This window comes from Trifolium pratense, linkage group LG2, assembly GCF_020283565.1.
Source record: "Trifolium pratense cultivar HEN17-A07 linkage group LG2, ARS_RC_1.1, whole genome shotgun sequence".
Classification (NCBI taxonomy): Eukaryota; Viridiplantae; Streptophyta; class Magnoliopsida; order Fabales; family Fabaceae; genus Trifolium; species Trifolium pratense.
The window spans coordinates 55262240-55406418 of NC_060060.1; the positions used below are offsets into that span (position 1 = coordinate 55262240).

Genomic DNA, 144179 nt, shown 5'->3' on the forward strand with positions numbered 1-144179 from the left:
ACTAGGCATGAAAAAAATGTTAAATTTATAAGAGAAGAAAGACCACTACGGTTATTATTTTATTTATATTTTTGTTTATAATTGAGTTGATGCTTGTCGATGACCTCTAACATACTACGTAAATGTTTTGTCACTAGATCAAACTTAGTAGTTAGACCACTACAATTATTCCGTATAAGAATTTAATAAAAGATCAATAATGATATTTTCTATTATAAAATATGGAGCATGATGAACCGCCAAATTCACATAAAATTAGCCTCTCGGAAACAACGAAAAACATAAGCATCCCAATCGGATGTGAATAAAAGATTAAGAGATGTGACTCATTAACCTAATGTCTTAAAGTTTTTGGTTAAGATGTCTCATATCTCTCTTATGGTTATGATACATTTGATCTGATGATGTTTCTTCTGAGTTTCTCCGAACTCCCAAACAAGGACCAACAAATGAAGTTAAATATTAACTTTTCATCAATTTTATTATTTTCTTATATATTAAGCAAGTGAATCATATTTGTGTTGATTATAGTTTTAGGGTAAGATAAATATGTTTATATTGAATATAATTTTGCACAAGACTGGCCTAAAGGCCAAGCAAGGGCTCATAATAAAACTTGTTTTAGACTTTTTTTTTTGTTTCATTACCAGTTTAATCTGGTTTGGGGATCAGTTCTGACATCAAGTTGTTTCAACCCCTTCCCGATTACAGTTGCGGGGGATCGAACCGTGATCCTCCCTACCAAGTTCAGCGCCGATCACCACAGAAACAACTAACGATTCGTAGACCTTTAATTATGTTGTGCCGGCCTAATTTTGCCCACACAAAATAAAATGATGTTTCAAGACATCACCTTTAATTATGTTGTACCGGCCTAATTTTGCCCACACAAAATAAAATGATGTTTCAAGACATTATTGAATACTTATGTAAAATATTTTTATATTCAAAATCTAATAAAAACATATTTAACCCAAATATTTATTTCATTAAAAAGAATTTAGTGCTGTTGGCTAGAGTGATGACCGATCAATGTGGACAAATTGGAGATCCCATCAAAATGACAATGATTAGGCAAATGGGCACAAAAGCACAATTGATACCCTATTATTATTATTACTCTTTGGCCTCTATATGCATCTTGTCCGTACTTTTTCTCCACATCTCGTGGGGTACTACAGTTCATATACTCAGTCACGATCCTATTTTTGTGGTAAGAAAAATATGCTGTGGTTTAACGTATTTTTGTTTTATTGCTGCAATATTTTATGTTACTTTGCAATAATCAATAATTCCTATTTTCATAACATTATAGGTTTCATATAATCTATTAAATACTTTATAGTTTTTTTAGCAGACTACTTAACATTGCAAAGTCTTCACACAAAGTTATTTAGCAAAGTTTGTACTCCCTCCGTTCCAAAATATATGCCGCTTTGACACTTTTACATATATTAAGAAAGATAATTAATGTTGTGTGGAAAATAGAGATTATGAGTTGATTTACAAAATTGTCCTTCATTTATGATATAGAAAAAATGTGAATTCTTCGGTACACATATTATGTGGACGTGTACCGATACACCGTTGACGTGGTTAACAAGTGGCAAGTATTTAATGCAGATTTTATTTCTTTATTAAAATTTCTATTTTAAACACTATTTTTTAATATTTACAAATGCATCCTTCACATAAATATAAACCACCAATCATATTTAATGCAGATTTTATTTCTTTATTAAATTTTCTACGTTTTTTTTACACTACTTTTTAATATTTGCAAATATATTTTTCACAATATTTTAAGAATAGAAAATAAGAATATATTATTAGTTTCTTCACAATATTTTAAGAATATATTCTTCACAATATTTTCTACGTTTTTTTTATAACATTTTAATATTATTAGTTTATAAAATTTAACATTTATTTACTGTTTAACCATTAATACATACGTGTATATCTTTTATTGTAATAATGTTAATTTTTTATTGATTCGTAATATTTTATAGGGTTAAATAAGTTTTTTGTCTCTGTAAAATTATTTAATTTAATTTTCTTCTTTATAAAAAAAATATCATGTTTTCATCCCTACTAAATTTTTATGCATGCAATATTAGTCATATGTTGTTAAGTTGATATGTATTTATGATTATTTTGTAAATATGTATAAAGCATTATAAAATGTTTGTCCAAAAATAAGGAGCTCAAAATTTGATTTTAGGTCAAAATATTCATTAGTTTTATCTTGATATTTTGATTTAGAAAATTCATATTTTATTCATCTCATTTTAAAAAAATACTGATGCTTTGTAAATGAACTTTTTATATTTTTCTATTCTAGACATGTTTGATTGTTGAAATATAAATTCATAAGTTACAGTTAGTCCAATTAGACGATATTGAACGAATTGTGAAAAATTGAATTTCTTAATACAAGTAACTATAATTAGCTAGGTTTACATATGAACGTATGTGTTTCAAGTTGAAGGAATTTGATGTATAAATTTTGATTTCGTTAGTCACGATCAACATTATTAGTTGAGACTTGATAGTCATTTCATATTAACTAGATTTCTGAAGTCATAATTAATCTAACTAGTTGAGGTTTAACTGTTTGACTGTCAAAATTTGAATTCTTAAATGTTTCTCATTCCAATTTGGTCAAGTTGAACAGTCAGAATGATAATATTTGATCTTCTTAGTCTCTTTCAATCTAGTTGGTTGTGACTTAACAATTATTTCATAATAACTAGGTTTCTTGAGCAATATTAGCCCAACAATATGAGGTTGAATAACCATTAGATTGTTGGAATTCAACTTCTTAAGTATTAATTATTCCACTTAGGTCAAGTTTTGAATAGATTAACTGAGATGAATTGATTCTCATAGTCACAATTGAGAAAATTAGTTGAGACTTAACACTCATTGAATTTGAACCAGGTTTCTTGAGTCATAATTAATCTAACTAGCGTCGACAATTAAATCTTAAGTGTTTCCATTTAATTTGGTCAATTTATTTCCTTGGTTCTTATCTATAGAAATGGTAGAGACTTAATAATCCCTTCCTGGTAACTAGGTTTTCTGAGTAACAATTAATCAAACTAGTTGATATCAAGCCGTTATATTGCCAAAAATTTGAATCCTATGTGTGTCATTCCAATTAGGTAGTATTGAATTGTTTGATAGAAAATTTGACTTCCGGTAGAATTTTTTTGTTGAGAAATCACGATCAGTAGAATTAGTTACGACTTAATAGTCCTTTCATAGGAACTAAGATTCTTAATTGACTGTTAGTTCGGTTACCATTAGAGTATCAAAAATAAGTTAATTGTTAGAGAGAAATATTTTTTATAAGCTAAAAAATAAAAGCTAAATAAAATTTGGTCCGTGAAGGATTATTCTTAAACAATCGTTAGATTGGTTAGTTAGGATTTAATCATTATTTATTTGTATAATTTTTTTAGGCTTAAATGCAGTTTTGCCCCCCTGTTTTGATTAATTCGGAATTTTACCCCCCCTGTTTTAAAACGCAGACTTTTACCCCCCCTGTTTTATAATTTGTTGGATTTTGCCCCCCCTAAAATTCTGCTTTCGAGTCACAAATTTAAAGCTTCGCACACAACTCAATTTTGATCAATAATTTACCAAAAGGATACCGAAATGACCGTAATCGAGTTATCTTTCCACATAATCAAACCCCACTGAATTTGGAGTTACAAAGAGAGATTAATTACCGTTTTAGTGAAGGTATGTCCCCTAAAATTCTGCAAAAAATTTGCTTTCGAGTCACAACTTCAAAGCTTCGCATACAACTCAATTTGGATCCATAATTCACCAAACGGCTACCGAAATGACCGTAATCGAGTTATCTTTCCACATAATCAAACCCCACTGAATTTGGAGTTACAAAGAGAGATTAATTACCGTTTTAGTGAAGGTATGTCCCCAAAATTCTGCAAAAAATCTGCTTTCGAGTCACAACTTCAAAGCTTCGCATACAACTCAATTTGGATCCATAATTCACCAAATGGCTACCGTAATGACCGTAATCGAGTTAGCTTTCCACAGAATCAAACCCCACTAAATTTGGAGTTACAGAGAGAGATTAATTACCGTTTTAGTGAAGGTCTGTCCAATTACTAATTCTGCAGAAATCTACTTGTGATCTTCAAATTCAACATCGTCTACCGAACACATCGTAACTCCAAATTCGACGAAATTGAAATGCCAACAAGGGTAATTTCATTAGATTTCCATACATGTAAATAGTATTAAAAAATGAGCTACAGGGTGAGAGGAATGACGAGAATACCAGTAGTAGTTTCATACGATAATTAATTTGAACAGGCCTTCACTAAAACAGTAATTAATCTCTCTCTGTAACTCCAAATTTAGTGGAGTTTGATTCTGTGGAAAACTAACTCGATTGCGGTCGTTTCGGTACCAGTTTGGTGAATTATTGATCCAAATTGAGTTCTGTGCGTAGCTTTTAACTTGAGGCTCAGAAGCAGATTTTGTGCAAAATTTTTGTGGGGGGCAAAATCCAACAAATTATAAAATAAGGGGGGTAAAATTCCGCATTTTAAAATAGGGGGGGTAAAATTCCGCATTTTTCAAAATAGGGGGGGTAAAACTGCATTTAAGCCTTTTTTTTATAAGTTCAAAAATAAGTTAATCCAAACATGCCAATAAAAGATTGTAATTTCGTAAAAAATTATTCAAAAAATAAAAAGTAAAATAAAAATTAACCCAAGAGAGATTTGAACCCATCACCATTGAATAATAAAGCATACAACGTACTGTATTACCAACAAGGCAAATGATCATTTTATTAAATAAGTTTGTTTGTTATTTTTTTTATATTAATCTTTTGTTTTATATTGTTAAAATAAAATAAAAAATAGAAATAGAAAGAGCGTGTAAACCTAAAGCAACATCCCTAACCCTGTTTGCCCGCCGCGCACGATGAACAAACAACAAGATCTTTTAATTTTGATTTTCTTTCAGAAATACTACTATTCTAATGCAAAATTAACAAATCTTTGAACCTCAATTTTCTTCAAAAATACTATTTTTCTAACAAAAATTAACAACATCTTTCAACTTTGATTTTCTTCAAATATAAACCTTCTAGTTCTATATATAATCATGGTATCACTCGTACGAATCTACACACAATGAGTCATCTTATTTTACTTTAATTAACTTTTTTAATCAAAACAACCGCATTAGGTTTTTTGTTTTGCCCCAACCCCCAACATTGTACTAGATTGTTTGTGGCTGCTGCCAAGCTTTGCAATGTTCACGACCGACAACTTCATAACAGAGTTATTGGTAACCATCACAGTTCTTATTGGCCTCCATACAAGAGCAGTATTCCATTTTATTTGAAACTAATTGAGTAATTTGTTAAAAATAGTACATTAATTGCTGGTACAATTACAAAGAAGGAGAATATTGTGATACTAAAACTAACCAGAGGTTGGGGCAAAGACAAGATCCATGATTGCTCCCTACTATTAAGCATTTTTCATGCTTTTATCAGTACAGAGACTACCTTTCATGCACAGTGTAAAATCCTTTAGTTAACTGAATAGCCAATTCTTTTCATCACAACACAAACAATAAACAGCAACATGAATAAAAGAGAAGACCAATTTCCCAACCTTTGAAAAAAACCTAAAAATAGAAGATTAAAACACAGAGAGACAAGAAAAACCCTAAAAAGTATTATTTCGGCGGTGGAAGAAGAACGATGCCGTGGAGAGAGGAAGGGGGGAATGAAGAACATACAGGGAAGAGAGGAAATGTTTCAAAATTACTTGAAACATGTTATAAGAGTTTTAAATTACAAAAATTCTTATGGTGTCATTTTGAAATTTCTGGAAATTAAAATTGTAATTTAGAAAACTCATATTTAAATAAGTCTTGAAATGATATGTTAAATTATCATTACGCGTGGACCAATTAAAATTATACATCTCAGCGGTGTACCGGTACATGTCCACATAATATGTGTACCGGAGTGTTCACCTAGAAAAAATAAATTGATGAATTGAAAGAAGAGAGAGTAATAAATAGTTAATGGTATAATAGAAAAAATAATATTAAATGTTTTATTGGTAATATAAAGCGAAATATATTATGGTACAAATTTTTTCCCCAAAGTGACATATATTGTGGTACGGAAGGAGTAGTTAAAATTGCAAGGAGTTATTAGTTAAGTGATGAATGGATTTTAATTTTCATGGTTCAAAAATCTTTTACTGTTAGGAAAATAAAGCACATATAGGGACCTGAATTTCCTACGGTTGAAAAACCACACAGTTTAACACTGTAATGAATCTTTACCACTGATTTTTTGATCAAACGGTTTTGATTAAATATACTCTAAAATAATCCTGACCATTCATTATGATCGGACGATTCACACCGTAACTGCGTCAATGCAGTTACAGCAGGAATCTTTTTCCCACATATAGATATAAAAAGGAAGAGACGCTTTTTTTTTTGGCATTAGTTCTTTGGTTCTTAGATGATGGGACCCGATAATGCAAAGTTCGACCGTGAAGTTAAAAAAGCTTGGTCAAAAAAATTTATGTTAAGAATTGAACTTGGGTTCTCTCGAACAATTAGTCCTATGAGGAGCTCATTAACCACTTGAATTCAATGTTTTGGTTAGGAAGAAATATTTTTGGTTCACTAAGTTAATCATAATTTTATATCATTAGTATTTATTATCTATATGGTTAAATATGATCAATTAAGATTTGTATAAAATTCTATTATATAATATTATTAGTGCAAACTAATCAAAACTAAAAAAACAATACCCTTATAAAAGCCTACTACTTCCTTTGTCTCATTATAATTAGGAGCTATGATTATCTCCAATTTTCAAAAGAAATGGAGAGCTCAATTTTAGAGAGATGATAGTGCAAACATAACTTAAAGGCTAATGGTACAAGACCCTTTACAAAAATATTGTTATTCATTCAATAGAAGAGCCTCTTCCATGTACCAAAAAAAAAAAAGAGCATCTTCCAAATCTCATTAATAATTTGCTTAAGAAAGTATTACTCATTTTATTTTCTAAAATAAGCTGTCACTTAGAAGAGTAGCATACAGTACTTTAATAATTTGGAATTAAAAACCATTTTTCACATTCGGCAAGAATCACTGGTCAACTAGTCTCAATTATTGGGTGCATTGCTTATTTTGTTAATTCTATGTTTAAATAATAGTCCGTAGTAAAGAAAACAGGAAGAGATGTTGAAAACTAACTAAATCTAAGTATAATAGTATATTTGGCACTTGATTTGGTAGGGAGGGTCACGGTTCGATCCCCGCAACTGCATTTGAGAGGAAATTGAAACCACTTGATGTCAAAACTCGCCCTGAACTCTGAACTACTAGGGTCCCTTTCCCCTAGGAACCAGAGGATAAAAAAAAACCTAAGTATAATAGTGTATGATTTTTAAAGTTGATTAGTTGAATATTGAATTATTATTATAAGAAAAAATTAATATAGAATTATTGTTAAGCCAAACAACCAAGATAGAATATGTGGTGTCGTCATGAGATTGAGCCATCAACATCATTCCACAATTATTGTACAGGTTTCCAAAAAAAATTATATTGTACAGGTGTTCTTATCTAATAGGCTGTTCGTCCCTATCACACAATTTTTATTCTTTAGTTTTTGAATTGTCAGACTAATATGTCTCGGTAACTCTGTTACTAATATATTAAAATCGATTCCCACCAAAATTACTAATTTATTCTTATCAGCTTTAACTATGTTGAAAGTTTTATATCATTTATTGTAATTTTACTAAAAAAATATATATAGAAAGAATATAAAATAAATACAAAAAAAATATGCTTAAAAATAGAAACAAAACATATTATAGATTGAAATAAAACAGAATATTCTATACTCATGAAAATAGCAACAAAACTCAATAATCTTTTTTTTTTGTTACAGCAAAACTCAATAATCTATTAAAAGAAAAAAGAGAATAAAATAGTCAATAAAAATTTAATTTATAGAAAAAATAAAATGAATATGCATAAAATTAGAAATATAGAAATAGAAACATAAACAATATTTTTCATAAAAAAAATAAAAAATATATACTATTAACTAATAATAATACAATAAAGTTAATTACTATCAAATTTACTAAATTATCTTAAATATTCTTAATAAAATTTCTAATTTTTTATTAAAAAATATACACGAGACTATTATTTGTGACATATACATAAAAAATTTGATAATTTATCATTGATAATTATAATCAAATTTATTCATGTAATATGTTTTACAAAAAAATAGCACAATAGTTCACTTATATTTTAACAATAATATATAATAAATTCTTAAATATTTTATTCTAAATAAATTTTCTACATAATATAATGACAAACTTAAATATCGAATAAAAATTAAACTAGTTTCTTTATATTTTTTTTTCTGCGAGAAGAATACCAGCAAGACAATTTAAAATTCCCGAATATGGGTTTTCCAAGTAAATTTTTTTTTAACAGCAACAAGAAAGTATATATATTGATAAAAGAAGTATCAAAATAAAGTACAAGCGGTACTTCACTCTTCGTAGTCGGACAAGTACAAATGGTACTCTACAAATCCTAAGTACAATTCAAAAACCTCTAAATGTTAGAGACAAAAGGCTCCTACAACCCCAAATGCTATATATTCATTGACTAGCTAAACAATAAAGAAGATTGACACACCATTCATAATACAAGCATAGAAAGCGAATTTTCTTCGCCAATAGCCATTGTAAAACAACTCGTTTAATCTTCTCAATCGCCGCCTCATATATGTCGTGGGATCTTAGAACAAAAATTGCATCATTTCTTATTTTCCAAATCACCCAACAACCACACGTTAGATCATCACAACCCCCTGGTGCACCTTCTTTAGCCCCCACATTATCTGGCAACACCTCCACATATATATATATATATATATTGCTCAAATATAAACATTTTTGTTATTAATATTTTGATGCATAAATATTTAATTATGAGTTTGACTGTATCAAATTTTTGACACTTTAATTTGCATGTATAAATTTTAGACACTTTAAAACCATAATACCATAATGTAAAATGATGACGACTTTTACCGAAAGTAATATAATAATAGAAATATAATGTGAAGGAATATAATGTAACGAAGAAATAAAATATCTCAAATCAGTGAAACTATCAAATTTAATTATTTTTGGTACAGCAATCTCTTTTTTGCACAGAATTAAGTTAACTTCTTTTATTATCAACCATGATTATCTATTGAAAACTAAAATTAAAAATTAAACTATCACTCTATACAGAGGTAATTTCTTTCACCTTATACAAATTACAATTTTTTAGTCTCACTAATCCATTCATCCTTTACACATGCGAGTTGTTAGACAGCAACAAAATCTCTTTCTGCACCAGTTCAAATATTTCCTCAAGTCGAATTTTAAACTTGGATGTTATGTTCCGATTGAGCCTTTGCTGAAACTTAGAGCTCCTAAGCCACATAATGCCAATGTATACATCACACATGCAAGCACATTCACTAAGAGCTGATTTCTCAATTTCGTACCTAAAATGAATCTGCAGGCAAATATAACATATTATGGAAAAACATGAACAAACTTTATTTATGAAAAATAAAATATAACACTGAGTTTAAAATTTAACATACACGGAAGTGATCGGAAAATGGGACACCATTAAGGACCATAACTTCATTCACAATCAAACCTCCTGTGATTGTATTTGGAAACTTTTGTTGTGTGCTTGTTACATCAAACACCGATGAATTTCGATTAAATTGGTAAGAAACACGCCTTTCGCGAACATCAGGTTTTACTGGTTCCCAAAGTGTAGTGTCATAGTTTATACAACCACTTCTCTTCATAATCTTATGCTCTAGGTTTCCTCCCTCAAAAATTTCCATCACTAATCCCATCTGTGCAAGAATAACAAAAGGTATTAAAGAAAGACTTAACAATAGTAATATGCACAAAATATTCCTCATTCTTATAGAAGGTAACTACATTATGTTGGTCTGAGCGGAGCTGGACTCAGATCTTTTAAACAAAGTCCTAGGTTCGAACCTTGTGGATGGAAAAAAAAATGCGGTTGGAAGGGGAGACTCCATGAAAGATGGTTAGTCAAGTTCCCAACAAAGATTAGTCAACGTTAATTCAGCTGAATACTTCACATCAATAACATGGTTAAAAAAGTACTAGTTATTTAGTAAATGATAACTTGTCAAATAAGGAACTTTCATTTGCCATGTCTCCTTTTGCTTTCCAATACCGATTTACCAAAATAACATGTGGACTTATTTAATTCAGGAGTTATCAAATTATGAATTTAATTTTGATGAAATTCAAATTTATACTTAAATAACATAATCCAATCATACATTACAACAGTCCCACTATTACAATAATGTGTTGTTATAAGTGTAAAAAAATTACTTTTCATTCATAGTGGATCAAACTTAAGTCATGACTCAATCCCTCAAGAGATTGAAAAGGGTTTTTGAATTGAAATTAGTTAAATAGAAACAAATGCTATAAGGCTGCAAAACTTATAAAAGGTGAGAGTGAATTTTATCTTCATGGTGATTGATTGGTTACCTTAATTGGCAATTCAGCAGAATAAATACTGGACATTTTTTCTTCATCCTCTAGGATAGATCCAGAGTCATCAGGCATTACCAAAACTTCTTGATCTTCATGCTCCTCCATAATATGTTCTTTCTGATAGGGGTTCAATATTCTTGTTCTCCACAAGGCCATTATTGTTCTTTTGTAGAAACAAAAATGTTGTCAGCTGAATGTGAGTATCTATACGATCCACTCGGTGAATAAGATTAGAAATATATGCATGCTGAGTAATAATACCTGGATGCAGAACCAAAAGAAACAAATGACTGAAAATGAAACCTAAGCCTTCCTTCTTCATCTTGTGACTTGGCACCATGCCTTGCATCGATACCTCTTCCTCTTCGAAGAATTATGACCAATGTAGGGCTTCCTAATGATGCTAATGATGGAGGAAGCACTTGAATGTTTTCAATATCTTCCCAAAGGAAGAAAAATTTGGTTTTATGTCCAAATAAATTTGAATAAAATCCTACAATCCTTGCCGAAAGAAATAGCCGGCCCTGCATCAGCATCAGTATCAGAAGGTATGTTCATTTAATTTGTGAAGTTCATATTATTTGTTAACATTCTAAAAATTATCCACTTTGAAGCTCTATGCAGTCTGAAAGTATTTATCAGATGTATGTGCTTAAAATTGGAACCACGTGTACTACCTGTAAATGCATTTTTCTCTTCAGGGAACATGTGAAATCATTGATTAGGAACTCTTCTGGAGGCAATCCAAACAGTTTCTGGAATGTAGAATTCCTTTGAGGTGATGGAAGATTCAACTGCAATCCAACCATCAGTAGTCATAAACAATAAGTAATTAACTTTTAAATGTTCTCGGAGTCTATCACATGTTCAAATATATGTATACATGTTATGAATAAATAAAAGTATATTTTACATGGGGTATGGGGAAGATTGTGCTTACCTTTTTGCCTACTTCCTTTTCCTTTTTCTCCAAGTAATCCTTGATAGTTTCAACTCCTTTATTATTGTCCAAGAAAATCCTCAAATGCAACTTCGATTGAGCAGATTGCGCTAGCTTACCTTCAAGCATGACCCACATGTCTGCCAATTCTGTTGATGTGTGTTTTAGGAAATTGATCTCAGCGTGTCCAAGTGAAACATCTTGGTCAAATGGACCATCAAAATCAAAAACTTCCACATGTAAAACTGATGGCGGTTCTTCCATAGCATCAAACTCTAATATCTCTACATATATTAGTATAAAAACCAATGCAAAATATAAGTAAAGAAACATTCACATCAAAACAATTCTTTCTTTCTTTCTTTCTTTTGTAATAAGTAGCAAGTAAGAAGGCAAACCATTCCATTGAGGATCTGATGTCTCAAGCTTGACAGAGCTTGACCTTGTTTGTCCATTACAGGTGAAAACTACATAGGGATCTGACAAGCCTGTTGACTCCAATGAGGCCAGCTCAACTCCCTCAATTAAAGCTATAGTAACAACCCATCCATCCCCATGTGCTTTCATGCCATGGTCAGTTCCTATTAGAAGAGAATGAAGTTAAAAAGCTTACATGAATTTACTTGAAATATATGAATTACTGACACATACGGACACCAAACATGTAGACACCGGTGATAATTTGTGAAAATAGAGGTGATCCAGTATAAACACTCGGTTCAAATAAAATAGGATGACAGTGATAACAAGTATAATAACACTAGGTTCAAATAACATGCTTACCCATTTGAAATCTAGCTTGCACAAAGTGAGATACCATATAATAAACACGTTTCAACTGGATAACTAAAATTCCACTTGTAACTAGCTCTCCTAAGCTATCTGGCAGTTCAATCCCTCTAAACTCCAAACCCTGAGGTTGACTAGGACCACACCTTAAAATATGCAGCAACAGATACAAAACCATAAAAAATGTTGAAACTACTGGGAAATTCCAGAAGTATGCAATAGCCTGCCACCAATTCCACTGGTTTTCAGTCTGCAAAGTTGCCAACAAGTGTTCTTTGTTTATCAAATCTTGCTTATCTAGTACCTTGAAACTTTGAGCAAGTAGGTTAGAAAACTGATCAAAACTCTCCTTCAAACCTTGTCTAGCTCCACTCTCTATCATACCTTTCATCATTGTACTTTGTAGGAAGACAATTCCCCATGATATCACAAGATGTGAGGATTCATCCCCAGAAGACACCTCTTCTCCAGGCATTATCTTGTAAAGCAATTCAACCCGAAATGTATTCCCATATGGAACATCAGGAGTGCATACACTAACAAGTACAACAAATTCATCTTTGGTCACTCTAATATAGGTTTGCTCCTCAGTGGCAATAACAGCCTTGACTAATTTTGAAGCAGCTTTTGTATAGGTAACAACTCGAGTCAAACAAGACATGTCTTCACCTTTCCAGGACCAAGCCCCTTCTTGCAAATTTGTTGTCCCTTGTAGTTCTGCCAAATCTTTCCTAAACTGAGAATTCGGTGCGAAAAGAACCACATTAAGATTGTATGGAGATACTGCATAAATTTTATCTATTAGAACACCACCCGGCAAATTTTCAGGACTTTCTGGTTGTCCATCTCTTGTTTCCATTACTGCAATGCCTTCTTCAAAGCTACATGGGGGTGAATTTTCTTCTACACTATCTTCATAATCAGATAATGAATTTGATGTTTCTGAACAATCCACCGATTTTGAGTTCCGTTCCTTTTTATTAAAAATCCTATCTATACGATTAGCAATAACCTTCAACAACTGTTTGCCTTCACCCATTTTACGAATTTTATGAAAAGATGGCTGCGATGAAGTGTGAAGATCATCCAAGTCTGCAATAGTTGAGTTTGGAGAATGCTTATGATTCATCGAAGAAGCACGACTTTTACAATGAAGAGAAATTGTAAGGAGAATCTTCCCTGATTATATACAGCACAAGCCATTGAGACAAAAAACAAATCAGTTTGGTATGTTGAACTGCAATTCAAGAAACACAAAAGAAATTAAAAACTATGGTTAAACCTTCACAAAACAGTGTATAAGGAAAAATAGAAATGCTAAGTAGGATTGGCAATAAATCGAAACAACTCAAAATTAGTTTTAAGTTCAATACTACAATTAATTTTTGAACTTGATTCATGAAGTTCAAGGTCGAGCTTTAGCTGAAAGTTGAACTCAACTGCTAAGGATGTTAAATGCAGCACCAACTCATGTATATTACCAGTTTTCCATCTGAGTTCCTTAGTAAAAATATTACAGTACTATGCAGGAATGTAGGAACTAGGAACCATGAATTTAAACGATGAAATAATGCTATCTAGTGAAGTTTCAGAAATGTTATGTAGTGAAGTTTCAGAATTCTGCAATTATAATAGAGAAAATAATTAAAAAATTTATGATATATCATATTAGAATTTGAGTTGGGGCTAAATCAACCCTACAAAACCGGCTTCTAAGGTGAGGACTATTCCACTTATAAAGTGAGGTTTTTTCTCATCCAACGCGATACTCTTTAGCACATTGAGCCTGACATAAGTAACCTAGTAGCAGATGGTCCAACGGATCTATACCATATTAAGTTTAACATTTCATTTCATTCCATTTATTTTATACAAAACTCATAAAAGTTAACTATAATAAGGTTAACAACTAACTATAACTTAACAATTCTTAGTGGCATATTCAAGACCCTGGTATCTTGGTTCAAACTTTTGAGTTCTTGGACTCCTTGGGCTAGTGGTAAAAAAAAAAAATCAAAATGCAACTCAATTCTTTAATTTGAGTGGTTCAATTGAACCCCTTATAAATGGGCTAGATACGCCCCTAGCAACTCTAACCTCTTTTTTTTTTTTTTTTTTTCACCACAGTATCCGGCCCACTGGACCGCCTAATCTGATTCGGGGTCAGTTCTGGTTTCAGCCCCTCCGATAGTCCGTTTTGTAACTAACTCTAACTAACTTCCTACATAAATACAGTTAGCTCTAATAGTCCACAATATTTGAAATTGATAAGCAGCATAATATCAAACACAACGTGATCACCCAATGAAGATAATTAAGTTCAGAAAACAAACCAGAAAATTTGTTGAAAAATCTGGCACCCTTGTTAGAACATTGAAGGGAGAACCACGTCGGTGGCAATATTTGCTTGTTATTAACCTGATCAAAACCAACCGGAATCCGCACTTCACCGACAAAATCCACTACATCACCATAACTGTGATCATTAACAACAGTGGCAACAAGCACTTCCTCTGCAATATCCTTCACCACCTTGAAAACAAATTCCTGGTTCCAAATGGGATTGAACGTGTTTCTGGATATCCTTGTCTTGTACTTGAGCTTTCCAAGTTGAAGCTTCACACGATAATTCTTTACGGGTAAGTCTTTGGCTTCCAATACACATACATATAACTTCTTCAACATAGCTTGTTATTATAAATATAATATAAAGCAAAAGCGGTGTAACATAACATGTTTCAGAAGAGAAGAGAAAACACTTTTATTAGTGTGGGAAGATGACGTGGAAGTTGAAGAAATGACACGTGGAATGGTGACAATGTGACAGAGTAAAACGTGGAGTTAACGGAATGAGAATTTGGAAAAGATTGGATTGAATTAGAAGTTAGCTTGAGATTTGGGTAAATGAAAGGTCTTTTGTCGTTAGTTATGAAAGGTGGTTTCTTGACTCGGATTATTTTATTTACGTTGTCAAATTTATGAGCTTTGGTCATTATGAGGCCAAACTTTTACTTTAAATTGTGTTTTGTTTTCGTCTGGTTTTGTGTGTTTCCTGCCAAAGGAAACTTCAAAGCAGAAATAGATAGCATGTATAGGATAAGTATTAAAGTAAAATAAGTTGGCGGTGGGTGGGGAGATATGTTTTGCAGGCGAAGAAGAATCAACAAACATTCTTCTATTCTATCTTGAATACAAGCCAATGAAAACTCTCAAAGAATAAAGAGCTGTGAATCACGAACACTCCTCGGATTAGGCGCGACACGACACTGCTTATAATTACATTGAATTGTGTCTGTGTTGTGTGTTGTGTCCGATATGTGTGTCGTGATTCATAGCTAAAGAGCACAGTTACTTATCTTACACAGGAATGCAGCTTTGTTCCATTTGTGTTTGCTCCCTTTACTCCTTTTCATTGATAAGTGGCAAAAGTAAATCTAAGGGCTCATATTAAAAAGTAACCACTTTGGAAAAAAAAGTAACTGTTGTGCACAAATAGTAACAGAAGGTAATAATAACGAAATTGCAAACAATAAGAACACAAGAAGTTTGATAACGGAGTTCCCCTTAGGTACGTCTCCGGCTGCAGAATTCGCTACAGCTCGTTTCTATTAGATGAAAGAATCAAATTAGGGTTTCAGTGTTACAAGCGGTATATATAATAATAGCAGAATGTCGTAAATACCCCTGCACCATACCGCGGGGGGCTATCGCCCCCCGCACCCCCCTAGCGCCCCCCAAAACATCTGGTCAAAGCCCATATGGGCAGGGGGCGGCCGGAGCTTCGCTTCGCTCCGCTAGCTCAGCTCCGGGCCGCCCCCAGCCTCTTCCTGATGCATATATGAACCATACTCAACAATCTCCACCTTGGTGAATATCAAACCCATATGAAGAACCTCTGTATGACATCCGCATCCTTAGCGCTAGGGGGGGTCGTTTCCTTCTTAACACTGAGAAACATGTAACAAGTCCAAGCAATGCTTGAACTTGTCACTGGTGACTGGCTTGGTCAACATGTCAGCTGCATTCTCTGAAGTATGAACCTTCTCAAGTAATATCTGTCCAGTTGTAAGTAGCTCTCTGATCTTGTGAAACCTCACATCAATATGCTTAGTTCTAGCATGATACACTTGATTCTTGGCCAAGTAAATGGCACTCTGACTATCACAATGCAGTTGAACTCCACCTTGCTCAACACCCAATTCCTTCACTAATCCTGTAAGCCATAAGGCCTCTTTGGCAGCTTCAGCTACTGCCATGTACTCTGCTTCAGTTGTTGACATAGCCACTATAGATTGAACTGACGATTTCCAACAAATAGGTCCTCCTGCAAGAGTAAACACATAACCTGTAGTAGACCTCCTGTCATCCATATCACCGGCGTAGTCTGAATCAACATATCCTACAACTGAAGGATTACCCTTTTCACTGCTAAACATGATACCATGACCTGTTGTACCTTTCAAGTACCTGAAAATCCATTTGACTGCTTCCCAATGATGCTTTCCTGGCTTAGACATAAACTTGCAAACTTGACTTACAGCTTGTGCCAAATCTGGCCTTGTACAGACCATAGCATACATTAAACAACCAACAGCACTGGCATAAGGAACCTTTGACATATACTCAATTTCTGAATCTGACTTCGGACACTGATCCAATGTAAGTTTAAAGTGATTCGCCAATGGAGTGCTCACAGCTTTCGAATTACTCATGTCAAACCTGTTTAGTACCTTTTCAACATAGCTTTTCTGAGAGAGCCACAATTTTCTAGCTCCCTTGTCCCTGTGAATTTCCATCCCAAGAATCCTCTTAGCAGCACCTAAGTCTTTCATGTCAAATTCTTTACCCAACAAAATTTTCAGTTCATTTACATCATGTAAATGGTTAGCAGCAATTAACATATCATCAACATAAAGTAACAGAAAAATAAAAGAGCCATCATCAAGGCTCCTGACATAGACACAACAGTCATACTCACACCGCTTGTAGCCAATCTGAAGCATGTAGGAATCAAACCGCTTGTACCACTGCCTGGGAGATTGCTTTAGACCATATAGAGACCTCTTCAATTTACAAACTAGTCGGCCTTTTCCAGTGTCACTGAAACCCTCTGGCTGCTCCATGTAAATTTGCTCATCTAGATTACCATGAAGGAATGCTGTCTTCACATCCATCTGTTCTAAATGCATGTCTCGGCTGGCTACCAAGGCTAACACTGCCCTGATAGAAGTATGTCTAACGACCGGAGAGAAAATCTCATCATAATCAATCCCTTTCTGCTGTGAGTACCCCTTTGCTACAAGACGAGCCTTGAACTTTTCCCCTTCTTTTTCTGTTACTGCTGGTTTTCTCTTGTACACCCACTTGCAACCGATAGCCCTCTTGCCCTTAGGAAGCTGAACAAGCTCCCATGTCTGATTTTTCTGTAACGACTCCATTTCTTCCATCATAGCACCCATCCACCTTTCTTTCTCCTGACTGGCCATAGCCTCTCGAAATGTGGAAGGATCTCCAGAACTAGTAAGAAGTGCATATGCTGCCAAGTCTTCGTACCCATATCTTTCTGGTGGCTTAACGGAGCGTCGTTCTCTATCACGGACAAGCTGATAATCATTTTCTCCAGCTAAATCTTCAGTTGCTCCACCTAAAACTTCAGTGTCATTATTAGTTGTTGTAGTTTCAGGTGGTTGTTGATGTACCTGTGATATGGTATTGGTTGGTGTCGGCTCAATTTCTACCTGAATGGCTTCTTTGTTAGGATTTCCTCCTGCTGATTCTGTCACTTCTGGTTGTTTCAACATAAATTGCTCATCAAAAACAACATCTCGACTCAGAACCATCTTCTTTGAAACCGGATCCCATAACTTAAACCCCTTCACCCCTTTAGAGTAACCGACGAAGACACATTTCTTCGACTTTACCTACAACAGTATGCCCCAACAGCTTGTAGATGTTACCTGCAGTCCTCTTTGCTCTCATCACTGTCAATGCACCCTTGCTAACCTTCAAGATATCCCTATCTCCATCAGACCTGTATGAGTAACCATGTGCCTGTAGAGTACCTAAGGAGATCAAGTTCTTTCTCAATTCTGGAATATATCGAACATCATTTAGTGTCCGCACACCACCATCATCCATAGCAATTTTAATCTGCCCTATTCCAGTGATAGCACAAGCTTTATCATCACCCAAATAAACAAAACCAAAACTGCCTGACCTGAATGTAGTGAACCACTCCCGATTCGGCGTCATATGATAGGAGCAACCAGAATCAAGAATCCACGCATCTGTGCACTTGCTAGATGAAACACAAAGTAAGTCTCCCTCACTGCCAGAGTCATCAGTTTGAACTATATTGGCTGAAGTTGATGCCCCTTGCTTTCTGTTTGGACAATCCCTCTTCCAATGGCCAATCTGTTTGCAACCGTAGCACTCTGCTGTTTTCCTGTTCTTAGATTTATTCCTCTTCTTTGCAGGACCTGTGTTACCCTTGTTCCGTCCACGATCTGAACCGCCCTTTACATACAAACCGTCGCCATGACTACCGCCCTCTGTGTTATGCCTCCTTTGATTATGAGACAACAGTGCAGAACTAATCGAAGCGAGAGTAATAGACTCTTTACCGTAAGTAAGGGTAGTCACCAAGTGGTCGTATGACTCTGGTAACGAGCACAACAATATGATTGCCTTGTCTTCATCGTCCATCTGAACCCCAAGCCTCGTCAGATCGGTGAGAATGTTTTGGAAGACGTTGACGTGTTGTTGCAAATTTGATCCTTCCTCCATCTTGAGACTGTACAACCGTTTTTTCGCGTACAACTTGTTCATAAGCGATTTCTCCATGTACTGACTCTCCAATTTATCCCAAACTTCCTTCGGAGTTGTTAGATCAAGGATATGATGCATGACCTCGTCTGAAACGCACAAGCGTATCAAACCCGCAGCCTTCTCCTTCATCTCTGTCCAGTCGGTGTCGTCCATGTCTGCCGGCTTCGTCTCGCGCAACGCCTTCTGTAGACTCTGTTGCGCCAACAGATCCTTAACCCTTCTCTGCCATAATCCGAAATTGCCCGTCCCGTCGAACCTTGCCACTTCGAATTTCGCAGGATTAAGCGTCATCACTGATACCAATTGTTGTGCACAAATAGTAACAGAAGGTAATAATAACGAAATTGCAAACAATAAGAACACAAGAAGTTTGATAACGGAGTTCCCCTTAGGTACGTCTCCGGCTGCAGAATTCGCTACAGCTCGTTTCTATTAGATGAAAGAATCAAATTAGGGTTTCAGTGTTACAAGCGGTATATATAATAATAGCAGAATGTCGTAAATACCCCTGCACCATACCGCGGGGGGCTATCGCCCCCCGCACCCCCCTAGCGCCCCCCAAAACATCTGGTCAAAGCCCATATGGGCAGGGGGCGGCCGGAGCTTCGCTTCGCTCCGCTAGCTCAGCTCCGGGCCGCCCCCAGCCTCTTCCTGATGCATATATGAACCATACTCAACAGTAACCATTTGTTAAACAGAAACAAAATGAAAAGCGTTCATCTTGCTTCCTTCTCTCTATACAGATCGCGCCTCCCTTTTCTCATCGCCGTCGCCCTCTCATCCATCCCATCGGCGGAGCTCTCCTTTGCCTCTCCGATTTGCTGTTGTTTTGGGGTTCGAAGGAAGTTCTGGTAGTGACGAGAGATACGACTGTTGATTCCATGTCAGTAGGACGGAGGCAGGAGATGGTAATGGCCGATTTGAAGAGCCACGACTGTTGATTCTATGTCGGCTGTGGCTGAGGCAGGGGTTCGTCGGTAGTGGATGCGGTTGACAATTTCAGAATTGATGAGAGAAGAAGGAACGGGTACAGCAAAGGTTTTAAATTGCGGTTGCAGGTGCGATTGCGGCTAATGCGGACACTGCGATGTAATTGCGACCGTTGCGGCATGAAATAATTTTTTATTTAAAAAAATACTGTAATTATTGTAATTCCTGGTATATCTTTTACTTATAATTCTATATCAATTTTAATTCATTTTTAAAACATTGTGTCTTATTTATGAATAATATAACCTTGACTCGAATGGAAGAAATATTAACATAAATAACATTCATAATTGTTTATGGAAATATTAATACAATTAATACATCACAAATAGATAAATGCACTAAGTTGCAATTTTGACTTTGAAAAGCAACATCATATTTGTCTCCATATAAATATATGGTCTTCGCTGCAAAAAAAAAAAAAAATTAATAATCAAATATTTTAATAACTCAAGAGTATTTAGATTTCCCATCACAAAAATTAACTGAATATAAATTTAAAATTTTTAAAATATAACTTACATGATATTTTTTACCACATGGTGGAATGACGTGGAGGAGCATTACTTGTACTTCCACTCTGACTATCATCTTGTGTAGCTCCTTGCCCAAAGACGTAACCAAAAAATCCACCACTTGATTGTTCATAATAAGGATCTTGGTAATTCATTGCTTGTTGGTAGTTGGAAGGAGCTTGATCACTTGTATATTGGTTATATGAGTTGAAACAAGGATATTGATAAATAGGCAGATAAGATTGTTGACTATTTTGAGAAGAATCACCAATCTCAAAGTCACTAAAACTTTGAGCAGTACTAGAAGAAGAAGAATTTTTAAGTGGAACATTTTATTTCCTTTTACCTCTTCTTGATCAAGAATGTGACACATCTCCTCCACTATTAAGTAGTGAACCATCAAAACGATCCATATCAGTCAAATTTCTATAACGCCTATAAATAGGTGGTGTTTCACCGTATGGGTCATGGTCTACTTGTGCATCTTCTTCATCATCACCACCACCACCTTCGCCAGCTTCTTCATTACCACCCATATTACCACTGTTACCGCTTGGTGGACTTAAACCACCACCATCACCATCATTTGATCCATTGTTATCATCATCAACTTTCACAATCTCATCATATGTATCTTCTATATGCAACCATTTTGCATTTTGAACTCCATCCAATAATGGATTTTCTCTCTCTTCTATCCATTCAGATAAAGGATCTTCTTGAAATATATAGTTAAGATTTATAGGATCAAAACTTGTTTCTATTTCTTCTTGACTTCTCCTCATTTCTTGTCTCATTTTCAGCTTCATGTTGTAATGTGTGAAGACAAGTTTATGTAACTTTCTATACTTCAATCTATTCCTCGTCTTTGTGTGAATGTAACTAAATGTACTCCAATTTCTCTCGCAATTTGTAGCAGAAGTTGTTTGACTAACAACTTTTATAGCTACAAGTTGAAGTTCAGGAGCACATGTACCGTAATACCCCCACCAAGAATCTATGTAAATAAACAATAAAAAAAAAGCAAATTATTGGTTATAATTATATATTAAAAAACAAAGTTAATTTTGCGAAACTTATAAAAAATGGATTAGTATTTTACCTGCCCTCATCTTTGACCAAGAATCTTGAGTCAGACTGTACCAAATGAATCACTCTTTTCTCTGTAAAGAGTCAACTAAATAACATAACAAAATACATTAATATGTAAACATATTTTTTATAACAAATAATTTATATTAAAATATTTCATTTATTACTAACCTGATTCAGAGCTTTGATTTGATCATCTATACCTCTTACTAATTTCGTTATCACTCTAGCCGTCCCTTCAAATGTTTCCTTATAGATATCATCTCCATGTTCAACTCCATATTGAAATTGTGGATTAAGAAAATAACCTAATTAAAAAAATATAATCACAATGCATGAAAAAATTACATGACATGAAGAAACATATTTTAAAATTATATGAAGAAATTAAAATTAAAATATAGACATACCAGCAGAATGAAGATCAGAATGCATGAATTTCCAACGCTTGTCAATTATATCATTATAGGTGAAATGATAACGAGAATTTTTTTCAATTGCCTGTTTTGCTCGATCAATGGCTTCATATAGGAAACCCATTGTTGGTTTCTCGTCACCATCAACTAGTCTCAAAACTTGAACAATAGGCTCGTACACCTTCAATATGTCTTTGGCTTTACTCCAAAACTCTTTGCTCAAAACAATTTTCCTTGCCTCATATCCTGGCCCATTCTTCTCTTTGCCATATTTTGTTTTTCTAAACTCTTCCGAATGAAACATGTTTTCCAGACCTTCCTTCTGATTCACAATTGATTGAAGTTGTAGAAATTGTGTTGCAAATCGGGTTACACCAGGACGAACAATCTATCTACCTCCATTATATTTTTTCATGAGACTCACAATATACGTATGGTTGTAGATGAATGTTGTCACCAACTTTGCTTAACTTAATAACTTTTGTATTTTTTTTTCTTCCCTATATCCTCTAAGCAAAGATCTAAACAATGAGCCGCACAAGAAGACCAATACAAATGTGGCCTCTTTTCCATTAGTTTATGACCGTCTGCTTTTAGTGCAACTTCATTGTCTATAACCACCTGAACAACACATTCTTCGCCAATTTCGTCCACAACTTTATCCAATAATTGAAAGTAGTACTCTGTGTTTCTACTATCAACATCGGAAGCATCAACTGATTTCCAAAACACTGTTCCTTTTCACAATACACTAAAAAATTCATAATATGAGAATGGTTGATACCGTCTGTCCAACCATCACACATTATTGTTGCCCCTTTTTGTTTCCAAGTTTTTTTCATACCAGTTATTCATTGCTTCATTTCTTCATATTCAGCCTCTAAATACACATTTGAGATTTCATAAGGAGTTGGAAATTTAGTTTTTCCCACCTCTGAGGCTATATAAATCAAATTATGCAACTAGGGAGAATTAGATAAATTCATAGGCAAACACTCATAAATTATAAATTTGCTTACGGCCGCTCCAAGCTTCTTCCTCCATGAGTTTAGCATGCCCTTATTTACTTTAGGTTGCTTCATGCTTTTGGTCCTCACAAGATCAACGTTGGTAGACCTCAAAGAAAAAGTTAGATCTTCTGGTCTTTCACCTCCGCTAACACTTGCACGAGAAATTCCACCTTGGTCATAAACATTTTTATATCCTCCTGTTTCATGTCTGAATTTTTGCCTATTTTCTCATTCATGATGTGATCTGAGACTCTCTTGTGTAGCAAACCTTAATTGATCATCACTAGAATGATCCACATTATCTACTTCAACAACATCCCCCCCTAAATGTTCTTCAAATTCTTCTTTCCTTCTTTTAGAATCGTTTCTCTCCGCTTTTGCATCAACTAGAAGTTTCATCATACTTTCCCTAACTATTCTGTTCACTCTAGAACAAGGTTTGACCTGTCCTAGCATGTGTGCTATATGTTGCTTCAATCTCGTAATGCCACCTCCTATTATTTCTCTACGAAGTTCACAACGAACATTGTTTCTATGTCCAGGTACCAGTGTTCCAAAGTGCCATCCAATATCATCACTTGGAGCACCCTCTAATCTTTTTGTAGGAAATGCTTCTCTTGGTGGCATTGTGTATATTTAATTGTACCTATTAAATTAAATATAATAATAAATAAATGTCAATCAATAACATAAACTAACTAATAATTATCTACGAATTAAAAATATAAACTAACACAATTTTTTTTTACAGCTAACACAATAATTTCTTTTACACCAACGATGTATCAAAATTAATTTCATTAATCTAAATAGTAAATAAAAAAAGTTAACATAAATATCACTTACTATATAAAAAATAAATTGCCTCAAAAAAAATATAAAATTAGAAAGAAATTAAAAAAAAATCAAATAAACAAGGATTGATCCAATGAAAATGTTGTTTAACCACGATCTAAAAACAAGGATCGTAGATACAAATAAAATTTTTTTGACAAAAAAAAAATCTATTATAAAATTACTAAAAAAAATAGCCCACTACCAATTTTTACTCCACTTCCATTCTTTCCCCCACTACATTTTTGTTTTCCCCCAATTTTTTGTTCACTTCCATTCTTCCCTCCACCCCACTAAAATAAAATAATTATAATTATAATTATAATAATAATAATAATTAAACACTACTATTTATTATTAAAAAAAAATAAACTCATTCTCTCTCTGTTCTTGAATTCTCAGATCTCCGTTCCTCACTCTTCCCTATCTCCCCGGTCTCCGATATTAAAAAAACTCCTCCCTATCTCCGTTCTTCACTCTCTCAGAACCACAAATCTCAGATTTTCTCTTCTCTATCTCGTTCCTCACTCTCTCAGAACCAACTCAAATATGCTATTTCTCTCTATAAAAATTATCTCATTCTCACTCACTCACACAAACACCCAAAGAAACACAAAACCTAGAATTATAAATCAAACTTCCAAATAAAACCCAAAAAGCCATAAAAGAGGAAAGAACAGAACTTGAATAAGTAGTTAACAATAACAATAACATACCTTGAGAGATATCACATAGCAGATCAGACCGATTGGAAAGAGGAAAGGAAGGATGGAGACATTGAATCAGAGGAAAAAATAAATTGAACTCACTCACTGCAAATGCAACTCTTCACAGAACCAACTCTATGATTTAGAGGAAAAAGAGATTCTAAAACGAAGTGAATGGACGTAAAGGAAAAAAAAGTAAGTTTATTTCAACTCTTCCTAAGATTCTGATTATCTGTGAAAAGTATTTGCTTTTTGTTTGTTTTTTTTTCTGTTTTCTAAAATTGATTCTTATATTCTCAGATTTTTGTTTTACCTTTTTTCCTTGATTTTGGGCATAAATGATTGTTGCGGTCAATGCGTTCAAAACGCCGTTGCGTTGCGGTTGCGTTGCAGCATCACGTGTGATTTGAGTTCACACCGCAATTGTGGTCCGATGTGATGCGGTCCGCAATTTAAAACCTTGGTTACAACCTTGAAGGAGGAGAAGTGAAGTTGTTTTTTTAGGCTAAATTGCACTTTTGGTCCCTAAGTTTCACAAACTTATAATTTTGACCTCATAATTTTTAAAATAGCACTTTTGACTCATGTGTTTACACCATTTTGCAAAATGTCAATTTTGACCGGATGTGACCGTCACTTAAATCATGTCAGCTTCTTTTGTTATCTAATAATTAAAAATTAAAAAAATAAAATAAAATAAAAAAGGAATTGAAGGAAAATAATAATAACTAGAGTTTGCCTTAAATCTCTTGAGTTAAAATTGTGGGTTGACAGTGTATCACAAACCTTATTTTTTCATCTGGCAGCTCTAGGTAGGAGATATGACACCCCATAACCCCCAACCCAAACTTCCTCTGTGGGCGTGACTCTCTTTGATTCAAGCTATTACGAGTCTCACTTTCAACAATTTGTTCTCTTCCTTTTAAATTCCAAAAACAACTATGTATCGACTTGCCTCTTACATTCTTACCCTCACTCGCCGACTGATGGATGATTGTAAGTCACTGATAGATGATTCCAAAAATAATACGAGACGAAATCAGCTGAGTTCTTTCAATGTAGTACTTGGTCTGTTGGTCGAATTGTCTAAGAGAACAAACTCCTTAATGAATTTGTTATTTTGTTAATTACTAGATGGCAAAAGAAGTTGACGTGACAGCTGACTCATTTAAGGGACATACCACATCGGCGTTAATTTTGTCAAAATCGACCTTTTGTAAAAAGGGATAAACATAGTGTGCCAAAAGTGCTATTTGAAAACTAGGGGGACAAAATTGCAAGTTTGTGAAACTTATCCATTGTTTGGAACAACTATTCTTTGTGGAAAGAAGGAAACACAGATTTCAAGAATCTTTCCACTGTTTGGTTGCCCAATAGGAAAGAAAGTACATTTTTTGCTAGGTCCCACACAAGATTCTATTCCCCCCATTTTAGGAAGAAAGTCACGAAAATGCAAAAGACACCAAGAAAAGACAAATAAAACCTTATACAAACATTTAAATTACGATTTTATAATATTTTTATATTAATTTGTTTTATTGATAAACATTTGGAATAATTTTTTGAAAATTATTTTGGGATTTACATATATTTATTCTATGTATATCTATATTATGTTAAAATTATTTTCATACTTATTCCTAAAAGTTTGTGTTCCTAAATGTAATTTATAATTTATAAATAGCGGTATTGATGTAATTTGATCAATATAACTCTTTCTTTCATCTTACTTTCCTCTCACTTTCCTCTTACTTTCACTTCTACCAAACAACTCCAAAATCATCTTACTTTCTACTTATTTTCTTCTCACTTTCTTTCCTTCAACAATCATTCATTTCACTTTCTTTCCTTTTAACTTTCCTTTCTCATCCAAACATATCATTAGGGGGCTAATTTAGCATTTTTTTTATTAAACAAATACTCCCTCCGTCTCAAAATAATTGTCACATTTTACAACTGCACATTTGCCGATGCACAATTTTGATCATTAATATTTTTAGTTGTGTATTCCTAAAAATTATGAAAAATTGATATTTTGACAGTATTCATCGAGACAAATCTAACAAGATCTCATACGCTACTATTTATCTTTATACATTAGTAAAAAAATATGGTCAAAGTATTTTGTATGAATAGTGCACGTAGTCAAATTGTGACAATTATTTTGAGACGGGGGAGTAATGGATTTGTTCAGCTTTAAATCTCAGCCCTTAGATCTAGTTTTGCCACTTGTCATATATCTAACACAAATTGAGCAAAATGATATTGATATCCAGTTTACGCATTAAACAGAACTATTTTGACTGAGACGAAGTAGATAGAACTCGCGAAACGAAAATGCTACAGTTTCCGGCGTTTATGACACAGTGCCAATTATCGACGAGGATAATTCCGACGTCGTTTTTGCTACCCTCTCAGTGGCCCCAGCCTCAAAACGAAGAACTCCTTCTCGCTATGGAGGAATCTGATTTTGAAGAAAAGGTACTCTCTTTCTCTCTACCTAGGTTTTATTCTTTCAAATTCAAAATCACGCCTTAATCAATAAACTGTTTGCTAATTTCAGATTAAGGTCAAATTAATCTGAAATTAAATCTCAAGTTATGAGAGAATTATCTTCTCTCTCTTTCTAGCACCATAGATTTATGCATGAATAATCGTAACTTATAAGCAAGGTAGTGAGTCCATATTTATTTATAATATATAGGCAGAGTTGTTAAACAGCGGCCATGGCAGAATGGTTTGACAGTTTTTTGACAACCACCATATAGTGGTGGTGATTGACACTGAAATTGGTAGGGAGGATCACGGTTCAATCCCCTGCAACTGCTACTGAGAGTGAGAGGGGGCTGGAACCACTTATGCACCCCATAAATAGATTAGGCGGTCCAATGAGCTGGATACTGATGGTGAAAACAAAAACAAAAAATTGTGGAATGCCCATCATAGCGGCGACATAAGCCACATTGACATGTTTATATGGCAAATTTTGGTGTTCCACTCAACAACATTGTATAGATGTAAGAGATGAAATGTTCAGATAAAAAAGGATTAAGGAAGCACGGTCTTTGAATGTCTTGTTTTTTATTTATTTATTTATTTATTATATAGACGCAGAATTGTTAAATGGCGGCCACGGCAGAATGGCGTGGTAGGTTGTTTTTTGACAACCGCCATAGCCAATTTGTGGAATGCCCATCATAGCGACGCCATAGGCCACAATGACATGTTTATATGGCAAATGTTGGCGTTCCACCATCGACAACATTGTATAGATGTAAGAGATGAAATGTTTTAGATCAGAAAGGATTAAGGGAGGGCGCTCTTTGAATGTCTTGTTTTTTCTACTTTGCCTCATTCAACTCTCTCAATTTTGGCTTGAACCCTTGCAGTGCAATGAAATCAGGAAGATGAACAGCAATGCAATCATGATAGGGAAAACCACTAACGAAAATGATAAGGAAGACTTTGACAACGAGGCTGATGATGATGATCCTGACAATGCAGAGGAATCTGAGGGCGAAGAATTTGAGCAAGAAACTGGTTGAAGAATCTGCATGTCAATGCTCACTTATATTTTGTTGGTATGTATTCCTGGATGGTTGGCTGGTTCATATCTTTTTATTGTGTTGTTGTTAGAGATGATCAAGGATGAATTATGTTTATTTCTCACCCTATTCTAAACTTTGAACCCAAAATCTACCTCTAGACTCGAGTCAGCTCGATGATGTACGAGTGTAATTAAGACCGAGTTTGAGTAGGATGTGATCAATTTGACTTGTAGTTCAAACAAAATAAAATAATCAAATTGTTATGTAATTGTTTCAAAAGAAAAAGTTCATTCAATTAGTGAATTTACCAACCATATATACTAATTTTTCTCTTGCTATTTGAGGTATTTTTTTTGTTCTAATTATTATTTTAGGACATTACTATAAGATAAAAAAAAAAAATACTGTCATGTTAGTTGTGTTTTCAAATAAATGAAATGTTGCAACAATCCAAAAATTAAAATGCATATTTGCAAAAAGGAGATGGAACTTTAAATAGTCTGTGAAGACTATTTGTTAGAGTAAAATAAACTTACATTAAGGTTATATCTATGCATATAAATGATTGAGTGGGTAACCCCAAGGCTATTTGAACTCTCTCTAACTCAATATTTGGTCACAAAACAGACACTAACTCGTCTCTATTCCATAGGATAACTGGGTTAAGTTGTATCTTGAACACCCCTTACTTGATCTTGTACTTGATCAAAGCAATAATTTACAATAATATAAGGAAAAAAGTGAAAGGAAAGTTAAATAGTTGAAAATTAGATATTTTTTGTTAGTTACTTGTGTTAGGAATACAAGTGGTGAGGTGATTATAAAAGAAAGGAGTCTCACATTAGCTAAGAAAGGGCTACATGAATGGAATATAAGAGACGAAGATTTGTATATACATTAACTTCAAGTTTTGAGCAATGATATAGACGTCTCTTTATAAGTTGTTTGGCCCTTGAAAGACTCCTTTGCATCTGTGCTCAGCTGGAACTATCCTATGAGTTGTATCAAAGTTGATTGTTCAGTAGCCGTGTATGTCGAAGACACATGTCTCCTAATAGGCACAGGCTTAAAGGGGTAGCTAATGTTCCAAGAATGACTCAATATTTTGTTGAAGAAGCTTGAGTATGTGTTAAACTTAAAAGGAGTCACACTAGCTAGTGGCAAGGAAAGATGATTTAATAATGTTCCAAGAATGACTCTTTAATTTGTTCTATTCTCAGTTCTCATATTTGAAAATGCTCTTTCCTTTGAGAACCAATAACTGTTTGCTGAAAGTTTTTTCCTTTTCAAAATGCCTAAAATATGGATCACATGTACTGAGATATTATTTAGTTGAAATTTTTTCTCTTCTCACCCCCTGTATTTCTTAGCCCTGAGATATTATTTAGCTCCCACTAAATTTTCTTATTCTCATGTGCATAAATAGAAGTGAGCAAACAAATCACACTCTAAAATAAGTTCAGCAGAAACCAATATGATATCATTATATCAAATTGGTAAAGATCCAAAGCAAAATTGCGAATCTGAAGAGCTTCATAATCCATTGGAAGCTTCTGCAACCAATCACAACTCCATCACAGTGTGAAGGTTTCTGTCGGTGGCCAAACTCGGAGATTCATGCTTTCCAACTCGACACAAACAAACATATCAGTGAAACCCTGTGCATTCCGGATCAAGGGTTTGGTGATGAAAAGTTTTGTTGGATTTGGGTCTTGTAATGTAACTACGGTTTTAGTAAGGGAACAATGAGGGAGAAGATGGATGGGAATATCATAGGACTGTGTTGGTCTTAGTCGTACCTTCCTGTTCCTTCTATATGAATGTTTTTCAATTTGGGAGAACTAAAAAAAGGAAAAGAGATCAAGCTAATCCATTTAATCCTGATTTTTATAAGTTGTCACATCATTCGTGAAACTGTCGTGAAAAATATAATCACTACATTAAGCATTTCCATGGTAAAATTATCTTAGAGGTTGCGTAGTTAAACTCTTAAAATGTAAAAAGTGTGTGTGTGTTTTTTTTTTACTTTTGCTTATAAATAAGGCTGGAGGAAGTACAATAGTTAGCATTTGTCCTTAATTAGCTAAGATGTGTTGTAGACGAGACGTCATGTAATCTTAGCATTAAATAATAAGTAGTGTTTTTTGAGATCTAAAGACGGGTTAAAATTTTGTGATTTTCAAATGTTTAATATGGTTATGGTTACAAAATAAGGTTGAAATTTAATTAATAAACATTCTTTGGTGGCTAGAATCTTGAAGGCCAGGTAAAAGATTAATACACCACTTTTTATGTCAAAATTTTTATATCTACTTACTTAACAAGTTTCCTAACAACATTCGTTGGCATTTGTATAAATATATGTCATCTGATTTAATGTTGATTGGCTAAATAAAATTTTCATGTTGAGTAAAGTTTTTTTTTTTTTTTTTTATTGATTAAGTATAATGAGAAAGAACATGCTAAAAGCCAATACCATTTACAAACATTTTTTTGTTTTTGTTTTCAAAAAACCAATATCCGGTCCATGGACCGCTTAATCTGGTTTGAGTGTTAGTTCTGGCATCAAGTGGTTTCAGCCATTTCTCGATCGTCGTTGTGAGAGATCGAACTGTGATCCTCCCTACCAAGTTCAACGTCAATTACAACTGAACTAACTAACGATCAGTGATACCATTCACAAACTTTGATATCATATATCCACTAAAAACGTTAAAACGTTGATCATATGAGTCATACCTCTTTTATCATTAGTTTAGTTCATTCCCAACCAATAACAAACACACTTGAATTCCTAAAATAACTTTTTAAAGAAGATGATTATAATGAAATTTTTATTTAGTTAGATTTATACATTAAACAACCAAAAGAGACGGTAACATATGATTTAAATTAGAAGAGTATATGACCTTAAGTGAAGAGTTTGAGTTCATATACTTCAATTTGTTGATTAATTAAACATAATTAAGATTTAAAACTGTTAAGCCTTACTTGTCCAAAGTTTTCAATGATCGGTTAAATCCTTGTATTATTTATATAAAGTATGATTATTATGTCCTAATTAAACAAGCATTGTGCAATGAATCAAACAACACCATCTCTTCCATCACTAGAAGTGTTAATGGACCTTGAGAATGAGAACAATGGTAGAGAAAATAGGACACTATGGGTGCTCAATCCTCCGGAGCCACCATGCATGCTGCGTCGTGTCGCGGAAAATATCAAGGACAACATCTTACATTATTCGATTCAAAATCGATTCTTTTCTCTCAAACATCAATCTTCTCCAAAATTAGTATTACCCTTGTTGTTTCCTATCCTTAATTCATTCAAAAACTACAATGTTCACAAGTTCAAGTGCGATGTCTTAGCCGGTCTTATCCTCGCAATCTTTGCTATTCCACAGGTTCATCTATAAATAAATTTATTTATTTAGCGTAATATTAACAATTACTGAGAATACTAATATCGACCGTTTAAAAATAAAAATATACCGACACTTTTGGCTTTGCAGGCTATGGGAAATGCAAGTTTGGCGAAGATGAGTCCAGAATATGGCCTATGTAAGTTTCATATTTATTATGAATGCTAAGCAAATTGATTCTGATTTTTAAAATTGTTCTCTTTCTTTAAGGTGAAAAATTAAGCATGATTTATTTATTTCTTCAGATACAAGTATTGTGCCACCTCTTATTTATGCTTTGATGGCAAGTTCAAGGGAGATAGTAATAGGACCTGTAACTGTGGATTCATTGCTACTTTCATCAATGATTCAAACATTGAAAGATCCTACAAATGATCCTATTGCTTATACTCAGCTTGTTTTGACTGCAACTTTTTTTACTGGTGTCTTCCAAGTTGCTTTTGGATTCCTTAGGTATGTGCTATCTTTTATTATCTTTGGATAAACAACTTAATTAAGCGTTTTTCATATAAATACTTATGTATAAGCTATTTCAGTAACCAAAGATAAAATAGAGTTAAACTGTTTTATAAGTCATCCTCGAGAACTTAAAAGAAATACGCAAAAATTAATTTGTGAAAATATCATAAATTGTTTTTGTAATTTCGACCAAACAAATTCATAAGTACTTATGTCAGCAGATAAATTCATAAACTAATCCAAATAGTCATGTGTTATATGTTAATGCTAATTACTCAATTCACATGATTCAAATAGTTTATCATTTTTTTCATTATAGGTTTGGGTTTCTGGTAGATTATCTTTCCCATGCCACAATGGTAGGGTTCTTGGCAGCAGTTGCCATAGGCATTGTACTACAACAATTCAAAGGATTATTTGGAATCACACACTATACCAACAAGACTGATTTAATTTCTGTCATTAAATCTCTTTGGACATCCTACAAAACCCAAGTAATTACTTTTTCAATTAATAAGGCGTCAATTTGATCTCTTAACTATCACTCTCTCCAGTTTGATCCCGGAAATGACAGTTTATTTAGGGACTACTTATTATATTTTCTATAGTTCAGGGACTAAATTAGTGAGAAAACAAATAGTTTAAGGACCAAATCAATCATTTAATTTATTTTTTTTCAATTTGTTTAATTATTGACATTGGTTTTGATTGAGCTTTTTCAGTCAGAGTGGCATCCTTACAATTTTATTATTGGATTCTCATTTTTGTCTTTCATCATACTTGCCAGATTCCTTGTAAGTAAAGTTTCAAGAAACTGAAAACTAACCAAATTGTTCATTTGAAGTTGATTTTTCTATCAGAATTATATGTACTAAATTTCAACTATTCTTGAATATATCTAATAGGGGAAAAAGAAAAAGAAATTATTGTGGCTGTCACACATGGCTCCTCTTGTTTCATTCATCATATCAACTGTTATTGCATATAAAGTAAATGTTCATCAAATTAAACTTGAGGACTATAAAATTGAAGTCTTAGGACCAATCAAAGGAGGTAGCTTAAATCCAAGTTCACTCAACCAATTACAACTTGACGGTAACGGTAAATATTTGGGTCCTTTAATCAAAATAGCGTTGACTGTTGCTATTATTTCAACCACGGTACGATACCCCTTATTTAAAATATTTATGTTAATTAATAATAATTTATCTTTAATGATAGTAATTAATTTTTCTAATTGTGATTGTTTTTTTTAGGAATCTGTAGCTGTTGGCAGAATATTTGCATCACTTAGAGGTTACAATATTGATCCAAACAGAGAAGTTTTATCCTTAGGCATAATGAACATTTTTGGATCCTTCACTTCTTGTTATGTTGCATCAGGTGAATTCTTATTTTTATTTTCTAACAAAATACTTTTCGAAATTCATTTTTATTCGAATATGTGCACTAATAAAGATCCCGTGCAAGATTGCACGAGCATAAAAAAAAGTGCGAAATTTTGTCATGTGTCATAGCCAAAAATTATTTCTTAAAATAGTCGATGCGTTAACTTTACAACAAAATTTATTGTTGTTAATCACGACTAAATTATTATGCAGGTTCAATTTCACGGACGGCTGTAAATTATAACGCCGGCTCTCAAACAACGGTATCGAGCATAGTGATGGCACTCACTGTGTTGATGTCCCTTAAATTTTTAACAAAACTCTTATATTTCACTCCAAAAGCAATGCTAGCAGCAATAATTCTTTCAGCTGTACCAGGACTTGTTGATTTTAAAAAAGCATTTGAAATTTGGAAGGTTGATAAATTAGATTTTCTTGCTTGTGCTGGAGCTTTCTTTGGAGTTTTGTTTTCATCTGTGGAAATGGGCCTTGCAATTGGGGTATTTTTTTCTCCAACTTATATTGAAAGATCATTTACATTTAATATTCGGCGAAATAAAAAAATAGGCTCGTTTGCGTTATATTTTGTATGTTTTTATTTTTACTTCAACTAATAAACACGAGAGGAAATTGATTCAATACTTCTGATTGTAGGCAGCTATATCATTTGCGAAGATAATTGTGATTTCGATTCAACCTAGCATAGCGGTTGTTGGAAGGCTTCCGGGAACGGATACATTTGGCGACGTAGAACAATATCCAATGGCGGTTAACATGCCTGGTGTTTTGGTGGTCTCTATTAAATTTGCTTGGCTTTGTTTCGCAAATGCAAGTCCTATTAGGGAAAAGTACGTATTTATATCTACAATTTTTTGTTTGTTTAAAAAAGTCTATTTTTTTTAATAGCGTTTAAAAAAGTCTATGAAACTCCTCACACGCACTAAATGCTGATCACACGCGTGTTTTATAAAAGGATCGAGAAATGGGTGATCAATGAAGGTGAAAATAGTAATGGAGAAAGCACTATCAAAGTCGTCATTATCGATACATCAAGTGAGTCTTGGCGTAAAATTAACGACCAAATTAATTAAATATGTTATTAATTAGTGCTAAAATTGAACTTTTTGTCTTAAAAATTTGATAGGTCTTGTGAGTATTGACACAGCAGGAATAACTTCTTTGGTGGAGCTGAATAAGAATCTTACTTTACATGGAGTGACAGTAATTTTTCTTACCTAATTGATTTTTCAAATTTTTTCCTCTACCTTGCAATTGATAAAAAAAAAATTACATATACTTTTAGTTTTAGGCTTCTATTAATTCCTCCTATATTTTTATTTCAGTTATCCATTGCTAATCCTAGGTGGCAAGTAATTCACAAATTAAGATTGGCTAACTTTGTGAATGAAATTGGAGGAAGGGTTTTCTTGTCTGTGGGAGAAGCTATAGATGCAATACTTAGTGCTAAAATAGCTACTGTATAACTAACAAATATTTGTTAGTTATTTGTTATAAATGTTTACAATTTTGATAATTATAATCAATATCTATATCATATACTCTAACTATCTCAAACTTTTTTTTTTAGATAAAATCTCAAACATCATCTTTTAAAATTAAGAGAGACAAGATTTAAAAACGTATAAAAAAGGCTTAAATAATTTTCTTATAAAAAAATTTAAACACATATCTGGTCTCTATAAATATAACATTTTAATTTAGTTTGTTCAAAAAATTTTATCATAGTTCCCCAAATAAGTTAAAGAAAATATTCCTGTCAAACAAAACACAATGGCAATGCAAAGATTTTGTACACTTTAATCGGATCTCCCAATTATGGATTTAGTCCAATCATAAATCCTTATGTGAGTTATGTCAACCCATCTATATGTATTAATTTTATAGATGCTACTTAAACTACGACATCCTTTTCCTTTATGACAAAACTCACCTACTTCAAGTAAAAGTAATGAGTTTGCATTTAGTCCCATTTTATTTTAAGGTTCATATATAAAAGAGCTAGGAACTTTATTAACTTTTAAATCATAAAATAGATTTGACTTTAACTTTTTATTTTTGTGTCCCTTGATTATATTTATTTTTAAAGTCATTAAAAGTTTAAGGCAAGAAAGCATTTTTTTTTTAAAAAGAGAGAGATTGTGCGGTTTCAAACTGCCGCTAAAACAAAACAAAAATTTAAATACATCTGCAGCAACAGTCAAAACCGCCGCGAAAGGTTTCAAAACTTATTGCGACGACCGCGAAAGGTTTCAAAACTTATTGCGACGGTTTGTGTGGCAGCTTGCAAAATCGTCATAATATGTTGTGCCGATGCCAGGATCTGCAACGTTTTATCAATCACTGCTAAACCTATCCTAAACCGCCGCAAAATCGCCGAATTTCTTATTGTGCGAATCTGCAAATTATAGATCAACTAATAAAAATATTGAAATTGTTAGGTTGAACGCTTTGATGGAGTTTGAACATCGTCTCCTCTACTTATGTATGTGAACTTACTAGTCCTTGAAGTATGCTTCTCTCAAGGTTTTAGGTTCGATTCCTTCTTGTGCTAATTTTAGTTGGCTAATCCATATGGAGCAAAAAAACTCTGACTTTAAATGAGTCCCGACAAGTGAGCGGTGGAATTGATCACCTCAATTAACCCGTCCTAGAATCGAATACCGAGTTTTAAAAAAAGTGTATGAATTTACAATGATTATTGTCACTTGATTTTTTCTATCTGCTAAAAACATTAATGTTAATGTATGATTGATACCTATAAGCACTAAAAGGCTAGTGTGGAGGAGGATCAATTTTCAAATCCTGAGAAGTGATGAGTAGCACACACACGCACCATGGTACCGATGGCTTTCATGTCATTCACTTGTGGAGGGCCTAATTACAGTGCTCTTCAAAAATTCGTCTAGATTCAATGAATCAAGAAGCTATAGTGTTGGTGCAATAGTTCTTAATTACTCGACCAAACACAAGCTACTTAGGTGCTTTGGTTAGTTCATTGACAATGATTCTCTCAACCCCTTTATATGCAAAAATAATCTATTATAGTACATGTAATTAGTTAATTCTATTTTCTTTTCTTTTTCGTACAATTTAATCTATTACTTAATATATTAAAATCGATTATCATCAAAGTTACTAATTTATCCTTATTAGTGTTAACCACGTTACAAGTTTTATATCTTTCATTGTAATTTCACTCAAAAAAATACAAAAAATATAAGATAAATACAAAAAAAAAAATACCAAAAAATATAGAAAGAATAAGATGAGTACAAAAAAAAATTATATATGAATCTATGCATAAAAATAGGAATAAAAAAAACAATAAAAAAATTATAGAGTTTAGTCAATAAAAATAAATTGTGGAAATAATATAGAAAAAAATTATAAAAAAAAGAAACATAAACAATATTTTCATCAAAAATAAAATAAAATAAAATAAATAATATTACTATCAAGTTTACTACTAAATATTAATAATAATATGTTTAAAAAAAACTATTAATAATAATAAAATAAATTTAACTACTATCAAATTTACTAAATTACCCTAGATATTCCTTATAAAATTTCTAATTTTCGATTAAAAAATATATACGGGACCATATTTGTCTCTGAAACATAAAAAATGAATAAATAAGTTTTACAAAAAATAACACAATAATTTCACTTATATTTAATTTAAAAATATTTTATAACAAATTTAAATATTTTATTTTAAATAAATTTTCTACATTAATATAATGATAAACTTAAATATATCGAATTAAACTCAATGACATGTGCGAATGCACGGGCTTTAAACTAGTGTAATAAAAAATATAACTATATCCATCATGTGATATATACTATTTCTCAAGATAAATATCTCTTTTATGAGAATAAATATTAATTCAAGAGTAATTTGAAAGAGATTAATTTTGATACTTCTTTTACATTGTGGAGTACTAATCATATATACCATTTGTATGATTTTTAAGATATAAATATAATAAAAGAAAAATTTGATAAAAAAATATATATAATAAAAGTAAAATAGTTAGTTATTTGATATGGCTATGATTGAAAAGATAAAAGGTGAAAAATTTTCATTCGCTGCTTTTTTTCTTTTATCTATATATATAAATCCTAGATAGTTGTCCAATTGTCTATCTAAACCCTAATCCAAAAACCAATCAAAACCTTTCATTTAGCCACATCACTTACATCCATTTAATGTGTGGTACTAATTATAATTATAATTATAATTGTTTTGGGTTATTATCCATTTTAATTTTATTATTTTGTGTATTTTATTGTTTTTTGTTCAAAATAGTTAATGTTTTTGCTAATAATCTTTTGTCCATTATTTGTGTATATAAGGAGTTGGTCGATTGTTAGGACTACTTCCTAATGTTAGTAAAAAACAAAATACTAATGGTTGGTATGCCCGGCCTGATTTTTATCATATTCGATTTTGAGTATGAGTTAAGTTGGTTTATCTTTGCTCCAATGAGTTTCAGATTAATATAAATGACAAATTCGATAATGAAGTAGTTTATCCAACTCAGAATCATGCATTATTCAACGCCAATTGTTTTTCATGGTCAATTATATGTTGTCATTTTCAAAGTTATTTTAAAGAATGAGTTAAAAATATTGATAACCAATGTTAAGGAAGAAAATACCAAAGTAACTTCAAATGTGATGTATAAATAAATAAGTTTTTAAAATGTATAAATACATATTTAACATCTATATCACATTTAGATAACTTTTATTGTTATTATTATTTTGATAATACCTATTATTTCAATTTTAAATTACTACTTATACAAATAAATTTTTGACGTTATAATATAAAATAGAGCATAAGACCCGTGCATCGCACGGGTAAGCGTCTAGTTATTGAAATTGGTGGAAATGAATCATATCGGTGTGGTTCTTCTCTAAAGGAACCCTAGAGAACCCTCAAGGAAACAAATAAGAATTCTTTTCTCCTACCTTTCTTTGTTTCACTACTATGGTGGTCGTCAGGCATGCAGTGTGACATGCTATGGTGTCTAGCCCTAAAAAGCTCTCATATCCAATGCAATCTCATCTTCGACACAAACAAAAGTAGCCCATTTTCTGATATCTTCTATCCATCGTCCATCCATCATGCTCGCAGGGACGGATCCAGAAAGTTATCGTACCGGGGGCCAAAAATAGTAGTAATATATAATAAAATTAAGAGAAAATAGGATATGAACCGAAATACAATAACAACCGTTTATTTTGCCAAATCACTCTACTACACCCCACTTTAAACAATTTTTTATTTTATTTTCATTGGATGTTGGTGTAAATTTTTTTTTGTCAATCAAATACAAATAATCATATCTTTTTAGACAGTAGACAAAATAATAAACACTACCGAAATTCACACATAATCGCAAAGTTTAGAGTTCAAACCAAAATAAAACTGTCCTTACTTAATTAATGTATATAATCTATGCTAATATAGAGTTTATATGTATATTCACAATATCATTATTTTCCATATATATATAATTGGAGCGGGGGGAATGTATACATATATGTGAGAGGGAGGGGGAGGGGGGGCTTGGCCACTGCCTGCCCCCTCTATATCCGTCCCTGCATGCTCGTAACAATTTTAGTGAATGATTAATTACTTTTTTCATAGAATGAAATATTACTTCTATATGATAATATTATGATTAATCTCAATGCAAAGAGTCTAGCTAATGACTTTTAGGGCCCGTTTGGTGCACAGGATAAGAGACATGATATGATAACTGTATCATATCCTGTTTCAGTCCAGTGTTTGGTGACACAGCAGGATATGATAAGTTAATCCTGTAACTTATCCTATCTTGTCTCTCTAGTTAAAATTTTTATCCTGAATTTGAGCTGGGTTACCAGCAGGATAAGATAAAATATTTTTTTTACTGATTTATTCTATAAAATATATTTTAAAATAAAAAAAATGAAAATTAATAAAATATAAATAATAAAATAATTTGATAGTAAATTAATAATAAAATAATTAATTTTTAAATATACATGTGATTTTCTCACAAAGGGTAATTTTGTAATTTACATAATCTAAAAAAATCAAAATTATACTAAAATTACAATATTTTAAAGTAAACTAATTATTAAAAAATCGTAAAATATGGATATTAATTTAAATTTTATAAGAAATTAAATATAATTATTTTGCAATGGTATTTTTATTATTTACGTATGAGATATATCATATATTTATTTAGCTTATCTAACATGTATATATCATTGGGTTATTTATTTGATCACGATTCATATAAAAAATTAAACTTTATTATTTTCTCATGTTTTTTATTTAAAACTATATAAATTTATTTGATTACTTATTTATATTTTTTATTTAAAAAATTCAAAGTATTACAAAATAATTTTAAAAAAATAACAATTGATTTACAAGGGTAATTTTGTCATTTAAATATTTTATATATCTTATTATATTATTATGAGCAAATATGTATTAAAAACATGATATAATAATTATCATGTTTGTTATATATCCTGTGTGCACCAAACACAAGATAAGATAACTGAGGATAACTGTTATCCTACTGATATCCTATCCTATCTTTATCATGTTTTATATCATATCCTATCACTATCCTATCCTGCACACCAAACGGGCCCTTAGGGAGGTCTCTTTTTCCTAATCACCTAATTTTTTTTCCATCTCCAAAACTGAAACACCAAACTTCACTTAAGAATTTCAGTCATGGTTTCACTTTGATCAACCATAGTTTCACTCGAAACAAAGTAAAGAATATATGTGTACTTCTAATTATGTTTCTTGGAATCTTGTTTCCATTTTAACTCAGCTACACATTGGAACATTATAAAAGTGAGAGATTTTAGGTTAAGATTATAGACTATATTAAATATTTTTTAATGAATTTTAAAAATTAGTTTTTGTTTATATATGAGACTAGATACAACTTATGTGAATGCTCAAAATTCAATGTAATGATCTATCAAACTCTCCCTATGACCTAACAAAATATTTATCAAATATTTTTTTTTACAGTAATTTTCTTTATATAAGTTTTGAAAACAGATATAAATTTCCAGAAATTTTAAAACTCTCAAAACATTGTATTGCTAGTACTCTTGCTAGGGCGGCCAATGTTTATGACCTAAAAAAAATTGTCTTTCATCTTCTATTTTTTTTTTTGTGACTTTTCATCTTCTATGTATTACCATTTTTCACTACACAATTTTTTTTATCTCATTGTTAACAATTTAAAATGGAAACCCAAAAGTATTTTGAAAAAGACAGATCCAAAGTTGGTTAAAATGATTTTCAACATAAAAGAATTATAGTAGACTTCAAAATAAAGCTATTGAAAACAATTTTTTTTTGGTTGATAAGCTATTGAAAACAATTTTATTTGACAAATAGAAACAAAATTATTAAATTGTGAACACTTTAGTAGACATTTTATTTAAATATATACTGATATACCCTAATGTGGATAATTCTAATAAGTCTATAAATAGTGTTTAACATAGAAAAATGAATAAACTTTATTTATAAACCTATTATAATTATTCACCTCAACAAATGTATCGGTATATATTTAAATAAGATGTCTCCCAAAAAATTGAACTAAATTAAATAGTACAAAAGTGTCAAATACTTGCAAAGATTCTGTCTGATGTGAGCACTAGACAACTATTAATAAATATTTAATTTCTTCTGCATTGTGAAGCAACCCTTTTATTCCTCTATATAAACATCTTCCAAACATATAGTTCTTCACCTCCAAAACCAAGTTCATCAAAGGTAAGTTAATTTCATGAGAGTGTAACAATATTTCATTTCACAAAAGTGACTGAGTTCACCCAAACACTTCAATATGACTTCTTCAACAGTTGAACCCTGCAAATCTGAGGATTTTCAGGTTGATATTGAGAAGAATCAGCAGGATGTAAGGTCTCAATGGGTGCTTAATGCACCTGAGCCTCCAAGTCCTTGGCATGTGACTATAGATTCTGTGAAGAAAACAGTTTCTAATTATAGAGAGAAAGTTTCTTCTCTATGTGATCAACCATGTAGTACACTCTTTTCAGCTTTGCAGGTTGTTTTTCCTATTCTTGTTTGGGGAAGAAACTACACTGCTGCTAAATTTAGGAAAGATGTTCTTGCTGGTCTCACTATTGCTAGTCTCTGTATTCCTCAGGTAATTTTAATCAATTTAGTTGTAATCATCGGTGAAACATGGACACAGACACGTCAACACTAATAATATAATCAGTAATGTTTTATTAACACAAGTTTTAAACACAGAGCTGACAAACATACGGTCTGCCTATCTTTTCACCATTTTTTAATATTTTGTCACATGCCTCGGGCTGCGTGCACAGACTGATCAATATTGTGTACGGTGTCTATATCGTGTTGGAAAAAATGTGTTAGGATAGCAGCTCTCAATAATAATTTGAAAAAAATGTCTTAATTCAATGTATATGTGTCGGTGTTATGTTGGACACTGATGCGTGTCCGTCACCGAACACGTATATTTTGAGTATTGACCTTAATTCATCATGATAAATTGATATCTCAATTTCTACTAGGTTATTGACACCTCTGACATCAAAATAAAATATGTAGCACCCTAATAAATACTATCTTCGGTTTTTTTATAAGTGACAACCAAGTCAACAAAAGTTGATATATCTAGTTCGTAATATTAACAATTATAATCTCTTGTATTGAACCATGTATTTTGAACATGTCTTGTATGTAATGAATTATAGTAAATTAATTTCAACCATATTAACTAACTAATTGACTTTATGTTCCAATGCAGAGCATAGGATATGCAACATTAGCAAACCTTGCTCCTCAATATGGACTTTGTAAGCTACTTTTTATCTATATGTTCTTTTTTTACCTTCTCTTCTTCTAAGAGATCATTATAAATGACTTAATTCATATACATCGTTGTTATATAAAAAAATTATACTGTCAATTAATCATAACTATCGAATGCTAATCAATCTGTGTGGAATGAAATATAATAGATACGAGTGTTGTACCGCCACTTATCTATGCTGTAATGGGAACTTCAAGAGAGATAGCAATTGGTCCAGTGGCAGTGGTTTCCTTGCTGTTATCCTCAATGGTTCAAAAATTAATAGACCCTTCAACTGATCCAATTGGTTATACAAAGCTCATTTTTCTAACTACTCTCTTTGCCGGTATCTTCCAAACTGCGTTTGGATTATTCAGGTGAAAATTATCTTCTACAACCTTCGATTCTAAATATAAAAAATTAATTTAGTCAATAAAAGTCGATGTATCTGATAAGGGTTTGTTTTATTGTAACAGGCTGGGATTTCTTGTGGATTTTCTGTCACATGCTGCAATTGTTGGATTTGTAGCAGGAGCTGCAATTGTGATTGGGCTTCAACAGTTGAAGGGACTGTTTGGAATCACTCATTTTACAACAAAAACAGACATAATCTCTGTCATGAAAGCTGTTTGGGAAGCATTTCATAATCCAGTATACATACTATACTTTTTGTTCTTTCTTATTTTTACTATAAATAGCACATGTATAAACATATTCATCCAAAAAGTCAATATTAGCTTTCTACACAAAGAGTTTACTTATAACTTTACCTTTTTATATTTAACTTATTTCATATGAGCATGCATGTAGCTAAATTTTCCTTTAGTTACAATACATCCTTTTTTGCTAGTGAAACCGAAATGTTTTTTAGACTTCAGAATTTGACATCAAACACCGTATTCAGAACGTGCATATATATGCTCAAAATACGAGCTCATAATACGGTGTTTGATGTCAAATTCTGAAGTCTAAAAAACATGAAATGAAAAATAATTGTTCTCTTAGCATGCACAAGAAATGAAATTTGTTACAATTTGCAAGAACTATAATAAAAGTTTGATTATACTAATATTAGCATAAATTGAGTTGCAGTGGAACCCTCATAATTTCTTCCTCGGAGCTTCATTCTTGGTGTTCATCCTAACAACTAGATTTGTGGTGAGTGCTGAGCCAAACCACCTAGTTTTAATTTGTTTCCACAAATTAATGCTAATTACATTGTATATAATTTAATTTTGCAGGGTAAAAGGAAGAAGAAATTGTTCTGGTTGGCATCAATTTCACCACTAGTATCAGTTATACTATCGACTCTCGTTGTTTTTCTAACACGAGCCGATAAAAATGGAGTCAAAATTGTGAAACATGTCAAAGGGGGACTCAATCCAATCTCCATCAATCAACTAGACTTTAACAGTCCCCATGTTGTAGATGTCGCGAAAATTGGACTTATTGTCGCTGTTGTTGCACTAACCGTGAGTATGTTTAATTTACGGTACTTCCTCCGTAATAAAATATAAACAAGAAAGTACATTTATTTTTCTGTTTATATTTTGTTACGAGAGAAATATGAACCATTATGATCGCTAATTTCTTTTATATTATTATAGGAATCTGTTGCTGTTGGACGATCTTTTGCATCCATAAAAGGATACCAACTTGATGGAAACAAAGAGATGATGTCAATAGGCTTCACAAACATCATTGGATCTCTTACATCTTGTTATGTTGCAACTGGTACAATTTTTTAATTAATTAATAAAAATGAAAATAACCAAATTTTGAAGGAATTTTATTTTCTTCCAAATGCTAGTCGCATTGTAATATGGCATATATTCAAGAATGTTAAAGGAGAGATACCTTAGAACGTGCATATATTAAATTTCAATGTTTAATATTTGGTGTATTTGTTAAGTCTTTCTCATCCCCAACTTTTTCTGAAATTGCTTTTAGAAAGCACAAGGACAAGTTCCATCAACTAAAGCACTAGACAACAATACCAAACATAATTAGAGAAAAAAAAAAAAATCCAATATAGCATTAAATTATTGAGCTGAATCCATGACGATGTCCTCTTTTGACCTCTTATTCGCAACTTAGAGTGATTAAGAAACTTTTTGATCGAAAGTTGACCTTTTTTTCCTCTCGTTATGAAGTCTAATATCCCTCTCGTTGAACTCAACCCCTTGTTATGAAAGTGATTATGCGCGTGACACTCATAACAACTTTTAACACCTTCTATATATTGAGATAGAAGTCTCTGCGAAAAAATTTCAAAAAAATCAATTTCTAGGAGGTTTTGAAAAGTTTGATTTATTAAACTTTCATAATGTTGTATTGTATCGGTACCACAATATTGATCGAACTAATTTATTACTATATGGTGCAGGTTCGTTCTCTCGTACGGCTGTTAATTACGCGGCTGGATGTGAAAGTTTAATATCAAACATTGTGATGGCCATTACAGTGATGATATCACTGCAGTTTTTGACAAATCTATTGTATTATACACCAATTGCTATAATTGCATCAGTGATCATCTCAGCTCTACCAGGACTTATAGACATAACTGAAGCTTACAAAATTTGGAAGGTTGATAAGCTAGATTTTCTTGCTTGCATTGGTGCCTTCTTTGGTGTACTTTTTGCTTCTGTGGAGATTGGTCTTCTAGTAGCGGTAAAATCATTCACACTTCTCAATTTATCACATGACTTCACTTATAATCACTTTGCTTGCTTACCAAGAAAAAAAAAAAAAAACTTATAATCACTTTGCAATTATTCATAAAAATGAGTTTTCTTTTTGTTTTTTTGTTTTGTATTAACTCTCTGGTACTCAAAGGAATGGGTCCAATAAACTAGAGTTCGAATGTGAGTAAATAAAATCTAGTCAAGAATTATTCATACTAGGAGTCGAACTCAGATATTCATCCTAATAACCACTTAAGCAAAATCACTTGTTTTTTTTTAAATTTTATATGAAACTAACACTTGATAAATTTGGAAACATCCCATCATAGTCAAGAAAAATGAAGCCACGGTTTTATAGATTTGGATCCTCATGAACATGAAAGTCTATTTCATTAAAATGGAGAGAAAAATAATTTATAATAAATTAGAGAAGGAGAATGTTCATAAGTCTTAGCAAATACTCATAAGCTTTAAGTTTAACTTTTTTTGACTAAATTGTTTTAAGTTTAACTAACAATGTCAATATTGCTATATTTGATGACTTCACCCTTATTCGAACTCGTAACTTCGCAGTATATGTGAATTTCGGTGAAGAGGGTGGTGATCGGATTTATTTGACTAGAGGCAGATTTTGAATATTCTTATGACTTTTGTTGAGAGTGAGGAACATAAGAGAAAAGAAGTTTGAGGGATCCATTCCCCCAATTTGATACCCTAAGCAAAGCACCCCAATAAGTTTTTAGAAGGCTACTCTGCCCTACAAAGTACAAATGAATCATATTCTTTGTTAATACTAATCAGAGAGTAAAAGGACTAAATATCCTCTATTGAGTATAAATTTATTTATCAAAATTATCTATAAAAAAATGTTTTTAATCTTAGTGGTATATATTCAATATATTGTACCTATCATTCAATTGGTGAACACTTGTGTTCTATATATGTGATCTCTTGGTCTTTGCTGCAGTTGCACACCACTACCATAATGGGGATGGATGATGCCCACTCATGTTATACTAATAGTCTTTGATTCATCATGAGTGCCTTATTAAAAAAAATTATATTAAATTAAGAAAAAATTATAAATAAAAAATAAAACAAAATTTTATGAAATAAAAAAAAATTGACAACTTCAAATTAAATTTATTAATAATTGGTGTGTATTCATCATTATTATAAATAATCATAAATATAAAATAGATGGTATTAACTTAGAAAATATGCACATATTTTTAATTAAAATAAAGAATTAAAAAAATTATTAATGGGAAAATAAAAATATAAAATGACATTTATTTAAAGGAATTAACAAATATATGGTCAAACACATTGATTAGTTTTATACTTTTATAGATTAAAAAAAAAAAAGCATTTCAATTATTAATTCTATAGATTCTTTTTTTTTTAAAAAAAAAAAATATCATTAGATTCTTTGAAGAATCAACACTAGAATCTTTATTTTACATCACTCACTTGCAACTCAAATGTTCATTTCACAATAAAGATAAATGATACTTTTGTCCTCCTAGTTGTCAAAGCACCAATGAATTTGGAATCACTGTAGGATAATTATGAAAGACAATATTGTCTCAGTCTATTTATGAAACTCAATGACACTATGGGTGGATGGATAAATTGCAACCTTGTTCTACACTATTAAAGAGTATGTTTTCATATAACCAAAATTAGAAATTCTTATTCAACTATTCATATGAATTAATTGGTGATCCCCAAACCTAACTTTTTCATATTATATTATACTATATAGATAGAGTAAGTTTATTCTCCACTACATAGGAACAACGTTTTTGGCACTAAATGTGATGCAAAATGGATGTGCATCATTGAAAAATCCCACTTGTTGGGACATATTTACTTTGAAAACTATGGCCACCAAGGGAAATTCTCTGTTTATATATATGAGTGTTGCTAAGGTTGCAATAACATGATTGATATATACTCTAGATACCTAAAATGTTTTCAAGTCAACTTGTATCTTTGTTGGAGTTTATAATGGATAGAGTTGTAGCTTTCTCTTTTGAAAGTTACAATTATATACAATTACTTAATGTCAAACTTAATTGTGTTTTCTAGCTGAAATTATTAGAAAAAATTTAAGTCGCATCAAAAATAAATATCGAGTCTGATTATAGTTTAAAAAAAAATGACATTTTTCATCTTACAAACTAGATTATGTAATGATAAATTAAACTCAATATGAAAATTTAATATAGTATCAAACTTGGTCAGAATCACCCACCATTTATATCAATGTATAGTCCTCTAGTGTTTGACGTCAGATTGTGATTGGCTACAATAATCGTTTAACGCAGCTTGACGTTGTAAGCAATCAGCCATTGATATGAAATCATATAGTCTCTAACTAAAAACAATCTCAATCATCTATTTAAATTTGGACGGTTAAGATTTGTTACTGCGTACAGTAAGAAATCCAAACGCGTTTGACGTACTGATTATAATTTTGGATTTTATAAATTTACAGGTGGCAATATCATTTACAAAGATAATTGTGATCTCAATTAGACCAAGCACAGAAACTCTAGGAAAACTTCCTGGAACTGATATGTTCTGTGATGTTGATCAGTATCCAATGGCAATTCAGGTTCCAGGGGTTATGATAATACGTATGAAATCTGCATTACTTTGCTTTGCAAATGCCAATTTCGTCAAAGAAAGGTAATTTCTATATAGTATTGTTGATCAGTATGAAATTAAACTAAGTGTGCATAAACAAATTACTTTTAAATCTTGGTTTGAAGGATCATCAAATGGGTGACTCAAGAAGAATCAGAAGATGACAAGGGAAATTCAAAAAGCTCCATTCAACTCGTTATTCTTGACACTGCGAGTAAGATTTTTATAATTTTTATATTGTCATCTTATCTAAACGTTTTTGGGTTTTGGGTTGTACTCCCTCTAGTCTTTAATAAAAGAAAAAATATGATCAATATTGTGAGACGTAATATATAAAATAGTGGTTTTATTATGTGATTTGGTTAATAAGAAAAGAATATATATATATGATATGACATTATGTGTTTATAGATTTGGTGAACATTGACACCTCCGGAATTGCTTCTTTGGAGGAACTATACAAATGTTTGTCTTCACATGGGAAGCAGGTAACTTTATTTTCTTTTTGGCATACACAATAATAAATATAAATAAAAAGGTGTTTAGATAAATCTATGTATCATTGGAATTTAGAAGGTTGGTGAAGACACTAATCTTATAGTAACTTTTTTTTGTCATGATCAACAACTCATGCGGATCACAAAAACCACCTACAAAATAAAAAACGAATCATTCAAATAAATCAGATAAATAGAAATAAATACTCTATCCGACTTGTAATATGAATAAAAAAGTATATGCATTTAATTTTATTTATTTTTTTGGTTATATTAAAGACAGAAAGAATACGAATCTTATGATTCTTAATTAGAACCTAACTGACTTTTGATTACTCTGAATTGATTAGTTGGCAATTGCAAATCCGAGATGGCAAGTGATTCACAAGCTAAAGGTGTCCAACTTTATCAACAAAATAGGTGGAAGAGTCTATCTGACTGTTGAAGAAGCTGTTGTTGCAAACAACAAGAGTAATCAATTCTAATTAAGTTGTATTCTATGGATTCATATGTGTGTAAAATATGCTTATTTACTTTGTGTGTTGAATTGCCAGTCCCAAAGTATGTTATGCACAAAATGGGACATTGAAATAAGTTTCTACTCTATGTATGCTAAGTTTCTGACCATGTATGTATGTACTTGATCATAATTTAACCAAGTTGATGCTAGTATGGTGCTGAAAAATAACATGGATTATGGTGTGTGAAAAAATAGTTGGAGAACATTTTCATACAAGTATTTACTCAGTTTCTTTTTAGGTCCCTTAAAGTCGAGTTGGGATCCTCTCCATTTTCTATTGTTTCCATTTCTTCCATTACCAAAGTTTTTAAATGTTTTTGGGTGTATAAATGATATTTGGACCCACTTAATGTCACACTTTTACATTTATATTTCCAAAACTATATAATAATGGAGGAAATGGAAATAATTGGAAATGGAGAGGATCCTAACTCCTTAAAGTCCATTTTACCATTTAGTCAGAAATGGAAAAGAAAAAAAAAATTGAGTCCATTTAAACAATATCCTCATAACATTTTTTTCTTTAGTCTCAAAATAAATAAATACATAGATGATGATGACAACGACACACTTTTTTTGAACCGGAATTTGTTAGAGTACGTGCACGTGCTGATAATTTGGTAGAGTATCGTGTTGATAACATGCTCCTACAGCATCAATATAGAGAAAAAGGATTTACAAAATATTCAGTTGATTTCTTGTCTCCTTGTGGCTGAGCAGAATAACAACCTCTTAATAAAAATCACGAGGCTTGTGCCACCGATGTTGCTCCATTCCCAGAAGTGATTGTAGCTTCACAAAATTAATATGGTCGAGGTCATGGTAATGATCGTGGTTGTGATCATATTGGAAATTTCAAAAATTCATATTTTCAGCATAAGCTAAAAAAACGGTGGACAGTGTAGTAAGAATAATGAGAATATTTGTTATCGTTGTGAAAGCAAAAATCCTTGGTCTCATACCTGTCGTACACCAAAGCACCTAGATGATCTTTATCGACAATCACTCAAAAAAAAAAAAAGAGAAAATGATTGAGACTCATTTTGCTCTTGATAATGCTCTTGAAGATGTTTATCGTGATTATATGGTGATATGGATGTTACACATATAGAAATCGGTAATTTCTTTGCTGATCCACATGGAAGAGTCGATCACCTTATTGGTGATAAAAGTATCAAGAAGTAGATTTTTGATATAGTTGTAGTGAAAATAAAGTTGTGTTTAAGTGTTTTGAATTTCATATATAATAATTAAATTTTTATGTTTAAGCTTGCTGACTAGTTTTTATGACATTGCTATTATTATTAGGCAATTGGCTTTTATTAGGATTAATTCTAGTTATTCATTTTTTTGTCGGGTAGTCTAGTGGCTAAGAATTTCACCTTTAAAGTGGAAATGTGAGGTGTTCGAGATTCGAACATCAACCCCTATATATAAAATGCAATGTCCCTACCAACTGATAAGCTCACGAGGATCATATGAATTCATTATTAATCATGTATTGTTAGTCTAAACGAGTAATATTATAATATATGACTCCAAGATTTAATCTAGTGATAAAAAAACAAGTCTTTAAATCTGAAGGCTCTGGATTGAATAGTGTTAAACATATATTGATTTATGTGCATTATTTTAAACCTTAAAGTTTTTTCTACGTTAAACTGATCACACTATCCTCTCACCCAAAATATTTCTGTCCTAAAAAAGAAATGAGTTTCATTCTATATGTATATTGGAGTACATAATAAATTCAGAAGAGGTCCACATAATATTAATTTAATGATAGAATTAAAATAATTAATGTTATATTAAAAATAGCACTTATTTTAAAATGTCTTTCTTTTGTTATTGTGACACTAATATGGTATGGAGGGAGTAATAGTCATTTTAGTATTACTTTGACAACAAGTCTAGATTCAGTGTTCCTTGAATTTACTAGAGGTGGCAGAAGAAGGGGGCGGACATCGGACAGTTATGGCAAGTGGCAGTTTCTGCAAGTGGTGGTATGGTGGTTTATGCGAGTGGTTTGAGTCAGTTTTCAAGTAAACAAAATTTGACACAAAAAGCTTCTAACTTCTAACAAACCCATAAACTTAGCACAAAACAACTCAAAATTTGAATGTAGAAGTTTTCTCGTGATAGAAACAAACCCAAAAATAAAACTCAAAATTTGATGTAGAAGCAAAACTTAAAAGTTCAAAATAAAAAAGGACAAAATTAAACAAACACTTGCATTCTCATTTAAAGGCACAATATTTGTGTATAGTGGTGAAAAAGGTCGAAACTTGGTCAGAGCTAGTGCTGAAGAAGATGGAAGAAGAGACAGACCTACGCTAAGAATAACAGTAGCAACAATTTCATAACGGTTGCAGCGCCCATGGCCAGATCAAGCGTAGAGGAAGAAGAAAAAGCTCTAATAAGTGCAAAGGAAGCACATAGGAACAACGACGCAGGAATAGAACCATCTAGTTTCTTTTCTTCTTCAATTGTACCACCTAATTCATACTACTTGTATCACTATCAATATCTGGTATTCAAATAATAAAAAGGTTTACAACTTCAAAACGGAATTACCTCTCATTTTATCTTCACTGCACAGTTACATTGTTTATCTAAACACTTCCTAAAGTCATATTAAGAATCAACATTCATGTTTCCATGTCAAATAACCAATCCAAAGATGTCAGTTGGTCTAACAGAATCACGCAGGAGGGGAAAGAAGTGATTTAGCACACAAACAGACTATCATCAACAAAAGTAACCAATTTACTGCATCTGCATGACTGCATGGAAGTTTCACCAATAGGAATGCTTAACGTTCACACACACTAGTTCTATTGTTCAGTTCACAAATTGTATATTGTCGTAACAAAATAAGTTTGATTCAGTTATTTTGCACTCCCTCACAAATCAATCAATCAAGTGGAATAAACATTATATTATGCAGCTATGGGAGCATGTGCAAGGCAAGGGGATACAATACAATGAAGTATGACAAATTGACAATCTTATTCCAACAATAAGACACACATATATGCTACAGTAATGATCAAAAGAACAAATGAAAAGTAAACGTTGAGCTTATAGATTATTGAACTATCTTTTATGAAAATACAAGATCCTATTAATGGAACAAAACACAAAAATCGTCATACATTACAAGCATGCCAATTGCAAGCAAGACAAAATCAAAATGTGAAAGCAAAAAGAAAGAAACAGAAACTACCTTATCATGTACGAGTACAAGTTGCATCGAAATCATCAGGAGCAACACGAGCAATCCAATTACTAAGTGTTCTCTTAATATCAGAATGATTAACATAAGCCAACTCATACATACTACACAAATTCACAACAAGGGTTTCATTGAGAGCAACAGTAGGAACCCTTTCAAGAGAATTTTCCAACACCTTGATTGAATCAGACAAATCCCTCAAATACATCAAACAAAGAGCTTTATTATTAAAAGCCACTATATCACTATGGTCCCTCTCAATGCATTCTTCATACTCCCTAACTGCAGATACATAATCCTTCCCAACCATATACACCAAAGCCTTGTTTCTATTCACAAGGTTCTTAAACTCAACCTCACTCAATGACCCATTATTCTTCCCATCAACTTCAGCTTTCAAAAATGAAGCTTTCGCCCCTTCCAAATCACCAGTTTGCAATTGAATATACCCAAGTTGCGAAATCAAAAACGGATCCGAAGAATCGTTCAAAATTAGGGTTTTCATGAAACTTAAACAAACACCAAACTCTTTATGACTCAAATGGTGACCAATTATACAATTCACAACAAAAACCTCTCTTTTTCGCCACACATTAGTCGAAACACTGAAATTATTGCTTTCTTTATCCTTAATCTTCTCACGCACGAAATCGAGAAGACGGTATAATCGATCAATTCCTTGTTGGCGTTGACCTAATTTGATCGGAATTAAAGCATGAAGCCATCGAAGAGAAAAAGGAACCATTGATCCGACCCGATTAGGGTAAATTTTAGGGTAGGTTTCATACCTGTAGTGAGAACTATCGAGATCTTCAACGGAATCAAGTTCAGAAGAAGCTTCATTGAAACGACGTAGTTTTGTGAATGCGAGTGCGTTGAATGCGAGGTATGTGAGATGATCGTGAGGTTTTTGGAGAAGAGCGAGTGCTCTAGCGCGTGCGACTTTGTCGATGATTGAACGCCACGCGCCGCGGTTAGCTAGCTCTTGGAGAGAGTGAAGATCGTGACAGAGTTCGTCTAAGGGGTTTTGGAGAGGATCCGTTTGTGTTTCGGATCTCGGAGATTCCGATTCCATTGTTACGATGGAAGGGATCGCCGGTGCCGGAGAAGTTGAACGGTTGTTATGCTTTGTTTGTTATTTGCGTAATGATTCTGTAATGAATTGGAACTATCTTTATATCTTGGGCCGTAATATCAAAGTTTCAAAATAGCTAGGCCTTTATAGGAGTTACTATTAGCACCCACCCTTTTACTATTTAACCACCAGGCCATGTTTCAACTTTCAACTATGAGTCTCTGCAATAAATTGTGTCTTATTTTCATTATCAGTTATTTAAATAGATAAAAGATCCCCATAGGTTCAAAAAGTGAGTATTTTTTTCAAGAGATTTGGAGTGTGTTTTGATCTCATCTACCAAAAAATAAGAAACTGAATATGATAATGTTAGTTGTATATGTTTAATTTTAAAAGTGTTTATGAAATTTGAGAAACTAGAGGATATAAGGGATTGGACAAAAATTGAACTAAACCTCTTGATAACTTTTTGTCTCAAGTACAGGTTGTCTATAATACCAAAATATTATTTTTGTTAGAATATTTTCAAATATCTTGTGGGTTGCAATTATTCGTGGGTTTTAATTTTAATAAAAACGGATTGATGTTGTTGTGATTCATTTGATGATGTTTAAGTCTGACAATTGTGATCGATAAAAAATATCAAAGTGCTTCTGGGTTAATATATACTATTGTCTTTTCTTTTAATTCTTCAATTTATCTTTCTTCTAGCATTAATGAATGACAATTTTATAAATAAACTCATAATTTCTATTTTCTATACAATATTAATTAAATTTTTTAATGTGTGTAATATGGTGAAAATGAATTATAATTTGGTACATACAGAGGAATTAGTACAGTATATCAATGGTTTCCCGTATGGGAAAATTAATTGAGATACCTGCCCGATACTCTCACTACGTCTTCCATGATGTCCAAAACATCGCGCAAGGAGGCGTGTTTGCGGTTGAGCGAGAACCCATCGGCGAACCACGCATTAGAATTCATTATCTTACGATGATCCGTTGCTGGTTTATGCATTTTTATTATATCTAAATTTGTACATATTACCCTATTTTACTTAAATATTTTGCACCTAAACCCAAAGATATATCTCACTGTTTTCGCCTCATTTTGACAACGGTACAACTGTTTCTTTTGATTGCTGAGAACACACAACACAGAGTGACAGAGGGTTTACAAAGTAAAACAAAAGAACCTAGTACATGACAGAGGGTTTACAAAGTAAAACAAAAGAACCTAGTACATGTTTATTTTGACAGAAGAACTTACTACACTAAGTTAAAACTAGAAAATCTACATAACTGTGCTAAAACAAAAACTTTTTTTCCTTTTTTTTTATAATTTTCCCTATCATCTACATAATGGAACAGGCATTTGGATTTTCATCACTGAACATGGTGGTGATGCGCGGCTCTTCATATGTCGTAACAATTCCAGTAGTCTCCAATCTCCTCACATATCCAGGAGGAGCCTTCTTGTCATAAGAAGGAGCAGCATAAGGATGAGCCACCATGTTGTATGGCACATAAGGCCAAATCTCTGCTTTCTTCCCTGTTGACTTAGCCTTCTTTAGCACCTTATTTGCCTCCACATACCCCATTACTGTCACTTTTTGCTGTTTCCTGTTTATCTCCACTGATTTCACTCCTACACCACCATCAACATTTTTTTAACTTCATTAGCTTCATGTACTTGATGCTATGTCTATATATAATACAAACAAAACTATGAAGCACTGACACAGACACAAATATCAGTTAGGACACTAAGAAAATGGAATGATTAAATGCAACCACATGTGTAAGTGGTGTTGGTGTTGGGCACCAGGCACGTCATCAATATGAAGTGTCTGTGCTACATAGCAAGAGAGTTAAATAGCGGGAAAATGTGACTTACCATTTATTGAAGAAAGGGCTTTCTTGACTTTAAGCTCACAACCATCACAATCCATCCTCACCTTCAATTCTACAGTCTGCAATTGCTTCTTCTTCTTCTTGATCTTGTGTTGGTGGTGGTGGTCACTACCCATTAGATCAGATAAGTACTCTAGAGTTCCTCCAACTCCCATTTTTGTGTATATTTTGATTTCACAACCACAAATGGTTTATTCTAGAAATAAAAGTGGAAAATAGACAACTTGCAAATGTCAATGATGAAAAGAGGAGAAGCACATGCACAATTCAAGGTTTTTGAGTATGTTGGTTAGGGGGGTGATGGAATTTATATTGTGAACAAAAGGTGGGAACTATAAAAATAAGAAATTGCAAGGAACTTTCATGCAAAACATAAAAAAAGACTTAATTAGTAAAATAGTCCCTTAAAGACATTTTTTGTTTCACATTGATCCCTTAAAGAAAAAAAGGTCCGAATAGGTCCATTAAAGAAAAAAAAGGTTCGAATAGGTCCCTTAAAGACATTTTCGTTAATCAGTTTGGTCCTTTCCGTCCATTTTTTCGAGGACCAAACTGATTAACGGAGATGTCTTTAAGGGACCAAACTGATTAACAGAGATGTCTTTAAGGGACCTATTCAGACATTTTTTTCTTTAAGGGACATATTCGGTCCTTTTTATCTTTAAGGGGCCAATGTGAAACCAAAAATATCTTTAAGGGATCATCTTACTAATTAAGCCTAAAAAAAAGATTCCTTGTTGCCTTATAATGATCTTTAAATAATGTTGCTATCTGAAAAACGACTTTCACTTCCCTTTGAGTTTTTTACTTAACACAAGCCAAGTTATAAAGTCCTTTTATCAGATTTCATAAAGATAAGTAGAAAGGTAGTGCCCCCACCTTTAAAAGTGAACAAGAGCCTTTTTTGGGCACTATGAAATTATTGGGTTTTAAGTTTTAACTACTTAATGAAGAAATTTTATACTTGAGGTTCAAGAAATAGTAAAATTTTATGGAACTGTTTCAATGTGGTGTATATTCAGTTGACATTTGATTACATTGTTTATTAGGGAATAAAAATTGGCATAACAAATGACAGCTAATGAGAACTCTCTGATTGAGGGTTTAATTAAAATTGAAGAATAATTATTAATAAATGAAAGTGAAAGCAGCTAACAACTCCTAAGTTTGAATGAATAACCATTAGTAGTAGGGGTGATCGTATCCGAACCAATTCAAAAGTAAAACCGCAAATCGAACCAAACCAAACCGAAAACCGCATTTGGTTTGGATGTATTTGGATGGCTTTCTTACTGAACCGCAAACCGCAAAACCGCAAACCGCAAAAACCGCGGATAACCGCAAAAACCGCATTAAGTTACTATTATATATTTATATTCCAATATCGTAAAAGAAAATATATTTATATTCCAATATACATGCCCAATTACCAAGTCAGTCGACCAAATCAATCGAACTTCAAGTTGTTTTTATTTTTTGTACTGAAATTTTATTTTGGTATTGTAATGTTATTTTAAATAAACAAATTTTATCGGTACCGTGATGTTATTTTGAAAATTCAATTTTTTTATATATTTAAAATTGTAAGTTACTATAATGTTATTTTGGATAAATAATTTTTGTTGGTACTACAATGTTATTTTGGAACTTCAATTTTTTATTTTTTTTTATGCTTAAAATTGTTCGGTACAATCGTTATGTTTTAAACCGCACCAACCGAACCGATCCAAACCGCATTGGTTTGGTTTGGTTTGGTTTGGATGACTTTTTAAAAATCAACCGAACCAAACCGAACCGCATGCATTTTTATCTCGCGGTTAGGATGACTTTTATGCTCAAAACCGAACCAAACCGCACCGCGATCACCCCTAATTAGTAGATGGTAACAGAAATATTTAGAAATCAATGGGACAAAGGGTCATGCTTGATGATACTATTGCAACGGCTATGAATCTTTTTTCCCTAAGTTAAATTCACATGGAATTATGTACCCAAAAAAAACCACATGGAATTAAAGCTATTTACTTTATATACTTTAAACTCAAATGAAAGTTCTTGTGAGTATCAAATAGTCTATCAAGGAGTCTTTAACAAACCCTTGCTTAGCTATGAAGAAGTTGTATGTATCATAATTTTTGTGATGCATGGTAATTGTGGTTTATCAATCAATAACTTATAAACAAGAAAAATGCCTCATTAGTCATTTTCATGGACTACTTTACATTTCCTTTTTTGAAACCCTAATTTCTTTATATTTTTTCTTCTTTATTTTTAATGAGGACATGTGGAAAAGGGCTAATACAGTTATGATGTGTCATGATAAGTAAGCTCGATAAAAATAAATGTGTGTGATCGAAAAACACTTAAATTACATTGAAAAATTACATCTATATATATAAATCCTAGATAGTTCTCCTACCACTAATCCTAACCCTAATTGTATCAATCAATCATAGCCTTTAGATCATTTCTTTTTGTGGATAAATCAAGAGTTAGATAATAAGTATTCACCTCTTTTAATATTTTTTTAGTGTCAAACATGTTGATTGACATTCTCACTATAATAAAAACGATTTTGTGAATTAATTATTTTATAATATATATGTCTTATATCCCTCCTCATACATATATGGGCATGTGAAATTTCTATTTGGAAGAGTTATTAGTGTTGTAGAAGAATGATATGTTTATGAAATTTTATGATTTTATTGTATCTTTCTTTTTCTTTGTATTTAACGAGTGAAACTATATTGTTGATTTTGCAAGTATATTCTATTTTAGCACTTTATCATAGTCATTGTATAACCCTTCTACCCAATCCTCTTTCCCATCCTTATTTCTTCATTTATTTCCCTTTTAATATTCAATATTTTTTTTTCTTAGCATTCTTATCGTCTAATTTGTGATATTTTTGTAGTGGGACTTTGCATGATATTTACGAAACACTACAAATAAATTGTTTGAAATGCAATTACAAATATAATTCATATTGTTAATATTTTTAATTAAGTTTTATTGCTAATATTATTTTGATAACATCTATTGTTTCAATTATTAATTTACTATTTATAGAAATAATTTTTTGACGCTTCATTATAAAACGCATAATGTCCGTGCATCGCACACTACTACATTTACCAAGATCGATGCTCCATACATTCCATTGAACCATTTTGATTTTATGTCATTCCAAGATATTTTGAATTCAACTGAAGAAGAAAAAATAGTTGGTAATGATTATTAGCTTTCGTTTTAATTTAAATCTCATATATTGATTGATATTTTAATCTAAATAATATGTGTCTATTTTAATTGTTTTAGATGTTATTGCGCATGTGATTGAAAGAAATTAATTCAACATTATTATAATATAAAATACCGCATAACACCCGTGCATCGCACGGGTGTGTGACTAGTTAGACGAAAAGCTACACAATGAAGCTTTTAAAAATTTGCGTAGAACTAAAGGTTACCGCTCAACCAAACACGTGATAAATTTAGTTGCGTCTTTTGAAGTATTTTTAATATCAAACCGTTTGAAATTGGGATCTATGATTGTTCCATTATACCTTTCTGGTAAAGCTAGCTTCCCCTTTTTTGGATGAAATGGTAAAGGTAGCATTTGAATTCAACGGATTCTACTTATATAATATTGGCTTAAATGCAGTTTTACCTCCTGCTTTACCCCCCCCCCCCCCCCTATAATTTTTTTTGGATTTTGCCCCCCCTAAAAATTCAGCTTTTTCGCACATTACTCAATTTGGATCAATAATTCACTAACTGATACCGAAATGACCGTAATCGAGTTAGATTTCCACAGAATCAAATTCCACTAAATTTGGAGTTACAAAGAGATTAATTACCGTTTTGTGCAGAATTTTGGGGAACATACCTTCACTAAAACGGTAATTAATCTCTCTCTGTAACTCCAAATTTAGTGGAATTTAATTTTGTGAAAACTAACTCGATTGCGGTTATTTCGGTACCAGTTTGGTGAATTATGGATCTAAATTGAATTCTGTGCGAAACTTTGAAGTTGAGACTCGAAAGTAGATTTTGTGCAGAATTTTGGTGAGGGGCAAAATTCAAAAAATTATAAAACAAGGGGATAAAAGTCCGCATTTCAAAAGGGGGGGTAAAATTCCGATTTAATCAAAACAGGGGGGCAAAACTGTATTTAAGCATATAATATTTAACCGAAAGAAGCAATTTAAATAATTTAAGCAACACATTGCACAAGCTTTTTACAATCAACATAGAAACTACGTACACAAAAGCACTCAGTCGCTTTTGTAAATCAAAAGTAGAGAATAAAAAGGTAAGGATATAGAAAAATGCAGCAAAAAGTGGATGAAAACAGAATAGAGCAACATGCATCCCATACTGCCCCAAAATGTATTTTATGAAAAGAACCAAAACTACGACAAAATCTACCCTTGTGGCCATTGGGTTATGCCGTTGGGTTATAAGGAAAACCTAATTACCGGCAGATTATCATAAAACTAAGAACAATCAGAGAAGTGATTTGAACACCTCGTTTTCATTCAAAATTTTAAGACATTAGGTGTATAGATCACGTACTTATATGTTGTAATATGATACTCATAGTTGATCTGAAATACTACTAGGCACGGAAAAGGGTAACTGACACGCTTCTAAGCAGCGCAACTATGAAGATATGAGAATGAATGAATGTAAAGTTAAGAAAAAGTTTAAAAGAACTTATTGGTACTAACTAAGTATGTACTAACTATGTCAATAAGATATATCATTTTTTTTGGCCTAACATAGAAGTTAGAACTCTATTAAATGTGCTAAGCTTAGAACAATTCTAGAATGAGTGGCATGTTGTCGATATGAAAAAGAGTTCTGTCCATTATAGCTAGCTAGTACATTGTGAGATATAAAATAGAACTTTAATTTGTAGGATAAAAATTAGCAATCAATTGCTTGCTGTTGCTTTTAGAAACTTGATGTGTGGACACATGATAAAATGCAATTTTTGTTTCTCAGTTGTATTGATAAAACTCATCCTATATTTCAAGGACAGAAAAGGCTTTGCATTGACATCTTTTTGTGTGCTTTAATTCTTCTTGCTTTTGGATTGTAGATTCTGTTTGTTTATTATAAAAAGGAGCAACTTTAAATAGGAAATGGGGAAGGAAGCTACAACAAAAGTCCTACTTAGTACTTATTGTATTAGGATCCTTAATGTCTAGTTTCTTCCCACTTTCAATGATCTAAACTTAACACATAATGCACCAAAGCCAACTTATCTAACATAAACACCTTTTTTTATCTTTTCGACAAAAACATAAACACCTTTTAAAATACCGACAACAGGAAATAGCTGTAGATATGCAAAGAAGTTGGTAGGAGGCATGATATTGTTTGATCCAAAGAACCCATCATCATTATTAAAAAGTGTGTATATTTCTGTTTCGATTGTGTTATAAACTAAAGTAGAAGAGCAAGAGAATAGAGAAAGAAAGGATGAAAGTATATTGTATTATGTCTTTTAAGTGTGTCTTTACATTGTAACATAGACTGTATCATAGACTGTATTTATAGGACAATATTAGGACAATGATATGGGTCAAAGCCTAATGGACATCCATTATAATTATTCATAGCACTCCCTTTTGGATATCCATGAACTATGTGCCTCATTAAAACCTTACTAGAAAAAAATTCTAGTGAAGGAAAAAAAGTACAATGTCCTTTTGTGATAATCACATGACATAATTATTTCTCCCCCTCAACTAGAGAATTATCTCTTTGAGTGATAGTTGGTAAAGGTCAATAAGATGTTTTTGCGTACGACAGGTACGAACCCAATGAGCTTTGCCTCCACAACGATGACAAGTATTCTCATTAGTTTTGATGCACTGTCCACTTTTTCCTTTTTCATTCATTTCATTTTTCCACTTCTGGTGGGTAACTAAGTTCTTGAAATTGTCGTGGCCATGAAATTTACCACGACCACGGCCTTGTCCATGACTTCGAGTTTGTCTATTGTGATCGTGTGTTGCTGCATTCATTTCTAGGAATGGAGCAGCACCAATTGGTCGAACTTCATGATTTCTCATTAGAAGTTTATTATTTGGTTTAGCCAATAAAGGCAAGAGATCAGGTCAGAGTATTTTGTGAATCCCGTTTCTCTATATTGTTGATGTAAGAGCACATATGATGCATGAAAGGTGGAGAATGTCTTTCTAACATATCATGATCGCATACTTTTTCTCCACACAATTGCATTATAAAATGATACGAAAAACCGCGGAATTATATGTCGTTACAGTATTAAAATCTTGCAAACATATATATATTTATAGGACAATATTGGGCCAATGATATATATGTCCTATAAATATATTTGCAAGATTTTAAAACTGTAACGGCATATAATTCTGTGGTTTTCCGTATCACTTCTATAATGCAATTGTGTGGAGAAAAAGTAAGTGATCGTTATATGTTATAAAAAACATTCTCCACCTTTCATGCATCCAATGTGCTCTTACAGCAGCAATATAGAGAAAAGGGATTCACAAAATACTCTAACTTGATCTCTTGCCTTTTATTGGCTGAACAAAATAATGAATTTCTAATGAAAAATCATGAAGTTCCACCAATTGGTGTTGCTCCATTCCCAGAAGTGAATGCAGCAACACATGATCACAATAGACAAATTTGAAGACGTGGTCGTGGTCGTGGCCATGGTCGTGGTAAATTTCATGGCCATGGTAATTTCAAGAACTCAGTTACCCACCAGAAGTGGAAAAATGAAAAGAATGAAAAAGGAAGAAGTGGACAATGCAGCAAAACTAACGAGAATATTTGTCATCGTTGTGGAGGCAAAGGTCATTGGGCTCGTACATGTCGTACACAAAAACATCTTATCGACCTTTACCAACAATCACTCAAAGAGATAATTGTCTAGTTGAGGGGGAGAAATAATTATGTCATGTAATTCTCACAAAAAGATATTGTACTCTTTTTCCTTCATTAGAATTTTTTCTCACTGGATTTTTTTCTAGTAAGGTTTTAATGAGGCATATCCTTCATGGACATCCAGTGTTATGAATAATTATAGTGGATGTCTATTAGGCTTTGGCCCATATCATTGGCCCAATATTGTCCTATAAATACAGCATATATGTTACGATGTAAAGACACACTTGAAAGACATAATACAATATACTTTCATCCTATCTTTCTCTATTATCTTGCTTTTCTACTTTAGTTTATAACAGATTGTTTATTTGTTTCTACAACGTCCTAGTCTTAATTTAGTTGATGATCCTTCATGGCCTACTTGAAAGTCAGAAGAATATGACAGCAACACAACTAGTGAAGATGTACAAGCTCACATCATTTGAAATAGGGATTTTCTTTTGCCACTCTACCCCTTTTCTCGCGCACTCTACGAATTTACCAAAATACCCCCGTCCGCTATTTAGGTAACGGACAACCCAAAAAACACCCTACCTTTAAAATGTCCGCTTTTTAAGTAGCGGATGACATTTACAAAAAAATTCTCATGATTATAATGTCCGCTACTTAAGTAGTGGAAGGGTAAAATAGGAAAGACATAAGGCGCGCAAAAAACTGGCTGGTAGAATGGCAGAAGGATCTTTTGAAATAACATTGTAATTCAATATATAAGCTGGACTCCCATGTAACATATTATCATTCTTCTCTCTTGTGTTTTGCTTTCAAATAAATAACCATTCTAATTCATTATACTCTCCTCTAGCTGAGATCTACGAGTCAGCTTCATGAGCTAAAAAAAACAAGCAACGACAACAGAAACAGACTTTAGGTGGAAGGATAAACAAGGCTGCACATGAGACAGAAGGAGACGGTGGCAAGATGCTTATGATCAACAATGAGGAGAGACAAAAGAAGAACGGAGGAAGTGAAAAAACATTGTTGAGGCTGTATGCATATTGCACACTGTATCTACCTGGGAGAGAAGTGACTGGGGTTTATGAAATTTTAAAAAATACTAGTATTTAAGGTCAGGTCTGCATTTGACGTTTTTGGCTTCAATGCATCTGATACCTAACTGACACGAGGTTTGAAATTACAGAATCCAGACTTACCCATCAACCGGCCGAACCCGACTTTTTAGGATAGGATCCATTCGATTTGAGTGGATCATCCGAGTCTACTTAACCCGTGTACAAGTGTATAACCCTAATCATAGTATGTCATTGCAAATTTTACTTGGAGACCTATTTACAACAAATATAAAGATATTATTCTCTCTAAATATCCTATATTCTGATTTTTAATAAAAAAAAAAATGAATTCAAAATGTTTATAAGAAAAAATCTTCATACCAAGCAAATTAATTTACATAACCTCACCCGACCTAGAATGCAGGTTAAGATAAATGTTTCACTGAGTTCTAGGAAGTTAATGCTGACAAGGTAAAAATAACAGACAGCATTGAACGGTGTAAGATCTAAACTACTTACAAACCTAGGACAGAACAGACAGACTTAGATACACATGTAACACTTTCTAGGCAGGCTACTATAAATAATGAGAACGTGAAAGTCTTAGTAAAATACTGACAGAAGTTGAAATAGAAGCAACCAATAGTAGTGCCAATGTTGCCGGTATGAAACCATCTGTGATATCTGAGATGAAACAACTGAAGGTGTTTGAGGAGCCCTTCCAGCAACAGCTGGAGCAACTGCATGACCTTTGGTTCTTTGTTGCTCATCTGCAGGAAGCGGATTTGACGATGACCCATTTGAAGGAGAGATGGGCATCCTCTTACCTAGACTGAGATCCTGACCTACAGATGCATGTAGACAGTGTTTAAGTCAAAGGAAGGGAGGGAGATTTAAACTTAACCTAAAACATATACTGACAGTAACACATGGATTCAAAGTAATGACATCCTTTGTTCTTTGGATGCATATCACAAGGGGATATATACCCATATGTTATTAAAAAAATTAAGGAAAAAAAAAAAAAAGATCGGCACGTTTCATTGAGAAATAAAATGACTCACAGTTTGAGTGTGACCATGCTAGCTTCTTGTTTTCCCTATCAAATACCAACCGGTATCCCGTCATGAAATTTTCTGCAAATAATTTTATTGGCATTATGATCAAAATATCCTTTTCTCCAGAATCAAGAATAGGGGCAATCATTATATTTTTGTAGAGAAAATATGTAAACTTACGCCCAATTATTCCCAGATCCCCATCGGCTGGCTGTATTGCCAAACAAAATCCATTGATTCCCTGCACAAAAATGACAAGTCTTAATAATTTAACTGATTCAAGAGAAATGGGCCTTTTTTCATTTCCCTTCTTTCTAAAACAGCTAACTGAAAACTGAATTTTCATGTGGAAACATTTTCTATTAATATGTTAAATTTTAAAAGGATACAATGCAGCACTAGATCTTTACAGGGCAACAAAATTACTGTTGCACCACCTTTTATGCATTTATTGAACATGAAAAGTTGGTTCACCAACTAGAAAAAAGAGTTAAAAGATTTAAGTTTACTGCAGCAATAGACCACCTGAAGATAGTATGTGACTAAGAGTAAAAGAGTTAAAAGATTCAAGTAATTTGGACCAATGTAGCCCATCCCCCAGTAATGAGTATGATGAATTTAAGATAAAATGTGAAGCTTGGGTAGTAATAGTAAAGAATGGAAGTGGAAAAAAAAGGGTATAAATATAACGTGTTTTGTGTAAATTCTATTTTGATCTTGCAGAGTAGAACAAGAGAAAAATATATTTCTTCATTGCTAGCATAATAAATAAAAGTTCAAACAGGTTGCCCTTTTTTCTATTGGGTTACACGTAAGGGAAGTTTTTCTAAGTAACTGGTTCCAAAACAACTAGTCTCTATCTATATTTATGATAAGGCTTCTTATGATCATATGTTTTACTTCCTCACCCCTCCTCCAAATAGAAAAAGGAACCACTTAATCCACACCCACCTGATTGTTGTAAGATACAAACACGGGATTATAGACCACAAAACTGTTATTCTGTTGGAACATTAGTGTCAATGTAGGAATCTTAGGCAGCTGTTGCGAACTGTTTCAAAAATAAAATAAAGTCATCAGAATGACCAGAAACTTTTAGCAATTAGGACATCAAGAACCAAGAGGTGGAGGGAGGAGAGAGACGGACAGAAATCTATCAACTAAACTCACCTGGGTACATAACAATACTCCCAAGGAGATCCTTGAAAGGTAGTTCGTGTAGCATTTACTTGTTTGTCAAACTGTCATAAATAAAATTATATAAATAGCCAGAGAAGAGATTTACAAACATGAAATTCAAATGACAAAAAAGTACCTCCTCAGCTATTGCTCCATATGCATGACCAGGAAGAAGCGTAAATGATGTTCCACTATCAAACTGAGCATTAAAACTTGTTACTTTAGGACAAGAACTCCCGATACAACACGCCTCCACTCCGATAATGTAAGTTGAACTGAGCAGGAAATTTATCATAATTAGCAGGAGACCATTTTCTAAATTATTTCAGTATACTGAAAGGTTGCGAACTAATGAAAAGTAGATAATTTCATACAACATTCCATCCAAGGGCAAGAATGGAGTAGACTGTTGCACGATTGGTCCCTGGTCACCAAAAAATAATCTACCAGAATCATCTTCATTAAAGCACAGCGAAAAAGAATCACGGATTAATCCTGATTTAGCAAGAAAACTCGGAACTGAACTCTCCCCAGGTCCCAAACCAATGAGACCATCCGGAGCAACACCATCTAAATAACCACCGCTTTGCTTCATACCACACCTGCATTCAACAAAATTGATGTCAGTTAAAGGACTGTGAGATACACTTTTCAAAAGAGAAACATCATCATCATCAAGCAAAGGGATGTTGAAGTGACACAGACACGATCGATCAATCTGACATACCCGAAAACAACTGGAGCCTGAACAGAAGAATTAGATTTGCTGCCACTGCTGCCATCGCTGGATTGAAGATGCAATATGTCCTCAACTAACAACCCAGAACTTGATGTATTCTCTGATAAATAATTGACCGTGTACGGACACTGCTGCTTGTTAGTTTTACAATTTGAACCCGTATCACATAACCGATGGCTGCAAGATAAATGCTTGCTGGATAACGAACGAGAGGGACTATACTCATTCAAATCTCTATCCTGCATAATAGATGCCCCATATGTGAGGGAGCACCTGCGAATCAATTACTGGAAATAAGTGATAAACCAGTCACCAACTCTTAGCTTAGACTCTAAAAACATCACCCCAAACATATGCACCTATAAGTAAATATGAGGTGCTAATATGTTAAGTCCTGTCCCCTGTTAGTAGTATATGTTTGGTTCCACATCTAGAGGGGACAAAATTAATTATAGAATCATAGAATTGATTTTTATATGTTTGGTTTCTTTAAAGTAAAATTGATTTTGACATGTTTGGTTTCTTTAGAGTAAAATTGATTTTGCCTCTTGTACCAAAAAAAAAAAATTGATTTTCCTTGAAGCTAGAAATCGCCGCTTCTTATTCTATAGTTGATTTTTACACTCATATTTATTGTTCAACTCACTTTTACTTGAATGTATTCAAACATAAATCCTTTTACCTTCAACTCAATTTTAGTCGGAATCAATTTTACACAATAAATTCACTCAAGATAAAAAAAAATTCACCGCAGAATCAAACATACATTAGTATTGTTACCAATGTAGTATATGAGAGGATTATAACATGACTATTAACACCTAGGTTTTATCAATTTTCAGGAACAAATCTCTATTTATATATTTGGATAAGCATAAAAGCCTATCATATAATTGCTTATGTATAAACTATTTCTATAACTAAAGATAAAATAAAGTTAAATTGTTTTTGTATAAGTTATAAGCTATCCTAGAGAGCTTATGGAAAAAGATCAAAACAAGTTATAGACACATTCTAAGTTGTTTCCATAAGCTCTCCGAAACAATGGCGCAAGTGCTTATGGCGATAGATAAGGGGCCCATTTGGATTATCTTATTTTTTAGCTTATGCAAAATAGTTTATGCAAATAAATAAGGTTTTATGTTAATTTATAAGTTTCCACTAAAGAAAATTGTATTTTTATAAGCTATTTTATCATAAACTAGCTCGACAAACTTCTAATAATACATAAAAATTTATTTACTTGCATAAGCTGTTTTGCATAAGCCAAAAAATAAGCTAATCCAAACGGGCCCAAGCTCAAATAAGCTAATTAAACATGAAGGTTAGGTTAGAAATTAGTGTATATACCAAATTGGAATAGAAACTCGCAGACAAGGGAGCACACTGTATGCAATCACAGGGAACCCAAAGACGATCACTCCCTGCATCCAACGCTACAAGAAACGAAGTACTCGGTGTGCCTATATCAATCCATGTATAATGTAACCTAACATAACATTGCAACAATAACAACAAATTAAATTCAAAATTCATCGTCGTTTCGTTTAATCACAATCCGAAAGAGAAGAATAATTGAGAGTTACCAACTTACCATCCAAAGTCGTTACCAAACGACATCGTTTTGCTACCTTGAGAAGGGAACAAAAACTGGTGGCGAGCAGCACCGAGATTGATCTTGTGTCTGAGAAAGTCGTTTTCCAGAAGCATCTGATAATATCGCATACTCCGCCGGTCCGGCCAGTCACTGGTCGAAACCCGAACCGGTTTCATTTCTTCGGAGAACCGGTGAACTAGTCTTACAGAAAAAGTGGTTGGAATCGGCATTGTGTAAGTAACTGTGAACGAGAGTAAAAAAAGAAGGAAGAAGCGCCACCGTGACGACATCGGAGATCGAGATCTAGTGGTTACTTTTTCCGATGGGTGGTTGTATGTAAAGTGATTAAGTCGAGATTAGTGTTAATTAGTGAAAGTAAAGAGTGTGATTAAGGAGCGCGTAGGAATGGAGAAGGATTGAGTGAAGGTGCGCAGTGTGCATCATTGATTCATGGCTCTGAGTGTGTAGTGTAATAGTGTTTGTGTATCTCGGTGACTGAGAGTGACCGGATAGAATAGAACAAACCTTTTTTTTTTGGTGGCGGAATAAAGTATTTAATTGATGGAATAGGTAAGAGAAAAGGGATTTGATTGTGATATATAGGGTGTAATTGGACTGGTGTGGATCGCGAATTCAATGTCCGAATTAATGAACTCTTGATTAATTCAATTTGGTTCGGTTTTTGGTATTTTTCAAAACTGGACTAAACCAAACTAATATGTTTGGTTCGGTTTGCTTTAGATATTTTAATGGGTTTGCATCACGCGTTTTTTATTTCAATGTATCACTTACTATTATTTTTTATCCGATATATTTATGCTATAATTTTTTTCAATTGCACGTAGCACTTATGTAATCAATTATCACCGTACACCCTACATAAAAGAAGAGACAGTGCTTTTCAAATACATTTTTCAATTAAAACAAAGTTGACAAAATACAATTCATAAGAGTGGGATGAGTAGTTCAACTGGTTAAGTTAGTTGAGTTAAGAGTTGGAAAAACTAACATAACATTGTAATATTCTAACAACTAACTTGCCATTAAAAATAAAATTAATTCCATAAGTCATCACATACAATACATAGATAAAGTTCACCATGAAATACAACATACAATCATATATAATTTATAAATTAAGTTCATAAGTTCAACATCGAATAATAAAGTACAACTAAAATAAAATTTCAATTTTTTCCACTGGAATCGCCAATAATATGGTGTGGTTGAACTAAATAAATAAATAAATATACTGTTAATAATACACATATTGTGCTTAAAAAAATAATATACCTATTGGTTCGACTCATCGGTTCTTAAAAATTGAATCCAATAACCGAACCAAACCACGTCGGTTTTTAATTTGTTTGGTTCGGTTTTGGATCCGAATCATAAAAATTATTTTTTTTCCCAATTTGGATTTGTTTGGATCGTCGGTTCAATTGAATTTTTTCTGATCCGCTTACACCAGTAGATATCTATGCATTTTTATCAGATTTTTATATCAAATGTTTCTGGGTATTTGTTAAAATAAATATATAATTATTTTATTTCAAAAAATAAAAAAGGAATTATAATAAAAAAATATCTTGAAAACATTTAAATTTAAATTTTGAAGGTGTAATTTCTACCAATAATAAATTGATCCAAGTAATAAAAGTTTTGTTCCTTGTAAACATATTGGCAGAGGTTTGATTCATGGCTCATGCATTTGAAGAAAATTTGGTAAGGAGAGGAGAATTCACATTGTGTGTACAACCACAGTTCGTACTAATATCATAGTAACAAAAAAAATTACATAATTTTTTTCTAGGGGATTCTCTCAAGTTGAAAAACAAATTGAGGAAATAATGTAGATAATAGACCATTGGATTATAAATATAAGATAATATTTAAATTTAAAAGAAACGGAGAAAAATTGATTGATGGTTGAGATGTGAAAATTGAGGGGGGGAAATTGAGAGGATTCATTCTCCTCTCGAGAAATATATCGTATTGAAAATAATATTTGTTATACTTTTAAAAGATTTATCACACAAGTTTCAAGATATTTTTTATTAACTAGTAGGGATGTCAACGAGGCGGGAATTGAAAGGGAAGTATTATACCACTCTTTTTCTTATCACATAAAATGTTCTACATCCTCATTCTCAGTGGCATCGAAGATTATTCTTCCCATATCCTCATCTATACAGATCTTCAAAGTCCTCGATGCAAAGATTAGTGGAACAGGGAGTACTTTACCACACAATTTTCCATCATTTTAAATGATCCACATCCTCATCCCCATTCCCCGATGCGAAGATTATTATTCCTCCATCCCCCAGCAAACCTCCTTTAGAGGGACTCTTTCTTCCATTTTCATTCTCGCAGAGAAAAATTTCTCATCTCCGAGTATCCGAACGAGACAATCCCCACAAAAATCTTCATTTATAAATCAAATTGAGATATTTTCGCTTCTTTTTAACCTCTTTATTATACACCCATTGTACTAATATAAATTATTTTTGTTATTAATATATTTGATTTGATTTCTTGGTTGATTAAAAAAAAGGAGGAGTAAGGAAAAGGAACAATAATGCAATGCTAGGACTTAACGAAATGTCACGCGGGTACTTGCCCCACCGTGTTTCTCTTTAAGCAACGTGTTTGAGAATAAAATGAGGTTTTCATTGCCTCATGTCCATTTGTCTTTGTCACTATTGTCTCCCTCGTATTTAAAAGTTCATTCTTTTTTTAAAGAAAATGTTTACTAGTGTTTCTGGATAATTGGTTAGAAAATTAAATATGGAAAATAAATTTTGAAATTTGTGTATTTTATTTCTTAAGAGTATTAATAATATTTGTTTGTCCCCATGAGCTTAGCTCAATTGGTTGGGACATCAGCATTTTATATGCAGGAGCCAGGGTTCGAACCCTGGACACTCCACTTATCCATCTTTAAGGGTGGAATTTCAAGCCACTAGGCTACCTGACCAAAAAAATTAATAATATTTGTTTTAATATAAGAATTAATTTTTTTGACTATGCCTTTTTTTAATGGAGCAATTTATTCCTTCATCTCATTATAAGCTTTAGCACTAAGGGTTGATTTTGATAAATATAGGCTTGCCCAGCACATATGTAGCCTATTTATTCACACACACACACAAAAAGAAAAATACTAGTTTTATATCATGTAATAGTATTTTAGTAAAACTATTTTTAGAATACAAAACAATCAAATAATTCTAAAAAAAAATAAAAAAATCCAAAACAATTCAAAAAATGTAGTTATGTATTCAGACTATTGAAATTCAACGATTTTTTTTAAAAGTTTGTCGTACGTTCAATTAAAGTTATCAGAAAAGGTATCAAACGATTTTGAATTTTTATAAAAATTTGTGGAGTTAATCTACTCAATGAGATCTTTGAATTCAACGGTTGGAGTGAAAAAATATAATACCGATATCGAGTTATTAAGCGGAGTAAGTCAATGGAGACTTACTCCTAGAGTCAACGGATCCCTCCTCTCAAAGTAATGTAATTTTATTTAATATTTTTAACTGATAATAAAATAAGTTGATTTAATTTTTATCGAGACAATATTAATTTTAAAAATAACAAAATATGAGACTTTTTATTAAGATTTTTTTCTTACATTTTTGAAGGCCTTAACATTTTTTTTTCATCCATAGCACATCACCTCAATTTTGTAGTATAAACATCAATCCACACATATAGGTAGAGTTTATTTATTTCTTCATGTAAAATTTTCTCATATTAATTATGTTTATGTTTTCAAAATTTATTCTTTCAGGTTTATGGGTGGTTTTACACATGGATAACCCACCTCTATGAGAAATTTTCCCCACCTTTTTTTCCTTGAAAATAAAACAATAGAAACACCTTTTAAAAAAATCAATACAAACATAAAAATTATTTATTGATCAAGAATCATTTATTTATACCTAAAAATAAAGTTTAATAACATTGTAACAAACATAGAAATACATATTTTATTTTATTTTTTCTACCAAAAAAAGAAATACATATTTTCTTTTTTTTTTATAAATAGAAATACATAGATTTTCTAATGTCTATATTCTCTCAAGAATCCAAAGCATGGGTTAAAAAAAAAAGGATCTAGTCTAGTAAGATATAAAGTGAAACAAACACTCTGAATTTATGTAGCAAGAGAGCAAACAACACCAAAGTTTGGATCTAATTAAGAAATGCAACGGTAATAGTAAATCAAAACAAAATCAGTATAGAAAATCACATGTACGACACTTTATATTATTGATATTTTACATTTAATTTACTCTCAAATATATATGAGTTTACAAATTACAACACCTTGTAAAGCGAAAAATTGACAACAGCAAAATGCATACAAGAAACTCTAAGCAGGACTGATCTTCGTGCCCCTAGTGGCTAAACTAGGAAATGAATGATCAAATTGCAAAAGAATATTGCGACAAAAGAATTTGTTTGGGGACTTAATTATAGACACAAAATGAACAACTGTTGCTATATACACTAGCATGATAAATAAAATAATCCAAAGATTAAACAAAATTTCCTTTCCAACCATGTACCCTATGTTTCGATTTCAAAGCTTGACGCTAACCGGTAATGGGTATCACTTGTTAGACCATTGAAATTCTATTTCTAAATTTCTCGAGGGGCCACTTTTACTTTCCGGCAACAGAGTGTACTCTCCGGATACTGCCCCCAACATCACCACCCGGTCAATCTGGATTGTCACTTTCCCGAATGAACTCTGTCATTAGATAAAAAATTGGAAGGTTAAGTGGAAATGTATATGAGCAAAATAACTGAAGATGAATAGAGTGATTTATTATTAGTCCAAGTTACCTTCCCCATTTTACTCTTGTTTTTGCAAGAAATATGAAGCTTCTGGCCTTTTGGAGGACTCTCAAAGGACCATGAGAAACTCTCATCCCACTCTGGGTTGGGACCAGTTGAGACCACCTGAGCATCACATTTTCATGTATTAGTATATTCATTTTCCCAAGAGAAAACAAATTAAAACAGGTTGTATATCAATTATTAAGCAGACAACACCATGTTCTTTGTGTTGTAAATAATACAATCACACACTCGGCAAAACCTTGTACTTCCTTGTAGTGGCTGTGCCTCTAGTAAGATGCCCAAGAGGGAAGGAGCAAGGACTTGATACCCAAATACTCTCATATTAATAATTTAGCAAATGACGAATTAAATCAAAGCTATTACAAAGGCAAAGGGGGAAAACAATTTGGGATGAATCTGGATTCTTAAGTTTAGAGATTGCAATAAATTGCAGCAGAATATGTAACACTAAATAGTTAACAGGAATTTTTTCCACAAAGCAACTTTAAAGTTGTACATCACAAGGGGGCATTTCTTATATCGGCATAGTTTTCAATGGAATATTGCAGATAACATTATCAAGAAACAACATTTACTGGTTAAATCTATGCATGTTTGACACGGAGACAGTTCCATGTTATTTTCACATAAAACAAGCATGTCACCCATGTCAAGTAATCCTAGTGCATCAGAGGAGAATATCATAATGAATAGGTATGGAGAAAAATAATAACATACCTTGGTTTGCCTTGGAGGAGTGTTTCCAAGTGTAAGCTTACAGTAAACACTCGGGTTTCCAACAGACTGCTTCATATTATTACCGCACTTGATAATCACCACCAATGTCCCTGGTAAACACTGCAATAGAAACTCTGCCTTCTCTTGAAACCTAGGTGGGCCAGATTGGATTAAGTACTGTAACAAAGGAATAGCGTCGGCGGCTGCTATGGACTGAGCTCTTGAAACTTCTGCTGGGCACGCTGACCAAGCTTGCCTGAGAAGAAAAAGTGCATCCAAGGCAGCTTCCTGAGTAGCCTCTGAACCTGTCTTTAAGGATGTAACCAGATGTGGAATGCTGAGTGTTGCTGGTTCAGTTGCTCTCAGCTTTGGGTAGACACTAAATAGAGAATTTAAGGTTTTAAGATACTCGTCGTTCACAGTTCCAGTAGCCCATAAATCCTTTTCAATAGCAGCTACAAGACCATAAAAAACTTTGTTAGGCCATATTTACATAATGAAGAGAGGATAACATTGCATGATGGCAACACTTAATTAATGAAAGGATAAGAAAACCTGCTTTGTAAACGGCTGCATAAAAAATAATGTGCCATTTAAGTAAAATGAGGATAAGATATCACAAGACTGTTCAGAATAAAAACAGATGTTAACATTGCATGATGGCAAAACTCACCGGTTATTGCTCTGACTGTTTCACTCGAAGCATACTCTTGAATAGTATGATTTGAAAAGAGAAGTTTAATAAACATTGCTGCCTGAACAGATGTTTCAGGATCACCTGAACCAATCAGATCCAGCATAACCTGAACCCCACTAGCCTCTGCAACTGCTCTTTTATTTGATCGACTGTACATCACAAGGTTTTGCAGAGCACATATGGCAATGACTTTCATTTCTTCAGTTGGTTGGTCTTCAAGCACATTCACTAAAGCGCGACAAGCTGAGACTGCATCAGCTGTCCGAGCAAGACCCTCATTCTGGAATAGATCACCAAGAGCCAAAGTCGCTAATAGCCTTGCTTGCTGTGCTTGAGTTTGTGGGTCCAAGAGGTACTGGGATAATGGTAAGATGGCTGATTTAGTAACTTTTGTTTCTCTAATCTTTACATTGTTAAGCAATACTTCTAAGAGTCTTGCAGCAGTGTCCTCACACTGATGAGATCTAAGGAGCTCCAAGAGAGCCTCTATAGCCCCACTTTCAGCCATTGCCTCTGCAGCTGCACTAGTTTCATCATCACTTTCCAACACAAGAAGAGCATTTAATGCACCACTAATTGTGCTCTCTGATCCAGATTGAAGCAACCTTACCAAAACAGCAACAGGGATTTCCAAGTAGAATTCAGAACTAAATTGCAGAATACTTGCCAAAACAGAGGCAGCAGACTCCCATAAAGCATGAGGAATGCAAGGGTCAGCTTGCAATATCACTTTGGAAATTTCAACAACGCCTCCCTCTTTTGCAATTTCATTTGGCCATACAAATGCAATACTGACAAGGGCCTTCAAAGCTCTCTGCTGCAATATTTGTATGCCAGAACCAAGAACTCGCACAAGAGGTCCAATTACTTGCTGTGTCACTGGATCCCTCTGAAGGTGTTCTTCTAAAAGTAGATGTGAGAGAAGCTCAGCAACCAACTGTTGCACTGCTTCTATTGGAGAATCAAGCAAGGGGATGAGTGGTTCAATAGCTTGGTGGGAAGTTAATGTGTAATCAGCACGGCATTGCGGATGCTCTAAGATATTAACCAAAACCTGCAATGCACTATGTTGTCCATCGGGCCCAAATTCTTGTCTTGTTAGCAAAAAGAACAGGGGTTCAACCACTTTAGCAGCTGATGGTCCTTTGGCTATGCTAGCATTATTAGTCAATATACGTAACAATTCAGCAAATGCTGCACAGAGATAATCGGGTGCTTCATGAAGGATGTCAAGTATGCTTTCAATGACTCCAGATTTCACCATTTCCATTTTACACGCAGGTCGATCTTTTCCTAACTTGACCAGTGCTCTGGAAATGGCCTCATGAAGTACAAAGTTCCTTCCAAAAAGTAGGCCAACGAGAGGAATAACTGCACCATGTGCAGCAACTAATTCAGCCAATTGCTCATCACCAACAAGCCTATCCAATGCCCGGACAACTGAATGATGAGCTGGACTAAACTCACTCACAAGGAGAGAGACCAGAGGTTCAACACACCGTGCAGCAGCCATTGTGGATCGAATCCTTGTATTTCCAAAAAGAACACAACATAATTCCGCAGCATCCCCTTTGAGGTCCATTGAACAGTCTGATGAAAGAATTCTGCAAAGAACATCAATGGCATTCATCTCAACATCAGCAACAGCCAGTGCTCTTGAAGGATTTTCACTCAGTAACTTAACTAACGCAGCAATCGCAGCATGTTGCTCTCTCTCTGAACCAGTATTAAGAATCTCCACCAAGGGTTGAACAGCATGTCGGGCTGTCTCTGCATTTCTAATGTTGTCAGCCAAAAATAAACTTTCCAAGGCTTTGGCAGCACTATACCTTGCAGCTCTTCCTCCTAAACGTAGCACAGCTACAAGTTGAGCTACCGCACCAAATGCTGACTCATGTTTCCTTATCTCAGCACTACTAAACAAAATTCCTAACAGATCTGTAGCAGCTTCTTCAATTGCATCTTGTGGACCCAGTGAAAGATACTTGGTAAGTGCCTCTATGGCCCCAGACTCTACCATTACAATCTTATTTGATGGACAATCTCTAGCAAGGTCAGTCAAAATCCCAAGTGCTAAAAATGGTGCTCCTGGGCGATCAGGAATTGGTTTGAGCAGATCAACTAGGGCAGGTATTGCCTTCCGAGAAGTGGCACCAACTCTGATGTCATCAACTCTAAACAACCTCTCAAGGGCAACTTGATCAGGATATGGCACCAATGAAAATTCATTTGACAATTCCAGAAGATCCTCTATATCAACATCAGCACAGCCTAGCAAGGAGATAAGTCCACCTGCCACACCAGAATTTGCCACAGATAGAAGTGTTCCCCTGCTACCATTACAGACTAGGCTAGCTATTGATTGTGCAGCAAAATATTTGTTTGCTGATTCCTCTGACTTCAATAAATTGGCAAGGGCTGGTATAGATATCATTGTTGCATGTGCTCGTATGATATCCCTATCTTGAAATAATATTGCCAACAACATAGCACAAATCCACATGCTGCTATCTTCTTTATAGTCAATCTGCATGGTCACCATAGAGTAGAATCTGTTATTTAACTATACATAAATCAATGAGGAAGAGAACATTTGATGGCTAATGGTGGATTTATGCAAATAAGTAAATATTTGACACAAACCGAATCAGACAGTAATATCCATCGACTCCCTCTGTCCCAAAATATAAAGGGAGGGAAAATTCACACTTAATATGAAAACCAAAACAATAATTTGGAGTATGTTTTTTGTGTTTTTTTGAAAATAAGTTTCATGAGAAGATGTAAAAACAATTTTTATTGGTTATTGATTATGGGAAAAATAGGAGAGAAAATTAAATGCAATTTCATGAGAATAAGTAAAAAGAATTCTTGGAAAAGATAAATGTTGGTATTTTTTCCTTATAAATTAGGACCAAAAAAATGGGTTTTTTCCTTTATAATTTGGGGTGGAGGGAGTAATTCAGATTGACTGAAAACATAGTGAAAATAAGCCACTTGAATACCTGGCTGTATTGTGAGGAAAAATTTGCAATCCTGTCTGTGAGAATCTCAATAGCTCCAGCCTCCATTATTGCAATTTTACTTTTTTCGTCATGACAAGCAAGAACAGACAGTAACCATAAAGCTACATCAGCACCAGATATAATGGTGGTGATGTTGGTCGATTTACAATCATTGGCGTCTTTCGTATACCTGCAAATGCTGATGACTTCCTTATTGACAGAGTCCTGATTAACTAAAGTAGCCTGTGCAGAAATTAGCATATCAACAAGCGACTGTACAAGATTAGCACACAAGTTTGATATATTTAGATCCTCCACAAGCCTCTGGTGATTTTCTTTAGCAGCACAAATAAGAATTGCAGCTCCCCCAATTTTGACCTTCATATTTGTAGAAGTGGAATTGATGATCCTCTTAGCTATTGAAGATATACATCCAGATGCAGTAGCAACAGTCTCTCCTAACACAGAAGGCTGATCCTTACATAATCGAGATAATATTTCAATAGCTTTATCCTGCAACACTGGTGTTGAATCAGCAATTGACAGAACTACCGGGGTTATGCTTTTAGGGAATTCGACCAAAATCCTCCAAGCAGGTTTACTAAGTGCAGTGGTCTCTTTCAACCTGGACAGAATGGCAAGTGCTTCTAGAGCCTCTGCTGTCGCAACAGGTTCATTAATAACAGAACCTAAGAAAGAAACTAATGCAAGAACAGTACCGGCACGATTCACACAATCATTTACAGCATAATCAACTTGCCTAGAATGCAAAAGGCGGGCAATTGCTGCTGCTGCATGTGTTTTTCCAGATTTTGTGCCTTCACGCAATACTCTGGTAGCAGGCAAAATAACTTCCTCCGCAACAGCATCCTCAGCAATTTCACTATCCAAAAACAGGTTTGCCACAGCACATGTTGCCAGTTCTGCTACTTCCAAATCTGAAGAGCTAGCTAGTGCAACTAGGGAGGATAATGCATCACTAGCATTAGCAGCCACCTCTCTGTTTTCTTTGATGGAAAGAAATATTGCAGCTAAGCAGCGTGAGGACTCCACTAAGATACTTCCAGATTCAATATTAAGCAACTTCATGGCTGACCGAAGAGTTTTAACAGCAATATTGCTTTCTCTCAAATCTTTCCTTGTTTCAAAAATTCCTGACAAAGCTGATGCTGACTTTGCCTGAGTTTCTTCCTTTGTAGAGCTCAATAACTTAATCATTGTATTGATCGCATCATTGGCAGCACTACCTTCACGTAGAAGGTCACTAAGAGAAACAACAGAAAGCATACTCCTCAAAGCATCTAAAACATAAACCTTAGACTCAGGTAGATCACTAGTCAATAATGCTGTAAGCTGACTGATAGTTGCCGTATCAGATTTATGAATTAAGTGATTCAAGGTCTTTGCTGCAATCTCCTTCCCATTTGGGCTTCCATTCTTCAACAGCCACAACAATGCAGGAACTGCATCAGCACTTTCAACACAAGCACGTATATCCTCACTGTGATCACATAGGTTCCTGAGGATTGTTGCCGAGTCTTCCTTTGCTTTTGCAGATCCTGACTCCAAAATCTGAACAAGTGGAGGTATACCACCAGCAGCAGTAATGGCCCATTTACTTTCATCATTTTCATTAGACAAAAGACAGAGCAGGGCAACAGCACATTCTTGTTGCTGTTCTGATGAAAGCCCCAAAAGAGATATTAATAGCTGAACTCCTTCACGGCTTTGAAGTGCACGCCATAGACTACACTCACTATTGGACAGTGTCAAGAGAGCTTTTAGAAGTTCATCTTGCACTTCATTAGCGGCCATTGTTATTAGACCAACAAGCAGACGCTTTGCATCAGAATTTGCTAGTTTCAGTGAGAGTATAGGATTTCCATACAAACTAGCAAGAGCTTCAATGGTCCTTTCCTGCACAAGGAAGGGCGATCGTGGTGTGAATTGCTCAAGTAATGTCTGCTCAACTGCCAAAGGATCTGATGCTCTATTTGATTCTGCCTTGTCATCATATATCATAAGAGCTGAAGCTAAAGCCCCCAATGTGTCAGCAGTTTGGGTCGGTGAGGAGCATGACTCAAGGCTTTGACCAAGGCTGGAGATGACATAAGACAAACCGCCAGAGATGTTTGCAAGAGCACACATAGCATTCTCCTGTATCGCTTGAGCATACTCACCTTGCATGAACTCTTTGGAAGGAGCGATGGTAGCATTAATTAAAGCAGGAATGCCATTACAGTTGGCTATCTCTTTCCTTGCATCTTGGCACTGTGCTGATAGAGATTTAAGAGCACCAGCAGCTTCAGCTCTAACTGGGGCATCATTAACAGGGCCTAAAAGTTTGAGGAGCTGTTTTGTTGCATCTGCTGCCAATACCTTTGAACAAAAAGCTGCATCTTCCATCATCATACAGGCAAGTAAAAAGCACACATTAGCTAAAGTGCTAGACTGTCCTGTTGTCAGTAACTTCAGCAATATGTCCACTCCTCCAGCCTGTATTGTCGAATTCCAGAATCTCTCAGTACTGCTGTAGAGATTTTTCAATGCTCCAGTCAATAAACTATCTACTACACTTCCACTCTTTAGGCCCTTCTGCAGCTGTTCCCAGAGCACTGGAACAACTCCTTCAGTAGAAAATATTTTTGATCCAACATGATCTTTGGCATCACCTTGAGAGACAGAAAAAATTGTCTTTGCAGCAGCTACTTGACCTTCTTCAGAACTGGACTTTAGTAGACCGAGCAAAGGAGGAATACATCCTCCAAGCAAGACTTTCACCCTTAATTCATTTTCTTTACAAAGTGAGCCCAAGACAGTTGCTGCCTGTATCTTCACATTCAATGACCCTGACCGGAGAAGGGAAACAAGCACCGGAACTGCTTGAGAATGAGATCCAACTGCACTAAAGGCATTTTCACGTGTATCAATAAGCTCAGATAATTGCTTCAAGGAATACTCTTTCTCTTGCATAGAAGATGAGCTCTGACGTAGCTTCTCAATGCATTGGGCAATACTTGCTAATGTCCCATCTGCATCCTCCATCCCGCTGCTGCTACGTTCTCTGCAACCAGATAGGAATGTCAGACACGAAAGTTTACGTATTAGAATAGATGCTCAACTCAAATTCAAATTATGAAAAGCCATATATCAAGTAAGATGGTTCTAAGGACTAAGATTAGAGAGAGCATATATGCAATATTGCCAAAGCCCCACACAACCTTATCTTCAATGAATGAGATTCTCAAAGGAAAGAAAACAGTTTTAGGTCTTTGAGTTTTTGAGACAATAACCCATAACACAACACACGGGATTCATGGATTCTAGCTTACTTGGCAGAAAGCATAAGTACAATTGCTAAATCACAAAAATTTTATAAACACAAGAAGAAGAAAATACATTGAATTTAGTAGAACATTTCAAGCAACATTGATTTTAGTAGAACATTTCAAGCAACTATTCATCATTTTTTCCAGGCTGTAGAATATTCCCTTTTGACATAATTTTTAGACAAGTTTTACATTGTAACCAACCTCAATCCCATTTTCGGAACAGAATGGGGAGTTGGAGCCTCTGAATCTTGAGCCTTGCCATTACCATTTCTTTCCTGCAATCAAAAGAATGACAGTGGAGAAGGTCAAATGGAATGTCTGTGTATCTCTAAATTGTTAACACTGGAAGTAACATTAACATAATAGGGAAAAGATATAAGATGCAGTTATGGATAAATATCTCAAAGTTCAATTTTCCTTCATTTTTTATTTGCTAACATGCAAATCCAGTAGTATATTCCTTTACTCTTGCCCTTATTCCTAATGAAAGCTAGAGAAATAGAAAACTAATAATATGAGGAGAAACAGAAAATCAAGTTGTGAGGGAACATAGGTAAACCATAACATATCATGGCTCGATTATACTCCATATCAAGAAAGTAAATATTTTCTAGGTATTTATGATTGTTGCTTCCATTACAGTATACTTTTTTATTTAGGAATGCATCTTACTGAGCAAAACAAAGGAGAAATTTAAACTGGAGTATATAAGTATACAGCATATGTAGTGTTACTACTAGTAGGGATCCACATGAATATGCTCTTGTGTGGAGAAAACATACAACTAACCCACTTACAAAGATGACTGGGAACACCATGTTAGATTAGATACATAAACAAACAATCTAACAATGCCACCTTTTTTTCAATTTTCTAGTATAACCCTGCACCGCATTTTAAGGCCGACTGACAATTATATGCAACAGCGGATATTAACTAAGATCAGTGTAACAGATAATGTTCACTATCTAAAATTGAATATTTCTCATCAATTTCATGTCTTGTTTTGAAGAAAAATGAAGAATATGTTTCTATGGACAACAGGAAATAAACAAAAAGAATGAAACTATAGAGCCTCAAAGTGGTCCAAAATTTGCTGTCTACAGCAACAATTCCAGCCTTAAGAGTTATTTCCAATTGCATTTGCAAATGTTACTATATCATCTCACAATTTTCTGCAATTTCTGTTGTGTCGCCTAGGTCGATGAATGTAGTTTTTCAAAGATTGGGTTTCGCTGTCCAAAAAGGTTTAGCGGCCGTCTACCTTTTGTTCATATGGAATTATTATAATAATTATATATATATCATAGGCAATCTGAAGAAAAAATATATAATAAATCCAGACATACTAGCTGGAAATAAGATCTACAGTATAAAACTACATACATGTTTATACTAACTACTAGCTGGAAAAATGAAAATTACCAAATCATTAGAAGCAAGGGTGGTGCCATTGTTGCCGGAAAATCTCCAAGTGATTGCGGCGGCCATCTTTGCTTGTTGTTACTTAAAAGACTCTCTCCCAAGCAAGCAGGATGAGTTGAGGATAGTCTCCCTTCTCCAGATCTATACCGGAATCACTGTCAGAACATGAAAACCTCCCTGTTCCTGTCAAATTATGAATCACGCACAGTAAATGCATATCAGAAACCGATCATCAAATCACGAATCTCGGACAGTCAGTAATTGAAGTTGAACCAAAATAATAAATGAAAATATCACGAATTAATTAAGATCAAGCAGACAATTATTAAGATTAATTAGTAAATTAAATCGTTTGTAAGTCAACGACGAAGAAATGAAGGTGTGAAAATAGAAGAATCGAAAGAACCTTGAGAGAGTGAGAAGCAGGACCGTTGCGCGATGCATCCGTCTGGAAGTGTGAGAGAGAAGATTGGGGAATGATAGATTTGTTTAGTTGGAGTGTTTGTTTGTCAGAAGAATAAGAAGAAATAGTGTGTTAATTAATTATTAATGCATGTGCGAGTTCTTTGAGTATGAGTTGTTGATTTTCATGGAATGTGTGAAAGGAGGAAGAAGAAGAAGAAAGAAGATTCGGTGGCACCGACAATGAGACAACTGGTTCAAGCTCAGCTCAAACTCAGTGTGAATGCCTCTTAAACAGTACTACTACTATTACTACTGCTTAAACTACTTTATTACAAAACAAATCTTACACTCAACATTTACTATTATGTCTATATAAGTCCAGAAAAAAAAAATATTACTATTATGTCTAACTCTACGGTGGACCAACTAGTCCACTGTGGATCAAAGATTAAAATAATCAAAAAAAAAATTTATCATCAGTTTAATCTGATTCGGAGTCAGTTCTGGCATCAAGTAGTTTCAGCCTTCTCTGATCATAGTTGTGGGGATCGAACCGTGGTTCTCTCTACCAAGTTCAACGCCAAACACCACTGACTGAACCAACTAACAATTGGTAAATAATTGCTTATCAAAAAAAAAAAACAATTGGTAAATAATTAGAAATTCTAACTACTATCGATAATATTTTTTAAAAATAAAAATCACGATCTTGTTCATCTTTACGATTAAAAAATGACATTATTAACATAAATTCAGTAGAGTCAAATTTTTATTATATGTTATTTTAATCAAACTAGTGTCAATTAAGTCATTATTTTAATCATAAAAATAAAAATAATCATTAAATTATACTTTCAAACATCAATATTATCGATAATATTTAAAAAAAAATTAAATACCGGTCCACCGTGAACCACTTCATCAAATAGTCCATATTAAAATTTACCTTACTATTATTAGTATATTAGTGTAATAAAACATCATTTCTTTTGAGAAATTGAGAGGATGTCTACTCTAATATTAGTACTACTTGATTATACTATTACCGCTAACACTTTGAAATTCACGTAAAAATAGAGAGAAAAAAACATCTTTAAAATGATCAATGAAATAAGATACAATAATTTTTATTAGTTTAATTAAGCTTTACGAGATTATTTTAAAATCAAAAGCTTATTTTTGCGATACGAGTTAATTTTAAAATTAAGTTTATTTTTGCAAAAATGTGTTGCAGGATTTTAACTAGAGTTGGATTAGTAAATTTTAGGATCAGATTTGGGCATGTCATAATCACCAAGTTTCTAACATAATTTTTTTAGATGGATTCTTAAATAGTTGTCCATATACTTACATCAAATTGATCTCCAAATATTTTTTAAGATCGGTGGTCATCTAATTTCAGAATTTTGCTATCGACGCATTAAGTTTAACAATGTTGGGCATAAGAAAGTGTATTAAAAAGTCTCACACTTAATGTGAGATGACATGTACAAGAATTTATAAATAGAAATTATTTTTATGTTACAAGTCAATTTTATAAAATTGAGTTATGTTCGACTAACAATTTTAACACCTTCAACCTCTTTTTATGAGTTGCAAGCAAGCTGCCAATATGTCATGGATCTATCTCCGGTTATTTTGTGCTTAATTGGCAAGCAAAAGCTTATAGTTACACTTACACAGTGGAGCAATTATAGGGTATAGAAATAGAATACATGCAATTACGGCACACATTAGATTAGAATGGTCTTAATATATTTTGTCTAAAACAAAAAGAATGGTCTTATTGTAAGGGGGAGAATTGGTGTCTAAACTCTAAAGTGAAAAACAAATTAATTAGCTAGATGTTCAAATTCAAATTCAAATATATTATTCTATTGTATTGCATTATTTGCATATGCAGCACGGGGCATACTAGCTGGAATTGCAATAAAACCAAAGTAAGTAGCAATGAGTCATGTGAATTGCATTTGCTGCTCCGTAAGCATTTGCTGTTATCCAATGATTAGGATTTTGCCTTTTTAGCTCTCTCAAGTACTACTACTGTACATTACTTTCTTCTTTTATTTACTTATTATTACTATTATTATTATTATTATTATTATTATTATTATTATTATTATTATTATTATTATTATTACTACTACTTGCCTATTTCATCACTCAAAAACTTGAATCATGAGGTTTATATTTCAATTTTTCGATTTTTATTAGTGAAAATCAAATTCGATATTTCAATTGCTATCAAAAAAAAAAAAATCGATATTTCAATATCTCTATCTCTATATCTCTATATTTCTATCTCTATATCTCTATATATTATATTTAGGAATCCCTCTATGAAACTTTTAAGGAAACCTCTATTAAATACATAATTAATACTGCCACATGTCGTTATAAGAAATAAAGTTAATTGCTCTTATTAATTTTTATTTATATTTATAATCGAACAGTAGTTATAAGACCATGTACAATGGTAAACAAAATTCAACACTACTTTTTCACTTCCCAACACTCCACATCATTTTCTCTTTCTTCCACCTAATCATTCAACACACATTCAACTTTTACCCTCTCCAATAGTTTTTTCATTCAACACTCTACCTAGGGGTGGACAAGGCCCGAAAAACCGGCCCAACCCACACTGCCCGAAAAAATAAACCGAACTGGGTCGGATCTAGGCGTTTTTTTGGAACCGCGGGTCTGTTTTGCGGGTTATTGTGACTTAATATGGCCGGGTTCGGTTCAAGAAAATGGAACCACGGATAACCGAACCGAAATAAATATAATAAAATAATGTTTTAATACATTAAAACGAAAACACATCGTTTTATCCTTAATTCTAGGGTTAGATCTCACTTACACCCTCACTCTTCTCTCTCTCTCTCTCTCTCTCTCTCTCTCTCCCTCTCTCATTCCGCCGTTTCTTTTCTTTCTTCTTTCACTCTCAAACTATCACACAAAAACTCAAACCCTAATATAATGGATTTGCCTCCGCTGAGACCACCACCACCACCACCACCAACGTAAATCCCTCTATATTCATTCTCTGTTTCGTTCTTCAATTTCGCCGCTGGTTAATACTTTCTTCATTTTCATTTTATTTAATTTTTACACTTTCTGTTCGATTTTAGTTTGTTATACATCCCTAACAATTTCTTTTTCTGTTTATTTTCAGATATTGTTGATAAAAAAAAATATAACCACTCATGATTTAAGCTTTTCAGTCAAAGGTAATCTTTTGTTTATTTTTTATCACTCTAACTCTATGTTGAAGAACAATAATTTAGGGTTTTTACCTTTTATAGTTTTAGGGTTTGTTATTTCAGTTACCTATTCAAGTTAGAGTTTTTATGATTTTACTAATAAAAATCGTTTGTTTCTGATTTAGGGTTTGAGAATCTTCATTCTCTTTTCCAGATCTGTTCTTAAAGTTGAGAGGTAAGTCCCTCTAGTGAATATACTGAAAAGGATAGATCCAAAAAATAAAATTATATTCTTGTTTACTTATGCTTGTTTGTGAGCCTAAATTAGTGTTTCACTTATCTTTCTTTATTGATGTCAGGAGATCTGTGGCTCTTGCTATAAATTCTTCACTTTATGATAGAAGAACAAATTCATGAATTGGTGAACAAACTGATTAAAGAGCATGTAAGCATTGACCTTGAATTGTTAAGACTTTTTCCCCTGATAATTACTTGAGTGCTTGGCATTTTTGCTGTTTTTAAATTACATATTGTTTGTTCATGTTCCACTTTATGCATCCCATTTTTTTCCTATAAAATTAATATGAAATGTGACAGTAACTAAAAATATATAATTCAGAATAATGACATTAGACTAAAATCTATATCTTTTAGTTAACAAACATGTGCAAGAATCTTGCATCAAATTTGGATGTTTTAATTGCACTATCCATGTACATGTTTGCTTGATATAAAATAATTTTCTTGATATAGTTTGTGTTCAGTTGATATGGGCTATGGCCATATAATTATTCATACTAATGATCGTGAATGTTTGTATTATATGCTACAACCAATTTTGTTATATTTAAGTTTTTTTTAGAGAATATTTAAGTATTTTTATATGTATATGCTTTATTTTGCATATTTTAAATTCATATACTTCCAATTTGTTGCTATAACATATTAATTTCACATTTCACATGCAGAAATATCAGTATCAATAAGAGATACATTTGGACGAATTAATGAGTTTCTCATGCTTTGAGACATAAATCCCAATTTCAAGCTTCAAGACTTTTATGAATTATAGTGATGTAATGTTTATTAATACTCAGAAAAAATGATTCAACAATATTTAATATAAGGCCCAATTTTGATGGTTATTGTCCAAAAAAGAAAAAAAACTCATCTGGACTGTTATAAGAAATAAAACTCAATAAAAGAAAAAAAAAAACTCATTTGGACTGGTATAAGAAAAAAAAACCCAATAAATAAAAAAAGTAAAAAATTAATTGGGTTGTTACTAGCCCAACCCGTAAAAAACCACCCATTCAACCCGCGACCCGTTGAACTCGAACCCGCCTTAACCGAACCTCAAAAATGGTTTGGATTGGGTTGTGTTTTCCCACCCGTGGATTGGGCCGGTTTGAGGTTTTGGGCCCATACCGACCCAAACCGGCCCGTTGTCCACCCCTAACTCTACCCCACCACTTTCTCTACCCCACCACTTTTTATTTCATATTCTTATTTAAATTTATATTTTTTTTTTTATGATTACATAAAATTACAATTATCGATTAAAATTAAATTAAGATAATTAACACTTAACGATTTATTTTTTAGTTTTTTGTAATAAAAACAAAATTTATTTAATGAAATTATACGATACAAATCATCTTAACTTAATTTAAAATACAACACACAAGTAACGTAATTAGTACGATACAAATAATTTGAAATGCAATACAACACACAAGCAACATAATTAGTACGATACAAATAATTTAAAATGTGATACACACACAAGCAACGTAATAATTAGTACGATACAAATCTTCTTCAATCACGTCCCATTCCAATCGTATGATTCCTTTACATAATCTACGTGAGCACTCCAATGATGTAGTACTTCCTATTTTGATGTACTCATCGACCGCATCTGCTGCCATACCATATGCTAACATATGCATTGTTGTGGTACATTTTGCTAAAGGTGATATACCTTCTTTATTGGCTGCATCAACTCGCTGGGTTAAGTAGTTATCACTACTTGAAAGGTCCCCAACAATTCGAAGGAAAACATGTTTTTGCATCCGGTAGCGACGACGAAACATTGCATCGTCATATGTAGGTTCATCGGCAAAGTAGTCGTCAATTAGTCTTTGGTTTGCCGCTGCATGATCTCTATTGAGATATTTTCTAGTACGAGGTGCTTTATCTTCCAATATTTTCTTTCGACGCTCTCTAAATCGATTGAGTATATAAGCGTCATCAATTTCACGTCTTTGTTTGTAGGCTGCGATATCAAAATGAAATTTTGATGGATCCATTTTTTGTTATATTGGAAGTAGATTGGATGAGATTTGGGATATTGGAAGTAGTTGGATGAGATTTGGGATATTGGAGGTAGATTGGTACATAAATGGTTACATGAGTCCCTATATATAAATGATAGACTACTGACGGATTTGAAATAAATATTGTATAGAGTTAATTATCGGATAAAGATTAGATTCGAAAAGGGTGGTAGACCACGGACGGATTTGAAATAAATATTGTATAGAGTTAATTATCAGATAAAGATTAGATTCGATTTGGGTGGTAGACCACGGACGGATTTGAAATAAATATTGTATAGAGTTAATTATCGGATAAAGATTAGATTCGATTTGGGTGGCAGACCACAGACGGATTTGAAATAAATATTGTATAGAGTTAATTATCGGGATAGCATACAATAATGATAGCATACAATAATTTAAATGTCACAAACACTACACTGACATAAATCAACGCAATAAAATTAAAGCAAACACTACACTAACATTTTCAAACACAATAAAACTGACATATTCAAATGCAATAAAATTAAAGCAAACACTACAGACAAATACTTGCTTGAAATTAATCATCAAACAATTCTTGGGCCAACTTTTCCAACATTTTTTTCTTCCGGTCATCGGAACTTAACTGTAGATACAATTTCATTTTCTCCACTTTGTTAGCCTCTTGTTGCATCAGTGTCATTTTCTCCATTTGTTCAAGCTCTTTCTCCCTTAATTGTTTGAATTCAGTCCATTCTTTTTCCACCACCTCCGAGGTTTCCTTGCTTTTTTTTACCCTTTTTTTTAACTGCCTCCCTACCCATAGGACGAGCACTAGATCCTACAGAGTTTGAGCCACATGCATCACTCTCGTGAGATCTCTTAGATCCACTACTTCCAGATCCTACTTGACTACTATAACGTGGTTGATCATGGAGAGCATTTCATTCTTCCATTAAAGTGAATCGAACATTCTTCCCACATGTATATATTTCCTGCGCTTTTGCCAAAACATCATTCTCAGACCAACCGCTTCCTTGGAAACGCTTAGCGCCATCATAAGCGTCAATCCATTTACCTAGTATTTTGTTCATATAATTAAAACGGTTTCGGCATGCAACTCCATCACGCGGAGGATCGAATGAGCAATGCTCATTACAATAGTCAGCAATTTGACCCCAATATGTTTCACCTTTCTGGTTTCTCCCGACAACACTGCTTGTTCCAAATTTGATCCACCCTCTAATTAGCACCAAATTTTGTTCAGTGTTCCATGATGGTTGCGGGGTTTTCTTGCTCTTAGGAGTTGAATCCTCATTAGCAATAGTTATTTGTGTTGAAAATTCGGGAAATTCAGGTGCACCACCACTCGGAACATTTTCATTCACCATTGGCATATAACCATTAAACGGGAGTGTTTGAGATAGATTTCTCATCATAGATCCACAATATGGATGAAAGTTTGGAACAGAGGATGACTGGTTGAAATTTGGTGCAAAACCAAAATTAGGTATGTTTTGAGGATGTTGGTTGGAAAATTGATTTGGATTTTGAAAATTGTTGGGATTTTGATAATTGTTGAGATTTTGAAAATTGTTGGGATTTTGATAATTGTTGGGATAATTAGAAGAATTTTGGCTGTTGAAATGATTATTGGGATCCATTTCACAAAAAAAAACTAATACTTCAAGATTAACACTAATAGAAAGATAATAATAAGATTAATATAGTGAAAAAATCGATTTTTTTTTCTGTGTCCAAATCAAATGAACCAAGTCTCTATTTATAGACAAAAAAAATCATGAATTTTGGTGAAAAAATAAAAAATTAATTTGCAACAAAATAATTGAGTTCAAAGTATTAAATGGATAAAAATTCAGCCAGCCACGTGGCTGAATCTTATCACCCACCTCTTCTCTCTCCGCGTGCAAGCAGCCACACTTGCCTCCTGCGCGCGTGTGTTACACGCGCCTCATTTCAGCCACAAAATTGAAGCCGTGTGGTCCCCCTTGTCATCCTTCAATTGTGTTGAATCCATTCATCACCTCTCCCCTCCAACTCACCTTCAAATCTACTATCAACACCCCATTGCATACATTTTATGTGTTGAATTCATATTCAACATACTCATTGCACTTGGTCTAAGAAGATGAACTAATAAATCTCTATAATATATTATTTAATACACTCTAAACTAAACAATTTTTGTTGCCAAATATCTATATCTCTATATCTCTTTATATTATATGGGTCATGCTAACCAGTGCCCCTGGGGCACTAGTTAAAGATACCAAAAGAAGTAATTTTTGCATTGAAAAGAGCATTTTTTATACTTATAAAAAGTAAATTACACAATTTCCAATACATTCATACCTTATTTAGCTCCTTAACCAGTATCCAGGGACACTAGTTAGCATTTTCCATATTATATTTAGGAATCCTATAGGAAACTTTTAAGGAAACCTCTATTAATTAAATACATAATCAATACTGCCACATGTCATTATTATACAATAATCTAAATCAATTTTTCATGAGGTTATTAATCCTTCTTCATTTATGACTTTAATCGGTCCATGGAATTACAATATCATTAACTTCCTAACCTTCATACCACATTTCATTAATACTATACAACCCTTTAGTCTAGGAATCATTGTTTTCAAGAGTCATCACAACTACTATCTTACAAGGATGAGATACACATTACGAGACTTTTTTTTTTTTAATAAACATTACGAGACTTATTTAGCTTAATTAGGAACAACTAGCTTAGACTTCTTAGACCACTTAAGTTAGGTATTTTCAAAAGGAGAGTTTTTAAGGGCAATATATTACAAAATAACTAATTTAGACACCTTTAAAACTCTAGTCCACGTTAGGTAGTCATGTGGCTAGAGATGGCTGTTTGGGCAGAATTCTCCTTTCTCCCAACGAAGATAAGGATCTTCTTTCGGATCCTCTTCTTCAGACATAAAGTTCATTCCATTATCATCTTCGACCACTTCATCGGGAACGACAACCGGCACTTCATTTTGTGGAACCAAGGGTTGTTGAGGTGCTGCTACATTAAGTGGATTGACTCCTCTTTGTGCAAGTGGGGTGTTACCAAACATCTGATGTAATGATAAGTATGACCTTTCAAGTGGTAGAGGTTGTTCTAATGTCTCGCGAACTACTAACACACTGTATCCCGTAGCCATACTAACTAGTCTGTTGAAGATTACGGATCTGTTTACACCGTCGATCTCCCATGGATCAATACATGCTTCCTCAATGAACTCAATGCGTCGGACCCCCGAATGAGCCAAGAAAACGTCTGGATTCATCTATAAACACTCGACATATACAAAGTAACAACAAGATCCAAAACCAAACAGAAAATAGGGTGAATTACTAATAAGCAAGTTTAATATCAAGTATAACATGTTAAGAAAAGAGCACACATTTGCATATCGTGGTGCGTGTGTGCGTGTCACAATAAATAAATTATATAATTAATATTATAAATAAATTTTAAAATAGGCTTGACTTTTATGATCTTGATAATAAAATCTATTTGATGAATTAAAAATTATCAGAAAGAATTTAACAATTAAATCTAATTGGTGTGAAATTTTAAAAATTAGTATGATATTTAACTTTTTTACATATTATTATAATCGTACAGGGCATCCAAAATTTTATGGATGACCCTGGGTTTAACATCAGGTTTAATTTAATCATTGACCACAAAGACATATATATGTGTTAATCTCATTCTTGATTTTGAATTGCAATGATAAGTTCGCCATAATCAACAATTTTAACACTAGAAAAGATTTGAGGATGAAGATTAATCTAGGTAAATAAATTATTAAAATAGGAGAAACATTATTTAGAAAGAAATAAAGAAGCATTATTATAAAATAAAATAAAAAATGAAAACAAGGCAATAGAGATAACAAAAGTACATATGTTTATTTTAACTAAATGAAGTTTTAGACAAATAGCAGTAGCAAACAGAGTAAATTAATTTAAGCTTCATTAAGTAGAATAAACAAAACAGCAAACAGCTGCAAACAGAGCAAATTTAAAACAAAATCTAGACCGAAGTCAAGATAAAAACACCAAAATCAACAAATTAAAACAAATTGTTGAAAATAGGGAGTATATACTACCGATGCCAAAAGCAAACTAAAAATAACTAGGAGTAACATATTGATGCTTTTTTTTTTTACTAAAAACATATTGATGCATTTTAGAAAATCAAAAGCTTAAATAAAATAAAGATTTCATGGAAAAAATACAGCACATGTTGCCTCATCTAGAGAGATAATATCACCATGGTTGTCTATGTGATTAATGGAAGAATGAGCTTCAACCTCATTTTCATGAAAAACTTCTTCATATGAAAGAGACACATTCATGAACTCGACGGTACTTTCTTCTTCTCCTTCGTATGAATGAACCACATTCAAGTCAACATTATTTTCTTCTTCTTTGTATGGTAGACACCCATTTAAGTCAATTTGAACAAAATCAATAGGAGATTCATTATTATAAATTTGATTCAAATCAATATTACGAGGCATTTTTCACACACATATTTTAACTATAGATAAATTGGTGATTTTTAACAAGTTATGGTTCTGATTTTTAATCTTAGATTTTTTGATAGATTAAGGAGGGAATTAAAATGTCAAGCTCGGAAAATTTAATTTAATTAACAAAATTCCTATAAATAAAAAGACTCCGTGTAAAAAAGTCACATGTGACATCATTAATGGTAGTCATTAATTTCTTAGGTAAAAGTTTTCTTAAAAATTTCTAATGTGGATTCCTAAATATAATATACTAGTATAATATACACGTACCAAGCACGGGTTAGTTTTCACCCCTAAAAATGTAGAGATGTTATGACATGTAGTTTTTTTATTTTAATTTGTAGAAATGTGATATATAATTTTATTTGTATTATTATTGTTTATATACATATAATATAATATTACATTGGTATATTATATGAAAATTTGTATTAGTTTTTACTATTAAATGTTTATCCCCGTGTGTAATATTTATATTAAATATTTTTTTTTTGTAAAATTTTCATCCCATATATTAAAAAATGTTGTGAAATATTCATTCCCGTGTATTATTATTTACTATAAAACTTTAAATTTTAAGGTGAATTAATTTTTTTCATATGTTTTTAGTAGTAATAAGTTTATTATTGTGTCTAATATTTTAAATATAATACTTAAAGAATAATTATATTTATAAAATAAATTAAAATTATGTTAATATATAATTTATATTAAACATTCATTCATTTACTTGTAAAATCACTACTAGAAAACTGGCGATTTCGGACGGATCTAAGACGCAGTTCACACGGATTTGCGACGGAATATCACGTTGACACAGATTTCAGACGGAATGGCTCCTGTCCGAAAAAGCCTCGTGGCTAATTAACATATTCCGTTGGAAATTCCGTCCCAAATTATTTCAGACGTATTTCACACGCAATTTCGACAAAAAATCATAAACCATATTTGTTTTGTATTGAACTTATTTCAGACGAATTTGAGACAGATTTTAAATACGTTTCACAAATATTTCACATGGAACAAAAATTATTTTCAGACGAATTACTTATTTGTTTCACACAAAATTCGGACGGACTATGTGTATTTTTATATTATTATTAATTAACTTTTCACACAAATTTAGGACAGAATATTAAAACTTTTTTAGTCAAAAAATAGACATAATTAGACCATCATATGCGTGTCTATTAGGACTAAAAGGAAATAAAAACACTACCACAGAAAAAGGCTACTATAGCACTTTTTTTTTGCTTTAATAGCACTTTAAAGTGTTATAGAAGCTGGTGCTATTAAAAGTCTGTACTTATCATAGCGCTTTTAAAAGTGCTATTGTATGACCAATCTTTAATAGCGCTTTTACACTAAAGCGCTATAGTATACCTATTGATAACGCTTTTTCATGACATGCTTTAATAGCGCTTTTTACAAAAGTGCTATCATAGGTTTCAGTTTCAATAGCACTTGTGCTTAAAAGTGCTATTGTTTGCCCTATCTTTAATAGCGCTTCATCACAAAAGCGCTATTGTATTTTTTTTTTTAAAAAAATTTCTTCTGCAGATCTGTTTCAATATTTTGTTATACAACCCGGAACTATTGTATTTTTTTCAATAAGTGGTGACCTGAAGCTTAATTTTGAAACTTAAAATATAATGGCAAATAATACAAAGGTCAAAAGGCCAAAAATATATTAAAGATAAAAACAAAGAAGGCCAATAAGTACAATCAAATTACATGAGGTTCCCTTCCTTCACAAAATAGATAAAGAAGCAAGGCAATTCTATGTCCAAGATAAAAGCAAACTTCCTTGCTAGTAATACCAAAGCTTGGTTAACTACAACATTGACAATAAGCTCCCGGACCATTTCCAAATAATTAACCTAAGCGACATACGATGTTCATAACACTAATTAAAACAAGACAAACTAGTATTAACCTAAACAATCCTCTGCCATTTTCCAAGCCAGCATCTCTCATGTTTTCAAAAAGACCCTGAAAAATTAAAAAGAGAATGAAAAAGTTCAACAGTAGCTTATAAATATTAATATACATGATAGAGAAGCTTTTTGATGCGGTGTTTTTAAACCACCAACAATTTGAAACTATGATACAAACAATTGCAAAAGCAATACCAACCAATAACATCAAAATACCAAGTTATAAGACCAAGGCTCATGCCAAAATTAAATATCAAACTAATGGAAACTCATGATTTAGAAAATGGGCATAACAAACTATTAGATAAGTAATGAATGTATTTCCAATTTTAATATGTTGCACAACGAAGTCCATTCCTCAATCTAACATGGCATACATCAAATTGTGAGATTCTCAGTGCATAACTACGATGAGTGCTTTGTCGTGTTGTTATAGTGATGATTTTTAACCAGATTTAGAAGGATATACTAAGCTGTTTACCAATACAAAAGATCAGAGAAAAGGAGCCTTACAACAAAAAATACAAGGCTGAACGATTTCCATACAATCTCAAGTGGATTTGAAAGCCGTTGCGATACCTGTATATATTTTGGAAAGATCTGGTTAAAGGTATAAATGACGGTTGAAGTGCCAATATCAAAGTAATAATTCAACCATATATCACCACTGAATTGTTGCGTCTTATATAACTTTACCGAAAAAATTCATGACTACAGACATTGATATATATGATGGGATTCAAACCTTTTCTTTCACGAGTTCTTCTGCTGAAGCAAGTTCATCAAGTTCATGGAGTGCTGTTATCACCATTTTTTAACCACAGATGAAGGAAGATCCCATGCGTCTTTTATTGATTTTAGGCCGAAAAACAAAAGAAGAGTTACTGCGGCATATTCTCCAATTGGCAAGGCTGTAGGTAGACAAGACAAAGCAGATAACATCAGCTATTGACATGACAAAAATGTATTAAATGAAATTCGAACAAAACACGGTCACAGAACAAAAATTATGGCATACAAACTGCAGATATTTCCGTCTAATGTGAAAAGCACAGTGAATAGTGAAGACAAATTGGTTGTCTGTAAACCAAAGCTGCTTATTAAAGATGAATCGATTTTAAGCTCTCTTGATGTGAAACTCGGAAGGGCCAAAATAGGAGTTTAGTTTATAAAAATGTTCAACAGGGAAACTGTAACTTGTATTCCACTCTGAGATGCTAAAGTCAACTTCACACTAGTATTATGTTTAAAAAAAAAATATAGTAGTAAAAAGCATAATCTAGCTTGAAATATACCTTGCAACATGATATAAAATGATGATCATTGACACATGTGCTTCCAATCCCTAAATCAGGCTTTTTATCTCCAAAATAATCCATTATTGCACTATGCTTAACAACCAAACCATGCTTAGAGATCAAACCAGTGAAGTAACATCCAACACTTTGCAATTCAGTAGCTATAACATCATCACCATTCAAATATTCCTTCAAAAATCCCTCAACCATAACTTTTGGCACAGAAGTGAAGAAAACTCTACACTTTGCTGATACCAAAACCTCATAAGCCATAAGATTAAGATTCTCCATGTAAAACTTTGGTAAAACAACTCTTGCAATCATTTCCATGTCCTTTATTTTAAGTCCACAAAAAGTTATGAAGATCATAACTTTAAGCTTAAGTTCATAGCTTAAAAACCATAATATAGGACATGAAGAAAGTAATATAAAAGCTCTTAAAATGCTACCACCTTCAAAAGCAACTAGCATGAAATAAGGAAAGAAAGAATGAGTTCATAATAGGACACTATGAATGTCACAAACGAGTGTTTGTGACTCTCTACCTTTTAAATCACAATTCAAAATACTAGGAGAAATTGAAGGTTGATGAAGTGGTTTAGATGAAAGATCAAACAAATTAAAGCTATAACTTTTCAAGCAATGAATTAGCATATACAATAAGGAAGGAACAATAAAAAAAAAAACTCAACTCAAAATTGGTTCATGAAGAAGATAGGAACAATAGAAATCCAGAAATCAAACTTATAAAAACACAAAAACAGAACAATTGTGTAATCCTCATAGACTCAACAGATGAAGCACTTAAGATCAGAAGAAAACATGGGTCAAATTCAATTCTATCCCAATAAAATTCACACTAAGATAATGCTTCAATTCTTCAAAAACAACCACCACAACAAGGATACTTGTCTTTGTTACACGAGTTTTTCCCCTCCTAAAATTCACACTAAGATACTTGTCTTGTTGAACTGTAAAATTAATTCCACTAGTTTTCCTGCATACCCATAAACTCTTCCTACAAACCCATGACAAAATTAATAAAAAAAAACCCAAACAAGTTGAATCTTAAAAATCAAATAAAAAGAGAAATTTAAATTGCCTTGAGTTCCTGCAAAGCAACTGGAATTTAAATTACCTTGAGTTCCTAAAACACATACGAGACATAGAAGAAGGGCTTGAGGGAAAGAGGTGTTGAGAGTGTGAATTTAGGGTTCAACAGTGAGGTTCTTGCTGGATCGGGAGAGAAATCACGAGATTTAGGGTTCGACGGAGATAGAGGTGTTGCGTTGAAAAGAAGGAGCTTGATAAGGATGAACATGGAGGAACGACGAGGAGAAGAGGAACGATTGAATGATGGAGAGAAGAGGAAGATGAAAGTGTGTATTGTGAAGCTCAAAGATGAAGATGAGGTGTTGCGTTTTCTTATTATTAGATTAGTAGATCTTTATCAATGAACAACCAAGGGTCGAGGGTTCGATACCTAACCAAGAGCGAATTTCTTTTTTCTTAATTTATGCTATTATAGCGCTTTTCTAAAAGTGCTATTATTTTGTTCAGCATTCACAGCTTTTATAGCGCTTTTAAATAAAGTGCTATTATGTTGTACTTAAATTCTAGGTTTTGACAGCGCTTCTTGTAAAAGTGCTATCATAGGGGCTCTGTGTTAGGTTTTTAATAGCACTTTCATAAAAGTGCTATTAAATTAGTGCTATTGTAGGCCAAAATTGTAGTAGTGAAAATAACATGCATAAAGCAAGAATTGGCTAAAAATATGCCTTAACGAAAACACCAAACCTGCAAAGCACTACAAATCCATCTACATACTTGGGAAAAGAACAAAAAACATCATTTTTGTGCTACCAAATCACAGACAACATAGTATCAAAACAAAATTCACATACAAAGTAACACAAAGTAGATTATAATAACATTAAATTAGAAGCAAATGGATTCATACATAAAGTTCAAAGAGTCATGGTACTCATCAATCTATACCAAAACAAAACAAACTAAAGTCACTTAATCATGTAGATCATATAGTCAATCTACATTTTTAATCTTCATCAAAATACTCACATCTCATCAAACATAAACCTGACTAAAGTCATAAAGGTAATCATCATTGTATCAAAACAAAATAGCTTATATAGTTACTTAATCATGTAGATCATGTATAGTCATCCAAATCAACATCAAAATCATCACCATTATTGCTATTAGAGGGATCACCAATCTCATTTGATCCATCTTGCATAGGACTTGCAGAGGCAAAGTTTGCAGGTAGCGGCATGTTTAGTTTTCCAAATACGGCAGCCAGCATGCTTTCATTTGATTCAATTCTTTTATGTTGGTTCTACAACTGAAGTTTTTGTTCTTCATTTACAGCTTGTTGCTCCTTTACCTTTTTTTGACACTCAATCAATTGTTGTTCTAGATGTGTTTCCTTAGATACAAATGAGCATGAACTAAGAGTATACCCTGATGAAATTTTTGATCCTATTGAACCAAAACCATATAATGTCCCTTTTTTACCTTTGGGAACAACTTCCTTCCAAATAGTCAAGTCATCTGGAATAGGTTGGGTTTCACATGGCAATCCATCAATATTCTCATTTTGGGACAAGGATAGTTCAGTAAGCTCATTTTTTCTTCTTTTAAATCCTTCTTACAAAATATTCAATTATGTGACATTAATCATTTTACTAAACAAACAATTTTAAACTATGCATGTTAATTACAAAATTTGTGAAAAACCACAAATAGTTAATATCACATATAATTACTTTCTCAGCTTTTTTATCAACACAAGACTTGTCTTCTTTTAAATGACACTTAGTAAACACCTCCTCCATGGTAGGCTTGACCCTTGTAGCTGCTTCCTACAAAGTTTCATATCAATGAGAAAATCCTAATAAATTGTTCATAAATTCAAATGTTTAAACAATCAATTTAAAGTTTATCTTACCATCCTACGTTCATGTTCACCCATAGATATAGACCCGCCAGTATGCATAGAGCTACCTTCATTTGAAGCACGGTTTACAGTGTTTGCCACTAACCAATTCTTAAATTTCTTATCCAATGCCCAATGATGTATCAATTCCTTCCATATTATTGGTTCAGGAATGTATTTTCGCTCATAAATAGAGCTTTTTGCATACTTAGCTCTAGCTTGATACATCATACCCCTATATCGAACATCCCCCTTAATGTCAAAAATTCGGCGAATACGTGCTTCATATTTGGGCTGCCATTTGCAATATTTCTACAAAAGCAAAGAAAATTACCTTATATGAAATCAGAAAATGTATTAAGATTATTTAGGAATATAAAAAACACAATAATAATCTAATATCATACTTACCTTAAATTCTTTAAACCAAAAATCTCTCATAGACTTAGTTGCATCTCCCCATGTGGGACAAAACCAATCATACCTGCTCTTAATGGCAGCAGTTAAACAACGGACAACAAACGATGGATTAAATTTATCAATACAAAAAAAAAATGTACATTGATCATATTTCACAAAAATAAAAGTGGCTAATTAATGTAAAATAACACGACATTACTTACTCATTTCCATAAGGCTCTATTTCCTGAAGTAACTCTTGATCAATAATATCATTTTCTTGAGATTCAGGACTTAATGATTGACATTGTGGTGTTGGGGGTAGGAGTAGGTGTAGATGTTGGGGCTGGAGAAGGTGTTGGGGTTGGATTTGTTGTAGAAGTAGGTGTAGATGTTGGGGCTGGAGAAGGTGTTGGGGTTAGAGTTGTTGTAAGGATAGGTACTATAGATGATGGGTTTGGAGTTGGTGTTGGGATTGGAGTTGTTGTAGGAATAAGTGGTGTAGGTGTTGGAGAATCTTGTAAAATAAGTTTTCCTCTACTAGCTACACGTCGGCCTCAAGAGGTTGTTGTTCTCCCACCTCTATTTGTACCTCTACCTGCCATCTAAAATAAAAGAAATGTATTGTACATCTAATATAATAACATCAAAATAATCATTAAAATGCAACGCTAAACAAATATCAAGCATTAAATCAACAAAAAAACTATCATCAAGCACACCATCAATATCTAAACTCTTCATCTTCATCAAGCACATCATCAATCTCCTCACCCTCCTCCTCCTCATCACTGTCTATCTCACCATCTTCATTAATTAATTCATAATCAGCATCATCTAATACATCAGCTTCTTCAAATGTTTCATCAATATCTTGTAAAATAATAGTTGAATCAAGTTCAGCTGAGATGAGATCGCAATTTTGATCAATGAAATCCTCTTGATATGCAGAATTGTTATCCTCAATCACTCCCCTAGCTTTGGTTTTGATGACAAACCACCAGTCTGCATTACTCCTGGTCCTTATTGGATGTGGAGCAAAATACACTTGAATTGCTTTTTGGGCAATAATAAATGCGTCATACATTCCATAGTGTCTATTGTGTCGAATTTGAATGATACCATGTGTTTCATCCACCTTTTTTCCTCTACCAATTGTTGGATCAAACCACTCACATTTGAACAACATGACCATTTTTAACGGTAATCCAGGATATTCAATTTGAATTATTTCTTCAAGTTGGCCATAGAAATCGTTCTCATATTCACCATAGCCTGTACGTTTGACACATACTCCACAATTCATAGTAGACTTTCCAATTGAATGTTCTTTTGTATGAAACTTGAATCCTTTCTAATTGATCTATAATTTCTGGACCAAGAGCATCAAAAACCATAGATTCATATAGATTTCTTTGTGATTCGACATTTAGCGACTGACTACATGTACCTTCTTCATTGCCACTATTTACATTTCTATGGTTTGAACTAATTAAACTCTCCCCATGTGAATCCCAACACCAATATCTTGGTTTGAAACCATACTTACACAAATCAACCATAACCTCACCTGGAGTAAAGAAAGCTTTGTTTCTATGTTTTTTGCACGGGCACCTTAGTGTACCACCATTACTAGAAAATTGAGGTTGCCTAATTGCATTTTCAATAAAACCTTGAACGCCTTCTACAAATTCCCGTATTAGCTCCCTTCGGTTTGGAGTAACTCTATTATACATCCACTTTCGATGCACAGGAATTTCCATAATCTGTATCATGTAAAATAATATACCAAATGACATATTATAAAATAATGTCTTAAAGTAACTAATGTCTCTCACTTCAAATGACATATTATAAAATAATGTCTTAAAGTAACTAATATAATAAAACTTACAGATTGGTTAGAAGATTAATTTAAGCTTAATCAAGATGCATTCACAGTACAACTATGCTTAATCAAGTATTAAGCCTCCAAGAAATGAAAGATAAAAAATGTGCAATGAAAAATGATAAACTCACCAGGTCCAATTGAGAAAAGTAAATTGAATGAAATTCTGCAAAATGAAAAGAAAAAAAAAAACCCAATTAGTAATTTGAATTTCAAAAGTAAGAACCACGGATACATGTTTTCTATAACGGTCCTAGAACAAGTTTAACCAAAATAAATAGAAGTTCATACTTACATTCTTCGTGCCTGTTAACAATGTTTAATTATTAATTCTTCCTTTTTTTATGGATATTATCATAAATTAATCATAAGAAATTAAGTCAGTCCAAATTAATGGAATCACTCACCCTATTTTTGTTTCATTTGCAACCAACCAAAAAAGGTTAAATAATTTCTTTTTGGTTAAATTGTATCATCTCACCTACCAGACCAGTGAACTTCTATATACAAATACATTCAATTTCAAGTCATAATTCTAAAACACCATAAAAACATAGAACAAGAAAACAACCAAGATAAAAAAATATCACCAAAAGACTAAAAAGATAACAGACCCTCAAACACCAAACCACTTCTCCCACTATCAAACAAACTATAAGCAACAAACACAGAAGAAGGTTAGCAAATAAAAACCAAGAAACACATGTAGGAATGGTGAAAACAACCAAACAAATACAATTAAACTATTGTCCCTAAATTTATCAAAATCACCAATACAAACTTAAGTCATTTTGATCCTCAAATATATTTTTCATTAGTCAAATTGGTCAATAAAATTACAAACAAAAAAGACACTTGAGATATATTTGCAATTTAGATATATATAAGGACTATAATGACATCACTTCAAACTTTCAAGGATCAAGATGAGGACTACCCTTCTAAATGAGCATGAACTATCGATAAAAATTTGTTAGTGTTACTCGAAAAATTATCGATAAACTTATAGCCACGTGTGTAGAGGGTAATATCGTAAGTTTAGTACGAAATCTATGTTGCTAACCGCAGCGGAAAAGAGACCCATCCAGTATTATTACTTCAGGCTCCTCACGGAACGCAACGTAATAAGGTGTCACAAACACAAAGAACCCTAAAAAAAAAAAACATGAACATGAAGCCCTAGAAATTAATTCTTCAGAGAAGCAATTTCGCACTCTTCTATCTCTCAATCTTTATTTTCTCTTATCATCATTGTTTTCCATAAATTCTCAACTTTAATTTTTGCGTGTTTCGTTTCTTTTTTGTTATTTTTTTTTCGACATTGTTCTGCTTCAGTGTTTTCAGGAGTAAATCAATTTGGTTGCATTCGATTTGCTTGTTGGGGACTCTAATTTTCGAAGCTATTTTCTGTTTCTTCATCTTCGGTGATTGTTTTCTGTTCTCCAATTAGGGTTTCGGTAAACGAAGCTACGGAATTTTTCATCGATTCTCCGCAAACTATCATCACTGTGAGTACAAGTAAATCTTTTTTTTAATGTATTTTTTGTTAATTTCATTATTAACGATTTTTATTTGAAATTGCTTGGTTATTTTGGATCTGCTGCTTTTTTTCAATTTGGGTATTTTTGTGTGACCAAATTACTTCGCCAAGGTTGCAATTTTAACAAATAATTTGTGTGCCCTAGCTTGTTTTATACATTTAGTTTAGTTTCTAGCGATTTAATGTTGAAACAATGTTGTTTGTTTGCTTTGGTTCATATTGTTTGAGTTGATAGGGTTTAATGGCTTATTTCAGGTTTAGGAAGGTGTTTTGTTATTTATAATTTAGATAAAATGTCATCGAATTCAAAATACCCGATTTTGGACGATAAGCCCATTAACCAGTGGAAGGTTACAGCGTTGAAAGAGGAATTGAAGAGAAGGAAGTTAGCTACCAAAGGTTTGAAGGAAGATTTAATTAACCGTTTGGATGAAGCTCTTCGCAATGAAAGGGAGACTGCTGAGGCTTCCCCTGAACAGGAGGCTGCTGTGGGTTCGGAGAAGGATGGGGCTAATGGTTTAAACGCTCAAGTAGATGGGGTGAAAGATGCCCAGACTGATAATGTGGACGCTGAAGTCGTTGATACGATTGAAAAGGAGAATTTCCAAACATTTGAAACTTCTGAACAGGGGAATAGTGATGCAGTGAAGGTTTCAGAGGTTGTGGATAATGACAGTATTAAGAATGTTGAGCAGGATGGTGTTACCGAACCAGTTGACGTTAATAATAGTGTGTCGGCCATGGATGTTGAAGGTGAACATGCAGTTTTGCCTGTTGGTGGTGAATCTGCTAATGTGGGAGAGGAGGTAGTTGCCCATCCTTCTACTGTGGAGACCACTGTTACAGTCACCGAGACCGTGGTCACAGAGACTGTATCAACAGAAGCAGTAGTCAGTGGTCAGGATTCTTATAGTTCAGAGAAGAATAATGAGGATTCAGCAATCAAGCTAGAGAATGAGGAATCAAAGGCGCAGCTGGACATTGAGGACTCAAAGCCCCAATTGGAGTCTGACACAAAGCCCCCATCCGACGATCCCGTGCCCGACTCTTCTGCACCCGAAAACCAGGTATCTGAGGTCAACCCTAGTTTAGGGTCTCAAGTAAAATCTGATTCTTTTTCTACTGATTCTGTGTCAATTAATCAAAAGAATGAACTAAAGGATACTATAATTGCTAATAATAATGTCAAATTAGAACAAGATAATGTTAGGCCGGAGATGGTGGAAGAACCATCGTCCAGAAATGTACCTGTTTATGATGAATTGCATTCAATGGATGTTGGAGGGCTGCATGAAAAAAAGCCATCTGTTGAAGAAAATAACAACAGTGTTACAAGTCCAGACTTGAACAAAACCAATAGTAGTGATGATGTAGGGTATCCAGAAAAGTTGAACTTGGACAGAAGTTCTGGTGATGATTCCATGGAAGAGGACTTGCCTGAGACTAGGCAATATGATTCTAAGTTTAATGTTGATGAACTTGTAGAGAAAGTTGAGAATAATGAAGTACCTATGGTCAAGGAGGAAAGGAATACAACAGATGTGGGAGATGGTGTATCCGCAAGAAAAAGCGATACCCACCAAGATATTGACATTAGTCCTGTTTCCCTTACTGAGAAGCGAAAATATCCTGGTAAGCATTTGAATTTTTTCACTCCAAAATACTTTTTATTTGATGGTTTTACTATACATCTAACTGCAGGCACTTAAATATATGATGATTGGAATTTTTTTACAGAACAAACATTAGCTGCGAACATTGAGCCTGCAAAAAGGCAGCGCAGGTGGAACACTGAAACAGTTAAAGGGTCAGATCTGCAAAGCACTACTCCCAGATCTGCTACTACACCCAAGGATGGGCAAATTACTCTGAAGCGCAACTTCTCTAGGTCTAATTCCTCTGCAACTGATGACACCCCTAAAGAACGCATTGGTAAGTTGACATTATATAAATGCGAAAAATATATGAAGAACCGATACTCCTATATCAGGGTGTTGTGGTAATTAATATTAATTTTCAATTCCTTGGCTACAAATTAATAAATATCCTGCCACTTGTCAAATTTTAATTTCATACTCATCGTAAAGCACAAATTGTGCACATCTTACACTATTACTTCGCAAAGCACAAATTGTGCACATCTTATACTCTTAAATGCATTTTGTGTACATGCCTTGTTGGTTGATTTTCGATGCTTGTATGCATTTACTAAGTGATGTTAATGTTTAGTTGTTGGTTCTGGTTGTATGCATTAATATATCTGTATTTTAAGGATTTTACTTTGTTGCCGGGTTGGTGTGTGTTTGGTCTCCTGTCACTTGCTTTTTGAGTCTAAATGTTTCTCTTGGCAGTTCCACCATCTCGAAGGACCCCAACTAATTCCCTCAGGATTGATCAATTCCTTCGTCCATTTACCCTAAAAGCAGTGCAAGAACTTCTTGGGAAAACTGGGAGTGTTAGCAGTTTCTGGATGGACCAAATAAAGACCCATTGCTATGTTACTGTAAGATAGTTCTTATCTCACCACCTTCCTGTTACTGTGAATTCCAATGTGATGTTACATTTATCATATGTTTCTAACTTCTAAGAAATCTTTGTTTTTTTGGGTGATGTAGTACTCATCCATCGAAGAGGCCACTGAGACACGGAATGCTGTGTATAATTTGCAATGGCCTCCAAATGGTGGGCGACTCTTAGTTGCTGAGTATGTTGATCCTGAAGAAGTGAAAATGAAGTTAGAAGCTCCTCCTACTCCAACTGCCCCTGTCATCAGTGCTCCAACAGTTCCTCCCGCACCACCTTCGCAGCCAGAGCCTTCCCCACGTCAGCAGAGGGAGCAGCTTCTTCCAGTTACTCTCCCACCTCCACCTCCATTGTCAAGGCCCCCACCAGTTGCAAGAGAACGTCTTCCATCTCCCCCACCCCTTCCTGAGAAAGCGGACCCACCTATTGTCACTCTGGACGACCTCTTCCGCAAAACCAAAGCAACTCCTCGGATCTATTATTTACCTTTGTCTGAAGAGCAAGTTGCTGCAAAACTTGCGGCACAAGGTAAAAATACGAGGCAGTAGGCACTTAGCCTGCGATTTGTCTCAGGTAGCTTGAAGCTTTCTTATTTATGGCCATCGTGCTAGTTATTAGTGGTATTATGGAAGCTTTGAGTGCATCTTGGCAGGTCTGCTGGTGTTTGTATCAGATAAAAATTGTCATTTGAGAACTTAAATTTCTGTTAGTGTTAGAACTTCATAAACTAAGAGCCACTTGGGTGGATATATTTTCCTTGCTGTTTGAATTAGTTTTAGTGAACCTTTTCCTAAATATTTTAGACTTTGATGAAAACAATTGACATTAGCTTATGTTTATTCTGCTGCCATGGAAATGGAACTCAACTGTGGGATCATTCCGTTAATGGTATGTAATTGTTTTTTGTTTGTTGATGCATGTTTTCATTTGTATGATGTCAATTTTTGTCCATCTGTTATCTGTGTGTACTAACTAGTTTTCTCCAAACCCTGTGTTTCGTTTGATAATCACATGCAATAGATTATGGTATAGCTTTGTAAGAAGGGGTTGATTATAAATTTATGAGGTCACTTGTCAATTTTTCCAAAATACTGTGACTTCTCTGCTTTGATGTCAGAAAATGTTACATGTGGATTCCGGTGAAAATAACAAAAAGATACTGTACTATCTTTGTTGATTTCCCAGTGCAAATAAGGAAAAATAGCTTAGGGTAGTTAAGATTGAGATTGCCAAGTCAAGTACAACCGTTTTCACCTGCCCTTATAGGCATGTTTCTGATTTTTTAGCTGAACAAAAGGGTACATGTCTTTATTAATACTATACCTGAGAGACACGAATGTCTTTATTAAGAGCTTAGCTTGGTGTGTGATTTATGATTTTTTTCTTTTAGTAAAACTATGAACTTTGTTGCTCCATAACTCTTCTAAGGTGCTTATCATGAACAACATTGAGGTAAGATTTGACCATGCTTCGAATACCATCCGCCTCCCTTGAATCCCTTGAAATTGAATCAATTAACTTTGCAATATCACGTGAATCATACATCACTGAATCAGTTGCTAAAGCCGATTATATATTGTGCGTCCATCGATGCATTGTATTATATATTGCCAACACCGACTCAATGTTTACACCAAGCTGCATATCACTGTTCTTTGCATCATGAACCCTAAAACTGATCACAAGAAATGAAATTTGCTGCTGTTGCAAAACATGAATGTTTTCCAATTGAAGAAATCTGAACAAAATCTTTCGTAACACACTCATCCATCATCATGAGGGAACAATCATAAGAATGTTCAACATCATCAACCATGGCTAGAGGGGAACCCTAGGGCAAACCCTAGTAGAGCCGAGTATCCCCACTCCAACGCTGACGTAAGAAGTTTACATGCCTATTAAGTGCGCATGAATGTCACCCCAAAATAAAGGTGTGCATGAATTCGAAGAAAATGTTTGCTCATATTTATATCATATTGTTTAATCTCTTAATTATTTTTTAAGAAAAATCAAGACTTTGAATCTTGTTTAATTTTCAAGCTAACTTGGTTATTTGTTTTATGCAATTATTTCTATTATGTCTCTATCAATTTCTTTTTCGAACTCATTTTTGATTAAAAATTATACTAAAAACAATCTATTAAAATTTAAATGTTTAACTTTTTTAAAATTAATCCATGCGAATTTCATTCGAAAAGAAAGTATTTGAATATTCTCTATTCCAAACCTAATTTATTTTTTATTTGATCAAAATTTCACTATTTTTAAATTTTAAACTTTAAAATGATTTTATAGTTCAAATCCATCATCATTAAAACTCTTAGTGAGAATCTGCCATCCATTTAGATTCCACAAAATTCGAGAGATTAGTCTCTACGGTTGAATATCTGATATGCATAAAAATATATATATTTCAAATCCATCATAAACTTATATACACTTATTTTTAAAAAATTATATAGAATAATAAAGTATAATAGAATCATTTTTTTTTTTACAAAAGAAAAAGAGAATCAAATTTATTTTATTTGTAATAATTTTTTGACCAAAATTTAATTTTAAATATTGAAAATCTTAATTTACTTGAAAAAAATTTAGATGCCAAAAAAAATTGTCATTACGGGTACACATTGTCTTCTCTTCCCCGCGCCTTGACAAAAAAACTCACCTTTCTTCTTTTCCATATGCAACTCAATTGCACCTCCAATATTTTTCCCTCTCTTCTATTATCGAATTCGTTATTCCACCTCTTTTTCTTCCCAAATCCAATTTAGGGTTTTCATTTCAAAAATTCAACCGCCCCTTTCTTCGTTTTCGATAAATTGGCTTCACAGAGACTAGGGTTTCGTTTCTATTGAAGGGAGAGAGATAAACATGGATAGAGATTTCAAGGAGCAGGTACTTGCGGACAAGCTTGCCAAGCTTAATAGCACTCAAGATGCCATCACAAGTATCCTTTTTTTTCTTTCTTTGATTAATTTTTTGTTTTTGTTTTTTGATTTGGAAATTTCAGGATCTAGCTATCTCTATATAGTTGTTCTTATTGCATTGTGAATTACTCTTGGATTGAACTTCATTGGATTTTTTTTAGTTACTACTGAATTATTGTGCTTTGTTAATTCTTTGCATTGTTTAGCTGAATTTGCATGTGGTTTGTTAGATATAGGCCCGTTTGGATTAACTTATTTTTGAGCTTTGGAAAATAAATTATGCAAATAAATAACTTATGTTAATTCTTAAGTTCTCACTAACGGAAATTTTATCTTCATAAGCTGTTTTTTTATAAACTACCTTGAAAAGCTTGTAATAATGCATAAAAGCTTATTTTTTTGTATAAGCTGTTTTGCATAAGCTAAAAAATAATCAAATCTAAACGGACCCATCGATTGAGTGATTGATTGAGAGAGATTGAAATTTCATGGTATCTGTGATTGTATGAGGAGCTTCATATATAGCATTGCTTTGATAGTGATCTGAGGTGATCAGAACTTATGGCCGACGTCGAGCAGCCTCATGTAATGGTTGAAATTTGTGGTGCGGTACCTGCAAATACTCTGACGCTCAAGTCAGTATGATGTGTGAAGTGAGAGATCGCGATGTGAGTCCTTCTTGGGAAGGAGTATTTATAGGCCCGACACGGACTTGGCCCAGTCTAGAACACATAGATTATTTTGGTAAACACTGTTAATTTGGTGCTCTAGGGATTTCGTGAGGACTTGATTGTTTTCAGGTGTTCAAGAGATTCCTTAACTCTGTCAAATTTTTCTGTTTGTGTTGGGGGTGCCTTTTTATAATTAGTTTTTTTGACGGGAGCTTTATTTTGAAATTCAAAAACAGTTTCGCTTTACTGCATACTTAGCTTCTGTTGATTTTATGAAGTATGCATATTGGTCGTCGTGACAACGATGTTTTATTAATCTGTGTAGCTGATATACTAGCTACTGAAATAGGCTTTTATTGTTGTTGTGTTTACTACTTGTTGATGCAAAGTGGGTTTGTTATCGTTAACTTTTGATATAGCTTTATCACACTGGTGTATATTTAACCGGAGCTATGCAGAACAGATTGTTGCAACATGGAAAATCCAATTTGACAAATCAGATATAATTCGCAAAATCCCCCTTTTGTATCTTGCTAATGACATCCTGCAGAACAGCAAGCGTAATGGAAATGAATTTGTGATTGAATTCTGGAAGGTTCTTCCTGCAGCACTTAAAGATGTCATTGCAGAAAAAAATCCTCGTGGAGAGCATGCAGTATCTAGACTGGTGAGCCCTCTTTTATAGTGTTTGGTGTAGGTATTTAAAATTTTCAAGTGAATACATCTGTTCCAATAATAAATGGGAAAGTGGGGTGTGAAAAAATATGAAATTGTTGCCGATATGTATGGGCTAAAACTTCAGATATCACTATAAATGCTGATGATGTAATTTTAAAAAAATATTGATTTATTTTTGTTCTTACCTAACTTTAGTTTGAAGTATGGGAGGAAAGGAAAGTATTTGGGTCTCGAGTGCAAAACCTTACGGATTTAATGCTTGGAGAGGATACTCCTCCGCCATTGGATTTCGGCAATAAAAGACCACGTTCTGCAAAAGTAATGAAAAGGGATTCTGTAAAAATTTTGAAAAGGGATTCTCGTTCTATCAAATCGGTGAGACTAAGTTCCACTCTGCTTCTACACATTTTTTTTTTACTAATCGTTGAATTGATACTAAATGATTATATCCTTTAAAGTGGTTTGCTATGTTTATTTCAAAATCTTATTTCCGCACAATTGTATGGTGCCAGAAATTGTCCATAGGAGGAACGACAGAAAAAATAGTGTCTGCATTTTATTTGGTGCTCAGTGAAAAAGCCAATGAAGATGCAGAGATGAGCGAATGCAAGTCCGCCGTTCAGCATGTGAGGAAGATAGAGAAAGATGTTGATATTGCATGTACCATTGGTAAGCATACAACTGAGCAGAAGTAACACCTGGATCCTGGAAGTTACAATTCTAATATTGCTTTCTTTTTCAGCTAAGGATCCTAAGCGAATAACTTTGAAGAAGGACCTAGAGCAGCAACAAAATATATTGAAAGATTGCATAGAAAAACTTAAATTATTTGAAGCAAGTAGAGTAGCTCTGATATCTCAGTTAAAAGAAGCATTGCACGAGCAGGTACTAGTTAGGCCCTTGTGCTCAATAAGTGTGTTTGCATTTGCGACAGATATAATATGTTTTTGGTTTTTCCTAATTGCTTATCTTCTTTCTACTGTTTGTGGTATTTGTATTAGGAATCGGATCTGGAGAATGTTCGTACACAGATGCAGGTAAAATGCACTATTCATGAATTATTCTTTTCCGCAGAAGGCTTTCATACTTTGACTAATTTCTTGTTCCTAAGAGAATGTGATGTGCATTGATCATATATTTGGGTTTCTTACCATTTAATTACTTATCTAATGGTACCTTTTCTATGTATATCTCAAAGAAGTTCTAATTTGGCATACGGTGAACTCACTGCAGGTTCTCAGTGTCATCTATTGTAAAAAACATGCAATAGAAGAAATTATACTGATCATAGCTTCCTTGAACTTTATGAAACCTAAACAAACACCTGACCTCCTTTATAATTTTTTTTCTCCTTTTTTTTGTTCCTGGGGTAAGATTGTCTTAACAAACATAAATATGAGGTATTTGCTTGGTTTCATGAAGTCGGGAGTTTATTTTAATTAGCTCTATTTATAAATTTAAAGGCAGCTTTGGTTGGAGAATTACTTGGTGAAAGCTCTATAATACTGACTCAAAGTAATGAGTTCTTGTTTTGTGCCTAGTGGCATTTATTACTTGCGTGTACTTTCATTATTAAAACTCGGATATGTTTTAACTTATAACAATGCTAACAAATTTAAACTTATCTCTTGTTAATCTTTAGGTTGCACAAGCACAAATTGAAGAGGCTGGCAACATGCAGAAGCGACTTGATAGTGAAGATTCTTCACAGAACGCATCAATTAAAACAACTTCAGCTGCCAATGCAACTTCACTATCAGAAGCAGCAAATAAAAAGTCAGCTGCAGCAATTGCTGCTGAGGTTGCAGATAAGCTTACAGCTTCAACGTCATCTCAATTGATCATGAGTTCTGTTCTCTCAACATTTGCCGCACAAAAGGCAAAAAGTGCCGGTCTAATGTCTGAGTCCACATCAAAACCTATGATATCAATGACAAGTTCAGATACTCATGTCTTTATGCCCGCGCAACAGTTGACTGCTGCGCCAAACCATTCATATCCTTCAGTTTTGGTAACTCAGCCAACTATGCACAATGCATCCCCTGCGCAAGGTCAATATAACTTATATTGCAATCCATCACCCCAGCAATATGTGCAATCAACAGGAGGGGTCAACATCTCTCCATATGGTTATGGTAATATCCCACCATTACAATCAGTAGCACCCCAACCACCTTTTATGAATCAGACAATGCAAATAACACAACAACAACCAGTACCAACTTATACGAATCAGTCAATGCAAATCACACAGCAACAACCAGTACCAACTTATACGGATCAGTCAATGCAAATTGCTCAGCAACAACCAGTACCAACTTATACGAATCAGTCAATGCAAATTGCACAGCAACAACCAGTACCAGTAACACAATATGCTCCAGCACCTCCTAGTTTCCGGCCAATTCAGCCATCAGCAATGATATACTATGCTAATCATTAACATTCTATATGTGGTATACTTTATTCGACAAAACCTTTGTTGTAACAAGTGATTTCTGGAGATTCAGATTTTCGTTTTCACGCAATGGTATACTGGGAACGGAGTTCATAAACGAATGGAAGCAAATAGTAGATGTCACCCGAGAAGTGGTAGGAAACTGGTCTGCCCAGAATCTGAATACAAAGTGGGTCAAATGTGATGCTTTGTTCGGGAGTTTGAAGGAAAATAGAGGGGAGGACTCTGCGAGATGTGTGCGGGGTGGGAGGAGCGAAAGTGAGAAAAAAAACTTCGTTATTTGAAAGAGTATTTATGAAGAGGAGAAGGAAAGACTTGTGACTATATTTTCCTTGGGAGAGAAAGACTTGTGACTATATTTTTTTCTTTTGGAGTATTATAAATAGAGTGAAAGAATTTGGAGATATTTGAAATCCCTCCAAAGTTCTTTCTCAATTTATTGAGTTTTCTCATATTGGGGTATCTGAATAAGAAAAATAAACCCCTATTAAAGTGGGAGGTCTTGTCCATTTCTTTTCTTCCCACTTTACCTTTAAAATCCCTTAGTGTCTCATCAAATTCCCAAGTCTTATCAAGCACTGATTTCACCAAAAAAACTAAAAAAGAGAACCTAAGATTAAAATATGGTTTTTTGGCAAAAAAATATTTATATTTTGATATTGATTATCTGTTTTGTAAGCGTCACAAGTTAAGATAATTTTTTCTTTTAAACTCCTAACCCCCTATTGTAAAATCCGGATTGATATTTAACATTATTGAGTTAACGAAGTTGTCTTCATAAATTTAGCTCAGTTGTAAGAGACATCACATTATATATGGAGGTGTCGGGGTTCGAACTCCGAACACCCCAATTATTCACCTTGAGGGTGGAATTTTCTAGAACGAAGCATTTGTGTGTAACTATAAATCCAAATTATTTGTATTTGTGACCATGCAAGTCCTTTTCCCTTACCATTTCCTAATATGCAAATGACACTTAGATTATTATAGATACAAATAATATGAAATTAGATCATCTACAAGAGAATCCAAATTCATTACAAAGTCATAAACACCATAAATAAATGACATTATTTTCTCACTTCCATAGTAACTTAACAAACTTTATTATACAAACAATCGTTTAAACTTGGCTTAAATATACAATTAGTCCCTGTAATTGTATCAAGTTTTGGTATTAGTCCCTGCACTTTTTTTTGTTGGCTATTAGTCCTTGCAATTTGAAAACAGTTTGCTTTTGATCCCTACCGTTACACAAACGTTAAAAAATTCTTAGAAATTAACGGAGTGCCACGTGGTCCAATCTAAATAAGCCACGTGGCACAACAAAAGTCTATGTTATTTATTTTTTGAAGAACATAAATAAATAAGGGTGGATTTAATAAAAATAATAATTAATTAAAATGAAGAAGATGACAATGTTTTTTCCATTCCTATGTGCATAAGCCAAATCCACCATCATCATGTGGCAATTCTACTTCCCAACCGAAAATCCACCATTCCGATCGCGACCACGAGTACGACCGTCACAACCACAACCACCGATCAAAATCATCTTCATTTAGAAAATCATCTGAAGCCAGTGACGAAAACAACATCTAACGCAACAACAACTGCAGTAGAGATCGCAAGAGCAGAAGAACAGCAATGAAGAGAGGAAGCATATGTGAAGAAATAGATTATTAGTTAGTACTTGTTTAAACTTAACTCATCTCTTCCAATTAATTAAATTGGAAGGAATTTTCGGTGAAATTTGCTATCAAACTTCAATTATTTCTCAGTGTAGTTTTATCTTTGTTTGGTTGCTAAGCCATGGAAGCTGTTTGACGGAGGAAGAAGAAGATCAACTCCTAAAGCCCTCTTTTATGTAATCTCTGTTTCTTTCTAATTATTTAATTTTATTAATAAAATTAATAGCATAAAAGTGAGACTTTTATTGTGCCACGTGGCTTATTTGGATTGGACCACATGACACTCCGTTAATTTCTAAGAATTTTTTAACGTTTGTGTAAACGGTAGAGACCAAAAGCAAACTATTTTCAAATTGCAAGGACTAATAGCCAACAAAAAAAAGTGCAGGGACTAATACCAAAACTTGATACAATTACAGGGACTAATTGCATATATAAGCCTTTAAACTTTAATAAAAAGTAGCTAGAAACTGTAATTTTTGGTGGGAGAGACATCTAATTTAGTTATCCCAAATAAGTTTTTTTTTTTTTGAAACAAAGTTATCCCAAATAAGTTAAAATCCATATTATGCTGAATCGAGTGCAACATATGGATGCACCTTGTTCTTAGCAATACTAGAACTTGCATGCACCTTTCTGTTTTGATCATCACCATTCACCTCACCTTTTCTTACTCTTTCCTCTTCCATTATTTTCATCTTTTCCTTCAACCTCTTCTGCATGACAACAATTTCAGCTGAACGTGCACCAATTGAAGACATGTTAATTATAGTTATATATTTGACTAATAATAATTAGAATGAGTTGAACTATATATTTTGAAATGCTCTGCTTATAAACTAGTGTTCCCTAAGATGGAATTTATAGGAGTTGGGATTGAAGTGATAATTATGTGGAGGAAGCAGTCACGTTATTAAAGTTGTTATGGTTTTGCTTTACAATTATGCGTTGATGTTTATTTAATTGAGGGTCATGCTAACAATAATTAATTAGGCCATGCCTTTTTTTTTTTTACAGAATTTAGGCCATGCTAGTAATGCAAAAATTAGGAATTTTGTATTGAGAATGATAATTTTTAAATTTTGAAGAAGTTTAATACACTAGTATTTTCAATTATAAGTTATTGGGGAAGTATTTACAATTTTAATACATTGATGGATCAATATGACCGAATTACACTTTCAGAGATAAAATTTTTATATTTGTTTCTTTAACAAGTACATTCAGATGATTTTTTAGCATTTTCAGGTATTTCATCTATCTTCTCTCTATTAAAATTACTTCCAACACACGAAAAGTCAGGCCTAAAATTTTTAATTTGAACATTCATAAATTTTAAAAATCTCATTTTCTCTCTATGTCTCTTTTTCCATTTGTTCACCAACATATCACATCATTCTCTCTATTTTTTTTTCCTCTCTCAAATCACTATGGTGTTTGGATGTCCACCAAACATATTTCAATAAATTTGTGGGAGGGCCATCATGTCTTCCAACCTTTAACTAATTAACTAATTATAGTACTAAATAATTTGTATTTTATACACAAACAATACACACCACACAAATATGTACATCAATGTTGGCCGGTTTAGAGCTACAGGAAGTGGGTGTTAATTAATACATATATAAAATGACTGAAGTGGACTTCATGGTTAGTTAAAGTAGCTAGAGTGCTCTCTCAACATACATAAATCATTACTAATATTTATATATGACTCAAAGATGACAAGTCAACTTTGATTCATTGGTTGGAGGAGTTGCAGGCTGCATAATCAAACATTTAAAAACCAAGTGTCATTTTAAGATACCAGTAAGGCAAAGCAGAAAGCAAAAAGAGCTAACACTTCTAAACCGGAGCTGAACAAACAAGGATTTTGAGATACAACCAAAACGACGTGAACATTACCTATGCTAAAATGCACGCTACACCCAGCCAAAACAAAATCAAATAAAAGCAACTCCACTCCCATACTACGCAATTCTTGACCACATGATCGTCTCAGATAAAAGCTAAACGCCAACTTCCAAAACCATTTTGATCAACGCACGCCCAATGCTTCCAGCTCCCAATGCACACGCGAAAAAACCAGGAAAGTCTAGACTTACAACAAGGAAAACACCATCACCCTACTAAAACATCCTAAGTGCCTACTGGCAGCCAGATTACATAACTCTTAATGACCTCCATGCCGTCAATTTAATTGACTTGAACAAAGATTCGACCTCTATTGGTTTATTCTTAAATATTATCGAATTTGAGCTCTTCCAAATGGACCAACTGCTCGCAAACCATAATGTCAACAACTTCTCTGCATGAACTCTTCCCCCCCTTCAAAAGACCCCTGAAATTAATAAAATGATGACTGCAGACTGCAGTATCACATTTGTTAATCACGTTAGAAGTATCAGTTTGAGGCTTTACTTGTACTATATTCATATTAGAAGTATTACAATACTAAGGATTGACATTTTTCCTTTATATGATCTTTTAATTGTTCCGATTTTCGACAGTGATTTTATTTTACAAAGAACGGTACATTAAGCCAGACATTCAAGTAGCTATATCATGGATTAAATCTTATTGAAGTCAAGTCAAATATTACAAATAAAAGCCCCAACAACAAAACTGTCCCCAATGATATGTGCAGCTCAGCATTTCATTGCTTTCTTAAAAAGAAAGTCTCTAACACAAAGTGGTAAATGATACACAATAGCCATGACAGTCGAGTAATGGCCATAGGAGAACCATGCAGGTGGTTTCTTCCTAAGGACAGCAGCTACAGTGTGTTTAGCAAACTCATCTGTAGGTGTAGATCTTGACCTCTGAGATAATAGAGCTCTCTCTCGGATTGCTGCTTCGAATGGCTTGAAGAGTTTCCACTCTGGCATGCGATTGTAGATCGCTATGCCAGAATTTCCGATATTTGACTTCACAGCTCCAGGGACAACATTCACAACATCAATTCCAAAATGTCCAAGTTCCAATCTGTATGTTGAAAATAACAAAAATTATAAAATATAAAGGAAAAGGGTCAAAATGGTAAACAATGGCAAAGTCCAGCCACCAAATCCTAAATAGTGTTCTGTTGCATCTACCAAAATTTGTTCTTAGTAATGTAATATAGTACGAGTCAAGGCTCAAACTGATACTTTATAAACACACACACCACGTTGGTTCTTGAAAATGAAAGTATTAAAAAAAATAAATTTAAATGTCTGTCAAATTAGTCTTCTTTAAGATGAGTTTTAGAGACATTTTTGGTCTCCATCATGAACAATTTTAACTGACATTTGAGATTCTTAAAAATCAGTTTGATATTTTCTATATGGTATCAGGGAACAAAGAGAAAGAGGTTTCATTTCAGTGTTTTTTCCACTAGATTGATCAGCCGATATCTAAAAGCATGAACATACATAGCAAAAACGAAAAATCTTCTGCATAATTATTAAGTGAAACATATGCATAATCATTGTTGCGATAGGTGAACGCAGGTGATTCATTGTGCTTGTTTTAATCGTCTTTTGAGTGATTTTTTTAGCATGTCTTGTGCTAGTGTGCATTAAGCCTTCAATCTGCGTCCCTATGTCACATTTTGTGTCCAAAGTGGTTTCACCGCAACTTTTTGGAAGCTACAAACCAGTAAAACTACCGCCAGTGATTTCCATTCACATAGTATTGTAACTCTAACTATAACACCAAGGTCCCCTTCATGAACACTAAAAACCAACGGTTTCTATTAAAACAAACAGATTTCTATAACCATTTGAGTTCCTTCTAGTTGATTTGATGCAGACATGAACAAGATTAAAACAAGTTTGAAAAAAGAAAAAAAAAACCTTAATGTATCTGTCAAAGCATGAAGAGCAGCTTTAGAAGCACTGTAAGCACCCGTCCAAGGTCCAGATGCCAAACCGGTGACACTGCCAACGTTGACAATCTTTCCCTGCTTCCTAGTTGCCATGTGAGGAACCACAGCCTGAACCATTCTCATGGAACCTGCACATTAGTACAACAAATTATAAAAAAAAATTCATGAAAAGCCAAATAAACTTCAATCAAGGCGAGAGTAGAAGAAATACTCAAATCCATTTACAAGAAACCGAACATAAAAATTCCACAAAACCAAAAAAATAATAATATTAACAACATTGATAAATACCAAAGACTTAATTCATTCATATACATTGTTGGATCATGATCCTCTTCTGTCCTCCTTCTCCAGTTTTGTCTCCAGTCCAATTCTCAGTCGACAATCATTGGATTTTATCCAATGATTGACTTGCAAAAAATGGTTTGGTATATCAATCATAGATTAATTGAAAGACTGAGATTGCACAAAATAAAAAACATGAGACAACAAACCGGAGAGGATCCAAATCATAGTACATTGTTGGTGTAAATATGTTTTACATTGTCAATTGTCAATCAATCATGACCGTTATATCATTAAAAACATTTAACTTTAATCAAAACTACTTCTAAAATCACACATCATCCTGTATGATTTATAGTGATTTGTTGAAACTTTTTATACTTAGCATCAAAATTAAACTCAATAGAGCCAAATTGATCAGGATCATCAAAGTTTGAACCATTGTCTTACTACTACTCGAACAAACTTTACTTATCTCCTGATCGAATTCCCAATTATCATACACCTTTCTCCTAACACAAAAATACCAAAATGAATTTGAAACATAATCATACCATTTGAAAGCCATGCAGCTACTTTTTAAATATTATATAACATCAATCAATCCAATAAAGAAAAACTATTATAATATTGAATTGAACAATTATTTATTTATTTTGTTATCAAAAGAATTAGTACCAACCAAAGACATTAGTTTCAAAGGTGCTTTGAATCTGAGAGAGAGGAATCTCAGCGAGTGGGCCCACACAAGGAACACCAGCGTTATTAACAAGAACATCGATACGACCAAATTTATTCAAAACAGTATCAACAACTCTGTTAACACTTTCATCGGATTGAACATCGAGTTCTTGAAGGAAGAATTTGGGATCGTTGTCTAAGTCCGGCATGCTGGAAAGTGACCTGCTGGTGGCAACAACCTTGCAACTGTTGGCTGCGAAGGAGCGTGCAAGCGCGTGACCAATTCCTCCACCTGTACAACCTGTGATTAGAACTACTGGCTTTGAATCTTCTCTGTCATCGGCGTTGTTTTCCATTGCGTTGTGATTGTTGTTGGTGTCTGTAACAATGGGTTTTAAGCTTCATCGTATCGAGAGATATTAATTACGGAGTACCATGCGAGGAAACACTAATCTTCCGATATCGTTAATATGGACCAACATGAATGGTCCACACTGGATAACAGATATAATTTTTTTTGACACACATACATTAGTTTTTTTTAATAATGCTATCAACACACTCTTTAACAAACACACTCTAACACACTCTTTTTTATTGGTTGAAATTTACATGGGTCCCATAAAAAAATGTGGACCTATATAACTTTGGGGTTTTCTAACTTAGACCCTAGTTAGGTCTAAGTTAGCAAGGTGCACCTTTTCAATTGGACCAAAATACCCATTCTTTTTAATTAATTAACCAAAATACCCATTAATAGACGCGGATCCAGTGTCGCGCGCGTACCGAAGGACCATGGTTACAGACCGTTGATTTCCATCAGACAGCCAAGATCTGATCTCATCAAGACTGTCTGATCAATCCGACAGCCCAGATCATCCTGATCCATCAGATTCCAGCGCGTGCGCCACACTGGATTACACCCTGGAGAGAGAAAAATTTGCTTTTTAAAAGTAGGACACGTGTCACACAATGGTTGGCTGGACGTGATTTTTGTTCATTTAATACTTTGAACTCAATTATTTCGTTGTAAATTAATTTTTTATTTTTTTTTTTATACCAAAATTCATAATTTTTTTTTTCTACAAATAGAGACTTGGTTCGTTTGATTTGGACACCGAAAAAAAATGCAATTTTTCACTACCTTAATCTCATTTTTTGTCTACTAAATACGTTACTTGTGTGTTGTAATTTAACACGCACCACTCAACCAACTCACTGAAACCATTATACCAGGAAAATAATAGATAATATTCTGGAACTTTTGGTATATTTTATGAAATTTTTGGAGACCTGAAACTATTTTTAGTTAATTAAATGAGATAAAACGGTAATTAAAAACTAATGTTTGCTTCTGAAACCATTTTACTGGTAGAATGGTTGCACATAGTTGTATTCTGAAACCATTTTACTGGTAGAATGGTTTCAATGAGTAATTTATTAATTGTGTTTGCTTCTGAAACCATTTATCTGGTACAATGGTTTCAGAGAGTTGTAATCTGAAACCATTTTGCTGGTAGAATGGTTTCAGTAAGTTGATTATTAGTTATTTGCTTCTGAAACCATTTAGCTTGTAGAATGGTTGCACATAGTTGTACTCTGAAACTATTTTACTGGTAGAATGGTTTCAGTGAGTAATTTATTAATTGTGTTTGCTTCTGAAACCATTTATCTGGTACAATGGTTTCAGAGAGTTGTAATCTGAAACCATTTTGCTGGTAGGATGGTTTCAGTGAGTTGATGTAAGTAGTGAAAAATGAGATTAAGGTAGTGAAAAATTGGGTTTTTTTTTCTGTGTCCAAATCAAACGAACCAAGTCTCTATTTGTAGAGAAAAAAAATTATGAATTTTGGTATAAAAAAAAAATAAAAAATTAATTTACAACGAAATAATTGAGTTCAAAGTATTAAATGAAAAAAAATCACGCCCAGCCAATCAGACAGCGACACGTGTCCTGCTTTTAAAAAGTAGATTCTTCTCTCTCCAGGGTGTAATCCAGTGTGGTGCACGCGCTGGAATCTGATGGATTCGGATGATCTGGGCTGTCTGATTGATCAGACAGTCTTGATGAGATCAGATCTTGGCTGTCTGATGGAAATCAACGGCCTGTAACCATGGTCCTGCGGTACGCGCGCGACACTGGATCCGCGTCGATTGATGGTAATTTGGTTAATTAATTAAAAAGAATGGGTATTTTGGTCCAACTGAAAATGTGCACTTTGCTAATTTAGACCCAACTGGGTCTAAATTAGCAGCCCCTATAACTTTTATGGGACCCATATAAATTTTAACCAATAAAAGAGAGTGTGTTAGAGTGTGTTTGTTAAAGAGTGTGTTGCTAGCACTCCTCTAATTTTTTTTGACACACATACATAATCTCGAATGGATTTAGATTTGTTGCGGTTTAATTTGTAGACAGTTTCATATAGTATTAAATCTCAATCATTTATTCAAGATCAAACGGTTATGATATTTTACACAATTTTATGATTAAATTAATCTCAGCTACCAATTTTTAATCGGATAGCTAAGATAAGTTCCTGAGTAACTGGAGGAAATCCTATTTCATATCTTGAATATAGTGGGAAACGGATTTGATGGTGTAACAGCACCCTGCTGTAACAGATCTGCATCGTCCGATCTGAATTGATGGTTCAGATTGTTTAATTTAGAAAACTGTGTTTGAAATGTGTACCGTCCGATCATAAATGAATGGTCCAGATTAACTACAGCAGGAAACTGTGTTAAAAATTTACTATAAGGAATCCAGGTCCAATATAGTGAATGCAATGTCTTACAATTTTAAAACAAAATATTTTGAATTTTCTATTTAAAACTTTTATTTTTGTTTACATTTTTTTCCTTAATGGTTGTCCATAGCATTATTCCATGACGAGTTAAAAAAACCAAATCTTGACATTATAGGGATAATCGATTTTTTTTATAGGATAAGTCAAAATTCGCTAACATTAAAGGGAGGTAAACATTATTTTACCCTATAGTAATATAGGAATATCATGCGTATACAAGTCAATCTAATGATACCATCATTGTCATAGTACAATGACAATGACAATGACAATCAAATATGGATTTGGATTCGGTGTAGTCATTGACTGCATGCTGTCACATATTTCTTACCGTGTGATTTTGATCATACGATTCATAATAAAGAGATTTAATTTATAAAATGTTAATCTATAAATCATGTCGAGGATATCATAAAAGAAAATTGAGAGAAAGATAAGTGCTTTGTTTTTTTATTAGAATTGTGAACACTGATTACAAGAGTTGGAAAAGAGATAAATATATAGAGAATAATGTGCAACAACTCTGCATAATTATAGCTTGATGAATCCTAAAAAATAGAGAAGTTTCCTTTATTTGAGGAGATAAGAATACTGGTTAGTTGACTGATTTGAATTGCTGCAATTATAACCTTTAATCTCCAACAGCTCTCCATTGATTGTGCCATCAATATGAGATTTCACTTGCTGCAGTCTTGCCTTTTTCCTTCGCTGTACAACAAGTATCATAACTGCTGTCTAAGGACAGCTGCATACTGCTAATACCCTCCCTCAAACGAGGCCGAGGTTGAAGGCAGAGTTTGGGTTGAAAATGTACGAGAGCAGACTTTGACACTGGTTTAGTGAAGAGGTCAGCAACTTGATCATTGGTGGGAATGTAGTGAGTGGCAAGAAGGCCTAGTGCAACTCGTTCGCGAACAAAATGGTAATCCAATTCAATGTGCTTGCTGCGGGCATGAAAAACTGGATTGATGGTCATGTGAAGAGAACTAATATTGTCACAATAGAGTATTGGAGGTGAGGCAAGGGGAACATGAAGGTCTTTCAAAAGGAATGTCAACCATGTGAGTTCAGCTGCTGTGTTTGCCATGGCCCTATATTCAGCTTCAGTGCTGGAACGAGAGACTGTGTGTTGTTTCTTTGCACACCATGAGATGATATTTCCTCCAAGAAAGGTGCAGTATCCGGTGGTAGAGCGTCGAGTAGTAGGACAACCTGCCCAATCTGCATCAGAAAATGCAAAGAGATCAAGTGTAGTATTGGAAGTGAAATGAAGACCTACATTGATTGTTCCTTTGACATATCGTAAGATACGCCGAACCATTTTTAAATGTATAATTGTAGGAGAATGCATGAATTGGGATACATAGTTAACACAATAGGAGAGATCGGGCCGAGTAAGAGTGAGATATTGTAGAGCTCCAACAAGCCCACGAAAGTAACTTGGATCATCAAGGGGAGTGTCATTTGATGCAATCCTGGTTTTCGCTTCAAGTGGTGTGCTCATTGGCTTACAATCAACCATGTTAGCTCGTTCAAGAATAGTAAGAGCATAGTGAGTCTGGGATAGATGAAGTCCATCGGTTGTCGGCAGTATCTCAATTCCAAGGAAGTGGTGAAGAGGTCCCAAATCCTTCATAGCAAATTCAGATTGCAAAAGTTGAATGAAATCTGAAACTAGAGAAGCAGTGGATCCCGTGAGAAGTATATCATCTACATAAAGGAGAAGAATTAAAGATCCTACAGTGGAATGCAAAATAAATAAAGATGGGTCAGCCAAACTACAAAAAAAACCATAATCAATAAGAAAAGAACTAAAGCGATCAAACCATGCCCTAGGCGCTTGTTTAAGACCATAAAGAGCCTTTTGAAGTTTGCAGACATGGTTAGGGTATTGAAGATCAACGATGCCGGGAGGTTGTTCCATGTATATGTTTTCAGAAAGTACACCATGTAGAAAGACGTTTTTAACGTCTAGTTGTCGAATGGACCATTTCTGAACAAGAGCTATAGTCATGATTAATCGGATGGTTCCCGGCTTAATTACGGGGGAGAAGGTTTCGGTATAGTCCACTCCATCTACTTGGTGATATCCTTTTGCTACAAGGCGGGCTTTGAGGCGGTCTAATGATCCATCTGGTTTAAGTTTTGATTTGAAGACCCATTTAGAGCCAATAACATGTAGGTTAGGGGTGCGAGGAACAAGTTTCCAAGTTTGATTCTTATGTAAGGCCTCAAGTTCTTCATCCATGGCTGCCTTCCATCCAGGATGAGCTAAAGCTGAATGAATATTTTGCGGATTACGTGGGATGTCGGCACTAGGTGTGGTGATTAAGGCATACTTAGGATTAGGCTTTATAATTCCATGTTGTGAACGAGTAGTCATTGAATGCATAGGTAAATTTTGTGGAGATTGGGTCTGGAGAGATGATTCAGGCTCAGGCTGTAGGGTTGAAGCATTTGTCGCAAACTCAATTTCTTCTTCAGTTTGTAAATGATGTTGAGAGTTTTCAAGGTTTTCTGGGTTAGGTTGTGCGTGTTGTTCCAAATGATTGACATGCATTGTAGGGAGCTGTAAGGAAGAAGAATGCATTAAATTTGTTGGTAACGGACTTAAGCACGGTGGAGTTGGAGCTGTTTCTATCAAGTCTGCACAAGAATCAGGGTTAGTGTGAGGTAGCCAAGAGTCAAATATACTAACTACATGTGGTGTAGGAGAGGGGATTGTATTGTGATGATTACTCTTATATGGAAAAAACAACTCATCAAAAACAACATGCCGTGAGATAAAAATTTTTTTACTAGAAGGGTGAAAGCATTTATATCCTTTATGTGTATCACTATATCCAACAAAAACACAAAGAATAGTTTTTGGATCAAATTTGTGACGTCGTGTGTCCCATGTGTAGGGGAAGCATTTAGAGCCAAAGACTCGTAGTGAAGAATAGTTTGGATGTGTCCGGTGCAAGGCAAAATAAGGAGTTTCAAAATTAAGAGAAGATGATGGAAGTCTATTAATAAGATGGACAGCTGTAGTAAAGGCTTCGACCCATAGAAATAAAGGAACACCACTATGAAACAACATAGTCATACCTAGTTCACGTATTATTCTATGTCGCCTTTCAACCATACCTGTTTGTTCGGGGGTATATGGGCATGATACCTGATGGATAGTACCTGTTGCACGAAAATGAGTTGAAAGTTTGGAGTTGATGAACTCTCCTCCTCCATCAGAGTGAAATATCTTAATTTCTTTGTTAAATTGTTTTTTAACATATTGTTCAAACGATAAGTAAGCATTAACAAAGTCAGATTTATGTTGTAAGGGAATAATCCATGTATACTTAGAGAAATCATCAACTAAACATGCATAATATTTAAATTTAGCAATAGATAAAATAGGAGCAGGGCCCCATAAATCACAATGTATTTTTTCAAAGATAGTAGAACTAGAATGCTCAGATGAAGAAAAAGGTAATTTACTAAGTTTTCCCAATTGACAACTATCACAAAGATGTTTAGATTTCAAAGTTCCAACTACATCAATTAGCCCTTTATTCTTTAGAAGTTGTAAAGCTAAAGTTTGAGGGTGTCCTAGACGTTGATGCCAAATATCCGCCGACCCAGATTTGAAGCGATAAGAAAAATATGATTCAGGCACAGATGAGAGGACATATAGATCACCCTTGCGTCTCCCTGTAATCATTGGTTCCCCCGTTTCTCGTTCCTTTACACAAAAATCAGAATTAGAAAATTCACAATTAACAGGATATTGATTGGTTAATTGGCTTACAGAAAGCAAATTCTTTTTTAAGTCAGGGACAAGTAAAACATTATGAAGAGGTAGTGTAACATTTTTTTGCTTAATGAAGGAGTCTCCAATACCATGAATTGGTAGAGAAGAACCATCACCAATGAGCACAGAGTCTGTACCTGAATATTGACGTATGTTACTCAACATACTTGCTTTACCTGTCATATGATTAGAGGCTCCGGTGTCTGAGGTCCATTCTGTCTCAGCAATTGTTTTGTCCAAAGTGAGTGCTGCAAGTGCTTGAGGTATATCATCAGATTGTGTGGGTTTCTTTGGCACCCACCAGCATATTTTTGCTATATGACCCACAACATCACAATATTGACATTTCTCATTTCGATAAAGCTCTCGCTCTGCCGGAGTCATGCGGCGCTCTCCTGGAGGTGGAGGACGACGCTGTTGCGTGGTCAGCGTGGGGTGACTTTTGTTTTGGTTACTAGACTGTTAAGCATGAAACCCTCGTCCCGTTGATGTGAAGGTTTGAGAATTCCCCCGATTTCGAGAAGAATTTTGACGAGATTTTTGTTGTTGTCCGTAAAAGGCCATTTGAGGAGCAAGTGAGTTTTGCATGTTGTTACGGTTGGAAAACCAATTGCGCCGTTGATCAAGGCTCTGGAGTTGTGAGATAAGCTCAGAGTATGATGGTCTTGGAGGTTTTAACATGGTGGTTGTGAAGGTTTCATAATCAGGGCCAAGACTTGTGAGGAGATAAAATACCTTTTCTTTGTCTGGGATTGGTTTCCCAATTGCAGCAAGGCTGTCACATAGACCTTTGAAAGTGCGAATGTGTTCACCAATAGTTTGATTTTCTTCCTTGCGGAAGCACGTCATTTGTTGACGGAGTGTAAACTCACGCTCTTGTGAATCCTCTGCATATGCATCTTTGAGTGCAGACCAAACGGCATGAGCAGTGTCTATGCCAACAACCAGTCCAAGTGCTTCTTCGGAGAGAGTTCCGATTATCCAACCTCGGAGAAGACGGTCTGCCTTGCGCCATTTGACGAATTCGTCAGTTATTTTTGGGACAAATTGTTCTGAGTTAGTGGTGTTGTTGGGATCTGGGGTTGTGAATTGAGTAGGGGTTGGGTCTTCATTTGTTAGATGACCAACCAAATCTTGACTTTCTGCAAGGGCTAAGGCTTGTTCACGCCACAATGGGTAGTTTGTAGGGTTGAGTTTTAGAGTGATAAAATTACCAACATTGAGGGATAGAGAAGTCATGATTTTTTTATGGGTGGGTGTTCACAAATAAAAAAAAAATGGCTCGTGATACCAAAAAGAAAATTGAGAGAAAGATAAGTGCTTTGTTTTTTTATTAGAATTGTGAACACTGATTACAAGAGTTGGAAAAGAGATAAATATATAGAGAATAATGTGCAACAGCTCTGCATAATTATAGCTTGATGAATCCTAAAAAATAGAGAAGTTTCCTTTATTTGAGGAGATAAGAATACTGGTTAGTTGACTAATTTGAATTGCTGCAATTATAACCTTTAATCTCCAACAGCTCTCCATTGATTGTGCCATCAATATGAGATTTCACTTGCTGCAGTCTTGCCTTTTTCCTTCTCTGTACAGCAAGTATCATAACTGCTGTCTAAGGACAGCTGCATAATGCTAATAATCATAACGAACTCAATGGGTTTCGCTAAGAAAACGGACTCGATGAAAACGATATCTAGCCTTGGCTAAGGAAATAGAGCATACACCCCAAAAATAAAACCCATGGGCCGACATTCTCTCAAAATTAGCATGAGGTATTTTGGTGTAAATAAAATCTTCATACAAGTAGTCAAGCATTACAAATACTGCAATAACAATAGAGACAATTGACTAGACAAAGCTCGAACACGATGATACCAATAATAAAGTACCTCAAATTTGGGGAATTACCGAGTAACCGGAGACAAGCCTCCCATATTAGGAGAAAAGCGTGCACATACCCGCTCATATATAGAAGAAACACCGCACAGGTGAGGATTCTCAAGCTCCCTCTTCAATTATACTTAGATGATGAAGAAAAGGAATTGAATACGTCATAGAAGAAAAGGGATCTCAAGACAACATTTTGGGGGGAAAGGCCTATTCCAAGAAGCTTATAATAGTACGATACTGCTGGCCGACGAGGATGCCAAAGAACATGTGAAAAAATACGACAGTTGTAAAAAATACAGTAACAACTAAAATGTTCAGTGGTTGCAATGAATATTTTTTACCAAGTTAGTTGAAGCAAAAACACTAAAGCAATATTCGTTTTTTCAAAAGAAACATCTTGACAAGAACGAAATCTCTGAAGTAGTGGTTACACACAAACAATAAAGCAACATTTGTTTCTTCAAAAGAAATATAGTGACATTAGGATCCCTTAAGAGCCAATTCTAACATGCACAAGTGCATCATGTCTTTGATACAATTGACCTTTTATTTATTACAGATACAAATTATAACGGAAATCAGATCCTCTTTAACTTCATTATGGAGTTATGGAGGATCCACATTCATTACAAAGTCATTCTCTTTGTTCTATTGAAGTAGATACACTTATTCAAATTTGAGATATGTTACAAACTACTGAGATCACACACCAAATGACTGTACTTTCTCACTTCCACAAGGTTACTAAACAAAAATTAGCATACAAAACAAGTATAAAAAAGAAACAATATAAAAAAGAACAAATTGTTTTTTTTTTTTTTTGTTTTTGTTTTGAGAGAGCTTTTTTAGTTATCATTATGCTGAATTGGGTGCAACTCTTGGGTACACTTTGTTCTTAGCAATACTAGAACTTGCATGCACCTTTCTGTTTTGATCATCACTACTCACCTCACCTTTTCTTACTCTTTCCTCTTCCATTATTTTCATCTTTTCCTTCAACCTCTTCTGCATGACAACAATTTCAGCTGAACGTGCACCAATTGAAGACATGTTAATTATAGTTAGATATTTGACTAATAATTAGAATGAAATGCTATGAAATGCTCTGCTTAGATATTTGACTTGTGTTCCCAAAGATGGAATTTATAGGAGTTGGGATTGAAGTGATAAGTGTGTGGAGCAAGCAGTCACATAATTAATGTCACTAATTAATGTTGTTAATTAAGGTTTGTGGTTTTGCTTTACAACCATGCATTGGTATTTATTTAAGTTGAATTCTTCTATACATATCTTATTTAGATATGTACTGTATTAATATAGCGTTGAAATTGTTGAGGTGGATAATTCTGATAGATTCTCAAATAGTTTTATAATTTTTTCTTATTTATGGACCTATCAGAATTATCAATATCAGAAGCATACATGTACCTATCTAAATATGTGTACCTAGAATGTTCGCCTTTATTTAATTAATTGAGAAAAAATTAGAATGTCATGTTGTCATAGTGCCATGTATGGAAATTAAAATTTGGTTTGTGCGTGCAGCATCATGTGTTCGAACCGTTTAAATAGTATTAACAGTTTGTATAATATATACACTCATACTTATAAACAGATACACACCACACAAATATATACATTAATATGGTGGCCGGTTTAGAGTGGATGTTAATACAAATATAAAATGGCTGAAGTGGACTTCATGGTTAATTAAAGGTGCTAATTGCTATCTTAACATTATATAAATCATTAATTAATATTGTTGACACAAAGATGACAAGACAAGTCAGCATTGGTTCATTGAGTGGGAGGACTCTCATCACAGGTTGCACAATTGGACATATATACACTTAATTAATCCATTTTTTTAACCCTCTGGTTCTTAATCAGGGGAAGGGCTCCTAGTAATCTGGAGTTCAGCCGTAAGATAAGTTTGACTAAGTAATTATTCCATTCAGGAATCGAACTTGAGTTTTTTCAAATGATCCGTCATTTGATGAAGCTCATTAACCACTTAAATTCAATGACTGAATTCCTATTTTATTAATATTGCTTTTTGATTATGAATGAAAATTTTCAAGTATCATGTTAAAAAGAAGGTAAAATTACACTGCAAGTCCTTTATCTTATTTATTTGTAACACTTTAGTCCTTTATCTTTTTTCCGTAATGTTTAGGTCCTTTATCTCTTATAAAACATACATTTAGGTCCTTTTTCTTATTTTTTATTAAAAAAAGACTGATGTGGCAAGCATGTGGCAAGCCACATCAGATAAATATTTTTTAAGATATATTTTTGTTGAAAATAAAAAAAGTCTGGAAAAATAAAGAACACATTCAACATCTTCTTTGAATCTTCATTTTCTTCCTTTGAATATTCACCATCTTCTTTAAATAAAAAAAATGTCTATTCAAATATACCTCCAAATATCATAAATCTATGTTAATATCACCTTAATATTCTTCTAAACACAAAATCAAAACCCCCAAATTTTTAATAAACCCTAAAAACCATGAATTTGTCAATCATGAAAAGAAAATACCAATGTTTTAAGAACCGGACCGGAGGTCGAACCGGTGTGACTATTGGTTCAAGGGTCAACCGGTCGGACCGGTTCAATCGTTATTAAACCGTTTATATTGAACCGTTCATATAACTTTCTTATTTCACAACTATTAAACAAATTAATAAAGTAACATTAACAAAATAGAAAATTTAGAAACTTAAAATAAAGAAATCATAAATCCAAAATGCATAATTTATACCAAATAATTATACATAAATTCGAAATTCATAATTCATATAAATTGTTAAACTTTAAATTGGACAAAATCATATAAACTTTACATAATCATATAAACTTAAAATTGTTTGTTAAGAATTAAGAATATATTATACAATTAAGGCAAATATCAAGATATCAATGAATGCATATTAATGCATATCAATAAGGTATACATGTAAACAATGCTGGTCAATGCATATCAGAAAAGTATATCAATTATATTAAATTGTATCAATTGTATTTAATAGGTTTTCCAATAAACTCAAATTATAGGCTAGGCATTAAATTGTATTTAATATAGGTTTTCCAATATAGGCTATGGATTATTTCCTTACTACTCCTTTGTTTCCTTCAGAAAAATATTAATTAAAGAAAACGAAAAAAAAATTGAATTTTTTTTTTTTTTTTAAATTTTCAAAAGATTCCGAACCGGCCGGTTTTTTCAAACCGCCCCCGGTTCACCGGTTCGAACGGTTCCGGACGGTTCGTACCGGTTTCAAGCGGTTTTTTTCCGGTTCTGCAGACTACCGGTTCTCAGCACTAGCCCGGACCGCTGCTGTGTCCGGTTCCCGGTTGAACCGGTTGAACTGGCCGGTCCGGTCCGGTTCTTAAAACATTGGAAAATACGCCTAAACGGCGAGAAAATGTGAATGGTGCGTTAAACACCTGAACAGATCTTGCATAAACCCCGTATACTCATCATCATCATCATCATCATCATCATCATCATTCTAACCATATATTAGATTTTCTTCAAGATTCTTTCTCTTCTTCACCAAAATAATGTACAGTTGTAGGTGTGTATTAAAAATGAATGGAAACACCTAAGACAAACCGTAATAAACAAAGCCTTTGTCACATGCTTTGTCTTTTAAATGTTCTGGCCCGAAGATGTTTTAGTTTTCCATACATATTTTCACCACTGTTTCCCACATATTCAATTTGGGGTTTTCATGGTATTGTTTAAAATTTGTGGGTTTTGATTTTTGTGTCTTGAAGAAGATTGAGGTGAAATTAACATATATATATTTATGATACTTGGAGGTATATTTGAATAGACATTTTTTTAATTCAAAGAAGATGATGTTGGTCCAAAGGAAGATGAAGTTTTAAGGAAGATGATGAATGTGTTCATAATTTTTTCAGATTTTTTTTATTTTCAACAAAAATATATTTTAAAAAATAAATTTATCTGATGTGGCTTGCCACATCTTCTTTTTTTAATAAAAAATGAGAAAAGGACCTAAATGTGTGTTTTATAAGAGATAAAGGACCTAAACGTTAGGAAAAAAAAGATAAAGGACTAAAGTGTTACAAATAAATAAGATAAAGGACCTGCAGTGTAATTCTGCCTAAAAAGAATGTTGAAGAATTTTGGGACTAGGGTAGAGCATAGCACACTTAATTGGCATACTTCATGTGCTAATCTTGTTATATTAAGAGCAAATTGCATTGATTGGGTGAGGCTTTTTAAAGGGACAAATATTAGTTCCTTACTAAATGGATAGTGAAAATTGAAAAAGTTTGTATTTTTTGGGTTGTTTTGGAAGGGTAGTTCCTTACTACATGCATAGTGAAGGCTTGAGTCTTTGTAAAAAGATTTCGGGGCTTTTGGAATTAGATTGAGAAGTTCGTATTTGTCGTCGGAAGACCAATTTTTGTGCGAATGCTCTCGCTTAAAAAGGGTGTACTATAGCTTCTATAATGTGATTTTTTATGCCTGTTCAACTCAGATTCATCGAGCTTATAAAAAAATGAGAATGTTAACTTGTGCCCTTAAGGGCACATATTAAGGAGATAAATGTGGAAAAAATTTATTGAATTTGTGGTGTATTCAATTCTCTAAACATTAAATTTTTTCTATCATTAAATGCTATATTTCTATTTTTAGGTAGCTTAACATGTGCCCTTAGAGCACAAGTTAACATAATCCTAAAAAAAAAAAGCTCAGATTCATCGATCTAAGTATATTTAAAGACCGAGTATAAGTATACCGTGGACATATTTAATTAATGACCACTAATTATGGAATATGCTAATTTAGCTTTTAGATACTATTAATTTAATTTATCCAGAAAGTTAAGATATTATTAATGGATTTTGATTGGTTAACGTAAAAAACAAGTTGCACAATGGAATCAAGCCACCAATTATATGTGTTCACAAAGCTTTGCAATAAGAGTTTATCTTTCATCTCGCACTTAAATTGCATGGTTTACATTGTCGTCCAATATTTATTTATTTTAAATTTTTTGGGCAAGTAAAAATTCAATCAATTTGTCCCGTAAACTTAGTTCAGTTGGTAGGAACATCACATTATATGTGTAGTAGCTGAGGTTCGAATTTCGGACACTCCACTTATTCACTTTAAGGTAAAATTTCTAGTCACTAGGATACTTAACAAAAAAAATTGATTCATCTATCAATATAGTTTGACACAAATGAGTTCAATCTCTAATTAATGCATATGATTTTTTTTTGAACGGGTGCATATGAAAAAGTATTCACCGAAAGAATTCAATTATTTAAGTGTTTCTCAATCATCTCGAGGAGATGAATTTCCACATTTATGATACCTTTAATTTACCAAAAATATTGGTCAATTTTTTTTACCAAAAATAAAATTTCATCCGCTAGTTGTGGACATGGGAAGGAGGAGATGTTAGGGGAGTGTAGGAGTTTACTTTCTTGCAACTTAACGTCGCATATCAGTTGTTGTGAAGACATGACTTTGGTGGTGGTTACTTCGTGCATGGCGCGTATAATTTTCTCACTTTTAGGGAATTTCAAGATGTGGAAGTTACAACAGACTTAATATGACACAAAAAGGTTCCCTTAAAGGTTTTCGTCTTGGCTTGACGGCTATTTCGCAACAGATTACCGGCTAAAGAGAATTTAGTGAGGCGTAACATCATTACTCATGACTCAATTTTGTGTGGCTGGATCCGGGGGATTGGAAACAACGCATTATTTGTTTCTCTGTTGCTCGGTTTTCGCACCCTTGTGGAGTTTGGTTAGATATTGGATTGGTATATCCTCAGCTGATCCATTTTGTTACAGGATCATTTTGTTCAGTTTATTCATTCTTCTGGAGGATTGCGAGCTCTCCGCTCATTCTTGCAGCTAATTTGGTTATGTAGCATTTGGGTTGTGTGGAATGAGCGGAATAATAAAGTTCATCAAATGCTAGATAAAGTTAAATCACATTCGTTTTGGTGGATGAAAGACTATAATGTTAATCTCGACCGGTTTAAATTCTCATGTGTGGTGGTCAAACACTTTTGTTTGTATGAGCATCGATTAAGATGTGTTTTATTTTCATGTTGACGGTAAACTCTTAAGATTCTATCTGACACACCTTGTGCTAGTCAGAACTCATTGTTGATATTAATATATTCTATTTTTGCTAGTTAAAAAAAAGTTCATAAGTCAAATTCAGCAAATTAACTTTCGACTTGAGTTTTAAACTAGAGAAATTTTTCGTTTGATTTAGACAAAGACATTTATCTTTTTGTGGGATAATACATAGGAGAATGTTAACTTGTGCCCTTAAGGGCACATGTTAAGAAGATAAATGTGGAAAAAATTTATTGAACTTGTGGTGTATTCAATTATCTAAACATTAAATTTTTTGTATCATTAAATGCTATATTTCTATTTTTAGGTAGCTTAACATGTGCCCTTAGGGCACAAGTTAACATGACCCTAATACATATTGTAAAGTGCTAAAAAACAAGACAAATTTAAAGCACTGTGGGTGTGTGGTTATAATAGTGGATAAGGAGAATAACCATGATAATGAAGATTTGTGGAATTGTCGGTACCAACACTCAAGCTTATACCCCGTAGGTAACCTTGTAACCTCAACCAGTGCCCCATGTTTTGGTGTGTACCCAACCAGGCCAGATAAAAATGAATTAATCGTAACTGAGATTGCTAGAGTGACACTCCCTCCGTATCAAATTAGTATATGTCATTTTAAAGAAAAAAATTTGTACCAAATTAGTATATACTCCCTCCGGTCCTTTTTATAAGGAACAATTTGGAAAAAAAATTTGGTCCTTTTTATAAGAAACAATCATTAAATTTATTCTTACAATTCCATTTTTACCCTTATTAAATTGTATTCATTCCAAAGTTATGCATTAATTAGAGTGATATATTCCCTAAGGATAAATTAATACACCAATGTTAGTTTTGGAATAGATTGTAAAATTTTAGAATTTTTATTAAGAAAGATAAGGTTTCTTGGTATGTGTGTTTTTTCCAAATTGTTCCTTATAATAAGGACCGAAGGGAGTATCATTTTACAATACCAATGAAGCATTGAATGCTATTTTTTCTATTATACCCTTAATTATTTATTACTCTCTCTTATTTCAAGTTTTTAATTATTTATTACTATGGTTGAGAATTTTGCAAAAGGGATGAACGTAGAAGATGACATAGGATCACAGGAAAATTTTGATTTTTCTAAGTCGCGAGGAGGTGCGGAGGGCGGGAGTAAGAATTTGGAGAGGCAGGCGCTTCCTCTTCTACTCGGGGTGAAGAGCTCGTAGATCGAAGTAAAGGTTGCGCCTCTGTGATTGGAGATTCTCCTACTTCGAAAGGAAATCAGGGCAGTATTTCGATTTGCTCGCCAGCTAACGGTAGTGGGCGCTATGTCGGTATCAAAGGGAGTGAGGGGTCATTTTCGATTTCATCTTTTGGTAACCGTGCAAAATCTTGCCCACCAGGTGCGACTCGTTCTCAGATTTCGGGGCCGTGGAGTTGGGAGTGGTTGAACGACCTAAATCAAAGGGATGCCGGGGTGATTTTCTCCGCTAGTAAGCGCCCCCGTAAAGAAGCTTGCAAGCGTGAAGGCTTTAAGAAGAGTGGCCAGGAGGACCCTAAGCGGAGAAAAGGAGGGGGAGTTTTTCGACATACGGTATCTAGTCTTAAGAAAGTAGCTAGAATGCCTAGTCAGGATCGCGCCGAGGTCTTAAAAGCGGTGAAAAAGATTGAGCAACGTAGTAGAGACGGTGTAGGGGCTGTCAAGGATGGTGGAGAGCGTATTCCAGATTCTTCCATTGTGTCGGCTCCGACGAATTCTAATGATTGGAAGCATTGGGTAGTTATGAAGGGTAATGATAAGGTGGCTGAAGATGATGTCAGAACGGTAGGGGAAGCTATTGGAGTTCAAATCAAAGGTGATACTAAGAATATGTTTAGCGTGCTTGCTAGGAAGGGCAAACCAAAGCAGTCGTCGTCGAGACAGACGCAGGGTGTAGGGTGTGTTCGATGAAGATTATCTCTTGGAATGTTAGGGGTTTGGGGGGGTTAGCGAAGAGGCAGGAGGTCCGTAAGTTGGTGGGGTATCAACACCCTTTCTTGTTGTGTCTCCAGGAAACTAAGTTGCAATCTTGTGATGACTCTATTTGTTCGACTTTATGGGGTAACTCTCCTTACGGGTTCTCCTATCGTCCTTCGGTGGGTGCATCGGGAGGGCTCTTAACTTTATGGGACACAACTGAAGTGCAGGTGTGGTCGTCTGAGAGCTTCGAGAATGTCTTATGGTGCCATGGTCGTTTCTTTAGGTCTGGTGAGGAATTTTATTTAGCTAATGTTTATGCGCCTTGTGATTCAAGGGCTAAACAAGTTTTGTGGGATTCTTTGTCTGTTAAAATACAGGCGTTGGGGAGGTCTAGGGTGTGTGTCTGTGGGGATTTTAATGCTGTCAGAAGTGTGGATGAACGTCGGTCAGCCAACGACGGGTATCGCCCCTCAGACCATATTCCTTTTAATCGTTTTATTGATGACAATACCTTGATTGACTTACCGTTGTGTGGGCGAAAGTACACCTGGTTTAAAGGAGATGGGCGATCTATGAGCCGTTTGGACAGATTTCTGTTGACGGGGGAGTGGTGTTTGACTTGGCCTAATTGTACTCAGGCAGCGAGGATGAGAGGGCTCTCTGATCATTGTCCTTTGGTTCTAGCAGCAGATGAGGAGGACTGGGGACCCCGTCCTTCGAGGATGTTGAAATGTTGGAAAGATGTCCCTGGGTATCAACTGTTTGTCCGTGAAAAGTGGAATTCCTTTCAGATCGACGGTTGGGGGGGCTTTGTGCTTAAAGAGAAGCTTAAATGGATTAAGACGGCCTTGAAAGATTGGCATTCATCTCATACTCAGAACTTGCCGAGTCGGATTGAGTCTCTAAAGGACCGGATGGCAGTGCTCGATGAGAAGGGGGGTGAGGAGGATCTAACTGAGTCTGAGTTAGCAGAGCTTCATGGGGTTTCGTTGGATATCCATTCTCTTTCGCGGTTGAATACTAGTATTTGTTGGCAGCAGTCTCGGTCGCGGTGGCTCAAAGAAGGGGATGCTAATACTAAGTACTTTCATTCAGTCCTTGCGAGCAGGCGGAGGGGTAATGCTATCTCGTCGCTGCAGGTGGACGGCACTATTGTGGAGGGTGTGTCACCTATTAGGCAAGCGGTTTTTTCTCATTTTGCGTCTCACTTTAAGGCCATTAATGTGGAAAGGCCTCGGGTAGACAATCTTACTTTTAAACGGTTGCAGGTGTCGGAGGTGATTGGGTTGATCAAGCCTTTTTCAATCGATGAGGTAAAGGCAGCTGTTTGGGACTGTGATAGTTACAAAAGCCCGGGTCCTGATGGGATTAATTTTGGTTTTATTAAAGATTTTTGGGCTGAGATGCAAGGTGATATTATGCGTTTTATTTCGGAGTTTCATCGGAACGGCAGATTGACTAAGGGTTTAAATGCCACTTTCATAGCTTTAATACCTAAAGTTGACAGTCCCCAAAGGTTAAATGACTTCCGGCCTATTTCGCTTGTGGGTAGCCTTTATAAGATTCTGGCTAAGGTGTTAGCGAACCGTCTGCGAGTGGTGATGGGCAGTGTGATATCTGAATCCCAGACGGCTTTCGTTAAGGGGCGACAGATTCTCGATGGCATCCTTGTTGCAAATGAGGTGGTGGATGAAGCCCGCAAGTCTAAGAAGGAGCTGCTTCTCTTTAAAGTCGATTTTGAGAAGGCCTATGATTCGGTTGAGTGGGGTTATTTGGAGGATGTTATGGGAAAAATGGGTTTTCCAACCCTTTGGAGGAAGTGGATTAAAGAATGTGTGTGCACGGCAACTGCTTCGGTTTTGGTTAACGGTAGCCCGACTGATGAGTTTCCTTTTGAGAGGGGTTTGAGGCAGGGTGATCCGTTATCTCCTTTCCTTTTTCTACTGGCTGCAGAGGGCTTAAATGTTTTGATGGAAGCCATGGTGGAACGCAATATGTTTACGGGATACAGTGTGGGTAAGCTTGGTCAAGTGTCAGTGTCGCATCTTCAGTTTGCTGATGATACGTTGTTGATGGGGACTAAGAGTTGGGCGAACGTACGTGCTTTGCGGGCTGTCCTTGTATTGTTCGAGTCTATGTCTGGTTTGCGAGTGAATTTTCATAAAAGCATGCTGGTTGGGGTTAACATCCCTGATTCTTGGTTAGGTGAAGCGGCGTCGGCTCTGTGCTGTAAAGTAGGGAAGATCCCTTTCCTTTATTTGGGCCTTCCTATTGGGGGTGACCCAAGGCGTTTATGTTTTTGGGAACCGGTTCTGGATCGTCTAAAGAATCGATTATCGGGTTGGAGAAGTCGATTCCTCTCTATTGGTGGTCGTTTAGTTTTGCTTAAATCTGTGTTGACCTCTTTGCCTGTTTATGCTCTTTCTTTCTTTAAAGCTCCCTCAGGTATTATCTCTTCTATTGAATCTATTTTGATTAAATTTTTTTGGGGGGGAAGTGAGGATCGTAGGAAAGTATCTTGGATTAACTGGAATACTATTTGCTTGCGTAAGGAGTATGGGGGTTTGGGGGTTAGGCAACTGAAGGAGTTCAACTTGGCTTTGTTGGGCAAGTGGTGTTGGAGGATGCTAGTGGATAGAGAGGGTTTGTGGTTCCGAGTGTTGGCAGGACGATATGGGGTTGAGAGAGGTAGGTTGTGTGAGGGTGGAGCGCGTGGGTCGACATGGTGGAGGGAGTTGGCGCGCATTCGGGATGGTGGAGGTGAGGCAGGGAGAGGGTGGTTTAGAGAGTGTGTTTTGAGACAGGTGGGAGATGGGTCAGACACTTTTTTCTGGACTGATCCATGGGTGGATGGTATTTCGTTGCGGGAGCGGTACGGGCGGCTGTTTGATCTGGCAGAGAACAAATCGGCCTCAGTGGCTGAGATGTTTAGACGCGGGTGGGAGGCTGGAGGGGGGGCGTGGGAGTGGCGGCGTCAGTTGAGGGCGTGGGAGGAGGAGTTGTTAGGGGAGTGTCAGGCTTATCTACTTACCATCTCCTTGCAGGATCATGTTTCAGATAGGTGGCAGTGGCGGGTTGACCTGGATGACGGATACACGGTTCGTGGTGTTTATCAGCTTCTGACAACTCAGGATACAGTTACTTTGGATGCTGCGGCGGGACTTATCTGGCATCGCCAGGTTCCTTTGAAGGTTTCCATTTGTGCCTGGCGACTCTTGCGGGACAGGTTACCTACCAAAGCAAACCTGGCTAATCGAGGGATTTTATCTACGGAGGCTCACCTTTGTGTTTCTGGTTGCGGAGAGGTTGAATCGGCTCAGCATCTGTTCCTCTTTTGCAGTTCTTTTGGCTCCCTGTGGTCTCTTGTTAGTTCCTGGATTGGGTCTTCTTTGGTGACTGCTCAGACTCTTCCAGATCATTTTGTTCAGTTCACGGATTCAGCAGGTGGTTCTAGAGCTCGACGTTCTTTCATGCAGCTCGTATGGTTGGCTAGTGTTTGGGTTGTGTGGACCGAAAGAAATCATCGTTTGTTTACAGGCTCAGCAAACTCGGTGCATCATATGTTGGACAAGATCAAGACGTTTTCTTACCGGTGGTTGAAAGTGACGAGTAGCACTTTAGCTTTGAACTGCCATAGTTGGTGGTCTAGTCCTTTGCTTTGTTTGGGCCTTGTATAGTTTCTTTTGGTTCATGTATTTTTGACTGTATTTGTAACCTTGGTTAGTCTTATTGGTACGTCTTGTGCTAAAAGACTATTTTTATATATATACATCTCATTTTGGCTTGTTCAAAAAAAAAGTTTTTAATTTATATTTCTCATACAATTAATGAAGAATAATTTTGTAACTCGTAATTTCTCTTTTCCATACAACATTAATTACATTTTTTAATATACGTAAACGTGTCAAAATGAGTACCATTAAGGTAATATAATGTCGGTGGGGTATTTTAGTGTTTAATTTGGAGTCCGGAGAAGTGTTATTATTTTTGTTTGTCAAGTAGTATAATGATTAGAAAATCAACCTTAAAGATGAATAAATGAAGTATTCTGAATTCGAACTCAAACTCTACACATATAATGTGATGTCCCTACCAACTTAGAAAACAAATGAGAAGTGTTATTAGAACACAATTTTGTTGACACATATAACACCGTACATTTTGGATGTCGATGATATATATGTGATGACTGACCAGGATGTTTCGTTTTTCAATTTTGATATAAGTCAAAAGTTGAGCATAAGCAATAAACACTAAAAAACAGATTCTTCCAAATATAAATTCCGTCCGCTTCCTTTGACCGGCCACCAGTAGTAAGTACACTATACATTTTCTACTTACTTTCTTACGTAACTTGCTTCAGCAGCCATTCTATTTTAAGATATCATTTCTGAACGGCCACCTCTTTATATTAATTTAGCACGTTTTTTTTCTCTAAAATAAAATAATTTATTTTCATCTCTACAAAAAAATTCTTTTGATTTTAGTCCTAATAGACAAAATTTTGACACTTTTTAAAGATGGATCATGTTAAACAGTGCACCGGTGCACTTGTTAAGCATACAAAAAATAGAAATAAAACATAAAGTTAAAATATAATGTAACATTGAATTTTCAGATAAAATTTATTTAAAATATAATTTTTAAAAATTTAAATTAATATAAAAATATAATGTAACAATGAATTTTGTCGAGGGTACTAATTGTTGGCGCAGCAGAAGCAAGAGTTTGCTTGGTTCAGAGGATGCAAGGTTCAGAGGTTGTGATGCCTCTGACTCTGATGCACTTCAGAGGATGGACTGCAGGCAAGCTCAGCAGGCACGCAGGCTTGACCTTGGGCACACTAGCAGTTTTGCAGAAACTGCTATATACAAGATGAACAAGTTTCTTGATGAAATTGATTAACACTGAACATGAAAGACTTAGGGAAATAGAGAGTTTATTCTTCCTTAATGGGCCAAAAAATTGAATTACAATATAATGCACTAGTTGCACTTTATATAGGGTGGCTTGTGTAACAAGCCAGCTCATCCCTTAGGCCTAAACTAATTCCCTAACTACTTAGTTAGTTACTAACAAACTTTAACTAACAAGTTGGTTGTAACTAACTCTAACAACACCTAAAAAAACAAAATTCAAGATGAATTAACCACTTTCTTAACACTCCTCCTTAATTCATGCTTGAATTGTAAACAACCAGTCCTAAGCTCCTCCTTAAAAACTCAAACCTGTCAAGCTTCACAGCCTTTGTAAAACCATCTGCAAGCTGTACTTCAGTTGGACAATACTGCACTTCAATCATTCCATTTGTCACTTGTTCCCTAATGAAATGAAATCTGGTAGCAATGTGCTTGCTCCTGCCATGTGAAATTGGATTTTTAGCAAGACTTATAGCAGACTTGTTATCAATCCTTAGAATTAGAGGCTTCACTGGTTCACACTTGATTTCTATCATCACTGAATTCAACCAAATTGCTTGACATGCTGCAAAGGTGCCTGCTATATACTCAGCTTCACAAGATGAGAGAGCAGTCACAGCTTGTTTCTTTGTACACCAAGAGATTGCAGCATTATTGAACTTGAAAACATACCCTGATGTGCTCCTCCTATCAGTTATGTCTCCACACCAATCACTATCAGAATACCCTATCAAAGTACTCCCTGCACTGTTTGTACCAATAGGGAATAGCAAGCCAATTTCCAAAGTACCTTTGAGATATCTGAGGATTCTCTTAGCAGCTATCATGTGTGACTTCCTTGGATCATGCATAAATCTGCTGATAACACTCACAGCATAGCATATATCAGGCCTACTGTTGCACACATACCTCAATGAGCCAACTATTTGTCTGAACACAGTTGGATCAACCTTCTCTTCATCTGAGCACTCATCAATTTTTGTATTTGTCTCTGATGGATTTGACAATGGATTGGAGCTTTCCATTTCAAATTTTTCAAGCAATTCACCAATGTACTTCTGCTGGTGCATTACTATACCATCTTCTCTTCTCATAAATTCCATTCCTAGAAAGAATGAAAGTTCACCAAGATCAGACATTTCAAATTCACTTTTGAGCTTATCTTTCACTTTTGCAATTTCTGCAATTCTACTTCCAGTTATGAGCAAATCATCAACATATAAGCAGATTATGACAATATCTTCATCTTTAGGGCAATGTACATATACACCAAACTCAGCAGCACACTTTTTAAACCCTATCTGAATCAGAAAGTCATCAATCCTTTTGTTCCATGCTCTAGGAGCCTGTTTCAAGCCATATAGTGCCTTATACAGCTTATACACCATTGATTCTTTTCCTTTTATTTCAAAACCTGGAGGCTGTGACACATACACTTCCTCATCAAGTGGACCATTCAGAAATGCTGATTTCACATCCAGATGGTACATGCTCCATTTGTTCTTACAGGCCAATGCTACAACCAACCTCACAGTCTCTATTCTAGCAACTGGTGCAAACACTTCATTGTAGTCAATTCCATGTTTCTGTAAGAATCCTCTAGCAACTAACCTTGCTTTGTGCTTTGAAATTGTGCCATCAGGGTTCAATTTCACTTTGAACACCCATTTCACATCAATCTTCTTTTTCTTGTCTGGCAAGTCAACTAGCTTCCAGGTCTGGTTTTTCTCAATTGACCTCAGCTCTTCTTCCATTGCCTTCTTCCACACATTACTTTTCAAAGCATCTCTGTAGTTCAATGGTTCAGAATCAGCTAGTAATGCAAAGTGAATGAGATCACCCTCATCATTCACTGCATTGTCTTGAGTAACTTCACAATCATTCAATCTAGCTGGTACACGTTTGGTTCTTTGAGTCCTTGCAATCATATGAATTCTGTCATCATCATCACTTGATAAATTCATATTACCATCATTATATGTACCTTGATTCTGAATAGTTTCAGCAGCAGGTTCACCTTCATCACCTCCATCAGATTCATCACTTGAACTTGGATAAATGAAGGTTGACTGCAATTCACTATTGTACACTGGTTCCTTCTCCCATTTCCATTTCTCTTCTTCATTCACAATTACATCCCTGCTAATGTGAACCTTCTGAGTAACTGGATTGTATAGCTTGTAGGCACCAGTTGGATGATATCCTATGAGTATCATTATTTCACTTTTATCCTCAAGTTTGGTTCTTATAGCATCTGGTACATGCTTATAGCATAATGAGCCAAAAACCTTGAGGTGTTTCACACTTGGCTTCCTCCCACACCAAGCTTCCTTTGGCACAACTTTCAGTTTCTTAGTAGGACATTTGTTCAGAATGTAGGCTGCAGTAAGTACTGCTTCACCCCAGAACTTGTGTGGCAAATTCTTCTGCTTAATCATGCTTCTTGCCATATCTAGCAATGTTCTGTTTCTTCTTTCAGCTAGTCCATTGTGCTGTGGTGTGTATGGAGCAGTAACTTCATGTGTAATGCCTTGATTAATACAGAAGTTCTCAAATTCTCTTGAGGTATACTCTCCACCACCATCTGTTCTTAAGATCTTAATTGATTTCTCACTTTCTTTTTCAATTAAGACTTTAAACTTCTTGAACACTTCTAAAGCTTCACTCTTTAGCTTCAAAGTGTATAACCAGATCATTCTGCTATATTCATCAACAAATGTAATGAAATACTTGCTTCCCCCTAATGAAGCAACTTCAAATGGACCACAGATGTCACTATGAATAACTTGCAATACACCACTAGCTCTTTTAGGTATTTCAGCTACAAAAGGTTTTCTACTGTGCTTACTCTTCACACATATCTCACATATGGACTTCTTAGTCTTAAACTTAGGCAGGCCATACACCAATTCCTTAGAATTTAAATCACTGAGGCTTATATAGTTTAAGTGTCCATACCTTTTGTTCCAAAGTGCTTCAACCTCATCAATCACTGTGGTAGACATGCACATCATATCTACACTTGAGATTTTACACCTGTAGGTTCTGTTGTTTGATAAGCTGCACATCAGAACCAAGTTCTTCATTTTGTCAAACAACTTCAGTGCATTGTCCTCCATACTTACAGAGAACCCTCTTTGCACTAATTGACCTAAACTGAGCAAATTGCAATTCATACTAGGGACATATAACACTTCAGAGATGATCACTTTACCTCCCTTCTTACTTTTGATCACTATGTTACCAATACCTTCAGCAGCAAGCTTTCTCCCATCTGCTAGTTTTATACTAGACCTTTTGCTTGCATCAAAATTGGTTAACCATTCTCTATGTGGTGTCATATGATTTGAACACCCTGAATCAGGAAACCATTCTTCATTCTTCTCACACTCATCCCCTATAGTAGCCATCATCAAGACTGACTTTACATCACTTTCTTCTGCAACATTAGCCTCTTGTTGATCTTTCTTGTACTAACACTCATCTGCAAAATGGCCAAGCTTCTCACAATTGTAGCATTTCACCTTGCTTTTATCAAAGTTCTTCTTTTTGTTTTTACTTTTGGCAAAACCTCCTCCTTTAGAGGATTCAGCTTTGTCATCAGTTTTTGAACTCTGATCTTTAAGCCACTTTGGTTTATCTTTGCCTTTCTTTTTGTAGTTCTTGCCATTATCTTCTTTCTTGTTGGTTTGAGCTTGCAAGGCTTGTTGTTCTTTCTTTTCTGAACCTCAACTGAGAACTTTAATCTCATGTGCTTCCAAAGCACTTTGTAATTCTTCAATTTTCATAGTAGCTGTATCTTTCACATACTCTATAGCTATTACCACATTATCAAAGTTTGGAGTTAAGGATCTAAGCACTTTCTCTACTACCATTTCATCAGTGACAGTCTCTCCACAGTTTTGCATTTGATGTACAAGTGCAAGAAGTTTTGAGAAGAAATCACTTACTTTTTGATCCTCTTCCATCACCATAGACTCATATTGCCTCCTAAAGGCCTGCAATTTCACCTTCTTGACCTTGGTTCCACCATCATGGTAACCCTCGAGTATATCCCAAGCTTCTTTGGACTTAGTTGATTTTGAAATCTTTTCAAAATGCTGTGCATCACAATTCTGCTGGATATAGAATAAAGCCTTGCAGTCTTTTTTCTTGTTTTCTTTGTATGTATTTCTCTGATCATTAGTTGGATTTGCTCCCAACTCATCGTATCCATTCACCACTACCTCAAGACATTCTTGTGCTCCAAATAAGGACTTCATCACTGCACTCCATCTATCCCAATTCTTTCCATCAAGAATCAGAATGTTTGTACCAAAACCTTGGGTGTTCATCTTGAATTTTCAAGAAATCAATCTACACAGCTCACTTTGTGTTTCTCCACTCGATTCCTTCACAATTCACTCTTGTTACCTGTGATTGAACCAGGCTCTTGATGCCAATTGTTGGCGCAGCAGAAGCAAGAGTTTGCTTGGTTCAGAGGATGCAAGGTTCAGAGGTTGTGATGCCTCTGACTCTGATGCACTTCAGAGGATGGACTGCAGGCAAGCTCAGCAGGCACACAGGCTTGACCTTGGGCACACTAGCAGTTTTGCAGAAACTGCTATATACAAGATGAACAAGTTTCTTGATGAAATTGATTAACACTGAACATGAAA

The 144179-nt window shown here is 34.0% G+C and overlaps 13 protein-coding genes and 2 long non-coding RNA genes across 21 annotated transcripts; 6 read left to right on the forward strand and 9 right to left on the reverse strand.

The window, feature by feature from the left end:
- Positions 1-9231: 9231 nt before the first annotated feature.
- LOC123903957 (C2 and GRAM domain-containing protein At5g50170-like) lies at positions 9232-19544 on the reverse strand. Of its 2 annotated transcripts, none has more exons than XM_045953645.1 (9): positions 14745-19544; positions 12406-13590; positions 12021-12203; positions 11623-11906; positions 11360-11476; positions 10944-11206; positions 10677-10845; positions 9731-9997; positions 9232-9639 (listed from the first exon to the last, which is right to left on the reverse strand). In XM_045953645.1, the coding sequence occupies exons 1-9, from the start codon at positions 15094-15096 to the stop codon at positions 9430-9432; spliced, it is 3030 nt and encodes a 1009-aa protein (XP_045809601.1). In that variant the 5' UTR covers positions 15097-19544; the 3' UTR covers positions 9232-9429. The 2 variants fall into 2 exon arrangements, with proteins under 2 accessions (XP_045809601.1, XP_045809602.1); XM_045953646.1 differs by having other exon boundaries at positions 12406-13648; positions 14745-14839.
- A 7522-nt stretch (positions 19545-27066) lies between these two features.
- Positions 27067-28614, forward strand: LOC123903959. Its single transcript, XM_045953647.1, has 2 exons — positions 27067-27284; positions 28193-28614. The coding sequence occupies exons 1-2, from the start codon at positions 27141-27143 to the stop codon at positions 28346-28348; spliced, it is 300 nt and encodes a 99-aa protein (XP_045809603.1). The 5' UTR covers positions 27067-27140; the 3' UTR covers positions 28349-28614.
- A 2775-nt stretch (positions 28615-31389) lies between these two features.
- LOC123903960 (early nodulin-70-like) lies at positions 31390-35181 on the forward strand. Its single transcript, XM_045953648.1, has 12 exons — positions 31390-31757; positions 31866-31914; positions 32021-32228; positions 32554-32728; positions 32957-33028; positions 33140-33394; positions 33491-33617; positions 33836-34122; positions 34277-34470; positions 34596-34675; positions 34767-34843; positions 34966-35181. The coding sequence occupies exons 1-12, from the start codon at positions 31431-31433 to the stop codon at positions 35104-35106; spliced, it is 1992 nt and encodes a 663-aa protein (XP_045809604.1). The 5' UTR covers positions 31390-31430; the 3' UTR covers positions 35107-35181.
- A 6112-nt stretch (positions 35182-41293) lies between these two features.
- Positions 41294-49073, forward strand: LOC123903961 (sulfate transporter 2.1-like). Its single transcript, XM_045953650.1, has 12 exons — positions 41294-41865; positions 42496-42544; positions 42710-42917; positions 43017-43191; positions 43633-43698; positions 43782-44012; positions 44148-44274; positions 44927-45213; positions 47731-47924; positions 48008-48096; positions 48294-48370; positions 48730-49073. Exons 1-12 carry the CDS (start codon positions 41542-41544, stop codon positions 48862-48864), a joined length of 1962 nt encoding a protein of 653 aa, XP_045809606.1. The 5' UTR covers positions 41294-41541; the 3' UTR covers positions 48865-49073.
- A 2888-nt stretch (positions 49074-51961) lies between these two features.
- Positions 51962-53319, reverse strand: LOC123903962 (trafficking protein particle complex subunit 12-like). The gene has a single exon (XM_045953651.1). It carries the CDS (start codon positions 53207-53209, stop codon positions 52130-52132), a length of 1080 nt encoding a protein of 359 aa, XP_045809607.1. The 5' UTR covers positions 53210-53319; the 3' UTR covers positions 51962-52129.
- Positions 53320-54289: 970 nt separating this feature from the next.
- On the reverse strand, positions 54290-55331 carry LOC123903963 (heavy metal-associated isoprenylated plant protein 23-like). 2 transcript variants are annotated; one of them, XR_006808222.1, is made up of 3 exons: positions 55112-55331; positions 54452-54862; positions 54290-54410 (listed from the first exon to the last, which is right to left on the reverse strand). XR_006808222.1 is itself a non-coding variant. In XM_045953652.1 (2 exons), the coding sequence occupies exons 1-2, from the start codon at positions 55281-55283 to the stop codon at positions 54570-54572; spliced, it is 465 nt and encodes a 154-aa protein (XP_045809608.1). In that variant the 5' UTR covers positions 55284-55331; the 3' UTR covers positions 54438-54569. The 2 variants fall into 2 exon arrangements, 1 of the variants encoding a protein (XP_045809608.1); XM_045953652.1 differs by lacking the exon at positions 54290-54410 and having other exon boundaries at positions 54438-54862.
- An 8094-nt stretch (positions 55332-63425) lies between these two features.
- On the reverse strand, positions 63426-68233 carry LOC123903964 (aspartic proteinase-like protein 1). Of its 4 annotated transcripts, none has more exons than XM_045953654.1 (10): positions 67663-68233; positions 67419-67557; positions 66057-66307; positions 65704-65931; positions 65466-65604; positions 65321-65391; positions 65102-65201; positions 64331-64391; positions 64157-64228; positions 63426-63937 (listed from the first exon to the last, which is right to left on the reverse strand). In XM_045953654.1, the coding sequence occupies exons 1-10, from the start codon at positions 67953-67955 to the stop codon at positions 63696-63698; spliced, it is 1596 nt and encodes a 531-aa protein (XP_045809610.1). In that variant the 5' UTR covers positions 67956-68233; the 3' UTR covers positions 63426-63695. The 4 variants fall into 4 exon arrangements, with proteins under 4 accessions (XP_045809610.1, XP_045809611.1, XP_045809609.1 ...); XM_045953655.1 differs by having other exon boundaries at positions 66057-66341; positions 67663-67802; XM_045953653.1 differs by having other exon boundaries at positions 64157-64391; positions 67663-68218.
- Positions 68234-71915: 3682 nt separating this feature from the next.
- Positions 71916-82478, reverse strand: LOC123903965 (protein CELLULOSE SYNTHASE INTERACTIVE 1-like). The gene is made up of 8 exons (XM_045953657.1): positions 82126-82478; positions 81720-81902; positions 80496-80569; positions 76963-80026; positions 73934-76484; positions 73261-73715; positions 72526-72642; positions 71916-72430 (listed from the first exon to the last, which is right to left on the reverse strand). Exons 2-8 carry the CDS (start codon positions 81783-81785, stop codon positions 72290-72292), a joined length of 6468 nt encoding a protein of 2155 aa, XP_045809613.1. The 5' UTR covers positions 81786-81902; positions 82126-82478; the 3' UTR covers positions 71916-72289.
- Positions 82479-85314: 2836 nt separating this feature from the next.
- On the forward strand, positions 85315-85727 carry LOC123903967. Its single transcript, XR_006808223.1, has 3 exons — positions 85315-85357; positions 85516-85565; positions 85690-85727. It is a non-coding gene; the product is annotated as an uncharacterized LOC123903967 (long non-coding RNA).
- Positions 85728-87096: 1369 nt separating this feature from the next.
- LOC123904981 lies at positions 87097-87642 on the reverse strand. Its single transcript, XM_045954583.1, has one exon. The coding sequence runs from the start codon at positions 87640-87642 to the stop codon at positions 87097-87099; it is 546 nt and encodes a 181-aa protein (XP_045810539.1).
- Positions 87643-88216: 574 nt separating this feature from the next.
- LOC123904982 lies at positions 88217-89730 on the reverse strand. The gene is made up of 3 exons (XM_045954584.1): positions 89700-89730; positions 88638-89209; positions 88217-88477 (listed from the first exon to the last, which is right to left on the reverse strand). The coding sequence occupies exons 1-3, from the start codon at positions 89728-89730 to the stop codon at positions 88217-88219; spliced, it is 864 nt and encodes a 287-aa protein (XP_045810540.1).
- A 4433-nt stretch (positions 89731-94163) lies between these two features.
- LOC123903968 lies at positions 94164-96869 on the reverse strand. 2 transcript variants are annotated; one of them, XR_006808224.1, is made up of 4 exons: positions 95455-96869; positions 94905-95070; positions 94673-94738; positions 94164-94214 (listed from the first exon to the last, which is right to left on the reverse strand). It is a non-coding gene; the product is annotated as an uncharacterized LOC123903968 (long non-coding RNA). The 2 variants fall into 2 exon arrangements; XR_006808225.1 differs by having other exon boundaries at positions 94167-94214; positions 94905-95043.
- A 4647-nt stretch (positions 96870-101516) lies between these two features.
- On the forward strand, positions 101517-105681 carry LOC123903969 (IgM protease-like). The gene is made up of 5 exons (XM_045953658.1): positions 101517-102208; positions 102496-103872; positions 103978-104172; positions 104592-104743; positions 104856-105681. Exons 2-5 carry the CDS (start codon positions 102534-102536, stop codon positions 105309-105311), a joined length of 2142 nt encoding a protein of 713 aa, XP_045809614.1. The 5' UTR covers positions 101517-102208; positions 102496-102533; the 3' UTR covers positions 105312-105681.
- Positions 105682-107352: 1671 nt separating this feature from the next.
- LOC123903970 (regulation of nuclear pre-mRNA domain-containing protein 1B-like) lies at positions 107353-112009 on the forward strand. Its single transcript, XM_045953659.1, has 7 exons — positions 107353-107713; positions 108784-109031; positions 109238-109417; positions 109555-109711; positions 109785-109927; positions 110044-110079; positions 110685-112009. The coding sequence occupies exons 1-7, from the start codon at positions 107638-107640 to the stop codon at positions 111483-111485; spliced, it is 1641 nt and encodes a 546-aa protein (XP_045809615.1). The 5' UTR covers positions 107353-107637; the 3' UTR covers positions 111486-112009.
- Positions 112010-115743: 3734 nt separating this feature from the next.
- LOC123903971 (short-chain dehydrogenase RED1-like) lies at positions 115744-118533 on the reverse strand. The gene is made up of 3 exons (XM_045953660.1): positions 118030-118533; positions 117031-117190; positions 115744-116179 (listed from the first exon to the last, which is right to left on the reverse strand). The coding sequence occupies exons 1-3, from the start codon at positions 118382-118384 to the stop codon at positions 115843-115845; spliced, it is 852 nt and encodes a 283-aa protein (XP_045809616.1). The 5' UTR covers positions 118385-118533; the 3' UTR covers positions 115744-115842.
- Between the last annotated feature and the right edge of the window lie 25646 nt (positions 118534-144179).

Bases quoted from the DNA above. Each gene is read 5' to 3' on its own strand.
- LOC123903957 (XM_045953645.1), bottom strand. From the start codon at position 15,096: ATGTTGAAGAAGTTATATGTATGTGTATTGGAAGCCAAAGACTTACCC. The intron at 12,204-12,405 runs GTAAGCATGTTA...CTCTTCTAATAG, and splicing joins GCAAGCTAGATTTCAAATGG to GAACTGACCATGGCATGAAA. The intron at 11,907-12,020 runs GTTTGCCTTCTT...TAATATATGTAG, and splicing joins ATCAGATCCTCAATGGAATG to AGATATTAGAGTTTGATGCT.
- LOC123903959 (XM_045953647.1), top strand. From the start codon at position 27,141: ATGCTACAGTTTCCGGCGTTTATGACACAGTGCCAATTATCGACGAGG. The intron at 27,285-28,192 runs GTACTCTCTTTC...GAACCCTTGCAG, and splicing joins AATCTGATTTTGAAGAAAAG to TGCAATGAAATCAGGAAGAT.
- LOC123903960 (XM_045953648.1), top strand. From the start codon at position 31,431: ATGAATCAAACAACACCATCTCTTCCATCACTAGAAGTGTTAATGGAC. The intron at 32,229-32,553 runs GTATGTGCTATC...TTTTCATTATAG, and splicing joins GTTGCTTTTGGATTCCTTAG to GTTTGGGTTTCTGGTAGATT. The intron at 34,123-34,276 runs GTATTTTTTTCT...TTCTGATTGTAG, and splicing joins AAATGGGCCTTGCAATTGGG to GCAGCTATATCATTTGCGAA.
- LOC123903961 (XM_045953650.1), top strand. From the start codon at position 41,542: ATGACTTCTTCAACAGTTGAACCCTGCAAATCTGAGGATTTTCAGGTT. The intron at 43,699-43,781 runs GTGAGTGCTGAG...TTAATTTTGCAG, and splicing joins TCCTAACAACTAGATTTGTG to GGTAAAAGGAAGAAGAAATT. The intron at 47,925-48,007 runs GTAATTTCTATA...CTTGGTTTGAAG, and splicing joins GCCAATTTCGTCAAAGAAAG to GATCATCAAATGGGTGACTC.
- LOC123903962 (XM_045953651.1), bottom strand. From the start codon at position 53,209: ATGGAATCGGAATCTCCGAGATCCGAAACACAAACGGATCCTCTCCAA.
- LOC123903963 (XM_045953652.1), bottom strand. From the start codon at position 55,283: ATGGGAGTTGGAGGAACTCTAGAGTACTTATCTGATCTAATGGGTAGT. The intron at 54,863-55,111 runs GTAAGTCACATT...ATGGTGGTGTAG, and splicing joins AGCCCTTTCTTCAATAAATG to GAGTGAAATCAGTGGAGATA.
- LOC123903964 (XM_045953653.1), bottom strand. From the start codon at position 67,955: ATGTCGTCACGGTGGCGCTTCTTCCTTCTTTTTTTACTCTCGTTCACA. The intron at 65,605-65,703 runs GTATGAAATTAT...TTTCCTGCTCAG, and splicing joins TTGCCCTTGGATGGAATGTT to TTCAACTTACATTATCGGAG. The intron at 65,392-65,465 runs GTACTTTTTTGT...TATTTATGACAG, and splicing joins ATGGAGCAATAGCTGAGGAG to TTTGACAAACAAGTAAATGC.
- LOC123903965 (XM_045953657.1), bottom strand. From the start codon at position 81,785: ATGGCCGCCGCAATCACTTGGAGATTTTCCGGCAACAATGGCACCACC. The intron at 80,570-81,719 runs GTAATTTTCATT...TTTTGATTGCAG, and splicing joins CCCTTGCTTCTAATGATTTG to GAAAGAAATGGTAATGGCAA. The intron at 80,027-80,495 runs GTTGGTTACAAT...ATCTGGTTGCAG, and splicing joins GTTCCGAAAATGGGATTGAG to AGAACGTAGCAGCAGCGGGA.
- LOC123904981 (XM_045954583.1), bottom strand. From the start codon at position 87,642: ATGGATCCATCAAAATTTCATTTTGATATCGCAGCCTACAAACAAAGA.
- LOC123904982 (XM_045954584.1), bottom strand. From the start codon at position 89,730: ATGCAATGGGGTGTTGATAGTAGATTTGAAG. The intron at 89,210-89,699 runs GTGAGTTGGAGG...ATCTCAACAATT, and splicing joins TGTTGATAGTAGATTTGAAG to ATCAAAATCCCAACAATTTT. The intron at 88,478-88,637 runs GCGCAGGAAATA...CAAACTCTGTAG, and splicing joins AGAATGATGTTTTGGCAAAA to GATCTAGTGCTCGTCCTATG.
- LOC123903969 (XM_045953658.1), top strand. From the start codon at position 102,534: ATGTCATCGAATTCAAAATACCCGATTTTGGACGATAAGCCCATTAAC. The intron at 103,873-103,977 runs GTAAGCATTTGA...ATTTTTTTACAG, and splicing joins TGAGAAGCGAAAATATCCTG to AACAAACATTAGCTGCGAAC. The intron at 104,744-104,855 runs GTAAGATAGTTC...TGGGTGATGTAG, and splicing joins AGACCCATTGCTATGTTACT to TACTCATCCATCGAAGAGGC.
- LOC123903970 (XM_045953659.1), top strand. From the start codon at position 107,638: ATGGATAGAGATTTCAAGGAGCAGGTACTTGCGGACAAGCTTGCCAAG. The intron at 109,418-109,554 runs GTGAGACTAAGT...GTATGGTGCCAG, and splicing joins ATTCTCGTTCTATCAAATCG to AAATTGTCCATAGGAGGAAC. The intron at 110,080-110,684 runs GTAAAATGCACT...GTTAATCTTTAG, and splicing joins ATGTTCGTACACAGATGCAG to GTTGCACAAGCACAAATTGA.
- LOC123903971 (XM_045953660.1), bottom strand. From the start codon at position 118,384: ATGGAAAACAACGCCGATGACAGAGAAGATTCAAAGCCAGTAGTTCTA. The intron at 117,191-118,029 runs GTTGGTACTAAT...ACTAATGTGCAG, and splicing joins CTTTGAAACTAATGTCTTTG to GTTCCATGAGAATGGTTCAG. The intron at 116,180-117,030 runs GTTTTTTTTTTC...TTCAACATACAG, and splicing joins GCTTTGACAGATACATTAAG to ATTGGAACTTGGACATTTTG.